Here is a 112,125-nt window from a genome sequence, read left to right on the forward strand (position 1 = left end):
TAACGAAACCTTTTTATGGGAAAAGGGAAAGCTATATCGCTTGACAGAGAAAAGGGGGCAGCAGAGGCAGCTGGTAGTGCCCCACAAATATAATTGAGCCCTCCGATAGTCCCTGGACTTCTTCAGTGGTCCTGGTGCCCAAGAAAGATGGTACAACCCGGTTTTGCGTAGACTATCGGAGGCTCAATGAAAAGACAGTGACGGACGCTTACCCTATGCCCAGGGTAGACGAGCTACTCGATCATACAGCCAGGCGAAATTATCTGACCACCATCGACCTCTGCAAGGATTACTGGCAGATTCCCCTGGCCCAGGAGGCTGTCCCCAAGTCGGCATTCGTCACCCCGTTCGGCTTATATCATTTTAAGGTAATGCCGTTTGGGATGAAGAATGCCCCAGCTACATTCCAGCGCTTGGTCGATAGGCTCCTGGATGGCTTCCAGAGTTTTGCTTGCGCATACCTGGACGACATAGCGATCCACAGTGAGTCCTGGGGGGACCACTTAGCTCGCGTAGGAATGGTTCTGGATCAGATCGGGCTGCGGGCCTGACTCTGAAGCCAGAAAAATGCCACTTTGGGATGGCCGAGGTACAGTACCTGGGTCACCGGGTGGGGTGTGGGAAACAGCAACCAGAGCCGGCCAAGATAGAAGCTGTGGCCGTTAGAGTGGCGGGAGGGGATGTGTACAAAATTCCGACCGCTAAAGTACATCTTGATTGGGGAGCGGGAAAGGGGGCCGTGAACGTGGGCATAATGGATAATTTACCTGCCGAAGTACTACTGGTCAACGATTTGGGCCCCATGACTTCTGCCTATGCTCCAGTGGACAACAACGAGGCGAACCCAGTGACTACCCGAGCCCAAGCCCGAACGGAGCAAGAACTCTCACCGGTGCGGGAGACACAGGTAAGACCTACCCCGACCTCGACTGACCCGTTAGGTCCCATACCCTGGGACACCCTAGATGCTTTCGAGACAGAGTCTAAGACTGACCCGACATTACAAAAGTACCGGGAACGAGCAGAGACCGGAGGGAGCGGGTCAGATAACGAAACCTTTTTATGGGAAAAGGGAAAGCTATATCGCTTGACGGAGAAAAGGGGGCAGCAGAGGCGACAGCTGGTAGTGCCCCACAAATACCGTTGAGAAATACTCAAGATAGGACACGACATTCCCTTGGCAGGCCACCTAGCTGTAACCCGCACCCTACACCGCATTACTCACACATTCTTTTGGCCAGGGGTACACACTGATGTTAGGACTTATTGTAAGACCTGCGATGTGTGCCAACGAGTAGGGAGGAGAGGCGATCACCCTAAAGCTCATTTAGTAAATATGCCCATTGTGGAGGAACCCTTCAGCAGGGTTGCTATTAACCTAGTGGGACCGCTGGCTACCCCTAGTCCCTCCGGTAAGCACTACATTCTTACCATAGTAGACTACGCTACCAGGTACCCGGAAGCTGTCGCCCTATCCAACATCCAAGCGGATACGGTAGCGAATGCGCTGGTGCAGGTGTTTTCCCGGGTAGGATTTCCGAAAGAAATCCTGTCCGAACGAGGCACCCAATTTACGGCCGAATTGACTCAGCAACTCTGGCAGGTTTGCAAAATTAAGTCCCTCCTGAGCTCTCCATACCACCCCCAGACAAACAGACTTTGTGAGAGGTTCAATGGGACCCTCAAACAAATGCTCAAAACATTTACTCAGGAATACCGAGACTGGGAGCGTTTTCTGCCGCACCTCCTATTTGCTTATCGGAAGGTGCCCCAGGAAACTACCGGGTTTTCGCCCTTCGAGTTGCTCTATGGAAGAAAAGTACGGGGACCCCTAAACCTGATCCGGGAGCACTGGGAGGGAGACATGGAGACTGACGGAGTCCCCATTGTGCCGTACGTGCTGGAACTCAGGGACCGAATGGAGCAATTAGCCAAATCAGTGCAGGCTAACCTCCAATCGGCCCAGAGAAGACAGAAGGTGTGGTACAATCGGGGGGCCCGAAAGAGAATCTTTACCCTAGGGCAAAAGGTGTTAGTGCTTAAGCCAGTTAAGACAGACACATTACAGGCGTCCTGGCAGGGCCCCTATCAGATAGTGGAGAAAAGGGGAGACACCACCTACGTAATAGCTAGCTGCCATGACAGCAATCTTAGAAAGACATTCCATGTGAACATGCTCAAGGAATATCTTGAGCGGCCGGAGAACGTGACGGCCGTATGCTGTCCCCCTCAGGAAGACCCCGACAGTCTACCCATTCCAGATCTGTTAGAAAAAAGTCCCCACGTAGATATAGTAGCTCAGGTCAAGATAGGGGACCGACTTAGCCCCACTGAAAGGGAGCAGCTTAACCAACTTCTGCAGTCCAAAAGCCCCACCTTCTCCCAGAAGCCAGGGTACACTACCTTAACCACCCACCAGGTAGATACCCCGGGACAAGCTCCTTTACGCCAGGCTTCTTACCGAATCCCTGAGGCAGTTAGGGCAGAGATGAAGAAGGAGATCGATGAGATGCTCCAACTCAAGGTAATTAAGATCTCCGATAGTCCCTGGGCTTCTCCAGTGGTCCTGGTACCCAAGAAAGATGGTACAACCCGGTTTTGCGTAGACTATCGGAGGCTCAATGAAAAGACAGTGACGGACGCTTACCCTATGCCCAGGGTAGACGAGCTACTCGATCGTATAGCCAGGGGAAATTATCTGACCACCATCGACCTCTGCAAGGGTTACTGGCAGATTCCCCTGGCCCAGGAGGCTGTCCCCAAGTCGGCATTCGTCACCCCGTTCGGCTTATATCATTTTAAGGTAATGCCGTTTGGGATGAAGAATGCCCCAGCTACATTCCAGCGCTTGGTCGATAGGCTCCTGGATGGCTTCCAGAGTTTTGCTTGCGCATACCTGGACGACATAGCGATCCACAGTGAGTCCTGGGGGGACCACTTAGCTCACGTAGGAATGGTTCTGACTCTAAAGTCACGGGCCTGACTCTAAAGCCAGAAAAATGCCACTTTGGGATGGCCGAGGTACAGTACCTGGGTCACCGGGTGGGGTGTGGGAAACAGCGACCAGAGCCGGCCAAGATAGAAGCTGCCGCCAATTGGGCCAACCCCACCACTAAGACTCAGGTCCTAGCATTCCTGGGCACAGCAGGGTACTGCAGATGGTTTGTACCAGACTACAGCACACTTGCCAAACCCCTGACTGACCTGACCAAGAAAAACTTACCTCGACAGGTCCTGTGGTCTCCCCACTGTGAAACGGCTTTCCAAGCTCTCAAACTTGCTTTTGTCAACGCTCCCGTCTTGGCGGCCCCAGCCCTTAACAAACGTTTTATCGTCCATACAGACGCTTCCATGTTCGTGCTGGGAGCTGTCCTCAGCCAAGTAGGCGAAGATGGAGGGGAGCACCCAGTTGTCTACATCAGCTGTAAGCTCCTGCCACGCGAAGTCAGCTATGCAGCGGTAGAAAAAGAGTGTTTGGCTTTGGTGTGGGCACTAAAGAAATTGACTCCCTATTTGTATGGACAAGAGTTCACTCTGGTTACCGACCATAACCCGTTGGTGTGGCTAAACCGGGTCCCAGGGGATAACGGCAGACTTTTACGTTGGAGTCTATCATTACAACCCTTCAACTTCACCATTACCTACAGACCTGGGAAACAGAATGGCAACGCCGACAGGTTGTCCAGACAAACAGACCTCAGTCCAGCATAACCAGCGGTCTGGATAGCCTTAGTCTGCCCCGAAAAGGAGTCAGACAGTGTCTGCCAGAGTGTTCCACAAAAAGGGAGCACTGTTACAAAACTGTTAGTTACACTGTGTGCAATTAAGTGCTATTTTGCCTCCCAGCTCTGTTTTCAGCCATTCGCATGGTTCGGCACGAGTCCTTTGTGTTGGGCATGGGTGGCCGCCATTTCGGGACCTTGCACGTGGTCGCGGCCGTCTTACGCCCGGACAGCGGTGGTTGCCAGCAGTCGCCTGGATCTAAGGGCGGATGCGCAGACAGGCGAGCAGCGCTGAGTCCTCCAGGACAGCGTAGATTCGTGCTGGGGCTGCCGACCGACCGGCATGAGCGGAGACCGGCCGCAGGACCAAAGCTTGGGGAACCATTTTCGGCTGAAAAGTCTGTGCGGTCGGTCCGGACTTCTGGACCCGTAACTCCCGAACCCTTGGACCGACGGAGCCGGATTCTGGATATGTTGTTCCCCTACACCAGGACTGTCTGAGGATACCGAATGTAAAGATGTACCCCCTGCTTTTGGGGTACATCCAGAACTTGGGTAACATTGTGTGTGGGTTAATTATGTTGAAGGCTTCTCTGAGGGGAGGAGATGTGGGGGTTGTACCAGACATGTGATTGTGTATTGTGGTAATCATGTAAATGTAGCCCTTTCCAGGGCAGGATTGCATAAAAGGAGACCCCGGTCAATAAACATCGCTCTTGCTTAACCTTCAAATCGCAGCCTCGACTCGTTTGTGGAGGGGGAAGGATTATCCTAGCTGAAAGATCGTTACCGGGATTGTTCTACATTTACAGGATCCTTCTGGATATCGCGACGAAGCGGCTTCTCTCTCTCTCCCTAAACCGAGATCCAGACTATCCAAGCGGTCCAGCTCCCAGCTAGCCGGGGAGTAACCGTAACATGTAACATCCCCGAGTATGTCACTAAACTCTGTTTTCCTGCTACAACATGTCAGGTGTATGTTTATTGTCATCTTGTGTAATCTAACACTGCATTCTCCATTATGTGCATTTTCTATACCTGTTTCATAAATTTGCTGTGATTTTCATGTTCACCAGCAGGTGGCAGCAATGTGTTTAGTATCAGTTTAGCATATCTAGCCTGGAATAGTACATTCCAATCTAGCTCCCCCCTTTTTGAGTAGGTGTGGAATGTTCCCATTTCCTGCCTCATGGGGAGGAAAGAAGGTTCTAGTTAGTGTACCAGCCCCCCGGCTAGGGGAAGGCTGTGTTAGTAGGAGCTCCCAGAAACAGGGATCCCAAGACAGGATCCAGCCTCGGCTGAGGCAAAGATCACCCTTTCCAGCCTAAGCCTTCAGCCTCAGCTGGTGGACAAGAAAAGCAGCCACCTCCAGCCTCCAGGAAGAAGCATCCCCTGTGAGCCAAGCTGTGAGTGCATATCCAGAGACCAGGAGAAGCCAAATTCCTCCTCAGCTAGTCAGGCCCAGTACAAGCAGAAGACAGAGCAGAGGACAGATACCTGCCAGACTCTCCAGGCACATAGTATAGGAGCAGAAGAGGCACTGATCCCTGCCATACATTGCCTATACCTGCTGGGACCCAAGACTATTGCTGGAACTCGTATGGATTCAAAGCTGCATTCAGTAAAGACAAGTTGGATCATATCTCCTGTTTGGATCTCATTCATTCCTCAGTTACTCCTACTGACTACACTCATTTATTGCAAGTGAGCGAGGATCCAGGCGTCCGGCCGTACCCAGGTAGGAGACACCGCTGACCCTACACAGAGACCTTGTCCCCCCCTGTATTCCTCGCCTGGTACGTGAGCTATAACACCTTAAAGGGCCCTGAGACTATAACCTGCGCACATTGCAATTGGCGTCACAAACTAAAAACTATTAATTTGGCGCCAGTGTGCATCAGTCACAATCCGGCTTACTGCATATTTGGCGTCACTGGGAACAGGATCGGATTGAATTGTGTGTCTAAACGGATCCAACTGCATGTTTCACTGCAAGAGCTGACGATTGTGTAAAAACCCTGAAAAGTGACTTTATTGCCTTGTTGCTGTGCCAGAAAGCGCTGAACGTGCGCTCCAGCATTCAAAGGGTTAATTCGCCATATTCGTGAAATCGCGCTTCTTCTTCATGCCCAGAAGCGGGAAAAGACAAGAACGCCCCCTCAAGAGCGCGAAGATGCTGAATACGCCCCCCCTAGAAGCGGGAAGTCTAAAGCCTGCCCACCTAGAACTTTGCATTATGAGCCAAGGGAGTGCAGACCCCTCCCTCTGGGCTCCACCCTCACCTCCTGCATGCACCATGACGGAAAAGAAGATGGCCGCCAGGCAGTGCAGACCCCCCCCTCTGGGCTCCACCCTCACCTCCTGCATGCACCATGGCAGAAAAGAAGATGGCCGCCAGGCAGTGCAGACCCCTCCCTCTGGTCTCCACCCTCACCTCCTGCATGCACCATGACGGAAAAGAAGATGGCCGCCAGGGAGTGCAGACCCCTCCCTCTGGGCTCCACCCTCACCTCCTGCATGCACCATGACGGAAAAGAAGATGGCCGCCAGGGAGTGCAGACCCCTCCCTCTGGGCTCCACCCTCACCTCCTGCATGCACCATGACGGAAAAGAAGATGGCCACCAGGCAGTGCGGACCCCTCCCTCTGGGCTCCTCCCTTACCTCCTGCATGCACCATGACGGAAAAGAAGATGGCCGCCAGGCAGTGCAGACCCCTCCCTCTGGGCTCCTCCCTCACCTCCTGCATGCACCATGGCGGAAAAGAAGATGGCCGCCAGGCAGTGCAGACCCCTCCATCTGGGCTCCTCCCTCAACTCCTGCATGCACCATGACGGAAAAGAAGATGGCCGCCAGGCAGTGCAGACCCCTCCCTCTGGGCTCCTCCCTTACCTCCTGCATGCACCATGATGGAAAAGAAGATGGCCGCCAGGCAGTGCAGACCCCTCCCTCTGGTCTCCACCCTCACCTCCTGCATGCACCATGATGGAAAAGAAGATGGCCGCCAGGGAGTGCAGACCCCTCCCTCTGGGCTCCACCCTCACCTCCTGCATGCACCATGACGGAAAAGAAGATGGCCGCCAGGGAGTGCAGACCCCTCCCTCTGGGCTCCACCCTCACCTCCTGCATGCACCATGACGGAAAAGAAGATGGCCACCAGGCAGTGCAGACCCCTCCCTCTGGGCTTCTCCCTTACCTCCTGCATGCACCATGACGGAAAAGAAGATGGCCGCCAGGCAGTGCAGACCCCTCCCTCTGGGCTCCTCCCTTACCTCCTGCATGCACCATGACGGAAAAGAAGATGGCCGCCAGGCAGTGCAGACCCCTCTCTCTGGGCTTCTCCCTTACCTCCTGCATGCACCATGACGGAAAAGAAGATGGCCGCCAGGCAGTGCAGACCCCTCTCTCTGGGCTTCTCCCTTACCTCCTGCATGCACCATGACGGAAAAGAAGATGGCCGCCAGGCAGTGCAGACCCCTCCCTCTGGGCTCCTCCCTTACCTCCTGCATGCACCATGGCGGAAAAGAAGATGGCCGCCAGGGAGTGCAGACCCCTCCCTCTGGGCTCCTCCCTTACCTCCTGCATGCACCATGGCGGAAAAGAAGATGGCCGCCAGGCAGTGCAGACCCCTCCCTCTGGGCTCCTCCCTTACCTCGTGCATGCACCATGACGGAAAAGAAGATGGCCGCCAGGCAGTGCAGACACCTCCCTCTGGGCTCCACCCTTACCTCCTGCATGCACCATGGTGGAAAAAAAGATGGCCGCCAGGCAGTGCAGACCCCTCCCTCTGGGCTCCTCCCTCACCTCCTGCATGCACCATGGCGGAAAAGAAGATGGCCGCCAGGCAATGCAGACCCCTCCCTCTGGGCTCCTCCCTTACCTCCTGCATGCACCATGGCGGAAAAGAAGATGGCCGCCAGGGAGTGCAGACCCCTCCATCTGGGCTCCTCCCTCACCTCCTGCATGCACCATGACGGAAAAGAAGATGGCCGCCGATGCTGAGCCTGCACCGCAGACGGTGATTGGACCCCGCGATGACCACCAGGAGGCACCGGAACCGGACGCCCGGCCGCGACATCAGGTAGGAGCAGACGCGCTCCCTGAGGCCCAGGCCTGGTCCGTACCTGCCCCTGCACCGCTCCCTGAGGGTCACGATAACTCAAACAGGCCTAGGCCTGCTCCGCTAAGGACACCTACTGGTGCGGCGGAGGCGGCTGGAACTTCCACTCCGCCGCCCAGTGCTGCAACTACCGCCAGAGTGGGACGCTTGAACCCGGAGGTCCCCATGGTGATCCCTGAACTCCCTGCTGCCTCAACTCTACAAGTGGCGCAAATAAATAACTTAGTAATGACTTTTAGTCCCAGAGAACAGGGGCCCGTCTTACCCAGAGAGGTCCGTAAGATGTCCCTCATCACGCCGGCTGCCAGTCCGCTGCCCAGAGAGAGCGCTCCTTCCCTGTCATCGTCATCGCTGGCGATACCTTTGTCAGAACCACTACAGCCAGCAGTTCCCGATTTACAGCAGCTCGCCGCAGCTTTGACCAGCCTCACTACCCAGACAGTACCAGAAACCGCCACAAGAGGTCAGTGCAGCACCATCACAGCAGCCTGAGCTACAAGACGCAGGAGCGCTGTAACGGACCGTTTCAGCAGACAAGGGGTTAAAATCAGTTTAGGCGATATGCCCCTTTCTGAGAGACAGGCACAGCTACTGCAGAACACCAACCTCCCGAACTGGATACAAAATAGCACTCCAAACTGGAACCTCGCAAATAGCTGTCAGTCAGACGAACAGGAAAAGCGTATCCGTCAGCTTACACTCCTGGCAATCAGTCTCCAACAGCATACAGGGAATCCCCCCAATAATGAGACAAGGCTCTGTCTTGAGGGTCAGCAGTGGTCTGACTGTACTTCAGGTACAGCCCCTTTTATTCATAAAAAACATACATAGTACTGCCCACAGGGTTTTGAAATCCAACCAATCAATACCTTACAACACACACAATGCAAGTACAGCAACCAATCGTTCCCGCCCCCTAGAGGACCAGAAGGGAGACTGCGACACAGAACAGATACAACACATCCCCACAATGCATCATGGTTTCCTCCTCTCTGTCCCGGAGACAACCGAGGGCAATCCAATTATCTCTCAGGACAAAGGGAGATCGCCAATACACATGTGGAGACAACAGGACAGACATCACCATTTAAACACACAATGGGACAATAGAACCACACCCAGCATATTCCTCCCAAGCTGACAAGTTACACTTATTATAAATTGTTACAACTTTGTGAGGTTACATTGTCCATACATATAACTTACATCAATTTAAACAGTATAACTTGGGGGACAAACCTATCCAAAATTCCCTGGAATAGGTTCAGGGGTTTTAAAAGTTAGTAGGGGCCATAATCCTGAGGCAAGAGGCCTTCAAACAGCCCCCTCCAAAACACTGTGGCGAGGTTGGTTTCGCCACAAGCACTTCTAGTAAAAATACTCAAGTCATATTTAGTGTATTATTACCCTGATATTTGCATAATGTTTCCAGTTTACAGATTACGTAACGTTCATGCCCATTGTGTGTATCCTCCTTATAGGTGCCGCATTGTGACTTTATGCACTGATTATGACGATTGTAGCAACTTACTTAAAGTGGGCCTTTTTACAGCTCTTGTTCTCTCCCCCTTGTACGGACGTCATCACAGGGACGCTGTAGACTAATGGATACAAGGACAACTGGCACTCACTATGTGGGTCACATCAACAGCATTCAATGGCCACCAGCTCCGCAATGGAGTGTAAGCGGCAAAGATTGTACAACATATAATTAAAACAACACAATGTCCGGAAACATCAATCACATAAAATACCCCTAAAAATGTAAAATATCTAAATATAAAAGGACAATCCACTGGTATTGGGGCCCTGTGTATGAAAAAGGATCCTCTCTATATGGCCGGCCTGGTAAGTAAGGAGTCCTATCACCGAGGTATATTCCCGATGTTCCACTTGTCTGATCTTTTGTGATCAGCGAATTCTGTGGCAGCGCTAGCAACAATGTCCCTTTAAGTAAAGGTAATAGACATCCGAATGATTGGTGCTAAAGCAATGTCCCTTTAAGTAAAGGTAATGCTGTCACAAAGTCCGTCTATTCATTTCCCTATCTCGCAATATATTGCAGTCCGGACCTTATGGGATGTTGAGAGCCTCAGTGGCTTCTGGTGCTCAATGCTGGGGGAATGTCGCTCACCGGTGTCTAGGAGTATCAGAGTATCCGGCAGTCCCGTTATCCAGCTTACCGCACCGCTCGGCTGCACTTCCTCGCTCCCAGGTGTCTGTCACGTGGTCTCTCCAAAGGTATCGCGGGACTTGGTAACTTTGCTCGGGTATTCCAGTGAGATGATACTCACATTAGATGAAAACTTTAGATGGTCTGAATCATATCGGGATTTTTGCGTAAAGCAGGGATATAACGCAGGCGCGTTTCGGGGACTCCACTCCCCTTCCTCAGTGGCTATATCCCTGCTCACACGTCACCTCCTTTTATATCGCCACTGGAGGGTCTTTTTCATAGGCTGCAGTTTTGGTGTCTTTTTCATGCGTTTTCTCTATATTTTCATCCTATTGCTGTGGTCAATGTTAGCAATAAAGGAAAAGTTGCTACCAGGTTGCTTTCTATTAGTAAATGTCCGAAATATAAAATATGTGTGTAAAATCTCCATGTAAAAATCCATAACTATAAAAAGGAAGTGATATTAGTTTCTAAGGACCATTTCTTCGGACTAAAGCAGCGCAATCGCCATCATAGTCACATATTCCCCTTCGCAATTCTATCTGTTCAGAGCAGTTCAATATGGTATAGGTCGGAATGGGGAAGTGGGCCTATGGCCACGAGGGGTCCCAGCGCCGATAGACGGCCGGGCATGTGCTCCCCAATTGGGTGAGAGGCGCGCCGCCCTGGTTTATAGGAAGCCAAAGATCTCTAGTTCTGCGTTCAGACCGGCATCATGCTCCCAGAATCATAGATTGGATTCGGCTCTTGACATCCGCTCGGTGGGATCTCCACCTCTCCAGTGTCTGTCAATCTTTTCTAGGGCCACAAAAGTCAACCCTGTGGGGTCCTGTCGGTGAGCTCCCTTAAAGTGCCTTGAGAGTGAGAGTTTTAGGGTAGCCTTTCTGTTCGGATATCCTCACTCTCAAGGCTCTTTTTGTCCTATATTGTCTTGCGCACGGACATTGGACGAGGTAGGTCACACTGACCGAATTGCACGTCAGAAAGTGCTCTATCTCCCACAGTTTGGGGTCGAGGCTACCCTCTCAGTGTTCCTTGGGATTATGGTTGTTTTACAACAGATGCCCTGTCCACATTTATAACAACGCTTTAGGTTAGCCAGCCTGCCAGCACCTGGGGTTTTCATCTGCTTCGTCTTAATAGACGGGGCCACTTTTATGCCCAAATTGGGCGCCCTCATATATACGTTATTTGTGGTCTTGGTGGCATTACTCTACCTATAACCTTGTCCTGCAATGGGTGATGCCAATGGCGTTTGACTATCTCTTCCACTTTTTCCCTTTGTGCTATATAGGGAAGAATTATCCTAAATTGGGAATCTGTTTCGTTATTCTGCGCTGTTTTTACCGTCAATAGCGAATTCCTCGGTAGTTTTCTTACTTTTTCTAGTGATCCTTCTAGTATTTTACTGGGATATTGTTTTGCCAGGAATTTATCTCTCAAGTGCATGGCTTCACTTCGAATCGTGACTCTTTGGTGCAGTTCAGTTTAAGTCTACGGCACTGTCCGAAGGGCACATTCAATCGCCAATTTGGCAAACGGCAACTTGAGTGTAGGATGAATGCCTTCCTGGCAGAGGGTTTCTGATCGGTCTTACATATGTATTTCTCGCCTATTCATGCCCATTGTGTGTATTCTTCTCCTAGGTGCCACAATGTGACTTTATGCACTGATTGTCATGATTGCACTTAACCATTGCACTTAACAAAATTGTAGCAACTTACTTAAAGTGTGCCTTTTTACAGCTCTTGTTCTCTCCCCCTTGTACGGACTGTCATCACAGGGACGTTGTAGACTAATGGCCTACACCCGGGGAGGACCAAGTGGTAAGTCCAGGCAGATCCAGTTACTTCCCAGGTACCCCTGATGCTTCGGGAATCGTTAGAAGTCCTAGGCTGCTCCTTCCCGCTTGTTATATGTTCCGGATTGTTCCCATCCGGAGGTGTCTCACTTCCAGGAGCGCACAGGATTTAAGGCCCTCCTCCTGTGACATTGCCAGAAGACACGGAGACGATACATACCACCCCTTCTGAGGCTTCTGCCTAAGGTACGGGCCCTCAAGCCTTAGAGCCACTACTTTGCTTCCTCTTAGTCGTCCTACAAGCCAAATGTCTTCAGGCCATGGTGCAGGGAAGGGAGTACAGGATAAAGCCACCCTTCTATTATGCAAATATCGATAATTAATATTCATAAATAGGCGAGAATCGTCTAGTGATGACTCTGCCTATTTATGCCTAAATCATAATATATAAATATAGATACCTCTGTTACCTATACACTACACTGACTACACTACGTGCGCCTTACTACCTCTATACTACGGCGGCAACTTACTACCTCTATACTACGTGCGCCTTACTACCTCTATACTACGGCGGCGACTGGTAAAAACACCAGACACTGTACATGAACAATAAGGAGTATTTATTACACAATACAATTATCCACGTCTAACAATACGCTATATCTATATGTATTCAGAGATCAATGGATATGAATATATATACATATAGACGTACACACCGCAGTATAGAAACGGTACTACAGTAAACACAACACAAACCTAACTACACTACACGGCACAATCCCAAATTCCACCCCACACACTACTTACAATAATACCGCCTGGCTACTCACTGTCCCTACGGGGTACAAGAGGGTTAATCACACAATTGTGGCACTGCACGGGTTAATACCTGCAGGCCAAGGAATGAGTTATCAGGGCAGCGGTAGCAGGGATCAGGCATTGAAGGGGTTAATGGTCAGGACTCTGCAGGGACAGGGCAATGCAGAGGTTAATGCTCTGCAGGGATTTATTCACACACTGTATGTATTTGCTTATAATTATATATATCTATAGCAGCGCACAGCAATATAAGCGCACGCGCTGTAACAACACTGACACAGTCCCAAGTCCTCCCCAACTTCTAGCTACAATTGAGACACAGGGGCCACACCAGTGTAACAGGGGATACGAGGGACCTACAATCCTGGGGGACACAGGGGCCACACCAGTGTAACAGGGGATACGAGGGACCTACAATCCTGGGGGACACAGGGGCCACACCAGTGTAACAGGGGATACGAGGGACCTACAATCCTGGGGGACACAGGGGCCACACCAGTGTAACAGGGGATACGAGGGATCTACAATCCTGGGGGACACAGGGGCCACACCAGTGTAACAGGGGATACGAGGGATCTACAATCCTGGGGGCCACAGGGGCCACACCAGTGTAACAGGGGATACGAGGGATCTACAATCCTGGGGGACACAGGGGCCACACCAGTGTAACAGGGGATACGAGGGATCTACAATCCTGGGGGACACAGGGGCCACACCAGTGTAACAGGGGATACGAGGGATCTACAATCCTGGGGGACACAGGGGCCACACCAGTGTAACAGGGGATACGAGGGATCTACAATCCTGGGGGACACAGGGGCCACACCAGTGTAACAGGGGATACGAGGGATCTACAATCCTGGGGGACACAGGGGCCACACCAGTGTAACAGAGGATACGAGGGATCTACAATCCTGGGGGACACAGGGGCCACACCAGTGTAACAGGGGATACGAGGGATCTACAATCCTGGGGGACACAGGGGCCACACCAGTGTAACAGGGGATACGAGGGACCTACAATCCTGGGGGACACAGGGGCCACACCAGTGTAACAGGGGATACGAGGGATCTACAATCCTGGGGGACACAGGGGCCACACCAGTGTAACAGGGGATACGAGGGATCTACAATCCTGGGGGACACAGGGGCCACACCAGTGTAACAGGGGATACGAGGGATCTACAATCCTGGGGGACACAGGGGCCACACCAGTGTAACAGGGGATACGAGGGACCTACAATCCTGGGGGACACAGGGGCCACACCAGTGTAACAGGGGATACGAGGCACCTACAATCCTGGGGGACACAGGGGCCACACCAGTGTAACAGAGGATACGAGGGACCTACAATCCTGGGGGACACAGGGGCCACACCAGTGTAACAGGGGATACGAGGGACCTACAATCCTGGGGGACACAGGGGCCACACCAGTGTAACAGGGGATACGAGGGACCTACAATCCTGGGGGACACAGGGGCCACACCAGTGTAACAGGGGATACGAGGGACCTACAATCCTGGGGGACACAGGGGCCACACCAGTGTAACAGGGGATACGAGGGACCTACAATCCTGGGGGACACAGGGGCCACACCAGTGTAACAGGGGATACGAGGGACCTACAATCCTGGGCGACACAGGGGCCACACCAGTGTAACAGGGGATACGAGGGACCTACAATCCTGGGGGACACAGGGGCCACACCAGTGTAACAGGGGATACGAGGGACCTACAATCCTGGGGGACACAGGGGCCACACCAGTGTAACAGGGGATACGAGGGACCTACAATCCTGGGGGACACAGGGGCCACACCAGTGTAACAGGGGATACGAGGGATCTACAATCCTGGGGGACACAGGGGCCACACCAGTGTAACAGGGGATACGAGGGATCTACAATCCTGGGGGCCACAGGGGCCACACCAGTGTAACAGGGGATACGAGGGATCTACAATCCTGGGGGCCACAGGGGCCACACCAGTGTAACAGGGGATACGAGGGATCTACAATCCTGGGGGACACAGGGGCCACACCAGTGTAACAGGGGATACGAGGGATCTACAATCCTGGGGGACACAGGGGCCACACCAGTGTAACAGGGGATACGAGGGATCTACAATCCTGGGGGACACAGGGGCCACACCAGTGTAACAGGGGATACGAGGGATCTACAATCCTGGGGGACACAGGGGCCACACCAGTGTAACAGGGGCTACGAGGGATCTACAATCCTGGGGGACACGGGGGATATTAGGATTATAGGGGACTCAGGGCAGGAGAGGTTAAGGGTAACCAAGGGTTATACTGGGGAAGGTGAGGGTTGTAGAGGGATTTGGGGTAAGATCACCAGGGTTATGCAGGGGGGACTGGGCTGCTTCCAGGGATTAATGCTGCAGCCGGGGGTTAGGGGATGGTTGGTACTCAGCATGTGGCCTCTCTTCCTTCAGGGAGCTGTTCCCATCCCCTGTGTCTCTGATTGTAGTCCAGATTCCAAGAGACCCCTGGTCCTGGTTTCAGGCTCCTATATCCGCCTCAGAAACAGCCCCCCTCCCCCCTCCTCAGGGGTGTGACATCATAGTGTGACGGTGACGTATGCCAGGTGGCCCCCTGAGGCTAGCAGCACCACACGCCCAGCCATGTCACAAACACAAGGTGGGGCGAGCATAGTAACTAGGCTGATAAACTCCACAAAAGGCCTCAGATCTATTGATCCCTTAGCCTTTGAAGTCACCAGCCACCTGGAGACACATCCACCCCTGCAGGAGCTGGCGGAACGCCGTACCTATGGGGGAATTTAAGTGTATACATATATATACTCATTATAAAGCTGGGGCATACATGGGCAGTTATAGGCCCATATATACATATATATACTCATTATAAACCTGGGGCATACATGGGCAGTTATAGGCCCTTATATACATATATATATACTCATTATAAACCTGGGGCGCATCTATACATATATATATATACTCATTATAAACCTGGGGCATACATGGGCAGTTATAGGCCCATATATATATATATACTCATTATAAAGCTGGGGCATACATGGGCAGTTATAGGCCCATATATATATATATATATATATATATATACTCATTATAAACCTGGGGCATACATGGGCAGTTATAGGCCCATATATATATATATATACTAATTATAAACCTGGGGCATACATGGGCAGTTATAGGCCCTTATATACATATATATATACTCATTATAAAGCTGGGGCATACATGGGCAGTTATAGGCCCATATATATATATATACTCATTATAAAGCTGGGGCATACATGGGCAGTTATAGGCCCATATATACATATATATACTGATTATAAACCTGGGGCATACATGGGCAGTTATAGGCCCATATATATATACCTGGGGGAGAGCCATGGCAGATACACATATATAGATGTTTGGGGCACATCTACCTGCATGTACATATACACAATATAAAAGGGCCAATATACATATATATTTCAATCCAAACCCTCAACAGAATGGCAATCAGGTGCGCTGCGCCAATCGCCCAAGCTGATTGGATTAAGGAGGGTATATCTGGGGTGTTGGTTATATGAGAGGGATGCGCCCCCAAGAGGAAGCAGAGGTGAAACGCGCGTCGGGGTCGGTCACCTCCCATCACTCCCGGTACACACCACCCTGTGTCATGTACGTGTTACATCTTTGTGTTTACATCATGGCTCCTGTGTCCCTTGTGCACGGATATATTTTGTAACCTCTGGTGGAGCTTTATTTGTAGTTCACCCTTGCAGTAATACATGACAAGAAAGGGCTACTTCATGTTAGGTGTTGTGCTCCACGTGTAACACCCCAGAGTTGTGTTACCACACGCCTCTCCCCGCTACTATCTTCTAAGAGCTTTTACATTGTCATCATTTATATTATGTCTCCACAACTGTGCATGTAAAACCATGTTAAATTTAATTGTTTTGTAATGTTCCAGGTCCACCAGCAGGTGGCAGCAATGCATTGGTCAGGTATTAGTTGCAGTTTAGTGTATCTAGGCTGGAATGGATCATTCCAGCTTAGCTCCCCCTCTGTGGAGGTGTGGACTGTTCCCACATCCTGCAGCTTGAGTGGAGAAGGAAGCTAGAGGCAGAGTGTAGCCTCCCCTGCTAGGGGTCGGGTGTGTGTGTAGGAGATCCCCAGTATAGGGAAGAAAGTCAGGATCTTGTCTCAGCTGAGGCATTGATCACATTCCCAGTCTTAGCCCTGCAGCCTCGGCTGGATGATAAGAAAGCAGGAAACCTCCAGAGAAAGCATTCCCTGAGAATCTATCTGTGAGTAAAGTCCAGAGACCTAGGAGAAGCCATTCCTCCTCAGCTAGCCTGTCCCCATACAGCAGAAGTACAGAAAGGTGCAGAAGATTAGTTCCTGCCACAATTACAGAGCTACCAAGCGGACATCTTATCCTGCAGGCTCACATTTGAAGTGCAGAAGATTCATTCCTGCCAACCATTGCCAAAACCTGCTGGGACCAGAGACCAGAGCTGTATTCTGCTTGGATACCAGTTATCTTCAGTAAATAAACGTTTGAACGTCATCTAAAGATCTGGACATCATTTCTGCAGCAAAATTCCTCTATTACTCTACTATCACTACACTCAAATTTATTGCAAGTGAGCCAGAAGTCCGGCCGTACCCAGGTAGGAGACACCGTTGACACCACTATTGCCACCTATATAGGCCATTACCCCACTCTGACATTCCTAATCTGGGACGTGCGTTATAACACCTTGGGAGGACCCTGTGATAGTACTGGACGCACACTGCGATTGGCGTCACGACAAATACAGACTATCATACACCCGTACCTGGCCTCTGCATAAGTGGCGTCCCGTTACTGGTCCCTGCACACGCAGCACACACATCGTAGAAGCCGTGATGTCACCACGTACTGAGCTCCTGTGTCATTGACGTCTTCATGACTCCGGATATCGCATTATACATTTCTAGCTTTGACTATAGTAAAGTAAAATGAGTCAATTCTGACCCGCACAGGCAATCCGGCAGTCTTTTCAGGGTATTGGGGGTAATATTATCGCTATTGAGCATAGATTTATAAATACTGCACTTCCGCCAGTAGGAGTAACACGGGAGGTGACCTGTGGCAGGGCTGTCCTGGAACCACTGCCATCTATGGATATAATACACGTGTGACTTGTTGTTAATGTGTCACAGACCTTTATCTCGTCCTGGCCGCTGGCGGTCCTCGTGTCTGCTCTTCCCTGACCCCTTCCTGATTCTGGATCTACGTCTTCAGATCTGTTATCTCGTCCTGGCCGCTGGCGGTCCTCGTGTCTGCTCTTCCCTGACCCCTTCCTGATTCTGGATCTACGTCTTCAGATCTGTTATCTCGTCCTGGCCGCTGGCGGTCCTCGTGTCTGCTCTTCCCTGACCCCTTCCTGATTCTGGATCTACGTCTTGAGATCTGTTATCTCGTCCTGGCCGCTGGCGGTCCTCATGTCTGCTCTTCCCTGACCCCTTCCTGATTCTGGATCTACGTCTTCAGATCTGTTATCTCGTCCTGGCCGCTGGCGGTCCTCGTGTCTGCTCTTCCCTGACCCCTTCCTGATTCTGGATCTACGTCTTCAGATCTGTTATCTCGTCCTGGCCGCTGGCGGTCCTTGTGTCTGCTCTTCCCTGACCCCTTCCTGATTCTGGATCTACGTCTTCAGATCTGTTATCTCGTCCTGGCCGCTGGCGGTCCTCGTGTCTGCTCTTCCCTGACCCCTTCCTGATTCTGGATCTACGTCTTCAGATCTGTTATCTCGTCCTGGCCGCTGGCGGTCCTCGTGTCTGCTCTTCCCTGACCCCTTCCTGATTCTGGATCTACGTCTTCAGATCTGTTATCTCGTCCTGGCCGCTGGCGGTCCTCGTGTCTGCTCTTCCCTGACCCCTTCCTGATTCTGGATCTACGTCTTCAGATCTGTTATCTCGTCCTGGCCGCTGGCGGTCCTCGTGTCTGCTCTTCCCTGACCCCTTCCTGATTCTGGATCTACGTCTTCAGATCTGTTATCTCGTCCTGGCCGCTGGCGGTCCTTGTGTCTGCTCTTCCCTGACCCCTTCCTGATTCTGGATCTACGTCTTCAGATCTGTTATCTCGTCCTGGCCGCTGGCGGTCCTCGTGTCTGCTCTTCCCTGACCCCTTCCTGATTCTGGATCTACGTCTTCAGATCTGTTATCTCGTCCTGGCCGCTGGCGGTCCTCGTGTCTGCTCTTCCCTGACCCCTTCCTGATTCTGGATCTACGTCTTCAGATCTGTTATCTCGTCCTGGCCGCTGGCGGTCCTCGTGTCTGCTCTTCCCTGACCCCTTCCTGATTCTGGATCTACGTCTTCAGATCTGTTATCTCGTCCTGGCCGCTGGCGGTCCTCGTGTCTGCTCTTCCCTGACCCCTTCCTGATTCTGGATCTATGTCTTCAGATCTGTTATCTCGTCCTGTGGGGCCGGCGGTCCTCGTGTCTGCTCTTCCCTGACCCCTTCCTGATTCTGGATCTATGTCTTCAGATCTGTTATCTCGTCCTGGCCGCTGGCGGTCCTCGTGTCTGCTCTTCCCTGACCCCTTCCTGATTCTGGATCTACGTCTTCAGATCTGTTATCTCGTCCTGGCCGCTGGCGGTCCTCGTGTCTGTTCTTCCCTGACCCCTTCCTGATTCTGGATCTACGTCTTCAGATCTGTTATCTCGTCCTGGCCGCTGGCGGTCCTCGTGTCTGCTCTTCCCTGACCCCTTCCTGATTCTGGATCTACGTCTTCAGATCTGTTATCTCGTCCTGGCCGCTGGCGGTCCTCGTGTCTGCTCTTCCCTGACCCCTTCCTGATTCTGGATCTACGTCTTCAGATCTGTTATCTCGTCCTGGCCGCTGGCGGTCCTCGTGTCTGCTCTTCCCTGACCCCTTCCTGATTCTGGATCTACGTCTTCAGATCTGTTATCTCGTCCTGGCCGCTGGCGGTCCTCGTGTCTGCTCTTCCCTGACCCCTTCCTGATTCTGGATCTACGTCTTCAGATCTGTTATCTCGTCCTGGCCGCTGGCGGTCCTTGTGTCTGCTCTTCCCTGACCCCTTCCTGATTCTGGATCTACGTCTTCAGATCTGTTATCTCGTCCTGGCCGTTGGCGGTCCTTGTGTCTGCTCTTCCCTGACCCCTTCCTGATTCTGGATCTACGTCTTCAGATCTGTTATCTCGTCCTGGCCGTTGGCGGTCCTCGTGTCTGCTCTTCCCTGACCCCTTCCTGATTCTGGATCTACGTCTTCAGATCTGTTATCTCGTCCTGGCCGCTGGCGGTCCTCGTGTCTGCTCTTCCCTGACCCCTTCCTGATTCTGGATCTATGTCTTCAGATCTGTTATCTCGTCCTGGCCGCTGGCGGTCCTCGTGTCTGCTCTTCCCTGACCCCTTCCTGATTCTGGATCTACGTCTTCAGATCTGTTATCTCGTCCTGTGGGGCCGGCAGGTCACATTGCTTTTCTCCCGGAGCTGCTGAAGATTCACCTTTCTTTGCGTTTTTGTCACTTTGGTTTCTTGGAACGAGGTCTCTTTCTAATTGATATAACCAGTCTCTGAGAATGCCGGGTGTTGGGTGGGGGCGTCCTCACCTGAAGCCTCAGGGGGGTCTTTGGGGGTTGTCTCGGCTTTTTCTTCTGACCAGGAGGAAAGGTTCCTTCAAACAGTGTTAAGTTGTCCTCATTGCCTTGTATCGTGATGGTGCCGGTGTAGATTTACGGTGAGTACAGTGTCCTCCTCGCCCCTGATACCTTAAAGGGAACCTGTCACCAGGATTTTGTGTATAGAGCTGAGGACATGGGTTGCTAGATGGCTGCTAGCACATCTGCAATACCCAGTCCCCATAGCTCTGTGTGCTTTTATTGTGTAAAAAAAAACGATTTGATACATATGCAAATTACCCTGAGATGAGTCCTGTAGGTGAGATGAGTCAGGGACAGGACTCATCTCAGGTTAATTTGCATATGTATCAAATCGGTTTTTTTACACAATAAAAGCACACAGAGCTATAGGGACTGGATATTGCGGATGTGCCAGCGGCGATCTAGCAACCCATGTCCTCAGCTCTATACACAAAATCCCGGTGACAGGTTCCCTTTAATATAAAGTCTGCAGAAGGCTGTGCGCCGGCAGATGGCGTCTCCGTGGAGAACTACCTCTATCTTCCTCCTCTGTGGCTCCTTCTAAGTGAGGCTCTCTGGACTCTAATGGCGGCATCTTTCGGGATGTTCCCTCGGGGATGTCGGAGCCTCCTGGCCTCCCTCATCCACATTGCTGGACATTCCTTGGTCCAAATTGTGGTTTTCCATTTCTTATATGATTAGTGATGAGCGGCAGGGGTCATATACAAATTCGCTATATTTCACGAATACTTTGTAGAATATTCATCGAATATTTGCGAATTCAAATATTCAATATATTCTACCTTTTTTTTTTAACTCGAAAATCGGCAAAGTAATGATCGCGTAATATGCAAATATTACGCAATCAATACGTGGGTCAAAAACAAATATATAGAATCTAATGCTTTATATTTGTTTTTAAAATATTCGTAATATTTTTCCATCTGAAGTGAACAATGTTCAGCGTTCACTTCAGATGTAAAAAAGATGAATATTCTAAAAATCTAATATATAGCACTAGATTCGAAGTATTCGCAAATTCTCTAAATTGCAATGTTCGAGATAAAAATTCGGTTTTAGAATATTCGTGTTCAACACTAAATACACAACACAATGAGCCCTCGGTGATAACATCGATAAACCCACAGATAAATAAGGCCCCACTCAGTCACCGGCAGCTCCACAAGGGACCTATTATTGTTCCTGATCTGTCGTCTGCAGGTTTCAATTAAAGAATTCGTTTTATTTACATTAAACTTTTTTGTTGGGACCCTAAAGGGAGTTTTTGGTCTGCATGACCTTTTGGAATAAAACAACACTATATATGATCTCCTTATTTCTATGGCGTTTGGTCTCTAGTAGAGATGAGCGAACTTCTGTTTTAAGTTCGGCGTCTAAAGTTCGGGGTCAGGTTAGCGGAGAATCCCGATATGGAACCGGATATGGATTCCGACTTCCGTTGTGGTCCGTGGTAGCGGAATCAATAGTGGCCGATTATTGATTCCGCTACCACGGACCACAACGGAAGTCGGAATCCATATCCGGTTCCATATCGGGATTCTCCGCTAACCTGACCCCGAACTTTAGACGCCGAACTTAAAACAGAAGTTCGCTCATCTCTAGTCTCTAGCAGTTTCTAGTGAGGTTGTGGGGGGTTTGGTGTTGGAGCAGGAGCTGTGGGTGCTCAGTTCTCCGGAGGATGATGGGGCTTGTTGTTTGTAGTCTGTCCTCTAAGCAAACATCTTGTTTTGTCCTTTAAACTCTTCAGGACACATGATGTACCGGTACGTCCTGTGCATTTCCGATCACCGCCGCGCTGCGGACGGCGATCGAAACAAGGTGCCTGCTCAAATCATAGAGCAGGCACCTTGGGTCAATGCACGGGGGGGGGGGGGTCCCGTGACCCCCCCCCCCCCCACCGTGTCGGCGATCGTCACAAACCGCAAGTCAATTCCGACCTGCAGTTTGTGGCTTTTACAGGTTGCAGCGGGCGGCGGTGCCATCGGGTCCCCGTGGGGCTGTAGGGGGGACCGAATGCCTAAGGAAGGAATTGCGCTGCCTTCCGGTGACGAGCCTGTGAGATGCAGCCCCCTGGATCTCACAGGCCGGAAGCTGTATGAGTAATACACACAGTATTACTCGTACAGCCAATGCAGAAGTATTGGAATGCATTGTAAAGGATTAGACCCCCAAAAGTTCAAGTCCCAAAGTGGGACAAAAAATTAAGTGGAAAAAAAGTTTTAAAAATAAAGTTTTCCTCCCCAAAAATTGGTAAAAAATAGGGGAGGGAAAAAAGTATACATATTAGGTATCGCCGCGTCCGTATCGACCGGCTCTATAAACATATCACATGAACTAACCCCTCAGATGAACACCGTAAAAAATAAAAACTGTGCAAAATAAACCATTTTTTTGTCACCTTACATCTCAAAAAGTACAACAGCAAACAATCAAAAAGGCGTTTGCTCACCAAAATAGTACCAAAATAACTGCCACCTCATCCCACAAAAAATGAAACCCTACCTAAGATAATCGCCCAAAAACTGAAAAAAACTATGGCTCTCAGAATATGGAGACACTAAAACATGAATTTTTTTGTTTCAAAAATGATATTATTGTGTAAAACTTACATAAATAAAAAAAAAGTATACATATTAGATATCGCCGCGTCCGTAATAACTTGCTATATAAAAATATCACATGACCTAACCCCTCAGGTGAATACCGTAAAAAAAAAAAAAGTGTAAAAAAAGCAATTTTTGGTCACCTTACATCACAAAAAGTGTAATGGCAATCGATCAAAAAGTCACATGCACCCCAAAATAGTGCCAATCAAACCGTCATCTCATCCCGCAAAAATCATACCCTACCCAAGATAATCGCCCAAAAAATGAAAAAACTATGGCTCTCAGACTATGGAAACACTAAAACAGGATTTATTTTCTCAAAAATGAAATCATTGTGTAAAACTTACATAAATAAATAAAAAGAATACATGTTAGGTATCGCCGCGTCCGTGACAACCTGGTCTATAAAAATACCACATGATCTAACCTGTCAGATGAATGTTGTAAATAACAAAAAATAAAAACGGTGCCAAAACAGCTATTTCTTGTTACCTTGCCTCACAAAAAGTGTAATATAGAGTGTGACGACCACCCGCCAATCCCGTCGTACTAAGCCACAGTTGCCATACAGGTCTCCACTAGAGACTTCTGGAGGCGAATCCACTGTGAGCACAGAAGACGTGTAAGATTGGTTGGTGGGCCCAGACCGGATGCAATCACGATTGGATGTACAATCAGTAAAAATAAAATTACTGATTTCACGCTGGAAATCAAATTAATTTGCTGCCACCACTCTTCGTATTGAATCGGGGCGAAGAGACCCCGGCTAGCTAATCCTAAAGGGACGAACGGTTATGTGCAACCTAGCTAGTACATTAACAATTTATAAAAATAACACAATTTGGTCGGATGTCTTCTGAGGACAGAGCTCTTAGCGTAGATCAGGTCATCAAGTAACAAGGGCAAAACTGGACGATGAAATCGCTAGTTTTTATTCTAAAACTACACACAAAAATATATACATTAAAGCTGACGGATAAATCTACCGGCCGGTGAACAGATTGGTTTGGATAGAAATAGGTAAGAGGTGGAAGGGAATAGAATGTCTGTAAGTTCAGAATTACCGTGGTAGGGTCCAGTAATAGCCAAAGTCTTTGTAGAATAATCCAAGATGGCGGGTGCCCGTGTCCCGCGGGCGGTCGTGATGTTAGTCGACGTCAGATGGTAGGTGAAGGACCCAGGACCTGAGTGTGTCACTGTTTTTACCCACTCTGAAGCGGGGAGGGGGTATGACACGTTCAGGTCCAGCCTTGGGTAATTGGAACAGGGGCAGTCCTTTGCCCCATAGGGAGAACATCTGGCAGAATCTTTGCTTTGCCCGTTTCTCCATATCCCGTAAGTCCAATCAAGAAATATAGTAGATATTGATAATCAGTACAATTTTACGCATCATCTGATAACAAATACGACACACAGGGTGCCTGAGAACCTTTATATCTCAGAGCGGGAACCTCTGATTTGCCCGCGGGTTTCCTAGAAGGTGGGTTAGGAGAACCAAAACCATCTCTGAAAAGATGGTTCCTTTCACATTTCCAGAACCCATGAAATATTAGGAAAATATGGGAAAAATATGAAGCCTATGGATTGGAGGTGACTTTCAGGTCATCTTCCCTCCTGTACCAACCAGCTGTGTGATAAGGATCTGTCCTTTTCTTCTGAAGCTCGCTGCCCAGGCTGTGGGTGTGAGACCTCCTGCGATGCCAGAGCCAGACTACAGAAAGGACGTTCTTATGAGGTTCTGTCAAGAAAATACCAGATTGATGGGTACGTAACCTGGCATGGGGCAGGAAGGTGCTAATTGTACCTCTGATCTGTGAGCTGTGCTAGCAAGGGTTAATTACTTTGGGTTGAGAAAAAAAAAAAAGATTTTAACTCTTTGTGTGCAGACGAAGGCTCTGGTGATTTTCAAACCGGACGCATTCGCGATTTCTTTGTGTTGCTGAGATCACGAATTGTCACATAGAGCAACCAAAAATCATATGTACCCTAAAATAGTACCAACAAGACTGCCACCCTATCCCGTAGTTTCTAAAATGGGGTCTTTTTTATGGAGTTTCTACTCTAGGGGAGCATCAGGGGGGCTTTAAATGGGACATGGTGTCAAAAAAACAGTCCAGAAAAACCTGCCTTCCAAAAACCCTATGGCATTCCTTTCCTCCTGCGCCCTGCCGTGTGCCCGTACAGCGGTTTACGACCACATGTGGGGTGTTTCTGTAAACTACAGAATCAGGGCCATAAATATGGAGTTTTATTTGGCTGTTAACCCTTAACTGGAAAAAAATTATTAAAATGGAAAATCTGCCAAAAAAGTAAAATTTTGAAATTGTATCTCAATTTCCCATAAATTCTTGTGGAACACCTAAAGGGTTAATGTGGCGAAACCAACCTCGCCACTGGGTTTTGGAGAGGGCTGTTTGTCAGCCTCTTGCCTCAGGATTATGGCCCATAGTAACTTTAAAGGAGAAGACAGACCGGCCGCACAGCTTAAATCTGTCTGTGGAATTGTATTTTATGTTATTATGCGTTCGGTTAAATTGTATGTTATGTGAGGGCACCCAGATAGCTAATATTATTGTATTCGTGTATTCTGAGTGCCATTCACCTAATGATATGCACTCAGACTTGAGCTATCTGGGGATATGTTAAATGTCTGTGTTTGCTGTGGGGGTGTCCCATTGTGTGTTTAAATGGTGATGTCTGTCCTGTTGTCTCCACATGTGTATTGGCGATCTCCCTTTGTCCTGAGAGATAATTGGATTGCCTTCGGTTGTCTCTGGGACAGAGAGGAGGAAACCATGATGCATTGTGGGGATGTGTTGTATCTGTCCTGTGTCGCAGTCTCCCTTCTGGTCCTCCAGGGGGCGGGAACGATTGGTTGCTGTACTTGCATTGTGTGTTAAAATGGTGATTTCTGTCCTGTTGTCCCCACATGTGTATTGGCGATCTCCCCTTTGTCCTGAGAGATAATTGGATTATCCCTCGGTTGTCTCTGGGGCAGAGAGGAGGAAACCATGATGCATTGTGGGGATGTGTTGTATCTGTTCGGTGTGTCGCAGTCTCCATTCTGGTCCCCTGGGGGCGTGTCCACCAGATGGGGACCTGCATAAATACGGGCGGGTAGCCCTCAAAAAAGTGTTCCTGTTTTATCCTTCATCATGCTGAGACTGGTGTTTGGATAACTGATCAAACTGGGGGATTGCTATACGCTGACGATTTGCTATACTCCCCTGGCATAACTACTAGCTCTTGTAAGAGCTGTTCCTGCTCTCTGGCTGTAGGAGAGGTTCACCTACTGGAGCCTGGAGCCTTGTCGTAGGTCCAGCGTGGGTGGAGGACGGTGAGACCCCAACCAAGCTGCGGCGGTTCGTGGGGTCTGCAGTGCGTACGGTGTCAAGTGGAGTGCTTGGAGTCCTCGGAAAGCACTAGGAGCATCTATCGACAGAGGTACCCGGTCGGGGTGCTAGGAGATCCGTTACAGTTAACAAAGTTTGTAAAATCAGTTTTGAATACTTTGAGGGGTGTAGTTTCTAGAATGGGGTCATTTTGGGGTGGTTTCTATTCTGTAAGCCTCACAAAGTGACTTCAGACCTGAACTGGTCCTGAAAAAGTGGGTTTTTGAAAATGTCTGAGAAATTTCAAGATTTACTTCTAAACTTCTAAGCCTTGTAACGTCCGCAAAAAATAAAATGTCATTCCCAAAATGATCCAAACATGAAGTAGACATATGGGGAATATAAAGTAATAAATTTTTTTGTAGGTATTACTATGTATTATAGAAGTAGAGAAATTGAAACTTGGAAATTTGCTAATCTTTCCATATATTTGGCAATTTTTTATTTTTTTATAAATAAAAATTATTATTTTTTTACTCCATTTTACCAGTGTCATGAAGTACAATATGTGACAAAAAACAATCTCAGAACGGCCTGGATAAGCCAAACCGTTATAAAGTTATCACCACTTAAAGTGACACTGGTCAGATTTGCAAAAAATGGCCTGGTCCTTAATGTGAAAATGAGCCCGCTCCTTAAGGGGTTAAAGGGAACCTGTCACCGGGATTTTGTGTATAGAGCTGAGGACATGGGCTGCTAGATGGCCGCTAGCACATCCGCAATACCCAGTCCCCATAGCTCTGTGTGCTTTTATTGTGTAAAAAAAACGATTTGATACATATGCAAATTAACCTGAGATAAGTCCTGTCCCTGAGAAGAGTCCTGTCCCTGAGACGAGTCCTGTCCCTGAGACGAGTCCTGTCCCTGAGACGAGTCCTGTCCCTGAGAAGAGCCCTCTCCCTTAGACGAGTCCTGTCCCTGAGAGGAGTCCTGTCCCTGAGAGGAGCCCTGTCCCTGAGAAGAGTCCTGTCCCTGAGAGGAGCCCTGTCCCTGAGAAGAGTCCTGTCCCTGAGACGAGTCCTGTCCCTGAGAAGAGCCCTGTCCCTGAGAGGAGCCCTGTCCCTGAGAAGAGTCCTGTCCCTGAGAGGAGCCCTGTCCCTGAGAGGAGCCCTGTCCCTGAGAAGAGCCCTGTCCCTGAGAAGAGTCCTGTCCCTGAGAGGAGCCCTGTCCCTGAGAGGAGCCCTGTCCCTGAGAAGAGCCCTGTCCCTGAGACGAGTCCTGTCCCTGAGACGAGTCCTGTCCCTGAGACGAGTCCTGTCCCTGAGAAGAGTCCTGTCCCTGAGAAGAGCCCTGTCCCTGAGAGGAGCCCTGTCCCTGAGAAGAGTCCTGTCCCTGAGAAGAGCCCTGTCCCTGAGAGGAGCCCTGTCCCTGAGAAGAGCCCTGTCCCTGAGAAGAGCCCTGTCCCTGAGAAGAGCCCGTCCCTGAGACGAGTCCGTCCCTGAGACGAGTCCGTCCCTGAGAGGAGCCCTGTCCCTGAGAAGAGCCCTGTCCCTGAGAAGAGTCCTGTCCCTGAGAAGAATCCTGTCCCTGAGAAGAGCCCTGTCCCTGAGACGAGCCCTGTCCCTGAGACGAGTCCTGTCCCTGAGAAGAGCCCTGTCCCTGAGACGAGTCCTGTCCCTGAGACGAGTCCTGTCCCTGAGAGGAGCCCTGTCCCTGAGAAGAGCCCTGTCCCTGAGAAGAGCCCTGTCCCTGAGAAGAGCCCTGTCCCTGAGAAGAGCCCTGTCCCTGTAACGAGTCCTGTCCCTGAGACGAGTCCTGTCCCTGAGACGAGTCCTGTCCCTGAGACGAGTCCTGTCCCTGAGAAGAGCCCTGTCCCTGAGAGGAGCCCTGTCCTTGAGAAGAGCCCTGTCCCTGAGACGAGTCCTGTCCCTGAGACGAGTCCTGTCCCTGAGAAGAGTCCTGTCCCTGAGAAGAGCCCTGTCCCTGAGAGGAGCCCTGTCCCTGAGAAGAGCCCTGTCCCTGAGACGAGCCCTGTCCCTGAGACGAGTCCTGTCCCTGAGAAGAGCCCTGTCCCTGAGACGAGTCCTGTCCCTGAGAAGAGCCCTGTCCCTGAGACGAGTCCTGTCCCTGAGAAGAGTCCTGTCCCTGAGAAGAGCCCTGTCCCTGAGAAGAGCCCTGTCCCTGAGAAGAGCCCTGTCCCTGAGAGGAGTCCTGTCCCTGAGAGGAGTCCTGTCCCTGAGAAGAGTCCTGTCCCTGAGAAGAGTCCTGTCCCTGAGAAGAGCCCTGTCCCTGAGAAGAGCCCTGTCCCTGAGAAGAGCCCTGTCCCTGAGAGGAGTCCTGTCCCTGAGACGAGTCCTGTCCCTGAGAGGAGCCCTGTCCCTGAGAAGAGCCCTGTCCCTGAGACGAGTCCTGTCCCTGAGACGAGTCCTGTCCCTGAGAAGAGTCCTGTCCCTGAGACGAATCCTGTCCCTGAGAAGAGTCCTGTCCCTGTGACGAGTCCTGTCCCTGAGACGAGTCCTGTCCCTGAGAAGAATCCTGTCCCTGAGACTAATCTCATATCTATCTATCTCACATCTACTACAAACCGGATTCCCAAAAAGTTGGGACACTATACAAATCGTGAGTAAACACTGAGTGCAATGATGTGGAGGCGCCAACTTCTAATATTTTATTCAGAATAGAACATAAATCACGGAACAAAAGTTTAAACTGAGAAAATGGACCATTTTAAGGGAAAAATATGTTGAATCAGAATTTCATGGTGTCAACAAATCCCCAAAAAGTTGGGACAAGGCCATTTTCCCCGCTGTGTGGCATCTCCCCTTCTTCTTACAACACTCAGCAGACGTCTGGGGACCGAGGAGACCAGTTTCTCAGGTTTAGAAATAGGAATGCTCTCCCATTCTTGTCTAATACAGGCCTCTAACTGTTCCATCGTCTTGGGCCTTCTTTGTTGCACCTTCCTCTTTATGATGTGACAAATGTTCTCTATAGGTGAAAGATCTGGACTGCAGACCGGCCATTTCAGTGCCCGGATCCTTCTCCTACGCAGCCATGATGTTGTGATTGATGCAGAATGTGGTCTGGCATTATCTTGTTGGAAAATGCAGGGTCTTCCCTGAAAGAGATGACGTCTGGATGGAGCAGATGTTGTTCTAGAACCTGAATATATCTTTCTGCATTGATGGTGCCTTTCCAGACATGCAAGCTGCCCATGCCACACGCACTCATGCCACCCCATACCATCAGAGATGCAGGCTTCTGAACTGAGCGTTGATAACAACTTGGGTTGTCCTTGTCCTCTTTGGTCCGGATGACATGGCGTCCCAGATTTCCAAAAAGAACTTCGAATCGTGACCCGTCTGACCACAGAACAGTCTTCCATTTTGCCACACTCCATTGTAAATGATCCCTGGCCCAGTGAAGACGCCTGAGCTTGTGGATCTTGCTTAGAAATGGCTTCTTCTTTGCCCTGTAGAGTTTCAGCTGGCAGCGGCGGATGGCGCGGTGGATTGTGCTCACTGACAATGGTTTCTGGAAGTATTCCTGAGCCCATTCTGGGATTTCCTTTACAGTAGCCTTCCTGTTTGTGGTGCAGGGTCGTGTAAGGGCCCGGAGATCACGGGCATCCAGTATGGTTTTACGGCCTTGACCCTTACGCACAGAGATTGTTCCAGATTCTCGGAATCTTCGGATGATGTTCTGCACAGTTGATGATGATAGATGCAAAGTCTTTGCAATGTTTCGCTGGGTAACACCTTTCTGATATTGCTCCACTATCTTTCTGCGCAACATTGTGGGAATTGGTGATCCTCTCCCCATCTTGGCTTCTGAGAGACACGGCCGCTCCGAGAAGCTCTTTTTATACCCAATCATGTTGCCAATTGACCTAATTAGTGTTAATTGGTCTTCCAGCGCTTCGTTATGCTCAAATTTACCTTTTCCAGCCTCTTATTGCTACTTGTCCCAACTTTTTGGGGATTTGTTGACACCGTGAAAATTTGAATCAACGTATTTTTCCTTTAAAATGATACATTTACTCGGATTAAACGTTTGATCCGTCATCTACGTTCTATTACAGATAACATATTGACATTTGCCGTCTCCACATCATTGCATTCAGCTTTTATCCACAATTTGTTTAGTGTCCCAACTTTTTTGGAATCCGGTTTGTATCTATCTATCTATCTATCTAGTATAAGTAAGCACAGGGACGCACTCTAGACTTAGGTGAAGAAAAGTGGATCCTTTATTACACCAAATGCAACCTTTCCACTCACCTCAACGGAGCCTTTGTCAAGCCAATATTATTTGGTTGGTCTATTATCTTTCTCGGCTTTATTGTCAGGACTAAATACATTTTAGCATTGGCAAAGCAAGTGGGAAGTAATTGTGTAGGGTTGGGGGATGGGGACACATCCAGGGTGGGGGTATAGGAGTCCATGGTATATCCGGCTCCTCTCAGTCTATGGCAGGCAGTAATATATTGTGCTGCTGTGGCCGTTGTGTTCTCCTCTCCCCCCAGCAGTATGGAGACTCTCTCTTCCTCCTCCATGGAGGTGAAGTCTGGGCAGAGATCAGACAGTCTCCTGAAGTCAGTCTCCCTGGGGCACCGTAGCAGGAAATGAGCCTCATCCTCCCCGGCCCTATTATTTTCACATGACTGATGAGGTGGTTGATGAGATGGCTGATGAGATGGTTGATGAGACGGTTGACCACTTTGATAGTCCCATGGTCAGGTGCAATTTTATGGCAGCAGAAAGATAAGAAAGGATCATTCTGTGGTATCTCCAGGACATCGCTGCCCTATGTGAAGGGACCTGACGAGCTCCGCCATCTTCTTGGTAACCCTCTCATTACAAGAGGCCTCTGGCCCTGACCCCCGATCGCAGCTCCGGGGGATGAGAAATGTCTGACTGTCAGGGCTCCAAAAACCACAGCATAATCCTTCTAAACAGAGAGGAGCGGGCACCGCCGGGCGGATATCCGGGTCACCTTATCTCTAGATACACAGAAACCGGGCGTAGACACAAAACCAGCAGGATAAAGACTGACAACAGAACCAACGGCAGAAGGAGCCGACACCAAGAGAGGTATAGTGAACTGTCTATCTGTCTATCTGTCTATCTATCTATCTATCTATCTATCTGTCTATCTGTCTATCTATCTGTCTATCTATCTATCTATCTATCCATCTGTTTCATATCTATTATTTATCTATCTATTTACTGTATATGTCAGTAAATGGATAGTCTCTCTTCCTCTTCCCCAGCAGTATGGATAGTCTCTCTTCCTCTTCCCCAGCAGTATGGATAGTCTCTCTTCCTCTTCCCCAGCAGTATGGATAGTCTCTCTGCCTCTTCCCCCAGCAGTATGGATAGTCTCTCTGCCTCCTCCCCCAGCAGTATGGATAGTCTCTCTGCCTCTTCCCCCAGCAGTATGGATAGTCTCTCTTCCTCCTCCCCCAGCAGTATGGATAGTCTCTCTGCCTCTTCCCCCAGCAGTATGGATAGTCTCTCTGCCTCTTCTCCCAGCAGTATGGATAGTCTCTCTTCCTCTTCCCCCAGCAGTATGGATAGTCTCTCTGCCTCCTCCCCCAGCAGTATGGATAGTCTCTCTGCCTCTTCCCCCAGCAGTATGGATAGTCTCTCTTCCTCCTCCCCCAGCAGTATGGATAGTCTCTCTGCCTCTTCCCCCAGCAGTATGGATAGTCTCTCTTCCTCCTCCCCCAGCAGTATGGATAGTCTCTCTGCCTCTTCCCCCAGCAGTATGGATAGTCTCTCTGCCTCTTCCCCCAGCAGTATGTATAGTCTCTCTTCCTCTTCCCCCAGCAGTATGTATAGTCTCTCTGCCTCTTCCCCCAGCAGTATGGATAGTCTCTCTTCCTCTTCCCCCAGCAGTATGGATAGTCTCTCTGCCTCTTCCCCCAGTAGTATGGATAGTCTCTCTGCCTCTTCCCCCAGCAGTATGGATAGTCTCTCTGCCTCTTCCCCCAGCAGTATGGATAGTCTCTCTGCCTCTTCCCCCAGCAGTATGGATAGTCTCTCTGCCTCTTCCCCCAGTAGTATGGATAGTCTCTCTTCCTCCTCCCCCAGCAGTATGGATAGTCTCTCTGCCTCTTCCCCCAGTAGTATGGATAGTCTCTCTGCCTCTTCCCCCAGCAGTATGGATAGTCTCTCTGCCTCTTCCCCCAGTAGTATGGATAGTCTCTCTGCCTCTTCCCCCAGCAGTATGGATAGTCTCTCTGCCTCTTCCCCCAGTAGTATGGATAGTCTCTCTTCCTCCTCCCCCAGCAGTATGGATAGTCTCTCTTCCTCCTCCCCCAGCAGTATGGATAGTCTCTCTGCCTCTTCCCCAGCAGTATGGATTGTCTCTCTTCCTCTTCCCCCAGTAGTATGGATAGTCTCTCTTCCTCCTCCCCCAGCAGTATGGATAGTCTCTCTTCCTCTTCCCCCAGCAGTATGGATAGTCTCTCTTCCTCTTCCCCCAGTAGTATGGATAGTCTCTTTTCCTCTTCCCCCAGCAGTATGGATAGTCTCTCTTCCTCTTCCCCCAGCAGTATGGATAGCCTCTCTGCCTCTTCCCCCAGTAGTATGGATAGTCTCTCTTCCTCCTCCCCCAGCAGTATGGATAGTCTCTCTTCCTCCTCCCCCAGCAGTATGGATAGTCTCTCTTCCTCTTCCCCCAGCAGTATGGATAGTCTCTCTGCCTCTTCCTCCAGCAGTATGGATAGTCTCTCTGCCTCTTCCCCCAGCAGTATGGATAGTCTCTCTGCCTCTTCCCCCAGTAGTATGGATAGTCTCTCTTCCTCCTCCCCCAGCAGTATGGATAGTCTCTCTTCCTCCTCCCCCAGCAGTATGGATAGTCTCTCTGCCTCTTCTCCCAGCAGTATGGATAGTCTCTCTTCCTCTTCCCCCAGCAGTATGGATTGTCTCTCTTCCTCTTCCCCCAGTAGTATGGATAGTCTCTTTTCCTCTTCCCCCAGCAGTATGGATAGTCTCTCTTCCTCTTCCCCCAGCAGTATGGATAGCCTCTCTGCCTCTTCCCCCAGTAGTATGGATAGTCTCTCTTCCTCCTCCCCCAGCAGTATGGATAGTCTCTCTTCCTCCTCCCCCAGCAGTATGGATAGTCTCTCTTCCTCTTCCCCCAGCAGTATGGATAGTCTCTCTGCCTCTTCCTCCAGCAGTATGGATAGTCTCTCTGCCTCTTCCCCCAGCAGTATGGATAGTCTCTCTTCCTCCTCCCCCAGCAGTATGGATAGTCTCTCTTCCTCCTCCCCCAGCAGTATGGATAGTCTCTCTTCCTCTTCCCCCAGCAGTATGGATAGCCTCTCTGCCTCTTCCCCCAGTAGTATGGATAGTCTCTCTTCCTCCTCCCCCAGCAGTATGGATAGTCTCTCTTCCTCCTCCCCCAGCAGTATGGATAGTCTCTCTTCCTCTTCCCCCAGCAGTATGGATAGTCTCTCTGTCCCTTCCCCCAGCAGTATGGATAGTCTCTCTTCCTCCTCCCCCAGCAGTATGGATAGGCTCTCTTCCTCTATCTCCAGCAGTATGGATAGTCTCTCTGCCTCTTCCCCCAGTAGTATGGATAGTCTCTCTTCCTCCTCCCCCAGCAATATGGATAGTCTCTCTTCCTCTTCCCCAAGCAGTATGGATAGTCTCTCTTCCTCTTTCCCCAGAAGTATGGATAGTCTCTCTTCCTCTTCCCCCAGCAGACTGGGTATATGGAGGCTAGCTTTTCTCTCTATCAGACTGGGAATCTGGAAGCAATTTTCTCTATCAAACTTTGTATATGGAGGCTAAATTCTCTCTCTATCAGACTGGGTATATGGAGGCTAGATTCTCTCTCTATCATACTGGGAACATAGAGGCTAGCTTCTCTCTATCAGACTGAGTATATGGAGTCTAGCTTCTCTGTATCAGATTGGGTATATGGAGGCTAGCTTCTCTCTCTATCAGCAGGGTATATGGAGGCTAGCTTCTCTCTATCAGATAGGGTATATAGAGGCTAGCTTTTCTCTCTATCAGACTGCGTATATAGAGGCTAGCTTCTCTCTCTATCAGACTGGGATTATAAAGGCTAGCTTCTCTATCAGACTGGGTATGGATAGTCTCTCTGCCTCTTCCCCCAGCAGTCTGGATAGTCTCTCTGCCTCTTCCTCCAGCAGTATGGATAGTCTCTCTGCCTCTTCCCCCAGCAGTATGGATAGTCTCTCTGCCTCTTCCCCCAGCAGTATGGATAGTCTCTCTGCCTCTTCTCCCAGCAGTATGGATAGTCTCTCTGCCTCTTCCCCCAGCAGTATGGATAGTCTCTCTTCCTCTTCCCCCAGCAGTATGTATAGCCTCTCTGCCTCTTCTCCCAGCAGTATGGATAGTCTCTCTGCCTCTTCCCCAGTAGTATGGATAGTCTCTCTGCCTCTTCTCCCAGCAGTATGGATAGTCTCTCTGCCTCTTCTCCCAGCAGTATGGATAGTCTCTCTGCCTCTTCCCCCAGCAGTATGGATAGTCTCTCTGCCTCTTCTCCCAGCAGTATGGATAGTCTCTCTGCCTCTTCCTCCAGCAGTATGGATAGTCTCTCTTCCTCTTCCCCCAGTAGTATGGATAGTCTCTCTTCCTCTTCCTCCAGCAGTATGGATAGTCTCTCTGCCTCTTCTCCCAGCAGTATGGATAGTCTCTCTTCCTCTTCCCCCAGTAGTATGGATAGTCTCTCTGCCTCTTCTCCTAGCAGTATGGATAGTCTCTCTGCCTCTTCCCCCAGCAGTATGGATAGTCTCTCTTCCTCTTCCCCCAGCAGTATGGATAGTGTCTCTGCCTCTTCTCCCAGCAGTATGGATAATTTCTCTTCCTCCTCCCCCAGCAGTATGGATAGTCTCTCTGCCTCTTCTCCCAGCAGTATGGATAGTCTCTCTGCCTCTTCTCCCAGCAGTATGGATAGTCTCTCTGCCTCTTCTCCCAGCAGTATGGATAGTCTCTCTTCCTCTTCCCCCAGCAGTATGGATTGTCTCTCTTCCTCTTCCCCCAGTAGTATGGATAGTCTCTCTTCCTCTTCCCCCAGTAGTATGGATAGTCTCTCTGCCTCTTCTCCTAGCAGTATGGATAGTCTCTCTGCCTCTTCCCCCAGCAGTATGGATAGTCTCTCTTCCTCTTCCCCCAGCAGTATGGATAGTCTCTCTGCCTCTTCCCCCAGCAGTATGGATAGTCTCTCTGCCTCTTCTCCCAGCAGTATGGATAGTCTCTCTGCCTGTTCCTCCAGCAGTATGGATAGTCTCTCTGCCTCTTCTCCCAGCAGTATGGATAGTCTCTCTTCCTCTTCCCCCAGTAGTATGGATAGTCTCTCTGCCTCTTCTCCTAGCAGTATGGATAGTCTCTCTTCCTCTTCCCCCAGCAGTATGGATAGTCTCTCTTCCTCTTCCCCCAGCAGTCTGGATAGTCTCTCTGCCTCTTCCCCCAGCAGTATGGATAGTCTCTCTTCCTCTTCCCCCAGCAGTATGGATAGTCTCTCTGCCTCTTCTCCCAGCAGTATGGATAGTCTCTCTTCCTCTTCCCCCAGTAGTATGGATAGTCTCTCTTCCTCTTCCCCCAGCAGTATGGATAGTCTCTCTGCCTCTTCCCCCAGCAGTATGGATAGTCTCTCTGCCTCTTCCCCCAGCAGTATGGATTGTCTCTCTTCCTCTTCCCCCAGTAGTATGGATAGTCTCTCTTCCTCTTCCCCCAGCAGTATGGATAGTCTCTCTGCCTCTTCCCCCAGTAGTATGGATATAGTCTCTCTTCCTCCTCCCCCAGTAGTATGGATAGGCTCTCTTCCTCTTCCCCCAGTAGTATGGATAGTCTCTCTTCCTCTTCCCCCAGTAGTATGGATAGTCTCTCTTCCTCTTCCCCCAGTAGTATGGATAGTCTCTCTTCCTCTTCCCCCAGCAGTATGGATAGTCTCTCTGCCTCTTCCTCCAGCAGTATGGATAGTCTCTCTGCCTCTTCCCCCAGTAGTATGGATATAGTCTCTCTGCCTCTTCTCCCAGCAGTATGGATAGTCTCTCTCAGTAGTTATGGTGAGATATGTGCCCCCTCACAGTAGTTATGCCCAGATATGTGCCCTCTCACAGTAGTTATACCCAGATATGTGCCCCTCACAGTAGTTATACCCAGATATGTGCCCCCTCCCAGTAGTTATGCCCAGATTTGTGCCCCTCTCGCAGTAGTTATGCCCAGATATCTGCCCCTCACAGTAGTTATACCCAGATATGTGCCCCCTCACAGTAGTTATGTCCAGATATGTTCCCCCTCACAGTAGTTATACCCAGATATGTGCCCCCTCACAGTAGTTATGTCCAGATATGTGTCCGTCATAGTAGTTATAGTCAGATATGTGCTCTCTCATAGTAGTTATACCAGATATGTGTCCCCTCACAGTAGTTATACCAGATATGTGCCCCCTCACAATAGTTATACCAGATATCTGCCCCCCTCACAGTAGTTATACCAGATATGTGCCCCCCTCACAGTAGTTATACCAGATATGTGCCCCTGCACGGTAGTTATACCAGATATGTGCCCCCTCACAGTAGTTATACCAGATATGTGTCCCCTCACAGTAGTTATACCAGATATGTGCCCCCTCACAATAGTTATACCAGATATGTGCCCCCCTCACAGTAGTTATACCAGATATGTGCCCCCCTCACAGTAGTTATACCAGATATGTGCCCCCCTCACAGTAGTTATACCAGATATGTGCCCCCTCACAGTAGTTATGTCCAGATATGTTCCCCCTCACAGCATTTATACCCATATATTTGTCCCTCACAGTAGTTATGCCCAGATATATACCCCCCACATTAGTTATGTCCAGATATCTGCTCCTCACAGTAGTTTTGCCCATCTTTGTGCTCCTCATAGGAGTGTCTATCTATCTATCAATCTCTATCTATGTATCTATTGTGAGGGGTTATGTTCGGGATCGCTTTTGCTGGGGTCAAAGGACACTTGTCTGTTCCATCCAATTCAGACCAAACACAGAGGAATACGTTTGAAGCCGGGTCTATTGATAACAAAACAGCAAAAGAAAACCTCGCCTATTCGGCCTTTACTATACATATATTGACCCTGTCTACCGGCTGGAGGGCTACTCCCTGTCTACCGGCTGGAGGGCTGCTCCCTGTCTACCGGCTGGAGGGCTGCTCCCTGTCTACCGGCTGGAGGGCTGCTCCCTGTCTACCGGCTGGAGGGCTGCTCCCTGTCTACCGGCTGGAGGGCTGCTCCCTGTCTACCGGCTGGAGGGCTGCTCCCTGTCTACCGGCTGGAGGGCTGCTCCCTGTCTACCGGCTGGAGGGCTGCTCCCTGTCTACCGGCTGGAGGGCTGCTCCCTCTCTACCGGCTGGAGGGCTGCTCCCTGTCTACCGGCTGGAGGGCTGCTCCCTGTCTACCGGCTGGAGGGCTGCTCCCTGTCTACCGGCTGGAGGGCTGCTCCCTGTCTACCGGCTGGAGGGCTCCTCCCTGTCTACCGGCTGGAGGGCTGCTCCCTGTCTACCGGCTGGAGGGCTGCTCCCTGTCTACCGGATGGAGGGCTCCTCCCTGTCTACCGGCTGGAGGGCTCCTCCCTGTCTACCGGCTGGAGGGCTGCTCCCTGTCTACCGGCTGGAGGGCTGCTCCCTGTCTACCGGCTGGAGGGCTGCTCCCTGTCTACCGGCTGGAGGGCTGCTCCCTGTCTACCGGCTGGAGGGCTGCTCCCTGTCTACCGGCTGGAGGGCTCCTCCCTGTCTACCGGCTGGAGGGCTGCTCCCTGTCTACCGGCTGGAGGGCTCCTCCCTGTCTACCGGCTGGAGGGCTGCTCCCTGTCTACCGGCTGGAGGGCTGCTCCCTGTCTACCGGCTGGAGGGCTGCTCCCTGTCTACCGAATGGAGGGCTGCTCCCTGTCTACCGGCTGGAGGGCTGCTCCCTGTCTACCGGCTGGAGGGCTGCTCCCTGTCTACCGGCTGGAGGGCTGCTCCCTGTCTACCGGCTGGAGGGCTGCTCCCTGTCTACCGGCTGGAGGGCTGCTCCCTGTCTACCGGCTGGAGGGCTGCTCCCTGTCTACCGGCTGGAGGGCTGCTCCCTGTCTACCGGATGGAGGGCTGCTCCCTGTCTACCGGCTGGAGGGCTGCTCCCTGTCTACCGGCTGGAGGGCTGCTCCCTCTCTACCGGCTGGAGGGCTGCTCCCTGTCTACCGGCTGAAGGGCTGCTCCCTGTCTACCGGATGGAGGGCTCCTCCCTGTCTACCGGCTGGAGGGCTGCTCCCTGTCTACCGGCTGGAGGGCTGCTCCCTGTCTACCGGCTGGAGGGCTGCTCCCTGTCTACCGGCTGGAGGGCTGCTCCCTGTCTACCGGCTGGAGGGCTGCTCCCTGTCTACCGGCTGGAGGGCTGCTCCCTGTCTACCGACTGGAGGGCTGCTCCCTGTCTACCGACTGGAGGGCTGCTCCCTGTCTACCGGCTGGAGGGCTGCTCCCTGTCTACCGGCTGGAGGGCTCCTCCCTGTCTACCGACTGGAGGGCTGCTCCCTGTCTACCGGCTGGAGGGCTCCTCCCTGTCTACCGACTGGAGGGCTGCTCCCTGTCTACCGACTGGAGGGCTGCTCCCTGTCTACCGGCTGGAGGGCTGCTCCCTGTCTACCGGCTGGAAGGCTGCTCCCTGTCTACCGGCTGGAGGGCTCCTCCCTGTCTACCGACTGGAGGGCTGCTCCCTGTCTACCGGCTGGAGGGCTCCTCCCTGTCTACCGACTGGAGGGCTGCTCCCTGTCTACCGACTGGAAGGCTGCTCCCTGTCTACCGGCTGGAGGGCTCCTCCCTGTCTACCGACTGGAGGGCTGCTCCCTGTCTACCTGCTGGAGGGCTCCTCCCTGTTTACCCGACTGGGTACCTCCGTTGATGGATGCTCCTAATGCTTCCCGAGGGCTACAAGCACTCCGCTCGACACCGTAAGCACTGCCGACTCCAAGAACCGTCGAGGCTTGGTTGGGATCTCGCCGTCTCCTACTCACCCTGGACCCTACGACAAGGCTCCAGTGGGTGAACCTCTCTTCCTTCAGAGAGCGATGCAGGAGCAGCTCTTAAGAGCTCAGGGATTATAGCCGGGGAGTATACAGCGTATAGCATTCCCCAGTGTAGATGCAGCCTTGTCCCCCACACATGAGACGAGGCTCTATGCTGAGGGTAAAACAGGAACTCTCTTTAATGGGGCTACATGTCAGCCTTTTATGCAGGTCTTCCAGCAAGAGACACCCCCCCTGGGGACCTTGTGGAAGACTGAGACAGTATATACATTAGCCAATCACATGCATTTACAGTATGGAAACACTCCCAGCAATTGTACTGAACCCCCCTCTGCTTGTGATACAATTACCAAACACAATGTGCTCTGCCTGTGATACAATTACCAAACACAATGGGCTCTGCCTGTGATACAATTACCAAACACAATGGGCTCTGCCTGGGATACAATTACCAAACACAATGGGCTCTGCCTGTGATACAATTACCAAACACAATGGGCTCTGTCTGTGATACAATTAACAAACACAATGGGCTCTGCCTGTGATACAATTACCAAACACAATGTGCTCTGCCTGTGATACAATTACCAAACACAATGGGCTCTGCCTGGGATACAATTACCAAACACAATGGGCTCTGCCTGTGATACAATTACCAAACACAATGGGCTCTGTCTGTGATACAATTAACAAACACAATGGGCTCTGTCTGTGATACAATTAACAAACACAATGGGCTCTGCCTGTGATACAATTACCAAACACAATGTGCTCTGCCTGTGATACAATTACCAAACACAATGGGCTCTGCCTGGGATACAATTACCAAACACAATGGGCTCTGCCTGTGATACAATTACCAAACACAATGGGCTCTGTCTGTGATACAATTAACAAACACAATGGGCTCTGTCTGTGATACAATTAACAAACACAATGGGCTCTGCCTGTGATACAATTACCAAACACAATGGGCTCTGCCTGTGATACAATTACCAAACACAATGGTCTCTGCCTGTGATACAATTAACAAACACAATGGGCTAACTTAATCAATCACAGGCAGAAAACACATTTTTCCCCATAAATTATACATCCCTGGATAGCTCTGATCTGGGTGAACAACATATCCAGAAATCACCCCGAGCAGGGGTTCCCGAATTCCATGGAAGTCACATTTGGCCGACCGCAAGCATGGCTTTCCTGCCCAAACAGTTCCAGAGATGTCGGCCGGTCTGTGTTCTCCGTCATAGAATGTACAAATTGCAGGAACGGATCCGCTCGTGCATACTGTCGTTGAAAGCGTCTTGTTCGGTAGTTTTTTCGGTAGATCCCATTTGCCGAACCACATAGTAAAAAGACACGAAGAAGCCTCTTCACTGAGGGGTAACAGAGCTTTAGTATATGGGCTGTAATCCTGAGGCACGAGGCAACCAGGCCCCTCCAAAACCCAGGGGAGAGGGTATCTCCACCACACTATCTATCTATATATGTCTCTCTTTCTTATCTGTCTCTCTCATATCTCTGTCTCTCTCTTTTGTCTTTCATCTCTGTCTCTCTTGTGTCTCTCTCATATCTCTCTCTCCTTCATCTCTTTTATATCTCTGTCCCTTTCTTTCGTCTCTCATATCTCCGTCTCGCTCTTTCATCTCTCTCATATCTCTGTTTTCCTATTTTGTCTCTCATATATCTGTCTTTCTTTTGTCTCTCTCATATCTCTGTCTCTCTCTTTCGTCTCTCTCATATCTCTGTCTCTCTCTTATCTCTCTCTCTCTCTTTTGTCTCTCTCATATCTCTGTCTCTCTTTCGTCTCTCTCATATCTCTGTCTCTCTCTTTCGTCTCTCTCATATCTCTGTCTATCTCTTTCGTTTCTCTCACATCTCTGTCTCTCTCTTTCGTCTCTCTCATATCTCTGTCTCTCTTTCGTCTCTCTCATATCTCTGTCTCTCTCTTATCTCTCTCTTTCGTCTCTCTCATATCTCTCTTTCGTCTCTCTCATATCTCTGTCTCTCTCTTTCGTCTCTCTCTTATCTCTCCCTCGTCTCTCTCATATCTCTGTCTCTCTCTTTCGTCTCTCTCATATCTCTGTCTCTCTCTTATCTCTCTCTCTCTTTCGTCTCTCTCATATCTCTGTCTCTCTCTTATCTCTCTCTCTCTCTTTCGTCTCTCTCATATCTCTGTCTCTCTTTCGTCTCTCTCATATCTCTGTCTCTCTCTTTCGTCTCTCTCATATCTCTGTCTCTCTCTTATCTCTCTCTCTTTCGTCTCTCTCATATCTCTGTCTCTCTCTTTCGTCTCTCTCATATCTCTGTCTCTCTCTTATCTCTCTCTCTCTCTTTTGTCTCTCTCATATCTCTGTCTCTCTTTCGTCTCTCTCATATCTCTGTCTCTCTCTTATCTCTCTCTCTCTCTTTCGTCTCTCTCATATCTCTGTCTCTCTCTTTCGTCTCTCTCATATCTCTGTCTCTCTCTTATCTCTCTCTCTCTTTCGTCTCTCTCATATCTCTGTCTCTCTCATATCTCTGTATCTCTCTTATCTCTCTCTATCTTTCGTCTCTCTCATATCTCTGTCTCTCTTTTTCGTCTCTCTCATATCTCTGTCTCTCTCTTTCGTCTCTCTCTTATCTCTCCCTCAACTCTCTCATATCTCTGTCTCTCTCTTATCTCTCTCTCTCTCTTTTGTCTCTCTCATATCTCTGTCTCTCTTTCGTCTCTCTCATATCTCTGTCTCTCTCTCTCTTTTTCATCTCTCTCATCTCTCTCGTTTCTTCCTCGGTCTGTCTAGAATGTGGTCTAGTCAGAAGTATTGCGTTCTTCGTGCTTCCTGCTTGGAGAAAGGATGTCTCTTTACGGACCCGGAGTTCCCCCCGGAGGTCACTGACCCTGCGGTTGAGTGGAGAAGACCCCTGGTGAGTCTGGACATGTGACTGTCGAAGGGGCCACACAGTAATATTGACCCAGGGTGTGACTACTGTGACCCCAGTAATGGGCAGTAATCTGTGGCTGGGCCCCTACCACGTGGACTCCTCATGTGGAGCAGAGGGCCCGTGTGGCTGCAGACCCTTATCTCCACCTCTAGTCAGTAGCGCCTCCTCTGGAGAAATGGAGCATTGACATGTGTGCTGAGTTCTTCAGAGGTGGGGGGGTGTAGTGTAGTGTAGTGGAGAGACCCCCCGGAGGGATGTAGTGGAGAGACCCCCGGAGGGATGTAGTGGAGAGATCCCCGGAGGGATGTAGTGGAGAGACCCCCCGGAAGGATGTAATGGAGAGATCCCCGGAGGGATGTGGAGAGACCCCCCGGAAGGATATAATGGAGAGATCTCCGGAGGGATGTAGTGGAGAGACCCCCGGAGGGATGTAGTGGAGAGACCCCCCGGAAGGAGGTAGTGGAGAGACCCCCCGGAAGGATGTAATGGAGAGATCCCCGGAAGGATGTAATGGAGAGATCCCCGGAGGGATGTAGTGGAGAGACCCCCGGAGGGATGTAGTGGAGAGACCCCCCGGAAGGAGGTAGTAGAGAGACCCCCCGGAGGGATGTAGTGGAGAGACCCCCCTGGAAGGATGTAGTGGAGAGATCCCCGGAGAGATGTAGTGGAGAGACCCCCTGGAAGGATGTAATGGAGAGATCCCCGGAGGGATGTGGAGAGACCCCCAGAGGGATGTAGTGGAGAGACCCCCAGAGGGATGTAGTGGAGAGACCCCCCGGAAGGATGTAGTGGAGAGATCCCCGGAGGGATGTAGTGGAGAGACCCCCCGGAAGGATGTAATGGAGAGATCCCTGGAGGGATGTGGAGAGACCCCCCGGAAGGATTTAATGGAGAGATCTCCGGAGGGATGTAGTGGAGAGACCCTCCGGAGGGATGTAGTGGAGAGCTCCCCGGAGGGATGTAGTGGAGAGACCCCCCGGAAGGATGTAGTGGAGAGACCCCCGGAGGGATGTAGTGGAGAGACCCCCAGAGGGATGTAGTGGAGAGACCCCCCGGAAGGATGTAGTGGAGAGACCCCCCGGAAGGATGTAATGGAGAGATCCCCGGAGGGATGTAGTGGAGAGATCCCCGGAGGGATGTAGTGGAGAGACCCCCCGGAAGGATGTAATGGAGAGACCCTCCGGAGGGATGTAGTGGAGAGACCCCCAGGAAGGATGTAGTGGAGAGATCTCCGGAGGGATGTAGTGTAGAGACCCTCCGGAGGGATGTAGTGGAGAGACCCCCCGGAAGGATGTAGTGGAGAGATCCCCGGAGGGATGTAGTGTAGAGACCCTCCGAAGGGATGTAGTGGAGAGACCCCCGGAAGGATGTAGTGGAGAGACCCCCGGAAGGATGTAGTGTAGAGACCCTCCGGAGGGATGTAGTGGAGAGACCCCCGGAAGGATGTAGTGGAGAGACCCCCGGAAGGATGTAGTGGAGAAGACCCCCGGTGAGTCTGGACATGTGACTGTCGAAGGGGCCACACAGTAATATTGACCCAGGGTGTGACTACTGTGACCCCAGTAATGGGCAGTAATCTGTGGCTGGGCCCCTACCACGTGGACTCCTCATGTGGAGCAGAGGGCCCGTGTGGCTGCAGACCCTTATCTCCACCTCTAGTCAGTAGCGCCTCCTCTGGAGAAATGGAGCATTGACATGTAAGCTGAGTCCTTCAGAGGTGGGGGGGTGTAGTGTAGTGTAGTGGAGAGACCCCCCGGAGGGATGTAGTGGAGAGACCACCGGAGGGATGTAGTGGAGAGACCCCCCGGAAGGATGTAGTGGGGAGATCCCCGGAGGGATGTAGTGGAGAGACCCCCCGGAAGGATGTAATGGAGAGATCCCCGGAGGGATGTAGTGGAGAGACCCCTGGGGGGATGAAGTGGAGAGACCCCCCGGAGGGAGGTAGTGGAGAGACCCCCTGGAAGGATGTAGTGGAGAGACCCCCCGGAAGGATGTAGTGGAGAGATCCCCGGAGGGATGTAGTGGAGAGACCCCCCGGAAGGATGTAATGGAGAGATCCCCGGAGGGATGTGGAGAGACCCCCCGGAAGGATGTAGTGGAGAGATCTCCGGAGGGATGTAGTGGAGAGACCCTCCGGAGGGATGTAGTGGAGAGACCCCCCGGAAGGATGTAGTGGAGAGATCCCCGGAGGGATGTAGTGTAGAGACCCCCGGAAGGATGTAGTGGAGAGACCCCCCGGAAGGATGTAGTGGGGAGATCCCCGGAGGGATGTAGTGGAGAGACCCCCGGAAGGATGTAGTGGAGAGACCCCCCGGAAGGATGTAGTGAAGAGACCCCCCGGAGGGATGTAGTAGAGAGACCCCCCGGAGGGATGTAGTGGAGAGACCCCCCCGGAAGGATGTAGTGGAGAGATCCCCGGAGGGATGTAGTGGAGAGACCCCCCGGAGGGATGTAGTGGAGAGACCCCCGGGGGGATGTAGTGAAGAGACCCCCCTGAGGGATGTAGTGGAGAGACCCCCCGGAGGGATGTAGTGGAGAGACCCCCAGAGGGATGTAGTGGAGAGACCCCCAGAGGGATGTAGTGGAGAGACCCCCCGGAAGGATGTAGTGGAGAGATCCCCGGAGGGATGTAGTGGAGAGACCCCCCGGAAGGATGTAATGGAGAGATCCCCGGAGGGATGTGGAGAGACCCCCCGGAAGGATGTAATGGAGAGATCTCCGGAGGGATGTAGTGGAGAGACCCTCCGGAGGGATGTAGTGGAGAGACCCCCCGGAAGGATGTAGTGGAGAGATCCCCGGAGCGATGTAGTGTAGAGACCCTCCGGAGGGATGTAGTGGAGAGACCCCCGGAAGGATGTAGTGGAGAGATCCCCCGGAGGGATGTAGTGGAGAGACCCCTGGGGGGATGTAGTGGAGAGACCCCCCGGAGGGAGGTAGTGGAGAGACCCCCAGAAGGATGTAGTGGAGAGACCCCCTGGAAGGATGTAGTGGAGAGACCCCCCGGAAGGATGTAGTGGAGAGATCCCCGGAGGGATGTAGTGGAGAGACCCCCCGGAGGGATGTAGTGGAGAGACCCCCGGGGGGATGTAGTGAAGAGACCCCCCTGAGGGATGTAGTGGAGAGACCCCCAGGGGGATGTAGTGGAGAGACCCCCAGGGGGATGTAGTGGAGAGACCCCCCGGAAGGATGGAGTGAAGAGACCCCCGGAGGGATGTAGTGGAGAGACCCCCCGGAAGGATGTAGTGGAGAGACCCCCGGGGGGATGCAGTGGAGAGACCCCCAGAGGGATGTAGTGGAGAGACCCCCAGAGGGATGTAGTGGAGAGACCCCCCGGAAGGATGTAGTGGAGAGATCCCCGGAGGGATGTAGTGGAGAGACCCCCCGGAAGGATGTAATGGAGAGATCCCCGGAGGGATGTGGAGAGACCCCCCGGAAGGATGTAATGGAGAGATCTCCGGAGGGATGTAGTGGAGAGACCCTCCGGAGGGATGTAGTGGAGAGATCCCCGGAGGGATGTAGTGGAGAGACCCCCCGGAAGGATGTAATGGAGAGATCCCCCGGAAGGATGTAATAGAAAGATCTCCGGAGGGATGTAGTGGAGAGACCCCCGGAGGGATGTAGTGGAGACATACTGCAGGGAGAGGAGAGGAGTGGGATGACTAACTGCAGGGAGAGGAGAGGAGTGGGATGACATACTGCAGGGAGAGGAGAGGAGGGGGATGACATACGGCAGGGAGAGGAGAGGAGGGGGATGACATACGGCAGGGAGAGGAGAGGAGGGGGATGACATACTGCAGGGAGAGGAGAGGGATGACATACTGTAGGGAGAGGAGAGGAGGGGGATGACATACTGCAGAGAGAGGAGAGGGGTGGGATGACATACTGCAGGGAGAAGAGAGGGGTGGGATGACATACTGCAGGGAGAGGAGAGGAGTGGGATGACATACTGCAGGGAGAGGAGAGGAGGGTGATGACATACTGCAGGGACAGGAGAGGAGGGGGATGACATACTGTAGGGAGAGGAGAGGAGTTGGATGACATACTGCAGGGAGAGGAGAGGAGGGGGATGACATACTGCAGGGAGAGGAGAGGAGTGGGATGACATACTGCAGGGAGAGGAGAGGGATGACATAAAGCAGCGAGAGGAGAGAAAGGGGATGACATACTGCAGGGAGAGGAGAGGAGTGGGATGACATACTGCAGGGAGAGGAGAGGAGGGGGATGACATACTGCAGGGAGAGGAGAGGAGTTTGATGACATACTGCAGGGAGAGGAGAGGGATGACATACTGCAGGGAGAGGAGAGGAGGGGGATGACATACTGCAGGGAGAGGAGAGGAGTGGGATGACATACTGCAGGGAGAGGAGAGGAGGGGGATGACATACTGCAGGGAGAGGAGAGGAGGGGGATGACATACTGCAGCGAGAGGAGAGGAGGGGGATGATATACTGCAGGGAGAGGAGAGAGATGACATACTGCAGGGACAGGAGAGGAGGGGGATGACATACTGCAGGGAGAGGAGAGGAGGGGGGTGACATACTGCAGGGACAGGAGAGAGGTGACATACTGTAGGGAGAGGAGAGGAGGGGGATGACATACTGCAGGGAGAGGAGAGGAGGGAGATGACATACTGCAGGGAGCGGAGGGGGATGACATACTGCAGGGAGAGGAGGGGGATGACATACTGTAGGGAGAGGAGAGGAGGGGGATGACATACTGCAGAGAGAGGAGAGGAGGGGGATGACATACTGTAGGGAGAGGAGAGGAGGGGGATGACATACTGCAGAGAGAGGAGAGGGGTGGGATGACATACTGCAGGGAGAAGAGAGGGGTGGGATGACATACTGCAGGGAGAGGAGAGGAGGGGGATGACATAATACAGGGAGAGGAGAGGAGTGGGATGACATACTGCAGGGAGAGGAGAGGAGTGGGATGACATACTGCAGCGAGAGGAGAGGAGGGGGATGACATACTGTAGGGAGAGGAGAGGAGTTGGATGACATACTGCAGGGAGAGGAGAGGAGTGGGATGACATACTGCAGGGAGAGGAGAGGGATGACATACTGCAGCGAGAGGAGAGAAAGGGGATGACATACTGCAGGGAGAGGAGAGGAGGGGGATGACATACTGCAGGGAGAGGACAGGAGGGGGATGACATACGGCAGGGACAGGACAGGAGGGGGATGACATACGGCAGGGACAGGAGAGGAGGGGGATGACATACTGCAGGGAGAGGAGAGGAGGGGTATGACATACAGCAGGGAGAGGAGAGGAGGGGGATGACATACGGCAGGGACAGGAGAGGAGGGGGATGACATACTGCAGGGAGAGGAGAGGAGGGGGATGACATACAGCAGGGAGAGGAGAGGAGGGGGATGACATACTGCAGGGAGAGGAGAGGAGGGGGATGACATACTGCAGGGACAGGAGAGGAGGGGGGTGACATACGGCAGGGAGAGGAAAGGAGAGGAGAGGAGGGGGATGACATACTGCAGGGACAGGAGAGGAGGGGATGACATACTGCAGGGAGAGGAGAGGAGGGGGATGACATACGGCAGGGAGAGGAGAGGAGGGTGATGACATACTGCAGGGAGAGGAGAGGAGGGGGATGACATACGGCAGGGAGAGGAGAGGAGGGGGATGACATACTGCAGGGAGAGGAGAGGAGGGGGATGACATACTGCAGGGACAGGAGAGGAGGGGGGTGACATACGGCAGGGAGAGGAAAGGAGAGGAGGGGGATGACATACTGCAGGGACAGGAGAGGAGGGGGATGACATACGGCAGGGAGAGGAGAGGAGAGGAGAGGAAGGGGATGACATACTGCAGGGACAGGAGAGGAGGGGGATGACATACTGCAGGGAGAGGAGAGGAGAGGAAGGGGATGACATACGGCAGGGACAAGACAGGAGGGGGATGACATACGGCAGGGACAGGAGAGGGATGACATACTGCAGGGACAGGAGAGGAGGGGGATGACATACTGCAGGGAGAGGAGAGGAGGGGGATGACATACTGCAGGGAGAGGAGAGGGATGACATACTGCAGGGAGAGGAGAGGAGGGGGATGACATACTGCAGGGAGAGGAGAGGGATGACATACTGCAGGGAGAGGAGAGGAGGGGGATGACATACTGCAGGGAGAGGAGAGGAGGGGGATGACATACTGCAGGGAGAGGAGAGGAGGGGGATGACATACTGCAGGGAGAGGAGAGGAGGGGGATGACATACTGCAGGGAGAGGAGAGGGATGACATACTGCAGGGAGAGGAGAGGAGGGGGATGACATACGCAGGGAGAGGAGAGGGATGACATACTGCAGGGAGAGGAGAGGAGGGGGATGACATACTGCAGGGAGAGGAGAGGAGTGGGATGACATACTGCAGGGAGAGGAGAGGAGGGGGATGACATACTGCAGGGAGAGGAGAGGAGGGGGATGACATACTGCAGGGAGAGGAGAGGAGGGGGATGACATACTGCAGGGAGAGGAGAGGGATGACATACTGCAGGGAGAGGAGAGTAGGGGGATGACATACTGCAGGGACAGGAGAGGAGGGGGATGACATACTGCAGGGAGAGGAGAGGAGGGTGATGACATACTGCAGGGACAGGAGAGGAGGGGGATGACATACGGCAGGGACAGGACAGGAGGGGGATGACATACGGCAGGGAGAGGAATACGGCAGACAGGAGAGGAGGGGGATGACATACTGCAGGGACAGGAGAGGAGGGGGATGACATACTGCAGGGAGAGGAGAGGAGGGGGATGACATACTGCAGGGAGAGGAGAGGAGGGGGATGACATACTGCAGGGACAGGAGAGGAGGGGGATGACATACGGCAGGGACAGGACAGGAGGGGGATGACATACGGCAGGGAGAGGAAAGGAGAGGAGGGGGATGACATACGGCAGGGACAGGAGAGGAGGGGGATGACATACTGCAGGGAGAGGAGAGGAGGGGGATGACATACTGCAGGGAGAGGAGGGGGATGACATACTGCAGGGAGAGGAGAGGAGGGGGATGATATACTGCAGGGAGAGGAGAGGAGTGGGATGACATACTGCAGGGAGAGGAGAGGAGGGGGATGACATACTGCAGAGAGAGGAGAGGAGGGGGATGACATACTGCAGTTAGAGGAGAGGAGGGAGATGACATACTGCAGGGAGAGGAGAGGGATGACATACTGCAGGGAGAGGAGAGGAGGAGGATGACATACTGCAGGGACAGGAGAGGAGGGGGATGACATACTGCAGGGACAGGAGAGGAGGGGGATGACATACTGCAGGGAGAGGAGAGGAGGGGGATGACATACTGCAGGGAGAGCAGAGGAGGAGGATGACATACTGCAGGGACAGGAGAGGAGGGGGATGACATACTGCAGGGACAGGAGAGGAGGGGGATGACATACTGCAGGGAGAGGAGAGGAGGGGGATGACATACTGCAGGGACAGGAGAGGAGGGTGATGACATACTGCAGGGACAGGAGAGGAGGGGGATGACATACTGCAGGGACAGGAGAGGAGGGGGATGACATACTGCAGGGACAGGAGAGGAGGGGGATGACATACTGCAGGGAGAGGAGGGGGCACCACGAGGTTAGGCATAAACACATCCTGGATGATACTTAGAGACCGGATCCATCAGATTAAGCCGGCGTGCAGGATAGCCTCAGTTAGTCCCTTCATATGAACAGTCTGCAGTTTAAAGGTCCGTATCGCTTCCTTACGGAGCAGGGGTACGTCAGCGTCAGCGCCACGGACAGACATGTTAACCTGTTCAGTCCCCTGCACGCTCAGTACATCAGGATTGCCATCATGCATCTCACACACATGACGTGCCACGGACGTATCTCACTGATTTCTACGGATCATTCCCCAACATTGTGCACAGAATCCGTGTCTTCGCCGCCGCCGATTGGCGATGACTCTGCCGCATACTTCAGACTCGAGGCGTCAGTGCAGTTTTTCCAGATGAAGACGGCGACATTTTTAACAGGTTTTGACAATCGGCAATTGTAAAGTGCACTGATCACTCTATTTGCATAATTAGCCACACCCAGTTTTTTAAAGTAAAGGGTAAAATAACAAAAAGTTGAAAATTTCTGTGTAAAAATTGCGTTCACCAAAATCTGCAGTAGAATAATGGCCGACGTCTCCTCTGCTTCTGCAGGAATTCTGCTCCAACCCAAAGTTCATTGAGAGTGGGTCCAGCAGCTCCGACGTCTGCCAGGGGGAGCTAGGTAAGTCCAGGCAGCAGGCGCCGGTAGGTTCTCCAGCTCACCAGTGCCGGGTGCTGGAGAAATGTCAGATAATGGTCCCTGGCAGCAAACAGTGGGAAACATGTCTAACTGAGTGCTCCATCACTGCGGGCTCCGTCATCACTGACCTCCAGCACTGCCAGGCTCTATCATTACTGACCTCCAGCACTGCTGGGCTCTATCACCACTGACCTCTAGCACTTCCGGGCTCTATCACCACTGACCTCCAGCACTGCTGAGCTCTATCACCACTGACTACCAGCACTGCTGGGCTCTATCACCACTGACCTCCAGCTCTACCGGGCTCTATCACCACTGACCTCCAGCACTGTGGGGCTCTATCACCACTGACCTCTAGCACTTCTGGGCGCTATCACCACTGACCTCCAGCACTGCTGAGCTCTATCACCACTGACTACCAGCACTGCCAGGCTCTATCATTACTGACCTCCAGCACTGCCAGGCTCTATCACCACTGACCTCTAGCACTGCATGGCACCATTACCGCTGACCTCCAGCACTGCCGGGCTTTATCACCACTGACCCCCAGCACTGAAGAGCTCTATCACCGCTGACCTCCAGCACTGCCGAGCTCTATCACCGCTGACCTCCAGCACTGCCGAGCTCTATCACCGCTGACCTCCAGCACTGCAGGGCTCTATCACCGCTGACCTCCAGCACTGCCGAGCTCTATCACCACTGACCTCCAGCACTGCAGGGCTCTATCACCGCTGACCTCCAGCACTGCAGGGCTCTATCACCGCTGACCTCCAGCACTGCCGGGCTTTATCACTACTGACCCCCAGGACTGACGAGCTCTACCACCGCTGACCTCCAGCACTGCCGAGCTCTATCACCGCTGACCTCCAGCACTGCCAGGCTCTATCACCACTGACCTCTAGCACTGCATGGTACCATTACCGCTGACCTCCAGCACTGCTGAAGTCTATCACCACTGACCTCCAGCACTGCCGGGCTTTATCACCACTGACCCCCAGCACTGCCGAGCTCTATCACCGCTGACCTCCAGCACTGCCGAGCTCTATCACCGCTGACCTCCAGCACTGCCGAGCTCTATCACCACTGACCCCCAGCACTGCTGCGCTCTATCACCGCTGACCTCCAGCACTGCCGAGCTCTATCACCACTGACCCCCAGCACTGCCGCGCTCTATCACCACTGACCCCCAGCACTGCCGGGCTTTATCATCACTGACCTCCAGCACTGTCAGGCTCTATCACCACTGACCTCCAGCACTGCCGAGCTCTATCACCACTGACCCCCAGCACTGACGGGCTCTATCACCACTGACCCCCAGCACTGCCGAGCTCTATCACCACTGACCCCCAGCACTGCCGGGCTCTATCACCACTGACCTCCAGCTCTACCGGGCTCTATCACCACTGACCTCCAGCACTGCCGAGCTCTATCACCACTGACCTCCAGCTCTACCGGGCTCTATCACCACTGACCTCCAGCACTGCCGCGCTCTATCACCACTGACCCCCAGCACTGCCGGGCTTTATCATCACTGACCTCCAGCACTGTCGGGCTCTATCACCACTGACCTCCAGCTCTACCGGGCTCTATCACCACTGACCTCCAGCACTGCCGGGCTCTATCACCACTGACCTCCAGCACTGCCGGGCTTTATCATCACTGACCTCCAGCACTGTCGGGCTCTATCACCACTGACCTCCAGCTCTACCGGGCTCTATCACCACTGACCTCCAGCACTGCCGAGCTCTATCACCACTGACCCCCAGCACTGCCGGGCTGTGTCATAGTCAGTGACTCTGTGCTGTCAGGAAGCAGAGCAGCCGTCCGTCAGCCAGAGGTTCCCAAATCTGACCCAGGGATGTGGCCACTGAGATAAGGTCATAGGGATGATTGGAGTAGTAGTTGGCCGCTCTCCCATCTGTGTCATTCCTCCCATAGGAGACTGCTGGCTGCTGTCCACGCTCTCGTCTCTCACCCTCCACCCCTCTCTCTTCTCACGAGTGGTCCCTGCCGACCAGAGCTTCAGCACCGCAGACGGTTACTGTGGAATCTTCCATTTTAAGGTGGGAAGAGGTGGAATTATCCAGACGAGACTAAGGAAGAGAGCTTCTACCTGTCAGCGGGTGCAGACTGGGATGTGACTGGAGCAGGGGGTGCAGACTGGAATGTGACTGGAGCATGGGGTGCAGACTGAGATGTGACTGGAGAATTGGTTGCAGACTGGGATGTGATTGGAGCAGGGGGTGTAGACTAGAATGTGACTGTAACAGGGGGTGCAAACTGGGATGTGACTGAAGCAGGGGTGCAGACTGGGATGTGACTGGAGCAGGGTGCAAACTGGGATGTGACTGAAGCAGGGGTGCAGACTGGGATGTGACTGGAGCAAGGGGTGCAGACTGGGATGTGACAGGAGCAGGGGTGCAGACTGGAATGTGACTGGAGAATTGGTTGCAGACTGAGATGTGACTGGAGCAGGGGGTGCAGACTGGGATGTGACTGGAGCTTTGGTTGCAGACTGGGATGTGACTGAAGCAGAGGTGCAGACTGGGATGTGACTGGAGAATTTGTTGCAGACTGGGATGTGACTGGAGCAGGGTGCTCGGCTGACTCTCTCGTCCGTCCAGGTCTGGCAGTTCGGTGATTGACTGGACGTGGTGGTTGACGACAGACTGGGATGTGACTGAAGCACTGGTTGCAGACTGGGATGTAACTGGAGCATTGGTTGCAGACTGGGATGTGACTGGAGCATTGGTTGCAGACTGGGATGTGACTGGAGCAGGGTGCTCGGCTGACTCTCTCGTCGGTCCAGGTCTGGCGGTTCGGTGATTGGCTGGACGTGGTGGTTGACGACAGACTGGGATGTGACTGGAGCACTGGTTGCAGACTGGGATGTAACTGGAGCATTGGCTGCAGACTGGGATGTGACTGGAGCATTGGTTGCAGACTGGGATGTGACTGGAGCAGGGTTCTCTGCTGACTCTCTCGTCGGTCCAGGTCTGGCGGTTCGGTGATTGGCTGGACGTGGTGGTTGACGACAGACTGGGATGTGACTGGAGCACTGGTTGCAGACTGGGATGTAACTGGAGCATTGGTTGCAGACTGGGATGTGACTGGAGCATTGGTTGCAGACTGGGATGTGACTGGAGCAGGGTGCTCGGATGACTCTCTCGTCGGTCCAGGTCTGGCGGTTCGGTGATTGGCTGGACGTGGTGGTTGATGACAGACTGGGATGTGACTGGAGCACTGGTTGCAGACTGGGATGTGACTGGAGCAGGGTGCTCGGCTGACTCTCTCGTCGGTCCAGGTCTGGCGGTTCGGTGATTGGCTGGACGTGGTGGTTGACGACAGACTGGCATGTGACTGGAGCACTGGTTGCAGACTGGGATGCAACTGGAGCATTGGTTGCAGACTGGAATGTGACTGGAGCATTGGTTGCAGACTGGGATGTGACTGGAGCAGGGTTTTCTGCTGACTCTCTCGTCGGTCCAGGTCTGGCGGTTCGGTGATTGGCTGGACGTGGTGGTTGACGACAGACTGGGATGTGACTGGAGCATTGGTTGCAGACTGGGATGTGACTGGAGCATTGGTTGCAGACTGGGATGTGACTGGAGCATTGGTTGCAGACTGGGATGTGACTGGAGCAGGGTTCTCTGCTGACTCTCTCGTCGGTCCAGGTCTGGCGGTTCGGTGATTGGCTGGACGTGGTGGTTGACGACAGACTGGGATGTGACTGGAGCATTGGTTGCAGACTGGGATGTGACTGGAGCATTGGTTGCAGACTGGGATGTGACTGGAGCATTGGTTGCAGACTGGGATGTGACTGGAGCAGGGTGCTCAGCTGACTCTCTCGTCGGTCCAGGTCTGGCGGTTCGGTGATTGGCTGGACGTGGTGGTTGACGACAGACTGGGATGTGACTGGAGCACTGGTTGCAGACTGGGATGTGACTGGAGCAGGGTGCTCGGCTGACTCTCTCGTCGGTCCAGGTCTGGCAGTTCGGTGATTGGCTGGACGTGGTGGTTGACGACAGACTGGGATGTGACTGGAGCACTGGTTGCAGACTGGGATGTAACTGGAGCATTGGTTGCAGACTGGGATGTGACTGGAGCATTGGTTGCAGACTGGGTTGTGACTGGAGCAGGGTTCTCTGCTGACTCTCTCGTCGGTCCAGGTCTGGCGGTTCGGTGATTGGCTGGACGTGGTGGTTGACGACAGACTGGGATGTGACTGGAGCATTGGTTGCAGACTGGGATGTGACTGGAGCATTGGTTGCAGACTGGGATGTGACTGGAGCATTGGTTGCAGACTGGGATGTGACTGGAGCAGGGTGCTCAGCTGACTCTCTCGTCGGTCCAGGTCTGGCGGTTCGGTGATTGGCTGGACGTGGTGGTTGACGACAGACTGGGATGTGACTGGAGCACTGGTTGCAGACTGGGATGTGACTGGAGCAGGGTGCTCGGCTGACTCTCTCGTCGGTCCAGGTCTGGCGGTTCGGTGATTTGCTGGACGTGGTGATTGACGACAGACTGGGATGTGACTGGAGCACTGGTTGCAGACTGGGATGTGACTGGAGCAGGGGTGCAGACTGGGATGTGACTGGAGCAGGGTGCTCGGCTGACTCTCTCGTCGGTCCAGGTCTGGCGGTTCGGTGATTGGCTGGACGTGGTGGTTGACGACAGACTTGGATGTGACTGGAGCACTGGTTGCAGACTGGGATGTGACTGGAGCAGGGTGCTCGGCTGACTCTCTCGTCGGTCCAGGTCTGGCGGTTCGGTGATTGGCTGGACGTGGTGGTTGACGACAGACTGGGATGTGACTGGAGCACTGGTTGCAGACTGGGATGTGACTGGAGCAGGGTGCTCGGCTGACTCTCTCGTCGGTCCAGGTCTGGCGGTTCGGTGATTGGCTGGACGTGGTGGTTGACGACAGACTGGGATGTGACTGGAGCACTGGTTGCAGACTGGGATGTGACTGGAGCAGGGTGCTCGGCTGACTCTCTCGTCGGTCCAGGTCTGGCGGTTCGGTGATTGGCTGGACGTGGTGGTTGACGACAGACTTCCCACCAGGAAGGGGCGGCTTGTCTACACGAGGAGCGACTCTCAGGCGGAGTTATGGAGTGCGCTGTTGGAGAAAGCATACGCCAAGTACGTCCATCCGTGGCCATCGGCTCCGGCCCCACGTGGCTGCGGACTCCTCACCCCTCATGTGTCCTCGCAGGGTGTCCGGCGGTTACTCCGCACTGCAGGGTGGGACCATCGCGGAGACGCTGGAGGATTTCACGGGCGGAGTGGCGGAGAGCGTGAGCCTGAGCAGATACACCTCGGAGGAGGTCCGGGAGATGGTCCTGGCCGCGGGGCGCAGGGAGGCCCTGATGGCGTGCTACATCCAGGTGAGTGGCGCCCTCCACTGTTCACCAGGAGGATTGCACTGATCTAAGCGCTCGTCTCCTGGAAGGTTTCAGAGGCCGCGGACATTGGACGCGTGGATGAGGACGGCTTGGTGTTGGGACACGCATACTCCGTTCTCGGAGCCAAGGAGGTAAGTGCAGACAGGACGGGGGCCACAGAGCACTGCACCCCACAAATCACACAAGTACCCTATTCTTCCTGCAGGTGAAGCGCGGCTCAGAGGAGCTGACACTCATCCGGCTGCGGAATCCCTGGGGCTTCACCGAGTATAACGGTCCCTGGAGTGACCAGTGAGTGAAGACGGCCACGCCCCCGAGGAGCCGGAGCCTCAGTCATGTGACTGCTGTCATTCTCTTGCAGATCCCTAGAGTGGAGGTCGGTGTCCGATGCGGAGCGCCGAGCGCTGAATCTCCAGAAAGAGGACGGAGACTTCTGGTAATGGCAGCCCGACCTCCGCACCACTGCCTCGCATTTCAGGAGTCACACCCTCCCCCATATTAGGATTGTAGTAAGATGTCATCTCATTGTGGCTGGCGGCCGTGGCGGGAAGCTGCAGCCAGCCGCGCATGTGGTATATGTGGCGGATCATGAGCGAATCTCTGCCGCAGGCCTCTCTGGTCAATGACTCCTTCAGAAGACACATAGGAGCAGGCCTGAGCGACATCTGCTGCCGTGCCCATGAGCGTGACAGCTGTGACTAACCCCGTGGTCTCTCTGTGCTGTGACTGACCCCGTTGTCTCCATGTACTGTGACTGACCCCGTGGTCTCTCTGTGCTGTGACTGACCCCGTGGTCTCCATGTACTGTGACTGACCCCGTGGTCTCTCTGTGCTGTGACTGACCCCGTGGTCTCTCTGTGCTGTGTCTGACCCCGTGGTCTCTCTGTGCTGTGTCTGACCCCGTGGTCTCCATGTGCTGAGACTGACCCCGTGGTCTCTCTGTGCTGTGTCTGACCCTGTGGTCTCTCTGTGCTGTGTCTGACCCCGTGGTCTCTCTGTGCTGTGTCTGACCCCGTGGTCTCCATGTGCTGAGACTGACCCCGTGGTCTCTCTGTGCTGTGTCTGACCCCGTGGTCTCCATGTGCTGAGACTGACCCCGTGGTCTCTCTGTGCTGTGTCTGACCCTGTGGTCTCTCTGTGCTGTGACTAACCCCGTGGTCTCTCTGTGCTGTGTCTGACCCCGTGGTCTCTCTGTGCTGTGTCTGACCCCGTGGTCTCTCTGTGCTGCGACTGACCCCGTAGTCTCTCTGTGCTGCGTCTGACCCCGTGGTCTCCCTGTGCTGTGACTGACCCCGTGGTCTCGCTGTGCTGTGTCTGACCCCGTGGTCTCTCTGTGCTGTGTCCGACCCTGTGGTCTCTCTGTGCTGTGACCGACCCTGTGGTCTCTCTGTGCTGTGTCTGACCCTGTGGTCTAGCTATGCTATGTCTGACCCCGTGGTCTCGCTATGCTATGTCTGACCCCGTGGTCTCGCTATGCTATGTCTGACCCCGTGGTCTTGCTGTGCTATGTCTGACCCCGTGGTCCCGCTGTGCTGTGTCTGACCCCGTGGTCTCGCTGTGCTCTGTCTGACCCCATGGTCTCGCTGTGCTGTGTCTGACCCGTGGTCTCGCTGTACTTTGTCTGACCCCGTGGTCTCGCTGTGCTGTGTCTGACCCCGTTGTCTCGCAGTGCGGTGTCTGACCATGTGGTCTCCCTGTGCCGTGGTCTCGCTATCCTATGTCTGACCCCGTGGTCCCGCTTGCTATGTCTGACCCCCGTGGTCTTGCTGTGCTGTGTCTGATCCCGTGGTCTCGCTGTGCTATGTCTGACCCCGTGGTCTCGCTGTGCTGTGTCTGACCCCGTGGTCTCCCTGTGCTGTGTCTAACCCCGTGGTCTTGCTGTGCTACGTCTGACCCCCTGGTCTCGCTGTGCTATGTCTGACCCCGTGGTCTCGCTGTGCTATGTCTGACCCCGTGGTCTCGCTGTGCTATGTCTGACCCCGTGGTCTCGCTGTGCTATGTCTGACCCCGTGGTCTCGCTGTGCTGTGTCTGACCCCGTTGTCTCGCAGTGCGGTGTCTGACCATGTGGTCTCCCTGTGCCGTGGTCTCGCTATCCTATGTCTGACCTCGTGGTCCCGCTTGCTATGTCTGACCCCAGTGGTCTCGCTGTGCTGTGTCTGATCCCGTGGTCTCGCTGTGCTATGTCTGACCCCGTGGTCTCGCTGTGCTGTGTCTGACCCCGTGGTCTCCCTGTGCAGTGTCTAACCCCGTGGTCTTGCTGTGCTATGTCTGACCCCGTGGTCTCGCTATGCTATGTCTGACCCCGTGGTCTCGCTGTGCCATGTCTGACCCCGTGGTCCCGCTGTGCTGTGTCTGACCCCGTGGTCTCGCTGTGCTGTGTCTGACCCCGTGGTCTCGCTGTGCTGTGTCTGACCCCGTGGTCTCGCTGTGCTGTGTCTGACCCTGTGGTCTCCCGGTGCCGTGTCGGACCCCGTGGTCTCGCTGTGCCATGTCTGACCCCATGGTCTCGCTGTGCTATGTCTGACCCCGTGGTCTCCTGTGCTATGTCTGACCCCCTGGTTTCACTGTGCTATGTCTGATCCCGTGGTCTCGCTGTGCTGTGTCTGACCCCGTGGTCTCGCTGTGCTGTGTCTGACCCCGTGGTCTCGCTGTGCTGTGTCTGACCCCGTGGTCTCGCTGTGCTCTGTCTGACCCCGTGGTCTCGCTGTGCTCTGTCTGACCCCGTGGTCTCGCTGTGCTCTGTCTGACCCCGTGGTCTCGCTGTGCTCTGTCTGACCCCGTGGTCTCGCTGTGCTCTGTCTGACCCCGTGGTCTCGCTGTGCTCTGTCTGACCCCGTGGTCTCGCTGTGCTCTGTCTGACCCCGTGGTCTCGCTGTGCTATGTCTGACCCCGTGGTCTCGCTGTGCTGTGTCTGACCCCGTGGTCTCGCTGTGCTGTGTCTGACCCTGTGGTCTCGCTGTGCTGTGTCTGACCCCGTGGTCTCGCTGTGCTGTGTCTGACCCCGTGGTCTCGCTGTGCTATGTCTGTCCCCGTGGTCTCGCTGTGCTGTGTCTGACCCCGTGGTCTCGCTGTGCTATGTCTGACCCCGTGGTCTCGCTGTGCTGTGTCTGACCCCGTGGTCTCCCTGTGCTATGTCTGTCCCCGTGGTCTCGCTGTGCTATGTCTGACCCCGTGGTCTTGCTGTGCTATGTCTGATCCCCGTGGTCTCGCTGTGCCGTCTCTGACCCCGTGGTCTCGCTGTGCTGTGTCTGACCCCGTGGTCTCGCTGTGCTGTGTCTGACCCCGTGGTCTCCCTGTGCTATGTCTGTCCCCGTGGTCTCGCTGTGCTGTGTCTGACCCCGTGGTCTCGCTGTGCTATGTCTGATCCCTGTGGTCTCACTGTGCCGTCTCTGACCCCGTGGTCTCCCTGTGCTGTGTCTGACTCCGTGGTCTCTTTCCGCAGGATGCTCTGTGAGGATTTCTGCAGCCTCTTTTCATGGATTGTCATTTGCACATGCGGCATGGAGTCCTCCCAGTGTAAGGTCACTGAAATGCGAGGCCGCTGGGAACGTGGGGTCAGTGCAGGAGGAGGACGCAGACTGAGTGAGTGCTGAACTATAGCGCCCCCTCCTCCGGCTGGCAGTGACCGGTCAGAGCCGTACTGCACCCCCCTGATTGGTGGCGGGGAGACATCCTGCGGCTGAGGATGCATGTGTCTGGTGGGAGGGGGGCTTCGTGTGGGAACCTGTTATAATACAGCACTCAGTACCTGAAATTTATACTTTATTCAGAATCTTTCTTCACCAATCCACAATTCCGTCTCCGCGTGGGTGTGGCCTCAGGTGTGAAGGTGGAGTCTGTCACCGAGCCGGGGATTGAGGAGCGCTGGACGATGCTACTGGAGCTGATGCAGACGGATAGAAGAGCCACCAAACACCACATTGCATGTCACCTGTACCGGGTGAGTAGCTCTCAGCCACCATTATGTATGGAGCTTGGGGTGAAAGTATAAAGTCTGGCTGGAGAGAACCTACCTCACGGTGACCTGGGCCACAAAGCAGCCACGTATGTGGAGGAAGTACATCCAGCCCAGTGTGGGGACAGGGCGTCTGTGCTGGGGCCCTGTGTTATAGGGTTCAAGGGCCCTGCTTCAGTAAGTCATTGATAATGCAACGCCCGCAGCCTCCACCCTGTCCCCGCAGCCTCCACCCCATCCCCGAGCCTCCACCCCGTCCCCACAGCCTCCACCCCGTTCCCGAGCCTCCACCCCATCCCCGCAGCCTCCACCCCATCCCCGAGCCTCCACCCCGTTCCCACAGCCTCCACCCCGTTCCCGAGCCTCCACCCCGTCCCCGCAGCCTCCACCCCATCCCCGAGACTCCACCCCATCCCCGCAGCCTCCACCCTATACCTGCAGCCTGTCCCCGAGCCTCCACCCTGTCCCCGCAGCCTCCACCCCGTCCCAGAGCCTCCACCCCGTCCCGAGCCTCCACTCTGTCCCCGCAGCCTCCACCACGTCCCGCAGCCTCCACCATGTCCCCGAGCTTCCACCCTGTCCCCGCAGCCTCCACCCCGTCCCCGCAGCCTCCACCCCGTCCCCGCAGCCTCCACCCCATCCCGAGCCTCCACCCCGTCCCCACAGCCTCCACCCCGTTCCCGAGCCTCCACCCCGTCCCGCAGCCTCCACCCCATCCACGAGCCTCCACCCCATCCCCGCAGCCTCCACCCTATCCCTGCAGCCTCCACCCTGTCCCCGCAGCCTCCACCCCGTCCCAGAGCCTCCACCCCGTCCCCGAGCCTCCACTCTGTCCCCGCAGCCTCCACCATGTCCCCGCAGCCTCCACCCTGTCCCCGAGCCTCCACCCCGTTCCCGAGCCTCCACCCCGCCCCAGAGCCTCCACCCTGTCCCCGCAGCCTCCACCCCATCCCCGAGCCTCCACCCCGTCCCCGAGCCCCAACCCCATCCCCGAGCCTCCACTCCGTCCCCGAGCCACCACCCTGTCCCCGAGCCTCCACCTCTTCATGGACTGTTTCTAACCATTCATCTTTTTCTCCCTTAGGTTCCTGAACAGCTGGTGAGAATCTGCACTGGGTCTCCATTCTCATTGGGTGCCATATTGTACACACAGGTGGAAACACGGGCAGTAGAAGACACCCAGGTCTCCAGGTCCAGCCTGACCATCACACATCAGGGAGGCCGAGTCCACGCCTCATCCTGTTCCCTCAATTTGTAGATCCAGAAGAGACAAAAAGAGCCTTTCCTTCCTGAGAAAGGGGTCAGAAGACCACGTCCCTTCAGTCCTATAGTGTCACACCCTTGCTCTGCTGTATGGGCAGCCTCTTCCTCTGGGGGCGCTGGGTTTGTCCAGGGGACTCGTGGTGTTAACATTGGTAATCTCACAGCACAATCAATGTTTTAGGTTCCGCGTCCACGTCTCGATCGTGGATTCTTCACAAGGAGTCGCCCAGTGTCCGACACAGGAGAACCACAAAACAGCCGTGGGGTGACAATGAGGGCCTCTCTTACCCCGGGAGAATACGTTATTGTACCATCCACGTATGACCTCAACCAAGAGGGCGACTTTTACATCCGAGTGTATTGTGAGAAAGGAACAGACGACCGGTAAGTGACCTCCACACCGCCATAACCTGACAGCGATGAGACCGAGGTACAGAAGCCACTGCTCACCTCACGATCGGTCACCTCTAGGTGATGGGCGACGGACGGTCACCTCTAGGTGATGGGAGACGGACGGTCACCTCTAGGTGATGGGAGACGGACGGTCACCTCTAGGTGATGGGAGACAGACAGTCCCCACTAGGTGATGGGACTCGATTATGGAGACTGACGGTCACCTCTAGGTGATGGGAGACAGACAGTCCCCACTAGGTGATGGGACTCGATTATGGAGACTGACGGTCACCTCAAGGTGATGGGAGACGGACGGTCACCTCAAGGTGATGGGAGACGGACGGTCACCTCAAGGTGATGGGAGACGGACGGTCACCTCAAGGTGATGGGAGACGGACGGTCACCTCAAGGTGATGGGAGACGGACGGTCACCTCAAGGTGATGGGAGACGGACGGTCACCTCAAGGTGATGGGAGACGGACGGTCACCTCTAGGTGATGGGAGACGGACGGTCACCTCTAGGTGATGGGAGACGGACGGTCACCCTCTAGCGGACGGTCACCTCTAGGTGATGGGAGACGGACGGTCACCTCTAGGTGATGGGGAGACGGACGGTCACCTCTAGGTGATGGGAGACGGACGGTCACCTCTAGGTGATGGGAGACAGACAGTCCCCACTAGGTGATGGGACTCGATTATGGAGACTGACGGTCACCTCTAGGTGATGGGAGACAGACAGTCCCCACTAGTGATGGACTCGATTATGAGACTGACGGTCACTCAAGGTGATGGAGACTGACGGTCACCTCAAGGTGATGGGAGACGGACGGTCACCTCAAGGTGATGGGAGAGCGGACGGTCACCTCAAGGTGATGGGAGACGGAGTACGGTCACCTCAAGGTGATGGGAGACGGACGGTCACCTCAAGGTGATGGGAGACGGACGGTCACCTCTAGGTGAATGGGAGACGGACTGGTCACCTCTAAGGTGATGGGAGACGGACGGTCACCTCAAGGTGATGGGAGACGGACGGTCACCTCTAGGTGATGGGAGACGGACGGTCACCTCTAGGTGATGGGAGACGGACGGTCACCTCTAGGTGATGGGAGACGGACGGTCACCTCTAGGTGATGGGAGACGGACGGTCACCTCTAGGTGATGGGAGACGGACGGTCACCTCTAGGTGATGGGAGACGGACGGTCACCTCTAGGTGATGGGAGACGGACGGTCACCTCTAGGTGATGGGAGACAGACAGTCCCCACTAGGTGATGGGACTCGATTATGGAGACGGACGGTCACCTCTAGGTGATGGGAGACAGACAGTCCCCACTAGGTGATGGGACTCGATTATGGAGACTGACGGTCACCTCTAGGTGATGGGAGACAGACAGTCCCCACTAGGTGATGGGACTCGATTATGGAGACTGACGGTCACCTCTAGGTGATGGGAGACAGACAGTCCCCACTAGGTGATGGGACTCGATTATGGAGACTGACGGTCACCTCAAGGTGATGGGAGACGGACGGTCACCTCAAGGTGATGGGAGACGGACGGTCACCTCAAGGTGATGGGAGCGGACGGTCACCTCAAGGTGATGGGAGACGGACGGTCACCTCTAGGTGATGGGAGACGGACGGTCACCTCAAGGTGATGGGAGACGGACGGTCACCTCAAGGTGATGGGAGACGGACGGTCACCTCTAGGTGATGGGAGACGGACGGTCACCTCTAGGTGATGGGAGACGGACGGTCACCTCTAGGTGATGGGAGACGGACGGTCACCTCTAGGTGATGGGAGACGGACGGTCACCTCTAGGTGATGGGAGACGGACGGTCACCTCTAGGTGATGGGAGACGGACGGTCACCTCTAGGTGATGGGAGACGGACGGTCACCTCTAGGTGATGGGAGACAGACAGTCCCCACTAGGTGATGGGACTCGATTATGGAGACTGACGGTCACCTCTAGGTGATGGGAGACAGACAGTCCCACTAGGTGATGGGACTCGATTATGGAGACTGACGGTCACCTCTAGGTGATGGGAGACAGACAGTCCCCATTAGGTGATGGGACTCGATTATGGAGACTGACGGTCACCTCTAGGTGATGGGAGACAGGCAGTCCCCACTAGGTGATGGGACTCGATTATGGAGACAGACGGTCACCTCAAGGTGATGGGAGACGGACGGTCACCTCAAGGTGATGGGAGACGGACGGTCACCTCAAGGTGATGGGAGACGGACGGTCACCTCAAGGTGATGGGAGACGGACGGTCACCTCAAGGTGATGGGAGACGGACGGTCACCTCAAGGTGATGGGAGACGGACGGTCACCTCTAGGTGATGGGAGACGGACGGTCACCTCTAGGTGATGGGAGACGGACGGTCACCTCTAGGTGATGGGAGACGGACGGTCACCTCTAGGTGATGGGAGACGGACGGTCACCTCTAGGTGATGGGAGACGGACGGTCACCTCTAGGTGATGGGAGACAGACAGTCCCCACTAGGTGATGGGACTCGATTATGGAGACTGATGGTCACCTCTAGGTGATGGGAGACAGACAGTCCCCACTAGGTGATGGGACTCGATTATGGAGACTGACGGTCACCTCTAGGTGATGGGAGACAGGCAGTCCCCACTAGGTGATGGGACTCGATTATGGAGACAGACGGTCACCTCAAGGTGATGGGAGACGGACGGTCACCTCAAGGTGATGGGAGACGGACGGTCACCTCAAGGTGATGGGAGACGGACGGTCACCTCAAGGTGATGGGAGACGGACGGTCACCTCAAGGTGATGGGAGACGGACGGTCACCTCAAGGTGATGGGAGACGGACGGTCACCTCAAGGTGATGGGAGACGGACGGTCACCTCAAGGTGATGGGAGACGGACGGTCACCTCAAGGTGATGGGAGACGGACGGTCACCTCTAGGTGATGGGAGACGGACGGTCACCTCTAGGTGATGGGAGACGGACGGTCACCTCTAGGTGATGGGAGACGGACGGTCACCTCTAGGTGATGGGAGACGGACGGTCACCTCTAGGTGATGGGAGACGGACGGTCACCTCTAGGTGATGGGAGACAGACAGTCCCCACTAGGTGATGGGACTCGATTATGGAGACTGACGGTCACCTCTAGGTGATGGGAGACAGACAGTCCCCACTAGGTGATGGGACTCGATTATGGAGACTGACGGTCACCTCAAGGTGATGGGAGACGGACGGTCACCTCAAGGTGATGGGAGACGGACGGTCACCTCTAGGTGATGGGAGAAGGACGGTCACCTCTAGGTGATGGGAGAAGGATGATCACCTCTAGGTGATGGGAGACGGACGGTCACCTCAAGGTGATGGGAGACGGACGGTCACCTCAAGGTGATGGGAGACGGACGGTCACCTCTAGGTGATGGGAGACGGACGGTCACCTCAAGGTGATGGGAGACGGACGGTCACCTCAAGGTGATGGGAGACGGACGGTCACCTCAAGGTGATGGGAGGCGGACGGTCACCCCAAGGTGATGGGAGACGGACGGTCACCTCAAGGTGATGGGAGACGGACGGTCACCTCTAGGTGATGGGAGAAGGACGGTCACCTCTAGGTGATGGGAGAAGGATGATCACCTCTAGGTGATGGGAGACGGACGGTCACCTCTAGGTGATGGGAGACGGACGTCACCTCTAGGTGATGGGACTCTATTATGGAGACTGACGGTCACCTCTAGGTGATGCGACTCTGTTATGGAGACAGATGGTCCCCTCTAGGTGATGGAAGACAGATGGTCACCTCTAGGTGATGGGACCCTGTTATGGAGACATACGGTCACCTCTAGGTGATGGGACTCTGTTATGGAGACAGACGGTCACCTCTAGGTGATGGGACTTGGTTATGGAGACAGATGGTCCCCTCTAGGTGATGGAAGACAGATGGTCACCTCTAGGTGATGGGGCCCTGTTATGGAGACATACGGTCACCTCTAGGTGATAGGACTCTGGGTTGGAGACAGACGGTCACCTCTAGGTGATGGGAGACAGATGGTCACCTCTAGGTGATGGGACTCCGTTATGGACACAGATGGTCACCTCTAGGTGATGGGGCCCTGTTATGGAGACATACGGTCACCTCTAGGTGATGGGACTCTGTTATGGAGACAGATGGTCCCCTCTAGGTGATGGAAGACAGATGGTCACCTCTAGGTGATGGGACCCTGTTATGGAGACATACGGTCACCTCTAGGTGATGGGACTCTGTTATGGAGACAGACGGTCACCTCTAGGTGATGGGACTTGGTTATGGAGACAGATGGTCCCCTCTAGGTGATGGAAGACAGATGGTCACCTCTAGGTGATGGGGCCCTGTTATGGAGACATACGGTCACCTCTAGGTGATAGGACTCTGGGTTGGAGACAGACGGTCACCTCTAGGTGATGGGAGACGGACGGTCACCTCTAGGTGATGGGAGACAGATGGTCACCTCTAGGTGATGGGACTCCGTTATGGACACAGATGGTCACCTCTAGGTGATGGGTCCCTCGTTGACTTGCTTGTCTTCTTTTTCTTGAATTATTATGTTTATTTTCTAATTTTTAGGATTTACTGAAACCTCACAGACCGCGTCAGCCCATACTAAGAAGATGGTGCTGCACCTCCACCCAAGTCCAGAAGTACAATGACCCAGAGGCCCCCTCATCTGGGGATGGAAAACACTGACGGCGCGTTACAATCCTATAAACACCAACAATTTTCTGATGTCTCCAGAACAGTAAAAGAGAAATCTGTGTTATCATTGAGTGTCCTGTGTCACTGACGGAGCACAAACACCTCTCAGCTACTCCATTCATGTCTAAAGCCACTAAATCCCATGTAGTGAGGATATCTATCACCTGGGACAATGCTTCAGCTGACTACCCTAACCAGGGCCCCCTTTCCTGGCACTAAGTAGGGGCCACAGCCCCTACCCCAGAACCACACGTGTCCCTGATGACATACAGAATGCAGCTACTTCCAGTGCCGTCTATCTATTACGGGCCGAGAAGGAGACAGAATTTTCTGCAAAAACTGAGGGAAAATAAAGCAGCGCACCTCTGGCCACACCCATTTCCTGAAAATCCATGCCCCTTTCCTGAACAAAGTTAAAATAAAATAAAAACTTGGAGAAATACTAGTTGTGCAATTTCAATACTTTTTAGGCACAGACACATTAGTAAAATGGGGTCACTTACCTAATAACATGTAGCTCTTCAGGTGACTTCATCTCCATAGGGTTATGGTCAGGACTCTTCAGGTGACTTCATCTCCATAGGGTTATGGTCAGGACTCTAGTCTTCAGGTGACAGCATCTCCATATGTCACAACCAGACAGCTGAGAAGCTCTGACAGAAGCCTTTCAGAACCTCCTCCTTGAGTTCTCTTTGTTGTGGTGTTCAGTTCCTCATCTCGTTAGCCTCTCTCAGCTGTCGTGTAGTTGGACTGATTGCTTCCCTTTAAATTCCTCCCCATAATGCTTCACTGGGCGGCTTATACTTCTTCCTGGAGTGTGTGTGCTCGCTGATCCTGTTTCCCAGTCTGCTACAAAGTAAGTTCATTTTTGTAAACAACCCCAAATCATAAATTAACCTCCTCCACCAGCCCCAAACCACGATGCCACCTCCACCAGCCTCAACCAAGACTATCCTTACACCAGTCCTAAACCATGATGCTGCCCTCTCTACCAACAACAAACCAAGAGAATCACACCACCAGCCCCAAAACATGATGTCCTCTCCACCATGCTTCACAGTTCCATGAGGTGTTGGTGTCCAGTCCTCGGTTTTGTTCCATAGCATTGTGCAGTTGTTCTACATTTATCTCATCTGACGATGGAATATGTTCTCAGAAGCTTGATGGAGCATCCAGGTGACCTCAGGTAGACTTGAGATCGCTCCAACACATTTTGGAGAGCAGTGGCTTCCTTTGTGGTGCCCTTCAATGACAGCCATTCTTGTTCTGTGTTTTTCTAATGGCGCACACATGACGGAGGGAGGTGCAGTTTGGTGTCTTCTGTGGCTCTTTTGCTGTTACTCTGGAGTTTGGCCATTGTGCCCCTGGGGTCATCCTACCAGGATACCCACTCCTAGGGTGGGATTTGTAGATCATTTCCAAAACCAGGGCTGGTTTTTATGCGCCCACATCTTCATGTTCATTTCTCTCTAGAACACGTCCTCTGAAAGCTATTTCCATCCAGACAACCAAAGCTTGTGTGCCTTTATCACTGGGAAGGGCACCTGTGACCCCAAACCTCTAATACGTGTCTCCTTCACGGACGGGACCTGGAGCCGATCACTAACAAAACACTCAATGTGCTCAAAAAACGGTGCAAAGCTGTGTATTATTACTGTAGTAACTGTCACTGCAAAAAAAATCACTTACTATTACAGTGTACATTCTGTATTATACTCCAGAGCTGCACTCACTATTCTGCTGGTGCACTCACTGTGTACATACATTACTTATACTGTACTGATCCTGAGTTACATCCTGCATTATACTCCAGAGCTGCACTCACTATTCTGCTGGTGCAGTCACTGTGTACATACATTACTTATCCTGTACTGATCCTGAGTCACATCCTGCATTATACTCCAGAGCTGCGCTCACTATTCTGCTGGTGCAGTCACTGTGTACATACATTACTTATCCTGTACTGATCCTGAGTTACATCCTGTATTATACTCCAGAGCTGCACTCACTATTCTGCTGGTGCAGTCACTGTGTACATACATTACTTATCCTGTACTGATCCCGAGTTACATCCTGTATTATACTCCAGAGCTGCACTCACTGTGTACATACATTACTTATACTGTACTGATCCTGAGTTACATCCTGTATTATACTCCAGAGCTGCACTCACTGTTCTGCTGGTGCAGTCACTGTGTACATACATTACTTATACTGTACTGATCCCGAGTTACATCCTGTATTATACTCCAGAGCTGCACTCACTGTGTACATACATTACTTATACTGTACTGATCCTGAGTTACATCCTGTATTATACCCCAGAGCTGCACTCACTATTCTGCTGGTGCAGTCACTGTGTACATACATTACTTATCCTGTACTGATCCTGAGTTTCATCCTGTATTATACTCCAGAGCTGCACTCACTATTCTGCTGGTGCAGTCACTGTGTACATACATTACTTATCCTGTACTGATCCTGAGTTACATCCTGTATTATACTCCAGAGCTGCACTCACTATTCTGCTGGTGCAGTCAGTGTACGTCTTGTATGGTGTTTCGCTCCACACTCCGTCATTAATGTCTAAACCACTGGCAAAAAATGTGAGGGCACACCGCCCTGCGCTGACACCGGATATAGGGGCACACCGCCCTGCGCTGACACAGGATATAGGGGCACACCGCCCTGCGCTGACACAGGATATAGGGGCACACCGCCCTGCGCTGACACAGGATATAGGGGCACACCGCCCTGCGCTGACACCGGATATAGGAGCACACCGCCCTGCGCTGACACCGGATATAGGAGCACACCGCCCTGCGCTGACACCGGATATAGGGGCACACCGCCCTGCGCTGACACAGGATATAGGGGCACACCGCCCTGCGCTGACACAGGATATAGGGGCACACCGCCCTGCGCTGACACAGGATATAGGGGCACACCGCCCTGCGCTGACACAGGATATAGGGGCACACCGCCCTGCGCTGACACAGGATATAGGGGCACACCGCCCTGCGCTGACACCGGATATAGGAGCACACCGCCCTGCGCTGACACCGGATATAGGGGCACACCGCCCTGCGCTGACACAGGATATAGGGGCACACCGCCCCGCGCTGACACAGGATATAGGGGCACACCGCCCTGCGCTGACACTGGATATAGGGGCACACCGCCCTGCGCTGACACTGGATATAGGAGCACACCGCCCTGCGCTGACACCGGATATAGGGGCACACCGCCCTGCGCTGACACAGGATATAGGGGCACACCGCCCTGCGCTGACACCGGATATAGGGGCACACCGCCCTGCGCTGACACAGGATATAGGGGCACACCGCCCTGCGCTGACACAGGATATAGGGGCACACCGCCCTGCGCTGACACAGGATATAGGGGCACACCGCCCTGCGCTGACACCGGATATAGGGGCACACCGCCCTGCGCTGACACAGGATATAGGGGCACACCGCCCTGCGCTGACACAGGATATAGGGGCACACCGCCCTGCACTGACACCGGATATAGGGGCACACCGCCCTGCACTGACACCGGATATAGGGGCACACCGCCCTGCACTGACACCGGATATAGGGGCACACCGCCCTGCACTGACACCGGATATAGGGGCACACCGCCCTGCGCTGACACCGGATATAGGGGCACACCGCCCTGCACTGACACCGGATATAGGGGCACACCGCCCTGCACTGACACCGGATATAGGGGCACACCGCCCTGCACTGACACCGGATATAGGGGCACACCGCCCTGCGCTGACACCGGATATAGGGGCACACCGCCCTGCGCTGACACCGGATATAGGGGCACACCGCCCTGCGCTGACACAGGATATAGGGGCACACCGCCCTGCACTGACACCGGATATAGGGGCACACCGCCCTGCGCTGACACCGGATATAGGGGCACACCGCCCTGCGCTGACACAGGATATAGGGGCACACCGCCCTGCGCTGACACCGGATATAGGGGCACACCGCCCTGCGCTGACACAGGATATAGGGGCACACCGCCCTGCGCTGACACAGGATATAGGGGCACACCGACCTGCACTGACACAGGATATAGGGGCACACCGCCCTGCGCTGACACAGGATATAGGAGCACACCGCCCTGCACTGACACCGGATATAGGGGCACACCATCCTGCACCGACATCGAATATAGGGGCACACCGCCCTGCACCGACACCGGACATTAGGGCACACCGCCCTGCACTGACACCGGATATAGGGGCACACCGCCCTGCACTGACACCGGATATAGGGGCACACCGCCCTGCACTGACACCGGATATAGGGGCACACCGCCCTGTACTGACACCGGATATAGGGGCACACCGCCCTGCGCTGACACAGGATATAGGGGCACACCGCCCTGCGCTGACACCGGATATAGGGGCACACCGCCCTGCACTGACACCGGATATAGGGGCACACCGCCCTGCGCTGACACAGGATATAGGGGCACACCGCCCTGCGCTGACACAGGATATAGGGGCACACCGCCCTGCGCTGACACAGGATATAGGGGCACACCGCCCTGCACTGACACCGGATATAGGGGCACACCGCCCTGCACTGACACCGGATATAGGGGCACACCGCCCTGCGCTGACACAGGATATAGGGGCACACCGCCCTGCGCTGACACAGGATATAGGGGCACACCGCCCTGCGCTGACACAGGATATAGGGGCACACCGCCCTGCGCTGACACAGGATATAGGGGCACACCGCCCTGCACTGACACCGGATATAGGGGCACACCGCCCTGCACTGACACCGGATATAGGGGCACACCGCCCTGCGCTGACACAGGATATAGGGGCACACCGCCCTGCACTGACACCGGATATAGGGGCACACCGCCCTGCACTGACACCGGATATAGGGGCACACCGCCCTGCGCCGACACCGGATATAGGGGCACACCGACCTGCGCCGACACAGGATATAGGGGCACACCGCCCTGCACCGACACCGGATATAGGGGCACACCGACCTGCGCCGACACAGGATATAGGGGCACACCGCCCTGCACCGACACCGGATATAGGGGCACACCGACCTGCGCTGACACAGGATATAGGAGCACACCGCCCTGCGCTGACACAGGATATAGGAGCACACCGCCCTGCGCTGACACCGGATATAGAGGCACACCGCCCTGCACCGACATCGGATATCCTGCACCGACACCGGACATTAGGGCACACCGCCCTGCACTGACACTGCACATTTGGGCACACCGCCCTGCACTGACACCGGATATAGGGGCACACCGCCCTGCGCTGACACAGGATATAGGGGCACACCGACCTGCGCTGACACAGGATATAGGGGCACACCGACCTGCGCTGACACAGGATATAGGGGCACACCGCCCTGCGCTGACACAGGATATAGGAGCACACCATCCTGCACCGACATCGAATATAGGGGCACACCGCCCTGCACCGACAACGGATATAGGGGCACACCGACCTGCGCCGACACAGGATATAGGGGCACACCGCCCTGCACCGACACCGGATATAGGGGCACACCGACCTGCGCTGACACAGGATATAGGGGCACACCGACCTGCGCTGACACAGGATATAGGGGCACACCGACCTGCGCTGACACAGGATATAGGAGCACACCGCCCTGCACCGACACCGGACATTAGGGCACACCGCCCTGCACTGACACCGGATATAGGGGCACACCGCCCTGCGCTGACACCGGATATAGGGGCACACCGCCCTGCGCTGACACCGGATATAGGGGCACACCGACCTGCGCTGACACAGGATATAGGGGCACACCGACCTGCGCTAACACAGGATATAGGGGCACACCGCCCTGCGCTGACACCGGATATAGGGGCACACCGCCCTGCGCTGACACCGGATATAGGGGCACACCGCCCTGCGCTGACACAGGATATAGGGGCACACCGACCTGCACTGACACCGGATATAGGGGCACACCGCCCTGCGCTGACACAGGATATAGGAGCACACCATCCTGCACTGACACCGGATATAGGGGCACACCGACCTGCGCTGACACAGGATATAGGGGCACACCGCCCTGCGCTGACACTGGATATAGGGGCACACCGCCCTGCACTGACACCGGATATAGGGGCACACCGCCCTGCGCTGACACAGGATATAGGAGCACACCATCCTGCACCGACATCGAATATAGGGGCACACCGCCCTGCGCTGACACCGGATATAGGGGCACACCGCCCTGCGCTGACACAGGATATAGGGCACACCGCCCTGCACTGACACCGGATATAGGGGCACACCGCCCTGCGCTGACACAGGATATAGGGGCACACCGCCCTGCGCTGACACAGGATATAGGGGCACACCGCCCTGCACTGACACCGGATATAGGGGCACACCGCCCTGCACTGACACCGGATATAGGGGCACACCGCCCTGCACTGACACAGGATATAGGGGCATACCGCCCTGCACTGACACCGGATATAGGGGCACACCGCCCTGCACTGACACCGGATATAGGGGCACACCGCCCTGCGCTGACACCGGATATAGGGGCACACCGACCTGCGCCGACACAGGATATAGGGGCACACCGCCCTGCGCTGACACGGGATATAGGGGCACACCGCCCTGCGCTGACACAGGATATAGGGGCACACCGCCCTGCACTGACACCGGATATAGGGGCACACCGCCCTGCACTGACACCGGATATAGGGGCACACCGCCCTGCGCTGACACCGGATATAGGGGCACACCGCCCTGCACTGACACCGGATATAGGGGCACACCGCCCTGCGCTGACACCGGATATAGAGGCACACCGCCCTGCACCGACATCGGATATAGGGGCACACCGCCCTGCACTGACACCGGATATATAATGTCAGCTCCCTACAGGCGTAAGCCTTCCACTTAACGTCCACACCTTACAGGCGGAGATCTTCCACATAATGTCCGATCCCTACAGGCGGATACCATCCACATAAGGTCCGCTCCCCACAGGTGGAGCCTCTATACATTATGTCCGCTGCCTACAGGCGGAGACCTTCCACATAAGGTCCGCTCCCAACAGGCGGAGGCCCTCCACATAACTTCGGCTCCCTACAGGTGGAGACCCTCCATATAACGTCCGCTCCCTACAGATAGAGAACCTCCACATATCGTCCGCTCCCTACAGGCGGAGGCCTTCCATATAACGTCCGCTCCTTACAGACGGAGACCCTACACATTACGTCCGCTTCTTATAGACGGAGACCCTCCACATAACGTCCGCACCCTACAGGCGGAGGCCTTCCACAAAACGTCTGCTCCTTAAAGGCGGAGACCTTCCACATAATGTCTGCTCCCTACAGGTGGAGACCTTCCACATATTGTCTGCTCCCTACAAGCGGAGACCCTCCACATAATGTCTGATCCCTACAGGCGGAGACCTTCCACACAACGTCCTCTCCCTACAGTCAGAGACTCTCCACTTTACGAGATGTATATCCTTAAAATACCCTTAAAAATAAAATATTTACACAGAGACTCTCCACTTTACGTCCTCTCCGTACAGGCGGAGACCCTCCACATAATGTCTGCTCCCTACAAGCGGAGACCCTCCACATAATGTCTGCTCCCTACAGGCGGAGGCCCTCCATATGCGTCCTCTCCCTACAGGCAGAGACCTTCCACACAACGTCCTCTCCCTACAGTCAGAGACTCTCCACATTACGTCCTCTCCCTACAGGCGGAGACCCTCCACATAACGTCTGATCCCTACAGGCGGAGGTCTTCCAAAAAACGTCCTGTCCCTACTGGCGGAGACCCTCCACATTACGTCCTCTCCCTACAGGCGGAGACCGTCTACATAACATCTGATCCCTACAGGCGGAGGCCTTCCACATAACTTCCTCTCCCTACAGGCGGAGACCCTCCACACAACGTCCTCTCCTTACAGGCGGAGACCCTCCACATAACGTCTGATCCCTACAGGCGGAGACCCTTCACACAACATCCTCTCCTTACAGGCGGAGACCCTCCACATAACGTCTGATCCCTACAGGCAGAGACCCTCCTCCACACAACGTTTTCTCCTTACAGGCGGAAACCCTCAACATTTCGTCCTCTCCCTACAGGCGGAGACCGTCCACATAACGTCCTCTCCCTACAGGCGGAGGCCTTCCACATAACGTCCTCTCCCTACTGGCAGAGACCCTCCACACAACGTCCTCTCCCTACAGTCGGAGACTCTCCAAATTACGTCCTCTCCCTACAGGCGGAGACCGTCCACATAACGTTTGATCCTTACAGGCGGAGGCCTTCCACATAATGTCCTTTACCTACAGGCGGAGACCCTCCACACAACGTCCTCTCCTTAAAGGTGGAGACCCTCTACATAACGTCTGATTCTTACAGGCGGAGGACTTCCACATTACGTCCTCTCCCTACAGGCGGAGACCTTCCACATAATGTCGGATGCCCACAGGCGGAGGCCTTCCACACAACGTCCTGTTATTACTGGTGGAGACCCTCCACATTACGTCCTCTCCCAACAGGCGGAGACCCTCCACATAACGTCTGATCCCTACAGGCGGAGGTCTTCCACAAAACGTCCTGTCCCTACTGGCAGAGACCCTCCACATTACGTCCTCTCCCTACAGGTGGAGACCGTCTACATAACATCTGATCCCTACAGGCGGAGGCCTTCCACATAACGTCCTCTCCCTACAGGCGGAGACCCTCCACACAACGTCCTCTCCTTACAGGCGGAGACCCTCCACATAACGTCTGATCCCTACAGGCGGAGACCCTTCACACAACATATTCTCCTTACAGGCGGAGACCCTCCACATAACGTCTGATCCCTACAGGCAGAGACCCTCCTCCACACAACGTTTTCTCCTTACAGGCGGAGACCGTCCACATAACGTCTGATCCCTACAGGCGGAGGCCTTCCACATAACGTCCTCTCCCTACAGGCAGAGACCCTCCACACAACGTCCTCTCCCTACAGTCGGAGACTCTCCAAATTACGTCCTCTCCCTACAGGCGGAGGCCCTCCACATATTGTCTGGTCCCTACAGGCGGAGGCCCTCCACACAACGTCTTCTCCCTACAGGTGGAGACCGTCAACATATTGTCTGGTTTCTACAGGCGGAGACCCTCCACATAACGTCTGATCCCTACAGGCGGAGACCCTTCACACAACATATTCTCCTTACAGGCGGAGACCCTCCACATAACGTCTGATCCCTACAGGCAGAGACCCTCCTCCACACAACGTTTTCTCCTTACAGGCGGAGACCGTCCACATAACGTCTGATCCCTACAGGCGGAGACCTTCCACATAACGTCCTCTCCCTACAGGCAGAGACCCTCCACACAACGTCCTCTCCCTACAGTCGGAGACTCTCCAAATTACGTCCTCTCCCTACAGGCGGAGGCCCTCCACATATTGTCTGGTCCCTACAGGCGGAGGCCCTCCACACAACGTCTTCTCCCTACAGGTGGAGACCGTCAACATATTGTCTGGTTTCTACAGGCGGAGACCCTCCACAGAACGTCTGATCCCCACAGGCGGAAACCCTCCACATATTGTCTGATCCCTACAGGCGAAGGCCTTCCACATAACGTGCTCTCCCTACAGGCGGAGACCCTCCACACAACGTTGTCTCCCCACAGGCGGAGACTCTCCACTTTACGTCCTCTCCCTACAGGCGGAGACCCTTCACACAATGTCCTCTCCCTACAGGCGGAGACCCTTCACACAATGTCCTCTCCCTACAGGTGGAGACCCTCCACATTACGACCTCTTCCTACAGATGGAGACCCTCCACACAACGTCCTCTCCCTACAGTCAGAGACCCTCCACATAATGTCTGCTCCCTACAGGCGGAGACCCTCCACACAACGTCCTGCCCCTACAGGCGGAGACCCTCCACATAACGTCTGCTCCCTACAGTCAGAGACCCTCCACACATAACGTCTGCTCCCTACAGTCAGAGACCCTCCACACATAATGTCTGCTCCCTACAGTCAGAGACCCTCCACATAATGTCTGGTCCCTACAGGCGGAGACCCTCCACACAACGTCCTCTCCCTACAGTCAGAGACCCTCCACACATAACGTCTGCTCCCTACAGGCGGAGACCCTCCACACAACGTGCTGCCCCTACAGGTGGAGACCCTCCACATTACGACCTCTCCCTACAGGCAGAGACCCTCCATATAACACACAGTGGTATATCGGGCTCCAGGTAAAAAGTCAGAGGGTCTCGCTATTTAGAGGTAGGGGGTGGAGCTAGAGCCTGGCCCCGCCCGGAGGGTGGAATTGAACCACTCTGTCCTTCGACAGCTACAGGTTTGAAGCCTGCACCCCAGACCACTGAGGATCATCCGGGCGGAGAAGAAGATGGCCGCCCCGCTATATAAAGGCCTGAGGACCAGAGCAGCTTGACTCAGGGAGAGATCTGTGGGGCCGGTCACTGTCCCAGAAGGAGCTCCTGACCGGGCGACTGTCGGCTCCTCCAGTGACTCCATGTAACTACAGTGGTCGGAGAAACCAGAAGGAAACAGGGGAGGGGCGTATGCTAATCGCCGCAGTGCATACTGGGCCGCAAGGAGACCTGAAAGGACGTGGGCGGGGCTAGAGCGGTGACGTAGTGGTCGTGTCTGTACAGGCCTGAGGGAGCAATGCTCTGCGGGGATAATGGCGGTGACTGTGGAGACGCTCTGCAGCAGCGGGGTCAGACTGAGTCAGAGAGAGCGCGTCAGAGGAGGTGACGGCTGAGAACAGCCCGGAGCAGGAATAGCTGCGGTGACGTGTGAGGAGGACGCAGGGAAGTGTCACCCATAGCAACCGACGGGCGGGAGGGGGTCACCCATAGCAACCGGCCTGCAGAATAGTATCACCCTATCAACCGGCCTGCAGAATGGTATCACCCATAGCAACCGGCCTGCAGAATGGTATCACCCATAGTAACCGGCCTGCAGAATGGTATCACCCATAGCAACCGGCCTGCAGAATGGTATCACCCATAGTAACCGGCCTGCAGAATGGTATCACCCATAGTAACCGGCCTGCAGAATGGTATCACCCATAGTAACCTGACTGCAAAATGGTATCACCCATAGTAACCTGATTGCAGAATGGTATCACCCATAGCAACCTGACTGCAAAATGGTATCACCCATAGCAACCGGCCTGCAGAATGGTATCACCCTATCAACCGGCCTGCAGAATGGTATCACCCATAGCAACCAGCCTGCAGAATGGTATCACCCATAGTAACCTGACTGCAGAATGGTATCACCCATAGTAACCTGACTGCAAAATGGTATCACCCATAGTAACCTGACTGCAGAATGGTATCACCCATAGTAACCTGACTGCAAAATGGTATCACCCATAGTAACCTGACTGCAGAATGGTATCACCCATAGTAACCTGACTGCAGAATGGTATCACCCATAGCAACCTGACTGCAGAATGGTATCACCCATAGCAACCTGACTGCAGAATGGTATCACCCATAGTAACCTGACTGCAGAATGGTATCACCCATAGTAACCTGACTGCAAAATGGTATCACCCATAGTAACCTGACTGCAGAATGGTATCACCCATAGTAACCTGACTGCAGAATGGTATCACCCATAGCAACCTGACTGCAGAATGGTATCACCCATAGCAACCGGCCTGCAGAATGGTATCACCCATAGTAACCTGACTGCAGAATGGTATCACCCATGGCAACCTGACTGCAGAATGGTATCACCCATAGCAACCTGACTGCAGAATGGTATCACCCATAGTAACCTGACTGCAGAATGGTATCACCCATAGCAACCTGACTGCAGAATGGTATCACCCATAGAAACCTGACTGCAGAATGGTATCACCCATAGCAACCTGACTGCAGAATGGTATCACCCATAGTAACCTGACTGCAGAATGGTATCACCCATAGCAACCTGACTGCAAAATGGTATCACCCATAGTAACCTGACTGCAGAATGGTATCACCCATAGTAACCTGACTGCAGAATGGTATCACCCATAGCAACCTGACTGCAGAATGGTATCACCCATAGCAACCTGACTGCAGAATGGTATCACCCATAGTAACCTGACTGCAGAATGGTATCACCCATAGCAACCTGACTGCAGAATGGTATCACCCTATCAACCGGCCTGCAGAATGGTATCACCCTATCAACCGGCCTGCAGAATGGTATCACCCATAGCAACCGACCTGCAGAATGGTATCACCCATAGCAACCTGACTGCAAAATGGTATCACCCATAGTAACCTGACTGCAGAATGGTATCACCCATAGTAACCTGACTGCAGAATGGTATCACCCATAGTAACCTGACTGCAAAATGGTATCACCCATAGTAACCTGACTGCAGAATGGTATCACCCATAGCAACCTGACTGCAAAATGGTATCACCCATAGTAACCTGACTGCAGAATGGTATCACCCATAGTAACCTGACTGCAGAATGGTATCACCCATAGCAACCTGACTGCAGAATGGTATCACCCATAGTAACCTGACTGCAGAATGGTATCACCCATAGTAACCTGACTGCAGAATGGTATCACCCATAGTAACCTGACTGCAGAATGGTATCACCCATAGCAACCTGACTGCAGAATGGTATCACCCATAGTAACCTGACTGCAGAATGGTATCACCCATAGTAACCTGACTGCAGAATGGTATCACCCATAGCAACCTGACTGCAGAATGGTATCACCCATAGTAACCTGACTGCAGAATGGTATCACCCATAGCAACCTGACTGCAAGATGGAGTCAGAACTGCCAATAACACAAAATAAACGTCATCTGCTGCAGTCAGAGAACCCCTTTATCTGCATCTACAGGATAAACGTCATCTGCTGCAGTCAGAGAACCCCTTTATCTGTATCTACAGGATAAACGTCATCCGCTGCAGTCAGAGAACCCCTTTATCTGTATCTACAGGATAAACGTCATCTGCTGCAGTCAGAGAACCCCTTTATCTATATCTACAGGATAAACGACATCCGCTGCAGTCAGAGAACCCCTTTATCTGCATCTACAGGATAAACGTCATCTGCTGCAGTCAGAGAACCCCTTTATCTGTATCTACAGGATAAACGTCATCTGCTGCAGTCAGAGAACCCCTTTATCTGCATCTACAGGATAAACGTCATCTGCTGCAGTCAGAGAACCCCTTTATCTGTATCTACAGGATAAACGTCATCTGCTGCAGTCAGAGAACCCCTTTATCTGTATCTACAGGATAAACGTCATCCGCTGCAGTCAGAGAACCCCTTTATCTGTATCTACAGGATAAACGTCATCTGCTGCAGTCAGAGAACCCCTTTATCTGTATCTACAGGATAAACTTCATCTGCTGCAGTCAGAGAACCCCTTTATCATCATCTACAGGATAAACGTCATCTGCTGCAGTCAGAGAACCCCTTTATCTGTATCTACAGGATAAACGTCATCTGCTGCAGTCAGAGAACCCCTTTATCTGTATCTACAGGATAAACTTCATCTGCTGCAGTCAGAGAACCCCTTTATCATCATCTACAGGATAAACGTCATCCGCTGCAGTCAGAGAACCCCTTTATCTGTATCTACAGGATAAACGTCATCTGCTGCGGTCAGAGAACCCCTTTATCTGTATCTACAGGATAAAGGTCATCTGCTGCGGTCAGAGAACCCCTTTATCTGCATCTACAGGATAAACCTCATCTGCTGCAGTCAGAGAACCCCTTTATCTGTATCTACAGGATAAACGTCATCTGCTGCAGTCAGAGAACCCCTTTATCTGTATCTACAGGATAAACGTCATCTGCTGCGGTCAGAGAACCCCTTTATCTGTATCTACAGGATAAACGTCATCTGCTGCAGTCAGAGAACCCCTTTATCTATATCTACAGGATAAACGTCATCCGCTGCAGTCAGAGAACCCCTTTATCTGTATCTACAGGGTAAACGTCATCTTCTGCAGTCAGAGAATCCCTTTATCTGCATCTACAGGATAAACGTCATCTGCAGTCAGAGAACCCCTTTATCTGTATCTACAGGATAAACGACATCTGCTGCAGTCAGAGAACCCCTTTATCTGTATCTACAGGATAAACGTCATCTGCTGCAGTCAGAGAACCCCTTTATCTATATCTACAGGATAAACGACATCTGCTGCAGTCAGAGAACCCCTTTATCTGTATCTACAGGATAAACGTCATCCGCTGCAGTCAGAGAACCCCTTTATCATCATCTACAGGATAAGCGTCATCTGCTGCAGTCAGAGAACCCCTTTATCATCATCTACAGGATAAACGTCATCTGCTGCAGTTAGAGAACCCCTTTATCTGTATCTACAGGATAAACGTCATCTGCTGCAGTCAGAGAACCCCTTTATCATCATCTACAGGATAAACGTCATCTGCTGCGGTCAGAGAACCCCTTTATCTGTATCTACAGGATAAACGTCATCTGCTGCGGTCAGAGAACCCCTTTATCTGTATCTACAGGATAAACGTCATCTGCTGCAGTCAGAGAACCCCTTTATCTGCATCTACAGGATAAACGTCATCTGCTGCAGTTAGAGAACCCCTTTATCTGTATCTACAGGATAAACGTCATCTGCTGCAGTCAGAGAACCCCTTTATCATCATCTACAGGATAAGCGTCATCTGTGCAGTCAGAGAACCCCTTTATCTGTATCTACAGGATAAACGTCATCTGCTGCAGTCAGAGAACCCCTTTATCTGTATCTACAGGATAAACGTCATCCACTGCAGTCAGAGAACCCCTTTATCTGTATCTACAGGATAAACGTCATCTGCTGCAGTCAGAGAACCCCTTTATCTGTATCTACAGGATAAACGTCATCTGCTGCAGTCAGAGAACCCCTTTATCTGTATCTACAGGATAAACGTCATCTGCTGCAGTCAGAGAACCCCTTTATCATCATCTACAGGATAAACGTCATCTGCTGCAGTCAGAGAACCCCTTTATCATCATCTACAGGATAAACGTCATCTGCTGCGGTCAGAGAACCCCTTTATCTGTATCTACAGGATAAACGTCATCTGCTGCAGTCAGAGAACCCCTTTATCTGTATCTACAGGATAAACGTCATCTGCTGCAGTCAGAGAACCCCTTTATCTGCATCTACAGGATAAACGTCATCTGCTGCAGTCAGAGAACCCCTTTATCTGCATCTACAGGATAAACGTCATCTGCTGCGGTCAGAGAACCCCTTTATCTGTATCTACAGGATAAACGTCATCCGCTGCAGTCAGAGAACCCCTTTATCTGTATCTACAGGATAAACGCCATCTGCTGCAGTCAGAGAACCCCTTTATCATCATCTACAGGATAAACGACATCTGCTGCAGTCAGAGAACCCCTTTATCATCATCTACAGGATAAACGTCATCTGCTGCAGTCAGAGAACCCCTTTATCTGTATCTACAGGATAAACGTCATCTGCTGCGGTCAGAGAACCCCTTTATCTGTATCTACAGGATAAACGTCATCCGCTGCAGTCAGAGAACCCCTTTATCTGTATCTACAGGATAAACGCCATCTGCTGCAGTCAGAGAACCCCTTTATCATCATCTACAGGATAAACGACATCTGCTGCAGTCAGAGAACCCCTTTATCATCATCTACAGGATAAACGTCATCTGCTGCGGTCAGAGAACCCCTTTATCTGTATCTACAGGATAAACGTCATCTGCTGCAGTCAGAGAACCCCTTTATCTGTATCTACAGGATAAACGTCATCTGCAGTCAGAGAACCCCTTTATCTGTATCTACAGGATAAACGTCATCTGCTGCGGTCAGAGAACCCCTTTATCTGTATCTACAGGATAAACGCCATCTGCTGCAGTCAGAGAACCCCTTTATCTGTATCTACAGGATAAACGTCATCTGCGGCAGTCAGAGAACCCCTTTATCTGTATCTACAGGATAAACGTCATCTGCTGCAGTCAGAGAACCCCTTTATCATCATCTACAGGATAAACGTCATCTGTGCAGTCAGAGAACCCCTTTATCTGTATCTACAAGATAAACGTCATCTGCTGCAGTCAGAGAACCCCTTTATCTGTATCTACAGGATAAACGTCATCTGCTGCGGTCAGAGAACCCCTTTATCTGTATCTACAGGATAAACGTCATCTGCTGCGGTCAGAGAACCCCTTTATCTGTATCTACAGGATAAACGCCATCTGCTGCAGTCAGAGAACCCCTTTATCTGTATCTACAGGATAAACGTCATCTGCGGCAGTCAGAGAACCCCTTTATCTGTATCTACAGGATAAACGTCATCCGCTGCAGTCAGAGAACCCCTTTATCTGTATCTACAGGATAAACGTCATCTACTGCAGTCAGAGAACCCCTTTATCTGTATCTACAGGATAAACGTCATCCGCTGCAGTCAGAGAACCCCTTTATCTGTATCTACAGGATAAACGTCATCTACTGCAGTCAGAGAACCCCTTTATCTGTATCTACAGGATAAACGTCATCTGCGGCAGTCAGAGAACCCCTTTATCATCATCTACAGGATAAACGTCATCTGCTGCAGTCAGAGAACCCCTTTATCTGTATCTACAGGATAAACGTCATCTGCTGCAGTCAGAGAACCCCTTTATCTGTATCTACAGGATAAACGTCATCTGCTGCGGTCAGAGAACCCCTTTATCTGTATCTACAGGATAAACGTCATCCGCTGCAGTCAGAGAACCCCTTTATCTGTATCTACAGGATAAACGTCATCTACTGCAGTCAGAGAACCCCTTTATCTGTATCTACAGGATAAACGTCATCTGCTGCAGTCAGAGAACCCCTTTATCTGCATCTACAGGATAAACGTCATCTGCTGCAGTCAGAGAACCCCTTTATCTGTATCTACAGGATAAACGTCATCTGCCGCAGTCAGAGAACCCCTTTATCATCATCTACAGGATAAACGTCATCTGCTGCAGTCAGAGAACCCCTTTATCATCATCTACAGGATAAACGTCATCTGCTGCAGTCAGAGAACCCCTTTATCTGTATCTACAGGATAAACGTCATCTGCCGCAGTCAGAGAACCCCTTTATCATCATCTACAGGATAAACGTCACCTGCTGCAGTCAGAGAACCCCTTTATCTGTATCTACAGGATAAACGTCATCTGCGGCAGTCAGAGAACCCCTTTATCTGTATCTACAGGATAAACGTCATCTGCTGCAGTCAGAGAACCCCTTTATCTGTATCTACAGGATAAACGTCATCCGCTGCAGTCAGAGAACCCCTTTATCTGTATCTACAGGATAAACGTCATCTGCGGCAGTCAGAGAACCCCTTTATCTGTATCTACAGGATAAACGTCATCCGCTGCAGTCAGAGAACCCCTTTATCTGTATCTACAGGATAAACGTCATCTGCTGCGGTCAGAGAACCCCTTTATCTGTATCTACAGGGTAAACGTCATCTGCTGCAGTCAGAGAACCCCTTTATCTGTATCTACAGGATAAACGTCATCCGCTGCAGTCAGAGAACCCCTTTATCTGTATCTACAGGATAAACGTCATCTGCTGCAGTCAGAGAACCCCTTTATCATCATCTACAGGATAAACGTCATCTGCTGCAGTCAAAGAACCCCTTTATCATCATCTACAGGATAAACGTCATCTGCTGCAGTCAGAGAACCCCTTTATCTGTATCTACAGGATAAACATCATCCGCTGCAGTCAGAGAACCCCTTTATCTGTATCTACAGGATAAACGTCATCTGCTGCAGTCAGAGAACCCCTTTATCATCATCTACAGGATAAACGTCATCTGCTGCAGTCAAAGAACCCCTTTATCATCATCTACAGGATAAACGTCATCTGCTGCAGTCAGAGAACCCCTTTATCTGTATCTACAGGATAAACGTCATCTGCTGCAGTCAGAGAACCCCTTTATCATCATCTACAGGATAAATGTCATCTGCTGCAGTCAGAGAACCCCTTTATCATCATCTACAGGATAAACGTCATCTGCTGCGGTCAGAGAACCCCTTTATCTGTATCTACAGGATAAACGCCATCTGCTGCAGTCAGAGAACCCCTTTATCATCATCTACAGGATAAACGTCATCTGCTGCAGTCAGAGAACCCCTTTATCTGTATCTACAGGATAAACGACATCTGCTGCAGTCAGAGAATCCCTTTATCTGTATCTACAGGATAAATGTCATCTGCTGCAGTCAGAGAACCCCTTTATCTGTATCTACAGGATAAACGTCATCTGCTGCAGTCAGAGAACCCCTTTATCTGCATCTACAGGATAAACGCCATCTGCTTCAGTCAGAGAACCCCTTTATCATCATCTACAGGATAAACGTCATCTGCTGCAGTCAGAGAACCCCTTTATCTGTATCTACAGGATAAGCGTCATCTGTGCAGTCAGAGAACCCCTTTATCTGTATCTACAGGATAAACGTCATCCGCTGCAGTCAGAGAACCCCTTTATCTGTATCTACAGGATAAACGTCATCTGCTGCAGTCAGAGAACCCCTTTATCATCATCTACAGGATAAACGTCATCTGCTGCGGTCAGAGAACCCCTTTATCTGTATCTACAGGATAAACGTCATCTGCTGCGGTCAGAGAACCCCTTTATCTGTATCTACAGGATAAACGCCATCTGCTGCAGTCAGAGAACCCCTTTATCATCATCTACAGGAAAAACGTCATCTGCTGCACTCAGAGAACCCCTTTATCTGTATCTACAGGATAAACGTCATCTGCTGCGGTCAGAGAACCCCTTTATCTGTATCTACAGGATAAACGTCATCCGCTGCAGTCAGAGAACCCCTTTATCTGTATCTACAGGATAAACGTCATCTGCTGCAGTCAGAGAACCCCTTTATCATCATCTACAGGATAAACGTCATCTGCTGCAGTCAGAGAACCCCTTTATCTGTATCTACAGGATAAACGTCATCTGCCGCAGTCAGAGAACCCCTTTATCTGTATCTACAGGATAAACGTCATCTGCTGCAGTCAGAGAACCCCTTTATCATCATCTACAGGATAAACGTCATCTGCTGCAGTCAGAGAACCCCTTTATCTGTATCTACAGGATAAACGTCATCTGCTGCAGTCAGAGAACCCCTTTATCTGCATCTACAGGATAAACGTCATCTGCTGCAGTTAGAGAACCCCTTTATCTGTATCTACAGGATAAACGTCATCTGCTGCAGTCAGAGAACCCCTTTATCATCATCTACAGGATAAGCGTCATCTGTGCAGTCAGAGAACCCCTTTATCTGTATCTACAGGATAAACGTCATCTGCTGCAGTCAGAGAACCCCTTTATCTGTATCTACAGGGTAAACGTCATCTGCTTCAGTCAGAGAACCCCTTTATCATCATATACAGGATAAACGTCATCTGCTGCAGTCTGAGAACCCCTTTATCTGCATCTACAGGATAAACGTCATCTGCTTCAGTCAGAGAACCCCTTTATCATCATCTACAGGATAAACGTCATCTGCTGCGGTCAGAGAACCCCTTTATCTGTATCTACAGGATAAACGTCATCTGCTGCAGTCAGAGAACCCCTTTATCTGCATCTACAGGATAAACGACATCTGCTGCAGTCAGAGAACCCCTTTATCTGCATCTAAAGGATAAACGTCATCTGCTTCAGTCAGAGAACCCCTTTATCATCATCTACAGGATAAACGTAATCTGCTGCGGTCAGAGAACCCCTTTATCTGCATCTACAGGATAAACGTCATCTGCTGCAGTCAGAGAACCCCTTTATCTGTATCTACAGGATAAACGTCATCTGCTGCAGTCAGAGAACCCCTTTATCTGCATCTACAGGATAAACGTCATCTGCTGCAGTCAGAGAACCCCTTTATCTATATCTACAGGATAAACGTAATCTGCTGCAGTCAGAGAACCCCTTTATCTGTATCTACAGGATAAACGTCATCTGCTGCGGTCAGAGAACCCCTTTATCTGTATCTACAGGATAAACGCCATCTGCTGCAGTCAGAGAACCCCTTTATCTGTATCTACAGGATAAACGTCATCTGCGGCAGTCAGAGAACCCCTTTATCTGTATCTACAGGATAAACGTCATCCGCTGCAGTCAGAGAACCCCTTTATCTGTATCTACAGGATAAACGTCATCTACTGCACTCAGAGAACCCCTTTATCTATATCTACAGGATAAACGTCATCTGCTGCAGTCAGAGAACCCCTTTATCTGTATCTACAGGATAAACGTCTTCTGCTGCAGTCAGAGAACCACTTTATCTGCATCTACAGGATAAACGTCTTCTGCTGCAGTCAGAGAACCCCTTTATCTGCATCTACAGGATAAACGTCATCTACTGCAGTCAGAGAACCCCTTTATCTGTATCTACAGGATAAACGTCATCTGCTGCACTCAGAGAACCCCTTTATCTGTATCTACAGGATAAACGTCATCCGCTGCAGTCAGAGAACCCCTTTATCTGTATCTACAGGATAAACGTCATCTGCTGCAGTCAGAGAACCCCTTTATCATCATCTACAGGATAAACGTCATCTGCTGCAGTCAGAGAACCCCTTTATCTGTATCTACAGGATAAACGTCATCTGCTGCAGTCAGAGAACCCCTTTATCATCATCTACAGGATAAACATCATCCGCTGCAGTCAGAGAACCCCTTTATCTGTATCTACAGGATAAACGTCATCTGCTGCAGTCAGAGAACCCCTTTATCTGTATCTACAGGATAAACGTCATCCGCTGCAGTCAGAGAACCCCTTTATCTGCATCTACAGGATAAGCGTCATCTGTGCAGTCAGAGAACCCCTTTATCATCATCTACAGGATAAACGTCATCTGCTGCAGTCAGAGAACCCCTTTATCTGTATCTACAGGATAAACGTCATCTGCTGCAGTCAGAGAACCCCTTTATCTGTATCTACAGGGTAAACGTCATCTGCTTCAGTCAAAGAACCCCTTTATCATCATATACAGGATAAACGTCATCTGCTGCAGTCTGAGAACCCCTTTATCTGCATCTACAGGATAAACGTCATCTGCTTCAGTCAGAGAACCCCTTTATCATCATCTACAGGATAAACGTCATCTGCTGCGGTCAGAGAACCCCTTTATCTGTATCTACAGGATAAACGTCATCTGCTGCAGTCAGAGAACCCCTTTATCTGCATCTACAGGATAAACGACATCTGCTGCAGTCAGAGAACCCCTTTATCTGCATCTACAGGATAAACGTCATCTGCTGCAGTCAGAGAACCCCTTTATCTGTATCTACAAGATAAACGTCATCTGCTGCACTCAGAGAACCCCTTTATCTGTATCTACAGGATAAACGTCATCCGCTGCAGTCAGAGAACCCCTTTATCTGTATCTACAGGATAAACGTCATCTGCTGCGGTCAGAGAACCCCTTTATCTGTATCTACAGGATAAACGTCATCTCCTGCGGTCAGAGAATCCCTTTATCTGCATCTACAGGATAAACGTCATCTGCTGCAGTCAGAGAACCCCTTTATCTGTATCTACAGGATAAACGTCATCTCCTGCGGTCAGAGAACCCCTTTATCATCATCTACAGGATAAACGTCATCTGTGCAGTCAGAGAACCCCTTTATCTGCATCTACAGGATAAACGTCATCTGTGCAGTCAGAGAACCCCTTTATCTGTATCTACAGGGTAAACGTCATCTGCTGCAGACAGAGAACCCCTTTATCTGTATCTACAGGATAAACGTCATCTGCTGCAGTCAGAGAACCACTTTATCTGTATCTACAGGATAAACGTCATCTGCTGCAGTCAGAGAACCCCTTTATCTGTATCTACAGGGTAAACGTCATCTGCTGCAGTCAGAGAACCCCTTTATCATCATCTACAGGATAAACTTCATCTGCTGCAGTCAGAGAATCCCTTTATCTGTATCTACAGGATAAACGTCATCTCCTGCGGTCAGAGAACCCCTTTATCATCATCTACAGGATAAACTTCATCTGCTGCAGTCAGAGAACCCCTTTATCTGTATCTACAGGATAAACGCCATCTGCTGCAGTCAGAGAACCCCTTTATCATCATCTACAGGATAAACGTCATCTGCTGCAGTCAGAGAACCCCTTTATCTGTATCTACAGGATAAACGTCATCCGCTGCAGTCAGAGAATCCCTTTATCTGTATCTACAGGATAAACGTCATCCGCTGCAGTCAGAGAACCCCTTTATCATCATCTACAGGATAAACGTCATCTGCTGCAGTCAGAGAACCCCTTTATCATCATCTACAGGATAAACGTCATCTGCTGCGGTCAGAGAATCCCTTTATCTGCATCTACAGGATAAACGTCATCTGCTGCAGTCAGAGAACCCCTTTATCTGTATCTACAGGATAAACGCCATCTGCTGCAGTCAGAGAACCCCTTTATCATCATCTACAGGATAAACGTCATCCGCTGCAGTCAGAGAACCCCTTTATCATCATCTACAGGATAAACGTCATCTGCCGCAGTCAGAGAACCCCTTTATCTGTATCTACAGGATAAACGTCATCTGCTGCAGACAGAGAACCCCTTTATCATCATCTACAGGATAAACGTCATCTGCTGCAGTCAGAGAACCCCTTTATCTATATCTACAGGATAAACGTCACCTGCTGCAGTCAGAGAACCCCTTTACCTGTATCAACAGGATAAACGTCATCTGCTGCAGTCAGAGAACCCCTTTATCTATATCTACAGGATAAACGTCATCTGCTGCAGTCAGAGAACCCCTTTATCTGTATCTACAGGATAAACGTCATCTGCTGCGGTCAGAGAACCCCTTTATCATCATCTACAGGATAAACGTCATCTGCCGCAGTCAGAGAACCCCTTTATCATCATCTACAGGATAAACGTCATCTGCTGCAGTCAGAGAACCCCTTTATCTATATCTACAGGATAAACGTCACCTGCTGCAGTCAGAGAACCCCTTTACCTGTATCAACAGGATAAACGTCATCTGCTGCAGTCAGAGAACCCCTTTATCTATATCTACAGGATAAACGTCATCTGCTGCAGTCAGAGAACCCCTTTATCTGTATCTACAGGATAAACGTCATCTGCTGCAGTCAGAGAACCCCTTTATCTGTATCTACAGGATAAACGTCATCTGCTGCAGTCAGAGAACCCCTTTATCTGTATCTACAGGATAAACGTCATCTGCTGCAGTCAGAGAACCCCTTTATCTGAATCTACAGGATAAACGTCATCTGCTGCAGTCAGAGAACCCCTTTATCATCATCTACAGGATAAACGTCATCCGCTGCGGTCAGAGAACCCCTTTATCTGCATCTACAGGATAAACGTCATCTGCTGCGGTCAGAGAACCCCTTTATCTGTATCTACAGGATAAACGTCATCTGCTGCAGTCAGAGAATCCCTTTATCATCATCTACAGGATAAACGTCATCTGCTGCAGTCAGAGAACCCCTTTATCATCATCTACAGGATAAACGTCATCTGCTGCAGTCAGAGAACCCCTTTATCTGTATCTACAGGATAAACGTCATCTGCTGCAGTCAGAGAATCCCTTTATCATCATCTACAGGATAAACGTCATCTGCTGCAGTCAGAGAACCCCTTTATCTGCATCTACAGGATAAACGTCATCTGCTGCAGTCAGAGAACCCCTTTATCTGTATCTACAGGGTAAACGTCATCTGCTGCAGACAGAGAACCCCTTTATCTGTATCTACAGGATAAACGTCATCTGCTGTAGTCAGAGAACCCCTTTATCTGTATCTACAGGATAAACGTCATCTGCGGCAGTCAGAGAACCCCTTTATCTGCATCTACAGGATAAACGTCATCTGCTGCAGTCAGAGAACCCCTTTATCTGTATCTACAGGATAAACGTCATCTGCTGCAGTCAGAGAACCCCTTTATCATCATCTACAGGATAAACGTCATCTGCTGCAGTCAGAGAACCCCTTTATCTGTATCTACAGGATAAACGTCATCTGCTGCAGTCAGAGAACCCCTTTATCATCATCTACAGGATAAGCGTCATCTGTGCAGTCAGAGAACCCCTTTATCATCATCTACAGGATAAGCGTCATCTGTGCAGTCAGAGAATCCCTTTATCATCATCTACAGGATAAACGTCATCTGCTGCAGTCAGAGAACCCCTTTATCTGTATCTACAGGATAAACGTCATCTGCTGCAGTCAGAGAATCCCTTTATCATCATCTACAGGATAAACGTCATCTGCTGCAGTCAGAGAACCCCTTTATCTGTATCTACAGGATAAACGTCATCTGCTGCAGTCAGAGAACCCCTTTATCTGAATCTACAGGATAAACGTCATCTGCTGCAGTCAGAGAACCCCTTTATCATCATCTACAGGATAAACGTCATCTGCTGCAGTCAGAGAACCCCTTTATCATCATCTACAGGATAAACGTCATCTGCTGCAGTCAGAGAACCCCTTTATCTGTATCTGCAGGATAAACGTCATCTGCTGCAGTCAGAGAACCCCTTTATCATCATCTACAGGATAAACGTCATCTGCTGCAGTCAGAGAACCCCTTTATCTGCATCTACAGGATAAACGTCATCTGCTGCAGTCAGAGAACCCCTTTATCTGTATCTACAGGATAAACGTCATCTGCTGCAGTCAGAGAACCCCTTTATCTGCATCTACAGGATAAACGTCATCTGCTGCAGTCAGAGAACCCCTTTATCTGTATCTACAGGATAAGCGTCATCTGCTGCAGTCAGAGAACCCTTTTATCATCATCTACAGGATAAGCGTCATCTGTGCAGTCAGAGAACCCCTTTATCTGTATCTACAGGATAAACGTCATCCGCTGCAGTCAGAGAACCCCTTTATCTGTATCTACAGGATAAACGTCATCTGCTGCAGTCAGAGAACCCCTTTATCTGTATCTACAAGATAAACGTCATCTGCTGCAGTCAGAGAACCCCTTTATCTGTATCAACAGGATAAACGTCATCTGCTGCAGTCAGAGAACCCCTTTATCTGTATCTACAGGATAAACGTCATCTGCTGCAGTCAGAGAACCCCTTTATCTGCATCTACAGGATAAACGTCATCCGCTGCAGTCAGAGAACCCCTTTATCTGTATCTACAGGATAAACGTCATCTGCTGCAGTCAGAGAACCCCTTAATCTGTATCTACAGGATAAACGTCATCTACTGCAGTCAGAGAACCCCTTTATCTGTATCTACAGGATAAACGTCATCTGCTGCACTCAGAGAACCCCTTTATCTGTATCTACAGGATAAACGTCATCTGCTGCAGTCAGAGAACCCCTTTATCTGTATCTACAGGATAAACGTCATCTGCTGCACTCAGAGAACCCCTTTATCTGTATCTACAGGATAAACGTCATCTACTGCAGTCAGAGAACCCCTTTATCTGTATCTACAGGATAAACGTCATCTGCTGCAGTCAGAGAACCCCTTTATCTGCATCTACAGGATAAACGTCATCTGCTGCAGTCAGAGAACCCCTTTATCTGTATCTACAGGATAAACATCATCCGCTGCAGTCAGAGAACCCCTTTATCTGTATCTACAGGATAAACGTCATCTGCTGCAGTCAGAGAACCCCTTTATCATCATCTACAGGATAAACCTCATCTGTGCAGTCAGAGAACCCCTTTATCTGTATCTACAGGATAAACGTCATCTGCTGCAGTCAGAGAACCCCTTTATCATCATCTACAGGATAAACGTCATCTGCCGCAGTCAGAGAACCCCTTTATCTGTAACTACAGGGTAAACGTCATCTGCCGCAATCAGAGAACCCCTTTATCTGTATCTACAGGATAAACGTCATCTGCTGCGGTCAGAGAACCCCTTTATCTATATCTACAGGATAAATGTCATCTGCTGCGGTCAGAGAACCCCTTTATCTGTATCTACAGGATAAACGTCATCTGCTGCAGTCAGAGAACCCCTTTATCTGCATCTACAGGATAAGCGTCATCTGCTGCAGTCAGAGAACCCCTTTATCTGTATCTACAGGATAAACGCCATCTGCTGCAGTCAGAGAACCCCTTTATCTGTATCTACAAGATAAACGTCATCTGCTGCAGTCAGAGAACCCCTTTATCTGTATCTACAGGATAAACGCCATCTGCTGCAGTCAGAGAACCCCTTTATCTGTATCTACAAGATAAACGTCATCTGCTGCAGTCAGAGAACCCCTTTATCTGTATCTACAGGATAAACGTCATCCGCTGCGGTCAGAGAACCCCTTTATCATCATCTACAGGATAAACGTCATCTGCTACGTTCAGAGAATCCCTTTATCATCATCTACAGGATAAACGTCATCTGTGCAGTCAGAGAACCCCTTTATCTGTATCTACAGGATAAACGTCATCCGCTGCAGTCAGAGAACCCCTTTATCATCATATACAGAATAAACGTAATCTGCTGCAGTCAGAGAACCCCTTTATCTGTATCTACAGGATAAACGTTATCTGCTGCAGTCAGAGAACCCCTTTATCTATATCTACAGGATAAACGTCATCTGCTGCAGTCAGAGAACCCCTTTATCTATATCTACAGGATAAACGTCATCTGCTGCAGTCAGAGAACCCCTTTATCTGTATCTACAGGATAAACGACATCTGCTGCAGTCAGAGAACTCCTTTATCTGAATCTACAGGATAAACGTCATCCACTGCAGTCAGAGAACCCCTTTATCTGTATCTACAGGATAAACGTCATCCGCTGCAGTCAGAGAACTCCTTTATCTGTATCTACAGGAAAAACGTCATCCGCTGCAGTCAGAGAACCCCTTTATCTGTATCTACAGGATAAACGTCATCCGCTGCAGTCAGAGAACCCCTTTATCTGTATCTACAGGATAAACGTCATCTGCTGCAGTCAGAGAACCCCTTTATCTATATCTACAGGATAAACGTCATCTGCTGCAGTCAGAGAATCCCTTTATCATCATCTACAGGATAAACGTCATCTGCTGCAGTCAGAGAACCCCTTTATCTGTATCTACAGGATAAACGTCATCTGCTGCAGTCAGAGAATCCCTTTATCATCATCTACAGGATAAACGTCATCTGCTGCAGTCAGAGAACCCCTTTATCTGTATCTACAGGATAAACGTCATCTGCTGCAGTCAGAGAATCCCTTTATCATCATCTACAGGATAACGTCATCTGCTGCAGTCAGAGAACCCCTTTATCTGTATCTACAGGATAAACGTCATCTGCTGCAGTCAGAGAACTCCTTTATCTGTATCTACAGGGTAAACGTCATCTGCTGCAGTCAGAGAACCCCTTTATCTGTATCTACAGGATAAACGTCATCCGCTGCAGTCAGAGAACCCCTTTATCTATATCTACAGGATAAACGTCATCTGCTGCAGTCAGAGAACCACTTTATCTGCATCTACAGGATAAAAGTCTTCTGCTGCAGTCAGAGAACCACTTTATCTGCATCTACAGGATAAACGTCTTCTGCTGCAGTCAGAGAACCCCTTTATCTGCATCTACAGGATAAACGTCATCTGCTGCAGTCAGAGAACCACTTTATCTGCATCTACAGGATAAACGTCTTCTGCTGCAGTCAGAGAACCCCTTTATCTGTATCTACAGGATAAACGTCATCCGCTGCAGTCAGAGAACCCCTTTATCTGTATCTACAGGATAAACGTCATCTGCTGCAGTCAGAGAACCCCTTTATCTGCATCTACAGGATAAACGTCTTCTGCTGCAGTCAGAGAACCCCTTTATCTGTATCTACAGGATAAACGTCATCTGCTGCAGTCAGAGAACCCCTTTATCTGTATCTACAGGATAACGTCATCTGCTGCAGTCAGAGAACCCCTTTATCTGTATCTACAGGATAAACGTCATCTGCTGCAGTCAGAGAACCCCTTTATCTGTATCTACAGGATAAACGTAATCTGCTGCAGTCAGAGAACCCCTTTATCTGTATCTACAGGATAAACGTCATCCGCTGCAGTCAGAGAACCCCTTTATCTGTATCTACAGGATAAACATCATCCGCTGCAGTCAGAGAACCCCTTTATCTGTATCTACAGGATAAACGTCATCTGCTGCAGTCAGAGAACCCCTTTATCTGTATTTACAGGATAAACGTCATCTGCTGCAGTCAGAGAACCCCTTTATCTGTATCTACAGGGTAAACGTCATCTGCTGCAGTCAGAGAACCCCTTTATCATCATCTACAGGATAAACGTCATCTGCTGCAGTCAGAGAACCCCTTTATCTGTATCTACAGGATAAACGTCATCTGCTGCAGTCAGAGAACCCCTTTATCATCATCTACAGGATAAACATCATCCGCTGCAGTCAGAGAACCCCTTTATCTGTATCTACAGGATAAACGTCATCTGCTGCAGTCAGAGAACTCCTTTATCTGTATCTACAGGGTAAACGTCATCTGCTGCAGTCAGAGAACCCCTTTATCTGTATCTACAGGGTAAACGTCATCTGCTGCAGTTAGAGAACCCCTTTATCTGCATCTACAGGATAAACGTCATCTGCTGCAGTCAGAGAACCCCTTTATCTATATCTACAGGATAAACGCCATCTGCTGCAGTCAGAGAACCCCTTTATCTGTATCTACAGGATAAACATCATCTGCTGCAGTCAGAGAACCCCTTTATCATCATCTACAGGATAAGCGTAATCTGCTGCAGTCAGAGAACCCCTTTATCTGTATCTACAGGATAAACGTCATCTGCTGCAGTCAGAGAACCCCTTTATCATCATCTACAGGATAAACGTCATCTGCTGCAGTCAGAGAACCCCTTTATCTGTATCTACAGGATAAACGTCATTCACTGCAGTCAGAGAACCCCTTTATCTGTATCTACAGGATAAACGTCATCTGCTGCAGTCAGAGAACTCCTTTATCTGTATCTACAGGATAAACGTCATCCGCTGCAGTCAGAGAACCCGTTTATCTGTATCTACAGGATAAACGTCATCTGCTGCAGTCAGAGAACCCCTTTATCATCATCTACAGGATAAACGTCATCTGCTGCAGTCAGAGAACCCCTTTATCTGTATCTACAGGATAAACCTCATCTGCTGCAGTCAGAGAACCCCTTTATCTGTATCTACAGGATAAACGTCATCTGCTGCAGTCAGAGAACCCCTTTATCATCATCTACAGGATAAACGTCATCTGCTGCAGTCAGAGAACCCCTTTATCTGTATCTACAGGATAAACGTCATCTGCTGCAGTCAGAGAACCCCTTTAACACTTATAATAGCCGTCGCGCTGATGACATGGACCTCCTCTGTATAATAGATCACAGCTGTAAAACGCTCACTGTACCTTTAACCAAAGCCACACCTTTAAACATGAACTCCGCCTCCTGATGCTGCCCTCCCCTCTGTTGCCCGGCAACATAAATAAAGACAAGTGCAACGTCATGACGTTTGGTTCTACGTTGTTTCCACAGCAACAGAAGGATTGTTTAACCGAGAGACAGACAGACAACACGGGAGGATCGAGAGAGACAGAAAAGACGGGAGGACCGAGAGAGACAGACAACACGGGAGGACCGAGAGACAGACAGACAACACGGGAGGACCGAGAGACAGACAGACAACACGGGAGGACCGAGAGAGACAGACAGAGAACACCGGAGGACCGGGAGACAGACAACACGGGAGGACCGATAGAGATAGGCAGAGAACACAGGAGGACCGAGAGAGAGACAGACTGTCTGACAGACAACACGGGAGGACCAAGAGACAGACAGACAACATAGGAGGATGGAGAGACAGAAAACACAGGAGGATGGAGAGACAGACAGACAGCCTGCTCTGAAAGAAAGGACCTGGTCCCTCTGCCCTCTAGAATACAGCCTGCTCTGACAGAAAGGACCTGGTCCCTCTGCCCTCTAGAATACAGCCTGCTCTGACAGAAAGGACCTGGTCACTCTGCCCTCTAGAATACAGCCTGCTCTGACAGAAAGGACCTGGTCCCTCTGCCCTCTAGAATACAGCCTGCTCTGACAGAAAGGACCTGGTCCCTCTGCCCTCTAGAATACAGCCTGCTCTGACAGAAAGGACCTGGTCTCTCTGCCCTCTAGAATACAGCCTGCTCTGACAGAAAGGACCTGGTCCCTCTGCCCTCTAGAATACAGCCTGCTCTGAAAGAAAGGACCTGGTCTCTCTGTCCACTATAATATAGCCTGCTCTGACAGAAAGGACCTGGTCACTCTGCCCTCTAGAATACAGCCTGCTCTGACAGAAAGGACCTGGTCCCTCTGCCCTCTAGAATACAGCCTGCTCTGACAGAAAGGACCTGGTCCCTCTGCCCACTAGAATACAGCCTGCTCTGACAGAAAGGACCTGGTCCCTCTGCCCTCCAGAATATAGCCTGCTCTGACAGAAAGGACCTGGTCTCTCTGCCCTCTAGAATACAGCCTGCTCTGACAGAAAGGACCAGGTCACTCTGCCCTCTATAATACAGCCTGCTCTGACAGAAAGGACCTGGTCTCTCTGCCCTCTAGAATACAGCCTGCTCTGACAGAAAGGACCTGGTCCCTCTGCCCTCTAGAATATAGCCTGCTCTGACAGAAAGGACCTGGTCCCTCTGCCCTCTAGAATACAGCCTGCTCTGACAGAAAGGACCTGGTTTCTCTGCCCTCTAGAATACAGCCTGCTCTGACAGAAAGGACCTGGTCACTCTGCCCTCTATAATACAGCCTGCTCTGACAGAAAGGACCTGGTCCCTCTGCCCTCCAGAATACAGCCTGCTCTGACAGAAAGGACCTGGTCTCTCTGTCCACTATAATATAGCCTGCTCTGACAGAAAGGACCTGGTCTCTCTGTCCACTATAATATAGCCTGCTCTGACAGAAAGGACCAGGTGCCTCTGCCCTCTAGAATACAGCCTGCTCTGACAGAAAGGACCTGGTCCCTCTGCCCTCTAGAATATAGCCTGCTCTGACAGAAAGGACCTGGTCCCTGTGCCCTCTAGAATACAGCCTGCTCTGACAGAAAGGACCTGGTCTCTCTGTCCACTATAATATAGCCTGCTCTGACAGAAAGGACCTGGTCTCTCTGTCCACTATAATATAGCCTGCTCTGACAGAAAGGACCTGGTGCCTCTGCCCTCTAGAATACAGCCTGCTCTGACAGAAAGGACCTGGTCTCTCTGTCCACTATAATATAGCCTGCTCTGACAGAAAGGACCTGGTCTCTCTGTCCACTATAATATAGCCTGCTCTGACAGAAAGGACCTGGTGCCTCTGCCCTCTATAATACAGCCTGCTCTGACAGAAAGGACCTGGTCCCTGTGCCCTCTAGAATACAGCCTGCTCTGACAGAAAGGACCTGGTCCCTGTGCCCTCTAGAATACAGCCTGCTCTGACAGAAAGGACCTGGTCCCTGTGCCCTCTAGAATACAGCCTGCTCTGACAGAAAGGACCAGGTGCCTCTGCCCTCTAGAATACAGCCTGCTCTGACAGAAAGGACCAGGTTCCTCTGCCCTCTAGAATATAGCCTGCTCTGACAGAAAGGACCTGGTCCCTCTGCCCTTTAGAATACAGCCTGCTCTGACAGAAAGGACCTGGTCTCTCTGCCCTCTAGAATACAGCCTGCTTTGACAGAAAGGACCTGGTCTCTCTGCCCTCTAGAATACAGCCTGCTCTGACAGAAAGGACCTGGTCTCTCTGCCCTCTAGAATACAGCCTGCTCTGACAGAAAGGACCTGGTTTCTCTGCCCTCTAGAATATAGCCTGCTCTGACAGAAAGAACCTGGTCCCTCTGCCCTCTAGAATACAGCCTGCTCTGACAGAAAGGACCTGGTCTCTCTGTCCTCTAGAATACAGCCTGCTCTGACAGAAAGGACCTGGTCTCTCTGCCCTCTAGAATATAGCCTGCTCTGACAGAAAGGACCTGGTGACTCTGCCCTCTAGAATATAGCCTGCTCTGACAGAAAGGACCTGGTTTCTCTGCCCTCTAGAATATAGCCTGCTCTGACAGAAAGGACCTGGTCCCTCTGCCCTCTAGAATACAGCCTGCTCTGACAGAAAGGACCTGGTCTCTCTGCCCTCTAGAATATAGCCTGCTCTGTCAGAAAGGACCTGGTGCCTCTGCCCTCTAGAATACAGCCTGCTCTGACCGAAAGGACCTGGTCTTTCTGCCCTCTAGAATATAGCCTGCTCTGACAGAAAGGACCAGGTGCCTCTGCCCTCTAGAATACAGCCTGCTCTGACAGAAAGGACCTGGTCCCTCTGCCCTCTAGAATACAGCCTGCTCTGACAGAAAGGACCAGGTGCCTCTGCCCTCTAGAATACAGCCTGCTCTGACAGAAAGGACCTGGTGACTCTGCCCTCTAGAATACAGCCTGCTCTGACAGAAAGGACCAGGTGCATCTGCCCTCTAGAATATAGCCTGCTCTGACAGAAAGAACCTGGTCCCTCTGCCCTCTAGAATACAGCCTGCTCTGACAGAAAGGACCTGGTCCCTCTGCCCTCTAGAATACAGCCTGCTCTGACAGAAAGGACCTGGTCCCTCTGCCCTCTAGAATACAGCCTGCTCTAACAGAAAGGACCTGGTCTCTCTGCCCTCTAGAATATAGCCTGCTCTGACAGAAAGGACCTGGTCCCTCTGCCCTCTAGAATACAGCCTGCTCTGACAGAAAGGACCTGGTCTCTCTGCCCTCTAGAATATAGCCTGCTCTGACAGAAAGGACCAGGTGCCTCTGCCCTCTAGAATACAGCTTGCTCTGACAGAAAGGACCTGGTGACTCTGCCCTCTAGAATACAGCCTGCTCTGACAGAAAGGACCAGGTGCCTCTGCCCTCTAGAATATAGCCTGCTCTGACAGAAAGGACCTGGTCTCTCTGCCCTCTATAATACAGCCTGCTCTGACAGAAAGGACCTGGTCCCTCTGCCCTCTAGAATACAGCCTGCTCTGACAGAAAGGACCTGGTCCCTGTGCCCTCTAGAATACAGCCTGCTCTGACAGAAAGGACCTGGTCCCTGTGCCCTCTAGAATACAGCCTGCTCTGACAGAAAGGACCAGGTGCCTCTGCCCTCTAGAATACAGCCTGCTCTGACAGAAAGGACCAGGTGCCTCTGCCCTCTAGAATACAGCCTGCTCTGACAGAAAGGACCAGGTGCCTCTGCCCTCTAGAATACAGCCTGCTCTGACAGAAAGGACCTGGTCCCTCTGCCCTCTAGAATACAGCCTGCTCTGACAGAAAGGACCTGGTCTCTCTGCCCTCTAGAATACAGCCTGCTCTGACAGAAAGGACCTGGTCTCTCTGCCCTCTAGAATACAGCCTGCTCTGACAGAAAGGACCTGGTGCCTCTGCCCTCTAGAATACAGCCTGCTCTGACAGAAAGGACCTGGTTTCTCTGCCCTCTAGAATACAGCCTGCTCTGACAGAAAGGACCTGGTCTCTCTGCCCTCTAGAATATAGCCTGCTCTGACAGAAAGGGCCTGGTCCCTCTGCCCTCTAGAATACAGCCTGCTCTGACAGAAAGGACCTGGTCCCTCTGCCCTCTAGAATACAGCCTGCTCTGACAGAAAGGACCTGGTCCCTCTGCCCTCTAGAATACAGCCTGCTCTGACAGAAAGGACCAGGTGCCTCTGCCCTCTAGAATACAGCCTGCTCTGACAGAAAGGACCTGGTCTCTCTGCCCTCTAGAATATAGCCTGCTCTGACAGAAAATACCTGGTCCCTCTGCCCTCTAGAATACAGCCTGCTCTGACAGAAAGGACCTGGTCCCTCTGCCCTCTAGAATACAGCCTGCTCTGACAGAAAGGACCTGGTCCCTGTGCCCTCTAGAATACAGCCTGCTCTGACAGAAAGGACCAGGTGCCTCTGCCCTCTAGAATATAGCCTGCTCTGACAGAAAGGGCCTGGTCCCTCTGCCCTCTAGAATACAGCCTGCTCTGACAGAAAGGACCTGGTCCCTCTGCCCTCTAGAATACAGCCTGCTCTGACAGAAAGGACCTGGTCTCTCTGCCCTCTAGAATATAGCCTGCTCTGACAGAAAGGACCTGGTGACTCTGCCCTCTAGAATATAGCCTGCTCTGACAGAAAGGACCTGGTTTCTCTGCCCTCTAGAATATAGCCTGCTCTGACAGAAAGGACCTGGTCCCTCTGCCCTCTAGAATACAGCCTGCTCTGACAGAAAGGACCTGGTCTCTCTGCCCTCTAGAATATAGCCTGCTCTGACAGAAAGGACCTGGTGCCTCTGCCCTCTAGAATACAGCCTGCTCTGACCGAAAGGACCTGGTGCCTCTGCCCTCTAGAATACAGCCTGCTCTGACAGAAAGGACCAGGTGCCTCTGCCCTCTAGAATACAGCCTGCTCTGACAGAAAGGACCTGGTCCCTCTGCCCTCTAGAATATAGCCTGCTCTGACAGAAAGGACCTGGTGACTCTGCCCTCTAGAATACAGCCTGCTCTGACAGAAAGGACCTGGTCTCTCTGCCCTCTAGAATACAGCCTGCTCTGACAGAAAGGACCTGGTCTCTTTGTCCTCTAGAATACAGCCTGCTCTGACAGAAAGGACCTGGTCCCTCTGCCCTCTAGAATACAGCCTGCTCTGACAGAAAGGACCTGGTGACTCTGCCCTCTAGAATACAGCCTGCTCTGACAGAAAGGACCTGGTCTCTCTGCCCTCTAGAATATAGCCTGCTCTGACAGAAAGGACCAGGTGCCTCTGCCCTCTAGAATACAGCCTGCTCTGACAGAAAGGACCTGGTCCCTGTGTCCTCTAGAATACAGCCTGCTCTGACAGAAAAGGGCCAGGTCACTCTGCCCTCTAGAATACAGCCTGCTCTGACAGAAAGGACCTGGTCCCTGTGCCCTCTAGAATATAGCCTGCTCTGACAGAAAGGACCAGGTGCCTCTGCCCTCTAGAATACAGCCTGCTCTGACAGAAAGGACCTGGTCTCTCTACCCTCTAGAATACAGCCTGCTCTGACAGAAAAGACCTGGTCCCTCTGCCCTCTAGAATACAGCCTGCTCTGACAGAAAGGACCAGGTCACTCTGCCCTCTATAATACAGCCTGCTCTGACAGAAAGGACCAGGTGCCTCTGCCCTCTATAATACAGCCTGCTCTGACAGAAAGGACCTGGTCACTCTGCCCTCTATAATACAGCCTGCTCTGACAGAAAGGACCTGGTCTCTCTGCCCTCTATAATACAGCCTGCTCTGACAGAAAGGACCTGGTCACTCTGCCCTCTAGAATACAGCCTGCTCTGACAGAAAGGACCTGGTCTCTCTACCCTCTAGAATACAGCCTGCTCTGACAGAAAGGACCTGGTCTCTCTGCCCTCTATAATACAGCCTGCTCTGACAGAAAGGACCAGGTCACTCTGCCCTCTATAATACAGCCTGCTCTGACAGAAAGGACCTGGTCTCTCTGCCCTCTAGAATATAGCCTGCTCTGACAGAAAGGACCTGGTGACTCTGCCCTCTAGAATATAGCCTGCTCTGACAGAAAGGACCTGGTTTCTCTGCCCTCTAGAATATAGCCTGCTCTGACAGAAAGGACCTGGTCCCTCTGCCCTCTAGAATACAGCCTGCTCTGACAGAAAGGACCTGGTCTCTCTGCCCTCTAGAATATAGCCTGCTCTGACAGAAAGGACCTGGTGCCTCTGCCCTCTAGAATACAGCCTGCTCTGACAGAAAGGACCTGGTGCCTCTGCCCTCTAGAATACAGCCTGCTCTGACAGAACGGACGAGGTGCCTCTGCCCTCTAGAATACAGCCTGCTCTGACAGAAAGGACCTGGTCCCTCTGCCCTCTAGAATATAGCCTGCTCTGACAGAAAGGACCTGGTGACTCTGCCTTCTAGAATACAGCCTGCTCTGACAGAAAGGACCTGGTCTCTCTGCCCTCTAGAATACAGCCTGCTCTGACAGAAAGGACCTGGTCTCTTTTTCCTCTAGAATACAGCCTGCTCTGACAGAAAGGACCTGGTCCCTCTGCCCTCTAGAATACAGCCTGCTCTGACAGAAAGGACCTGGTGACTCTGCCCTCTAGAATACAGCCTGCTCTGACAGAAAGGACCTGGTCTCTCTGCCCTCTAGAATATAGCCTGCTCTGACAGAAAGGACCAGGTGCCTCTGCCCTCTAGAATACAGCCTGCTCTGACAGAAAGGACCTGGTCCCTGTGTCCTCTAGAATACAGCCTGCTCTGACAGAAAAGGGCCAGGTCACTCTGCCCTCTAGAATACAGCCTGCTCTGACAGAAAGGACCTGGTCCCTGTGCCCTCTAGAATATAGCCTGCTCTGACAGAAAGGACCAGGTGCCTCTGCCCTCTAGAATACAGCCTGCTCTGACAGAAAGGACCTGGTCTCTCTACCCTCTAGAATACAGCCTGCTCTGACAGAAAAGACCTGGTCCCTCTGCCCTCTAGAATACAGCCTGCTCTGACAGAAAGGACCAGGTCACTCTGCCCTCTATAATACAGCCTGCTCTGACAGAAAGGACCAGGTGCCTCTGCCCTCTATAATACAGCCTGCTCTGACAGAAAGGACCTGGTCACTCTGCCCTCTATAATACAGCCTGCTCTGACAGAAAGGACCTGGTCTCTCTGCCCTCTAGAATATAGCCTGCTCTGATAGAAAGGACCTGGTGCCTCTGCCCTCTAGAATACAGCCTGCTCTGACAGAAAGGACCTGGTCACTCTGCCCTCTAGAATACAGCCTGCTCTGACAGAAAGGACCTGGTCCCTGTGCCCTCTAGAATATAGCCTGCTCTGACAGAAAGGACCAGGTGCCTCTGCCCTCTAGAATACAGCCTGCTCTGACAGAAAGGACCTGGTCTCTCTGCCCTCTAGAATACAGCCTGCTCTGACAGAAAGGACCTGGTCTCTCTGCCCTCTATAATACAGCCTGCTTTGACAGAAAGGACCTGGTCTCTCTGCCCTCTATAATACAGCCTGCTCTGACAGAAAGGACCTGGTCACTCTGCCCTCTAGAATACAGCCTGCTCTGACAGAAAGGACCTGGTCTCTCTACCCTCTAGAATACAGCCTGCTCTGACAGAAAGGACCTGGTCTCTCTGCCCTCTATAATACAGCCTGCTCTGACAGAAAGGACCAGGTCACTCTGCCCTCTATAATACAGCCTGCTCTGACAGTGACCTCTGACACGCCCCAGAGTGGCATTACCACCTCTTTTGCACCCCCACTATCTTTGGTTGGTGCATCATGTGTCATCTCTTATATTTATCTCCATTTCCTGCAGTGTGTATGCAGTCCTTATAGAATAATGCTAACATGTAATGTGCCTGGTTCACCAGCAGGTGGTGGCAGTATTGGCAGACTTAGTTTCCATGGAGAGGAACCTGTTTGTTCCATTCCAGCCCTCTCTAGAGAGGGAGGGGTTAGTTAGTAAAGGTCAGTCTAGTCTACCCCTTCCTAGGGGAAGGTTGTGTGTTGGCCAGCAGAGCACTGTCTGCTCTGCTGGGCCCGCAGGCCCTGGCTGCGAGATCTATATGGTTGCTTGTCCCCTCCTGGGCTTGCATTGCCTAATACCCAAGCTAAGTGAGCTTCAAACCAGGAAGAAGTTCTTAGGATTAAAGATAAAGTAAGAGACCGACTGGCGGTAAGTAAAGTTCCAGCAGAAGAGGAGAAATTTCCTGTTTTACCCAGCTAGCATAGCAGAGCTAAGAAAGCTACAGCATAGCAGAGCTGAGATTGTTGCAGAGGTTTTTGTCTGCCAGAGTTAAGCTAATACCTGCTGATGACCAAGATTCCGTTTGGAAACTGTTTGGATTATCATTTATGCTAAGTAAAGTTGTGTTCTACGTTAATACAAAGTCTGGACTTTATTCTACTTCCTTCATCATCCAAGTTAACAACCCCTTTTGCACTTGCTTCGGACTACCACATCTGGGATCCAAGGATATCCAGGAAGGAGCACCGTGACACGTGCATACAACACCTTCAGAGAGACTGTAGGCCCCTCTACACCACTCTGGCGATCCTACATCTGGGTACCCACACTACCATCTACAAAGGGGACTCCATGTCCTTGTTGCTTAATCACAACTGGTGTCACAACTACTTGCTCTATAAGAGGGACATATTTTGTAGAAACCTCCTAAGGGGCAAGGAATACCCCAGACGCCTAAGAGTGGTCTGCTGCTCCCTTAATAGTGGCCCCTGCCCCCTTAACAGTGACCTCCACAGCACCCTGCCTCTTTAAGGTTAAGGCTACATGACGACATGTGTTGCGCGACATTTTGTCGTACCAATGGCGCGCAACAATTTTTATAATGATGAGCTATGGTGTCGCGACATGCTGCGAGTTCGTCACGACAGCCGCAAAAAATCCATCCAAGATGGATGCATGTCGCAGTGTAGTTGTGCCCTATGTGTCGTGCCACTTATTGTCGTCGTGCAGCCCTAGCCTCAAGCTGACCTACAGCAGTGAAGAAAAATGGCCGGGTTGTTATAGAAACCTGGTGTAGAACTGTGTGTATGTGGAGACTAAGGGCCTGCGAGCTTCTATTGGCTGATAAGGGTCATGTGACCGTGTGTATGGCAGTTGGGATATGAGTGAAAGACCTGCATTTTTGGGCAATATCTCAGTAACGGTACGTCCTAGAGAGCTGAGACCGGTCTAAAACCTTCCCGGACACCTGGTGTACCTGTGTGCCAAATTTGGTGAAGATCGGTCCAGTCGTTTGGTCGCGCATAAAGAACAGACAAACAGACGTCTAGACAGACAGAAACTCATTTTAATATATAGCAGAAGGACGCGGCTTCACACGGGGATATTCCATCTATTTCATGTAATGTTTCTGTGTGTCGTTAAAAGATATCGACAGTCCCCCCATAACAGTGACCTCCACAGCGCTCGCCCCTGTAACGGTGACCTCCACAGCGCTCGCCCCTGTAACAGTGACCTCCACAGCGCTCGCCCCTGTAACAGTGACCTCCACAGCGCTCGCCCCTGTAACAGTGACCTCCACAGCGCTCGCCCCTGTAACGGTGACCTCCACAGCGCTCGCCCCTGTAACAGTGACCTCCACAGCGCTCGCCCCTGTAACGGTGACCTCCACAGCGCTCGCCCCCATAACAGTGACCTCCACAGCGCTCGCCCCTGTAACTGTGACCTCCACAGCGCTCGCCCCTGTAACAGTGACCTCCACAGCGCTCGCCCCTGTAACGGTGACCTCCACAGCGCTCGCCCCTGTAACAGTGACCTCCACAGCGCTCGCCCCTGTAACAGTGACCTCCACAGCGCTCGCCCCTGTAACAGTGACCTCCACAGCGCTCGCCCCTGTAACAGTGACCTCCACAGCGCTCGCCCCTGTAACAGTGACCTCCACAGCGCTCGCCCCTGTAACAGTGACCTCCACAGCGCTCGCCCCTGTAACACTGACCTCCACAGCGCTCGCCCCTGTAACGGTGACCTCCACAGCGCTCGCCCCTGTACCGGTGACCTCCACAGCGCTCGCCCCTGTAACGGTGACCTCCACAGCGCTCGCCCCTGTAACAGTGACCTCCACAGCGCTCGCCCCTGTAACAGTGACCTCCACAGCGCTCGCCCCTGTAACACTGACCTCCACAGCGCTCGCCCCTGTAACGGTGACCTCCACAGCGCTCGCCCCTGTAACAGTAACCTCCACAGCGCTCGCCCCCATAACAGTGACCTCCACAGCGCTCGCCCCCGTAACAGTGACCTCCACAGCGCTCGCCCCCATAACAGTGACCTCCACAGCGTTCGCCCCTGTAACAGTGACCTCCACAGCGCTCGCCCCTGTAACGGTGACCTCCACAGCGCTCGCCCCTGTAACAGTGACCTCCACAGCGCTCGCCCCCATAACAGTGACCTCCACAGCGCTCGCCCCTGTAACAGTGACCTCCACAGCGCTCGCCCCCCTAACAGTGACCTCCACAGCGCTCGCCCCCATAACAGTGACCTCCACAGCGCTCGCCCCTGTAACAGTGACCTCCACAGCGCTCGCCCCCATAACAGTGACCTCCACAGCGTTCGCCCCTGTAACAGTGACCTCCACAGCGCTCGCCCCTGTAACAGTGACCTCCACAGCGCTCGCCCCTGTAACAGTGACCTCCACAGCGCTCGCCCCTGTAACAGTGACCTCCACAGCGCTCGCCCCTATAACAGTGACCTCCACAGCGCTCGCCCCTGTAACAGTGACCTCCACAGCGCTCGCCCCTGTAACAGTGACCTCCACAGCGCTCGCCCCTGTACAGTGACCTCCACAGCGCTCGCCCCTGTAACAGTGACCTCCACAGCGCTCGCCCCCATAACAGTGACCTCCACAGCGCTCGCCCCTGTAACAGTGACCTCCACAGCGCTCGCCCCTGTAACGGTGACCTCCACAGCGCTCGCCCCTGTAACAGTGACCTCCACAGCGCTCGCCCCTGTAACAGTGACCTCCACAGCGCTCGCCCCTGTAACAGTGACCTCCACAGCGCTCAGCCCCTGTAACAGTGACCTCCACAGCGCTCGCCCCTGTAACAGTGACCTCCACAGCGCTCGCCCCTGTAACAGTGACCTCCACAGCGCTCGCCCCTGTAACAGTGACCTCCACAGCGCTCGCCCCTGTAACAGTGACCTCCACAGCGCTCGCCCCTGTAACAGTGACCTCCACAGCGCTCGCCCCTGTAACAGTGACCTCCACAGCGCTCGCCCCTGGTAACAGTGACCTCCACAGCGCTCGCCCCTGTAACAGTGACCTCCACAGCGCTCGCCCCTGTAACAGTGACCTCCACAGCGCTCGCCCCTGTAACGTGACCTCCACAGCGCTCGCCCCCATAACAGTGACCTCCACAGCGCTCGCCCCTGTAACAGTGACCTCCACAGCGCTCGCCCCTGTAACGGTGACCTCCACAGCGCTCGCCCCTGTAACAGTGACCTCCACAGCGCTCGCCCCTGTAACAGTGACCTCCACAGCGCTCGCCCCTGTAACAGTGACCTCCACAGCGCTCGCCCCTGTAACAGTGACCTCCACAGCGCTCGCCCCTGTAACAGTGACCTCCACAGCGCTCGCCCCTGTACAGTGACCTCCACAGCGCTCGCCCCTGTAACACTGACCTCCACAGCGCTCGCCCCCATAACAGTGACCTCCACAGCGCTCGCCCCCATAACAGTGACCTCCACAGCGCCCCATCTCCTTAGTGATTTCCACAATAACTCGCCCCCTTAACAGTGTCAACCACAGCGCTCTGCCCCTTTAAAGCTGACCTACAGCAGTTACGAAAAATGGCCGGGTTGTTATGGAAACCTGGTGTAAAACTGTATTTATGTGGAGACTAAGGGCCTGCGAGCTTCTACTGGCTGATAAGGGTCATGTGACCAGGCTTCTGATGGATAATGTAGGTCATGTGATGTGCCAGATTTGCATTTTTGGGGAAAATTTCAGGAATGGTTCATCCTAGAGAGCAGAGACTTGGTCTAAAACCTTCCTGACACCGGATGGACCCGTGTGCCGAATGTGGGGCCGATCAGTCCAGTCATACAAAAATACATATATGTAGTACAGGCCCCAGTATATATAGATATAGTACAGTATATATAGGGTATAGACCCCGGTATATACAGGTATAGTACAGTATATATAGGGTATAGACCCCAGTATTTACAGGTATAGTACAGTATATATAGGGTATAGACCCCGGTATATACAGGTATAGTACAGTATATATAGGGTATAGACCCCAGTATTTACAGGTATAGTACAGTATATATAGGGGATAGACCCCGGTATATACAGGTATAGTACAGTATATATAGGGTATAGACCCTGGTATATACAGGTATAGTACAGTATATATAGGGTATAGACCATGGTATATACAGGTATAGTACAGTATATATAGGGTATAGACCCCGGTATATACAGGTATAGTACAGTATATATAGGGTATAGACCCCGGTATATACAGGTATAGTACAGTATATATAGGGTATAGACCCCGGTATATACAGGTATAGTACAGTATATATAGGGTATAGACCCGGTATATACAGGTATAGTACAGTATATATAGGGTATAGACCATGGTATATACAGGTATAGTACAGTATATAGGTATAGACCCGGTATATACAGGTATAGTACAGTATATATAGGGTATAGACCCCGGTATTTACAGGTATAGTACAGTATATATAGGGTATAGACCCCGGTATATACAGATATAGTACAGTATATATAGCTATAGGGTATAGACCCCGGTATATACAGATATAGTACAGTATATATAGATATAGGGTATAGACCCCGGTATATACAGGTATAGTACAGTATATATAGATATAGGGTATAGACCCCGGTATATACAGCTATAGTACAGTATATATAGATATAGGGTATAGACCCCGGTATATACAGCTATAGTACAGTATATATAGATATAGGGTATAGGCCCCGGTATATACAGATATAGTACAGTATATATAGATATAGGGTATAGACCCCGGTATATACAGATATAGTACAGTATATATAGATATAGGGTATAGACCCCGGTATATACAGATATAGTACAGTATATATAGATATAGGGTATAGACCCCGGTATATACAGGTATAGTACAGTATATATAGATATAGGGTATATACCCCGGTATATACAGGTATAGTACAGTATATATAGATATATGGTATAGACCCCGGTATATACAGATATAGTACAGTATATATAGATATAGGGTATAGACCCCGGTATATACAGATATAGTACAGTATATTTAGGTATAGGGTATAGACCCCGGTATATACAGATATAGTACAGTATATATAGATATAGGGTATAGACCCCGGTATATACAGATATAGTACAGTATATATAGGGTATAGACCCCGTATATACAGATATAGTACAGTATTATATAAGATATAGGGTATAGACCCGGTATATACAGATACTAGTACAGTATATATAAGATATAGGGGATAGACCCCCGGTATCTACCGGTAGAGTACAGCTATATAGAATATAGGGTATAGACCCGGTATATACAGACTATAGTACCAGTATATATATATATAGGGGTATAGACACCCGGTATATACAGATCTAGTACAGTATAATATAGATATATGGTATAGACCCCTGGTATATACAGAGTATAGTTACAGTATATATAGATATAGGGGTATAGACCCCGGTAATATACAGGTATAGTACAGTATATATAGGGTAATAGCCCCCGGATTACATGATATAGTAGCAGTATATATAGATATAGGGTATATACCCCGTTATACCAGGTCATAGTACCGTATATATAGATATAGGGTATAGACCCGGTATATACAGATCTCGTTACAGTATATATAGATATAGGGTATAGACCCCCTGTAATACAATAATATGAAGTATATATATATATAGGGTATGACCCAGATATAGTACAGTATATAGATAGGGTATAGACCCCGGTATATACAGGTATAGTACAGTATATATAGATATAGGGTATATACCCCGGTATATACAGGTATAGTACAGTATATATAGATATAGGGTATAGACCCCGGTATATACAGATATAGTACAGTATATATAGATATAGGGTATAGACCCCAGGTATATACAGATATAGTACAGTATATATAGATATAGGGTATAGACCCCGGTATATACAGATATAGTACAGTATATATAGATATAGGGTATAGACCCCGGTATATACAGATATAGTACAGTATATAAGTATAGGTATAGACCCAGGTATATACAGATATAGTACAGTATATATAGATATAGGGTATAGACCCCGGTATATACAGATATAGTACAGTATATAGGGTATAGACCCAGGTATATACAGATATAGTACAGTATATATAGATATAGGGTATAGACCCCGGTATATACAGATATAGTACAGTATATAGATATAGGGTATAGACCCCGGTATATACAGGTATAGTACAGTATATATAGATATAGGGTATAGACCCGGTATATACAGATATAGTACAGTATATAAAGATTTAGGGTATAGACCCCGGTATATACAGGTATAGTACAGTATATATAGGGTATAGACCATGGTATATACAGATATAGTACAGTATATATAGCTATAGGGTATAGACCCCGGTATATACAGATAGTACAGTATATATAGATATAGGGTATAGACCCCGGTATATACAGATATAGTACAGTTATAGATATAGGGTATATACCCCGGTATATACAGATATAGTACAGTATATATAGATATAGGGTATAGACCCCGGTATATACAGATATAGTACAGTATATATAGATATAGGGTATATACCCCGGTATATACAGATATAGTACAGTATATATAAATATAGGGTATAGACCCCGGTATATACAGATATAGTACAGTATATATGATAAGGGTATAGACCCGGTATATACAGATATAGTACAGTAAATAGATATAGGGTATATACCCGGTATATACAGGTATAGTACAGTATATATAGATATAGGGTATAGACCCCGGTATATACAGATATAGTACAGTATATAGATATAGGTATAGACCCCAGGTATATAAGATAGTACAGTATATATAGATATAGGGTATAGACCCCGGATATACAGATATAGTACAGTATATATAGGGTATAGACCCCGGTATATACAGATATAGTACAGTATATAGATATAGGGTATAGACCCCGGTATATAAGATATAGTACAGTATATTAGATATAGGGTATAGACCCCGGTATATACAGATAGTACAGTATATATAGATATAGGGTATAGACCCCGGTATATACAGATATAGTACAGTATATATAGATATAGGGTATAGACCCCGGTATATACAGATATAGTACAGTATATATAGATATAGGGTATACGACCCCGGTATATACAGGTATAGTACAGTATATATAGATATAGGGTATAGACCCCGGTATATACAGATATAGTACAGTATATATAGGGTATAGACCCAGGTATATACAGATATAGTACAGTATATATAGATATAGGGTATAGACCCCGGTAATACAGATATAGTACAGTATATAAATATAGGGTATAGACCCGGTATATACAGATATAGTACAGTATATATAGATATAGGGTATAGACCCCGGTATATACAGATATAGTACAGTATATTAGATATAGGGTATATACCCGGTATATACAGGTATAGTACAGTATATAGATATAGGGTATAGACCCCGGTATATAGATATAGTACAGTATATATAGATATAGGGTATAGACCCCAGGATATACAGATAGTAACAGTATATAGATATAGGGTATAGACCCCGGTATATACAGATATAGTACAGTATATATAGGGTATAGACCCAGGTATATACAGATATAGTACAGTATATATAGATATAGGGTATAGACCCCGGTATATACATATAGTACAGTATATATAGATATAGGGTATAGACCCCGGTATATACAGCTATAGTACAGTATATAGATATGGGTATAGACCCGGTATATACAGCTATAGTACAGTATATATGATATAGGGTATAGACCCCGGTATATAGGTATAGTACAGTATATAAGATATAGGGTATAGACCCCGGTATATACAGATATAGTACAGTATATATAGATATAGGGTATAGACCCGGTATATCAGATAGTACAGTATTATAGATATAGGGTATAGACCCGGTATATACAGTATAGTACAGTATATAGATATAGGGTATAGACCCCGGTATATACAGATATAGTACAGTATATATAGATATAGGGTATAGACCGGTATATACAGATATAGTACAGTATATATAGATATAGGGTATAGACCCGGTATATACAGCTATAGTACAGTATATAGATATAGGGTATAGACCCGGATATACAGATATAGTACAGTATATATAGATATAG

The 112,125-nt window shown here is 51.5% G+C and overlaps 1 protein-coding gene and 1 non-coding gene across 3 annotated transcripts; one reads left to right on the plus strand and one right to left on the minus strand.

The window, feature by feature from the left end:
• Positions 1 to 30,968: 30,968 nt before the first annotated feature.
• Positions 30,969 to 66,638, plus strand: LOC122924255 (calpain-1 catalytic subunit-like). Of its 2 annotated transcripts, XM_044275184.1 has the most exons (14): positions 30,974 to 31,350; positions 42,064 to 42,187; positions 50,375 to 50,444; positions 52,401 to 52,525; positions 55,471 to 55,604; positions 55,678 to 55,849; positions 55,915 to 55,998; positions 56,073 to 56,158; positions 56,229 to 56,303; positions 59,311 to 59,450; positions 59,639 to 59,808; positions 60,908 to 60,922; positions 61,268 to 61,470; positions 66,074 to 66,638. In XM_044275184.1, the coding sequence occupies exons 1-14, from the start codon at positions 31,166 to 31,168 to the stop codon at positions 66,081 to 66,083; spliced, it is 1,593 nt and encodes a 530-aa protein (XP_044131119.1). In that variant the 5' UTR covers positions 30,974 to 31,165; the 3' UTR covers positions 66,084 to 66,638. The 2 variants fall into 2 exon arrangements, with proteins under 2 accessions (XP_044131120.1, XP_044131119.1); XM_044275185.1 differs by lacking the exon at positions 55,471 to 55,604 and having other exon boundaries at positions 30,969 to 31,350; positions 55,922 to 55,998.
• A 9,900-nt stretch (positions 66,639 to 76,538) lies between these two features.
• Positions 76,539 to 76,625, minus strand: TRNASTOP-UCA. The gene has a single exon. It is a non-coding gene; the product is annotated as a tRNA-Sec (tRNA).
• Positions 76,626 to 112,125: the final 35,500 nt, after the last annotated feature.

This window comes from Bufo gargarizans, unplaced genomic scaffold (assembly GCF_014858855.1).
Source record: "Bufo gargarizans isolate SCDJY-AF-19 unplaced genomic scaffold, ASM1485885v1 original_scaffold_954_pilon, whole genome shotgun sequence".
NCBI classification, from domain to species: Eukaryota; Metazoa; Chordata; class Amphibia; order Anura; family Bufonidae; genus Bufo; species Bufo gargarizans.

Coding starts and splice junctions, on each gene's coding strand:
- LOC122924255 (XM_044275184.1), top strand. CDS start 31,166: ATGTCTGACTGTCAGGGCTCCAAAAACCACAGCATAATCCTTCTAAAC. Junction 50,445..52,400: donor CGTCTGCCAGGGGGAGCTAG/GTAAGTCCAGGC, acceptor TTCCTCCCATAG/GAGACTGCTGGCTGCTGTCC. Junction 56,159..56,228: donor AACGGTCCCTGGAGTGACCA/GTGAGTGAAGAC, acceptor ATTCTCTTGCAG/ATCCCTAGAGTGGAGGTCGG.